Source organism: Mastacembelus armatus, chromosome 12 (genome assembly GCF_900324485.2).
Source record: "Mastacembelus armatus chromosome 12, fMasArm1.2, whole genome shotgun sequence".
Lineage (NCBI taxonomy): Eukaryota > Metazoa > Chordata > Actinopteri > Synbranchiformes > Mastacembelidae > Mastacembelus > Mastacembelus armatus.
Genome location: NC_046644.1, coordinates 2,209,451 through 2,330,223, shown reverse-complemented (window position 1 = coordinate 2,330,223; position 120,773 = coordinate 2,209,451). Strand labels below are relative to the sequence as shown.

The 120,773-nt window shown below is 41.4% G+C and overlaps 6 protein-coding genes across 10 annotated transcripts; 4 read left to right on the top strand and 2 right to left on the bottom strand.

Annotated features, from left to right (window-relative positions):
* Positions 1-6,504: 6,504 nt before the first annotated feature.
* uap1l1 (UDP-N-acetylglucosamine pyrophosphorylase 1 like 1) lies at positions 6,505-14,231 on the bottom strand. Its single transcript, XM_026297594.2, has 9 exons — positions 13,638-14,231; positions 12,788-12,992; positions 10,313-10,488; positions 10,025-10,197; positions 8,196-8,389; positions 7,767-7,907; positions 7,480-7,665; positions 7,080-7,146; positions 6,505-6,944 (listed from the first exon to the last, which is right to left on the bottom strand). Exons 1-9 carry the CDS (start codon positions 13,915-13,917, stop codon positions 6,858-6,860), a joined length of 1,509 nt encoding a protein of 502 aa, XP_026153379.1. The 5' UTR covers positions 13,918-14,231; the 3' UTR covers positions 6,505-6,857.
* Positions 14,232-14,977: 746 nt separating this feature from the next.
* slc25a25b (solute carrier family 25 member 25b) lies at positions 14,978-36,938 on the bottom strand. 2 transcript variants are annotated; one of them, XM_026297593.2, is made up of 11 exons: positions 30,839-32,143; positions 30,427-30,713; positions 26,150-26,276; positions 25,695-25,782; positions 24,680-24,791; positions 23,852-24,010; positions 23,552-23,704; positions 23,363-23,470; positions 22,717-22,884; positions 22,479-22,629; positions 14,978-19,071 (listed from the first exon to the last, which is right to left on the bottom strand). In XM_026297593.2, exons 2-11 carry the CDS (start codon positions 30,670-30,672, stop codon positions 18,887-18,889), a joined length of 1,497 nt encoding a protein of 498 aa, XP_026153378.1. In that variant the 5' UTR covers positions 30,673-30,713; positions 30,839-32,143; the 3' UTR covers positions 14,978-18,886. The 2 variants fall into 2 exon arrangements, with proteins under 2 accessions (XP_026153378.1, XP_026153377.1); XM_026297592.1 differs by lacking the exons at positions 30,427-30,713; positions 30,839-32,143 and adding an exon at positions 36,106-36,938.
* A 3,246-nt stretch (positions 36,939-40,184) lies between these two features.
* Positions 40,185-43,480, top strand: naif1 (nuclear apoptosis inducing factor 1). The gene is made up of 3 exons (XM_026297598.2): positions 40,185-40,733; positions 41,696-41,746; positions 42,917-43,480. Exons 1-3 carry the CDS (start codon positions 40,289-40,291, stop codon positions 43,462-43,464), a joined length of 1,044 nt encoding a protein of 347 aa, XP_026153383.1. The 5' UTR covers positions 40,185-40,288; the 3' UTR covers positions 43,465-43,480.
* A 364-nt stretch (positions 43,481-43,844) lies between these two features.
* On the top strand, positions 43,845-68,098 carry eeig1b (estrogen-induced osteoclastogenesis regulator 1b). 3 transcript variants are annotated; one of them, XM_026297596.1, is made up of 13 exons: positions 46,129-46,202; positions 46,486-46,788; positions 47,022-47,296; positions 59,725-59,845; positions 59,968-59,997; positions 61,684-61,800; positions 61,873-61,919; positions 62,104-62,264; positions 62,662-62,763; positions 63,733-63,943; positions 64,502-64,623; positions 64,714-64,783; positions 64,873-68,098. In XM_026297596.1, the coding sequence occupies exons 3-13, from the start codon at positions 47,124-47,126 to the stop codon at positions 64,916-64,918; spliced, it is 1,200 nt and encodes a 399-aa protein (XP_026153381.1). In that variant the 5' UTR covers positions 46,129-46,202; positions 46,486-46,788; positions 47,022-47,123; the 3' UTR covers positions 64,919-68,098. The 3 variants fall into 3 exon arrangements, with proteins under 3 accessions (XP_026153382.1, XP_026153381.1, XP_026153380.1); XM_026297595.2 differs by having other exon boundaries at positions 46,171-46,788; XM_026297597.1 differs by lacking the exons at positions 46,129-46,202; positions 46,486-46,788; positions 47,022-47,296 and adding an exon at positions 43,845-43,921.
* Positions 68,099-69,054: 956 nt separating this feature from the next.
* On the top strand, positions 69,055-71,768 carry dpm2 (dolichyl-phosphate mannosyltransferase subunit 2, regulatory). Its single transcript, XM_026297570.1, has 4 exons — positions 69,055-69,194; positions 69,487-69,576; positions 70,525-70,627; positions 70,738-71,768. The coding sequence occupies exons 1-4, from the start codon at positions 69,192-69,194 to the stop codon at positions 70,791-70,793; spliced, it is 252 nt and encodes an 83-aa protein (XP_026153355.1). The 5' UTR covers positions 69,055-69,191; the 3' UTR covers positions 70,794-71,768.
* Positions 71,769-76,292: 4,524 nt separating this feature from the next.
* Positions 76,293-108,570, top strand: pip5kl1 (phosphatidylinositol-4-phosphate 5-kinase-like 1). Of its 2 annotated transcripts, XM_026297706.1 has the most exons (10): positions 76,293-76,392; positions 79,666-79,881; positions 94,741-94,791; positions 94,870-95,024; positions 101,189-101,313; positions 105,258-105,292; positions 105,386-105,441; positions 105,532-105,644; positions 105,940-106,102; positions 107,784-108,570. In XM_026297706.1, the coding sequence occupies exons 1-10, from the start codon at positions 76,378-76,380 to the stop codon at positions 108,226-108,228; spliced, it is 1,374 nt and encodes a 457-aa protein (XP_026153491.1). In that variant the 5' UTR covers positions 76,293-76,377; the 3' UTR covers positions 108,229-108,570. The 2 variants fall into 2 exon arrangements, with proteins under 2 accessions (XP_026153491.1, XP_026153492.1); XM_026297707.1 differs by lacking the exons at positions 76,293-76,392; positions 79,666-79,881 and having other exon boundaries at positions 94,772-94,791; positions 94,895-95,024.
* Positions 108,571-120,773: the final 12,203 nt, after the last annotated feature.

Genomic DNA, 120,773 nt, shown 5'->3' with positions numbered 1-120,773 from the left:
GAAAGGGTCAACACAGGCTCCACTAGGTCCAAATACCAGCACTTCAGTTTTAGTCTCGTTAAGACTCAGAAAATTTACTGCCATGCATCCTCCAGGCATTCCAAAAGTGGTGTTAGAGTGTTTGTATCCCTCTGTTTTAAAGGAACATAGATTTGAATATCGTCTGCAAAACAGTGAAAAGACATTCTATGCTTCCTAATAATGGATCCCAATGGCAGAAGGTAAAGTAAAAATAATAATGGTCCAAGAATAGACCCTTGTGGGACCCCGCATGTGATGACTGCTGATGAGGATACAGTGTTACCAAGACCAACAGAAAAACTTCTGTCCGTCAGGTAAGATCTGAACCAATCCAGGGAAGAACCAGAAATCCCCACACCGTGTTGCAGACGATATATGAGAATGGAATTATCCACAGTATCAAATGCAGCTGTGAGATCTAAAAGCAGAAGAATAGCAAAATTTCCCGAGTCAGTAGTTATTAAGAGGCATAACCTGCTGTAATAATTGAAAACTTTTAAGAGGGCGGATTCAGTGCTGTGGAGAGCTTTAAAACCAGACTGGAACACCTCAAGAATGCCATGTGCATCTAAGTAAGACTGGAGCTGTACGGAGCTGTATTTTCTCCAATACTTTTGAAAGAAATGGTAACTTAGATATTGGTCTGAAGTTAGACAGAATTGAGGGATCCAGGTTAGGCTTTTTAATTAATGGTTGCACCACAGCATGCTTAAGGGTCTCAGGCACAACACCCGTGGTCAGACTGACATTTAAAATTTCCTGAACCACTGGTCAAATGGTATGAAAGATCTCTTTAGAAAAAAATTGAGTAGGGATAACATCAGTAGGACAGGATGATCATTTCATAAAAGGAAAAAAAGGAAAGTGAAACAAGCTTGCCCCCTTTCAAATGCATGTTCAACAAGTGCTGGCTTCATCCTTAAATAGGGGCCACCTGATTCACACCTGTTTTTTCATAAAATTGATGACCTCACACTGATTGAATGCCACGCTGCTATTTTTTTGAACACACCCCTTTCAACTAATTGCCCAATTGCACAGCCTTAAGAGCGTGCATATCATGAATGCTGGGTCTTGTTTGTTTTCTGAGAATCTACTGCACCTACTGGTAACTTGTTTGCCATGTAGCAATAAAAAATATACTGAAAACCTGGATTATTCTGGTTAGTCACATTGTACTGCTATTATTTTGAACAATACTGTATCTCCATATTAACAACTGGAAGCCCACAGGATAAAATGTGTGTCCCTGCTCATGTCTAGGTCCTGACATAAACTGAACCAAGTTAAAAGAATAAGATTTAAAAAGTCTAACTAGAGGTTGGTTAGGACAACAGTCTGAAAAATCACTGATAAAGTTCTTATTATATTTAGGGTGTATTTAGGGTGCACCCCTGCCTTTCACCCAAAGAGAGCTGGGATAGGTTCCAGCAGATCCCTGTGACCCTAAGTAGGACTAAGCGGGTATAGATAATGTATAGATGGATGGATGTCACACCTCCAGGCATAGGATGTGATGACATCAGCAGTCATCCAAATTTTGAGTCCATATTTGGCCGTGGATCCACTGTGACATCTTTGCTGGGGTTGAATAGAAGGGGAAGGTGATGTGTCCACATTTCCCACAGGGATCTGATGGGGGCAAGCTTGTCCTCTCTATGACAAGCTGGTCTCTGCAGCTTGTTGTCAAAGCACAGAGCTCTGCATATTTTATGAAATCTTGAAAACGACATTGGTGGTTCTGAAAATCGTACAAGCAATGCGATCATTCCACAAGCAGAGTGTGGACCCCCCTCTAGACCTGTAGCCTCCGGCCAAAATCAGTAACCGAATGTAGGCATAGTGATCTGTGGAGTCCACCCTGGTCCAGTTGCTTTCTCACTGTGCAGCGCCTTCATGGGTGCACATTGTCAGCATGACAGTGAGGTCCATCTCTGTTAACAGATTGAATGAAGAATCCACATTCTGGATCCTCACGATAGCGTAACGCATCAGCCATAAAGTCACGCCTCTCTCAGGCTGAAAAAAGGGAGTGGTGTCCTTGTTGGTGGGAAACCACACTTTGCCATTTCTCCCAGTCCACCCATATTCAGGATCCTCTGAATCCTCCTCGCTTTCAGTGGAAAAAGCTGGAGAGGACGAAAAGGGTGCCACAACAAAATCAGGACTCTCTTGAATCAGTGGTGTCAGAGAGAAGACGACATATTCTGCAGCTTGCTGGAGGGGTCAGGCTGCATAATCATTTACAAAACTTTGGTACGAGTGAAGCCACTACTTATGGTGCTTGCTGCTTTTCTCACCATGAAATGACCAGCAGGATGGAATGCCAGTGTTTAAATTCACGTACGTTGTTTTTGTTTAGTCTGTACTTCTCCCCATCAAAAGGCAGCAGGTGCAAAAATACACTTTCTTTGTTTTTGTTTGCTCAATGTAGAGTCTTTGTTCTCTGAGATTCGGATTTTTCTCAGACACCTCAGGATCAACACACAAAGATCTCTCTCTCACACTCACACAAAACAAGTTGATTAACAGATTTATGCAATGACATTTGGGGTCGGGGATAGTTGGCAAACAAGCAGATCGGTGGCCCTCGAGGACATTTAAAGGTAAACACGTAGTAGAATTGAATGAATTCAGTTAAAACACACACACGCACACACACGCGCGCGCACGCACACACACACACACGCACACACACACACACACACACACACACACACACGGGGGTATTTTGATTATATTTTTTGTTAGATGAAATGTGAATACAACCACAGGGGGCACAATCCAGTCTCTTCGTGTGACAGTCCCAAGTCCGGGTAAATGCAGAGGGTTGTATCAGGAAGGGCATCCAATGTAAAATTTCAGCCAAATCAAACATGCGAATCACAAATATGACTTCCATACCAGATCGGTCGCTGCCCAGGTTAACAACGACTGCCACTAGTGCTGTTGACTTACAGGGTGCCAGTGGAAATTGGACTACTGTTGGTCGAAGAAGGAGAGGAGGAAGGTGTGTTCGAAGGCAAGAGAGAACAGGAAGGGCAGGAGTGTAGGCCTTAGAGTAAGGACTTTGAATGTAGGCATTTTGTAAGGGAAAACTAGAGAGTTGGCTGATATGATGGAGAGAAGAAAGGTGGATATCTTGTATGTTCAGGAGACCAGGTGGAAAGGTAGCAAGGCCTATAGATTAGGAGCAGGGTTCAAGCTGTTTTATCATGGCGTGGATGGAAAGAGGAATGGAGTAGGACTTATCCTGAAGGAGGATTTTGCTAGGAATGTTCTGGAGGTGAAGAGAGTGGTGATTGGGGCAGACTTCAACAGACATGTTGGTGAGGGAAACAGAGGTGACGAGGAAGTGATGGGTAAGTTTGGTATGCAGGACAGGAATGCAGAAGGACAGATGGTGGTAGACTTCGCAAAAAGGATGGAAATGGCTGTAGTGAACACATTTTTCCAGAAAAGGGAGGAACATAGAGTGACATATAAGAGTGGAGGCAGGAGCACACAAGTTGATTATATCTTGTGCAGGTGTTTCAACCTGAAAGAGATCAGTGACTGCAAAGTAGTGGTTGGGGAGAGTGTGGTCAGACAGCATAGGATGGTGGTGTGTAGGATGACTCTGGTGGTTATAACTCATATTAGTCTTTATTAGACTTGGTAAATTTATCTCTAGTATCAGGCTACGTACCACAGGCCTTTAAGACTGCAGTAATCAAACCCCTACTCAAAAAGCCTAGTCTTGATCCAGGAGTCTTGGCTAATTATAGACCAATATCCAACCTGCCATTTATTTCTAAAATCCTAGAAAAAGCTGTTGCTAAGCAGCTATCAGACCACTTACACAGGAATGAACTATTTGAAGATTTTCAATCAGGATTTAGAGCACATCATAGTACAGAAACAGCACTGTTGAAAGTTACCAACGATCTTCTCTTAGCCTCAGATAATGGACTTGTTTCGATACTTGTCCTCCTAGACCTTAGTGCAGCATTCGACACCACTGACCACAACATCTTATTACAGAGACTGGAGCATGTGATTGGTATCAGAGGAACAGCGTTAAAGTGGTTCCAATCCTATTTATCGGACAGATTCCAGTTTGTTCATGTCCATGATGAACCTTCCACACGAACAAAAGTTAGTTATGGAGTTCCACAAGGCTCTGTGCTAGGACCGATTCTGTTCACCCTGTACATGCCCCCTCTAGGCTATGTCATTAGGAAGCACTCTATTAATTACCACTGCTATGCAGATGACACTCAGTTGTATTTATCTATTAAACCTGTTAACACAAACCAGTTAACCAGACTTCAAGCCTGTCTAACTGACATAAAGGGCTGGATGACCAGTAGCTTTTTACTTTTAAACTCAGAGAAAACAGAAGTCATTATTATCCACTCACCCCAACCGGTCGAGGCAGATGGCCGCCCAAACTGAGCCCGGTTCTGCTGGAGGTTTTTTTCTTCCGTTAAAGGGAGTTTTTTCCTCTCCACTGTCGCCAAGTGCTTGCTCATAAGGGAATTGTTGGGTTTTTAGTTTTAGTTTTTGTAAAGTGCCTTGAGATGATTTGTATTGTGATTTGGCGCTATACAAATAAAATTGAATTGAATTGAATTGAATTATATTTGGGCCAAAAAATCTCAGAAATAACTTTTCTAAAATTATAGCTACTCTAGATGGCATAGCCCTGGCCTCCATCACTACTGTGAAAAACCTTGGAGTTATTTTTGACCAGGACATGTCCTTTAACTCACACATAAAACAAATCTCTAGAACTGCATTCTTTCACCTGCACAACATTGCCAAAATTAGGAGCTTCCTGTCTCAAAATGATGCAGAAAAACTAGTCCATGCATTTGTTACCTCAAGGCTAGATTACTGTAACTCATTACTATCTGGATGTCCCAGTATCTCCATAAAAAGCCTCCAGTTAATCCAGAATGCCGCAGCCAGAGTCCTGACAGGAACTAGCAAGAGAGATCATATTTCTCCTATATTGGCTTCTCTTCATTGGCTCCCTGTAAAATATAGAATAGAATTTAAAATCCTTCTTCTCACATACAAATCCCTTCATAATCAAGCTCCTTCATACCTTAAAGACCTCATAGTACCATATTATCCCAATAGACCACTTCGCTCTCAGAGTGCAAGTCTACTTGTGGTTCCCAGAGTTTCCAAAAGCAGACTGGGAGGCAGAGCCTTTAGTTATCAAGCTCCTCTCCTGTGGAACCAGCTCCCAGCCTGGGTTCAGGAGGCAGACGCTCTCTGTACTTTTAAGGCTAGACTTAAAACCTTCCTCTTTGTCAAAGTGTATAGTTACGGCTGGCCTCAGGCAACCCTGAACCATCCCTTAGTTATGCTGCTATAGGCCTAGACTGCCCAAGGACCATCGGTGCACTGAGCTCCCCTCCCCCTCCCCCTCCCCTCTCTTCCTCTCCTCCCACCTCATGTATATTCCACCATTGAATGTTACTAACCTTGTGCTCTCTCTCTCCCCTAGTTTGTGCTCTCTCCCTCTCTCTCTGTTCTCTCTGTACCTTCTGCAGGTGTCCCTGGTCCTGGAGCTGTATATCGCTGATGTGCAGTTACTGGTCCCACCAACCTGCAGTGTCTATCTGTTGTTTATTGTTGCTGTTCTTTTCTCTCTGCTCTATCCACTCACCCCAACCGGTCGAGGCAGATGGCCGCCCAAACTGAGCCCGGTTCTGCTGGAGGTTTTTTCTTCCGTTAAAGGGAGTTTTTTCCTCTCCACTGCCGCCAAGTGCTTGCTCATAAGGGAATTGTTGGGTTTTTAGTTTTAGTTTTTGTAAAGTGCCTTGAGATGATTTGTATTGTGATTTGGCGCTATACAAATAAAATTGAACTGAATTGAATTGGTGGTGAGGAAGATGAAGAGGACAAGGGCAGAGCAGAGGACCAAGTGGTGGAAGTTGAAAAAGGAAGAGTGTTCTGTGTGTGTGGCTTTCAGGGAGGAGCTGAAACAGGCTCTGGGAGGTCAGGAGGTCTTCCAGATGACTGGACAGCTACTGCTAAAGTGATCAGGGAGACAGGTAGGAGGGTACTTGGTGTGTCATCTGGAAAGAGGAAAGCAGATAAGGAGACTTGGTGGTGGAATGAGGAAGTTCAGGAGTGTGTTAAGAGGAAAAGGTTAGCTAAGAAGAAGTGGGACACAGAGGACAAGAGAACAGACAGGAGTACAGGGAGATGCAGCGTAAGGTGAAGATAGAGATGGCAAAGGGCAAACAAAGGGCATATGAGGATTTGTATGATAGGTTGGACACTAAGGAGGGAGAGGTGGATTTGTACAGGTTGGCGAGGCAGAGAGACAGTGCAGAGTTGTGGAAACTACAGAGGAATAAAGCTGATGAGTCACACAATGAAGTTATGGGAAAGAGTAGTGGAGGCAAGGCTGAGGTCAGAAGTGAGCATTTGTGAGCAGCAGTGTGGTTTCATGCCAAGAAAGAGAACCACACCAACATGATTCGCTGTGGCGACCCCTGAAGGGAGCAGCCGAAAGGAAAAGAAAAGTTAGATGGAATGTAAAACAGTGTTTAAACACTTCCCATAAGTTGTTCCTAGTCCCTTATTTATCTTACGTTTCCATATGATTTGGAGCTGTTCTCTAACAAAGTGACAATTACATAATTGCCTGAAAAAGCAGAGAATTATTTAATTTGATATGATTATAATATTTCCAGTTCAAAACTTACTTAAACAATGGTACAACTGCTGAACTGAAACAACCCAAAGACACTGATCTAAGATTGTCATCTCCATGCTTACTCCATTGTACTGAGATGCTGCCAATCACACAATACTTTATAATCAGAGAAATGTTATTTAGCCTGCAGCTCTTTGGCCACTTTTTCATCCAGAATGAAGGGAGTTGGCAATGTCCTTCCTTTCAGCAGCTGCTCCAGGCCCTAGTGGAGGAAGTGAAAAGGTAGTTTTTGGTAATTTAGAAAGGTACAGGCCTCAAAACTATAAAACTCTGCTCTCTAGGTTTCATTAATTTCACCACCATTCTCATAAGGTTTTAAACATTTTGCTGTTCTCACCTCTCCGAAGTAGGAAACCAGTGGGGAAATCTCACACTGCAGGTGAGGATTGTTTCCTGCTGATACACTATATGAAAACACACATACCTTTAGATTACAGTTCATGCTATTATTTTAATGGTGTACATTTTTCTTTGAAGACAGTGTCACATCTCACACTGGTTTTTGCCAAACATACACCAATGAGGAATGACAACACTAAGATTGCTACTATGACCCACGATCTAATGGCCAAGTGCAGTGTTATATGATGGCTGTGAATGTAAACTTGGCAGGATGACACATAACCAGTGTAAGATTTAAAAGGAATGGTTTAACATTTGAGGAACTACATATTGCTATTGCAACATTTTTACATTATATGCTAGTGCAGGGTATATTTAGGAACATTTCTTCTGACCTGGCTGTAGGATAGTGGGCATTCCCCTGTTCATCCAGCAGCATGGCTCCAGCAGCCATGGCCCACCGGCAATGCTGGGCCAGCAAAGAGTTCCTGGCCGTGGTTGGACTATCTGTGGCCGCTCCATCTGCATTTTTCAGGGGGGAAAACTCATCCTCTCTTACTACCTCAAACACAACAAAGTTCCTTCCAAAGACAGAGAATAAAATTAACTATTCGCAAGGTAATCACCTATGTCAATGCACAGATGTCCATAGCTGAAGACACAATATGATAACCAAAGTTACCTTGAGAATGGAAAAACATCAAAAACAAATTTCTCCATCTTAATGCCATTAGGTTTGGTGGGTTTGACCTCATTGCCACAGGTGTCCACAAAAGGCACCTTCTTGATTGCAACATGCTGTTTTAGTTGGCCTTCAAATTTCCTGTTTAAAAAAAAAAAAAAAAAAAAAAATCACATCAGATGCTGACTGATCAGATTGATTATATGTAGGGTTTATCATGTGAGGGCCATGAAGTACCACCACCATGTCATGAAAATCTGGTTATTAGATTTAGTAGTTTTGGGGATAATATATCAGAAGGGACTGATATGGTTGTGCTAGTTGCTAGTTCTCCTGCCTCTGGTCTACAGCTATCTTCACTCAAGTCCCTCAAACAAATTTTTTTACTTTGCTGTGACACATTCAGTATGTGACAGTAAAGGCTCTTACCCTGTGACATCCTGCAGGAAACCCCTGGTAAAGAAGTGATTACAGATGTTTCCAGCACTGTAGACCAACTCTCCTTCAGGTCCTTGGAGCTCAGCTGTCTCCGGCTGGATCTCGCTGTATTCCACCACCTGGAAGACACCTTGCACCCTGCAAACCACACCCACTGGCTCTGTTGGGGACACCTTCTCTACCACCTAGCAGGTGACAAAGGTGACATTTGACCATTGGAAAATTTGGACATTGTGCTTCTGAGATTTCTTTTCTTCCATTCTTCCCCTTTGAGATTTATTGTAAAAATGGTGCATGTGGCCACACATACACACATCGGCCACTTTATTAGGTACACCTTGCTAGTACCAGGTTGGACCCCCTTTCACCTTGAGAACTACCTTAATTCTTCATGGCATAGATTCAGTAAGGTGTTGGAAACATTCCTCAGAGATTTTGGTCCATATTGACATAATAGCATCATGCACTTGCTGCAGATTTGTTGGCTGCACAACTGTGATGCGAATCTCCCTTTCCACCACATCCCAAAGGTGATCTATTGGATTGAGATCTGGTAACTGTAGTGGCCTCTGGAGTACAGTGAAATCACTGTCATGTTCAAGAAACCAGTCTGAGATGATTTGAGATTTGTGACACGGTGCATTATCCTGCTGGAAGTAGTCATCAGTAGCCCCAACACCATTACACTGCCACCACCAGCCTGAACCATTGATACAAGGCAGGATGGATCCATGCTTTCATGTTTATGTCAAACTGACCCTACCATCTGAATATCAAAGCTGAAATCAAGACTCATCAGACCAGGCAACAGTTTTCCAATCTTCTATTGTCCAGTTTTGGTGAGGCTGTGTGAATTGTAGCCTCACTTTCCTGTTCTTAGCTGACAGGAGTGGCACCTGGTTTGGTCTTCTGCTGTTCTCAACAAATCCCATCTTCTTCAAGGTGCCACGTGTTTTGTATTCAGGTATTCTGCATACCTTGGTTGTAACCAGTGTTGCCTTTCTATCATCTCAAACCGTCTGCCCATTCTCCTCTGACCTCTGACATCAACAAAGCATTTTTGTCCACACAACTGGACTTTTTCACTGTGTGTGAAAATTCCAGTAGATCAGCATTTTCTGAAATACTCAGACCAGCCTGTCTGGCACCAACAACCATGCCACGTTCAAAGTCTCTAAAATCTCCTTTCCTCCCCATTCTGATGCTTGGTTTGAACTTCAGCAAGTTGTCTTGACCATGCATGGAGTTGCTGCCACATGGTTGGCTCTTTAGCTACTTATGTTAAGCAATTGAACAGGTGAACCTAATAAAGTGGCTGGTGAGTGTAGAGGACAACAGGATTTTAGCTCTTTGTCACTTAACGTTGGCCTAAAACCTGGTATGCATGCTACTCACAACTTTCAATTCTACCTTCGTTTCATCCGTGCACAAGACATTTTCCCAGTAGTGTTGTGGAGTGTCAAGGTGGTCTTTGGCAAACTTCATGTGTGCTGCAATGTATTGTATGGGAAAGTTTGTTGTATGCTTGACTCATGAACTCCAATGAATCCTTTGTGTCTTTACCTGTTACTCTAGAGCGCTTTTTTACCTCACTAAGGATTCTGCATTGATCTTGGTTGGGTGCCCACTTCTATGGAACATAGCCACAGCACCAGATCCACTCCATTTACAGACAGTATGTCTAACTGTGGTTTGATGAATATCTACAGTCTTTGAGATTACTCTGTAAACCTTTCCAGCTAAGCTCAGATCACATTTCATGACAAATTTATGGAGAACACCAGTGCCATTACTTTTTTTGCAGCTTTATATTACTCTACCTTGGCTCCGCAGTCAGCTCCTCTGCTCACACAGAAACCAATGAACACAGGGTCGGCCATCTTGACCAGAACGTTGTCCACACAGTACACATGCAGGTACTCCACCCCCCTCTTCTTCATATCGTCCAGCACCTTGTTGTCCATCAACGCCTCGTATAGACCACCATTACCATCTGAGAAAAAGTGGAGATCTGATACACCAATCTTTCCCATAAAAACAAATCATGAATAAAGTCATTTCACAGATATTTGTGTCCAGGTCTTCTGAGTAAGCATATATGTACTCACCTGGAGCCATGGCTATCTTCCCTTTACCCTGCAGGATGATCTTTCCATCAAAGTTCACAGCTGGGATCATCCTTTGCTCAAACATAATGATGTTAGATGGCTCCAGCCCAAAGTAGCTGTTCTTCTTGAAGAATGTCTCAGTAGGTCCCAGAGTGAATTCACTGGTCATTATGTACCTGATAAGATTTCATGTTAAAGTTGTATTTACTCTCAAAAGTCCCAGTGACAATATGTATGTTAAAACTTCTCCACGGCCAAAAAGATAACGTGTTTATCACATAACATTCTAAAGACCTTTATTTAAGGTCTTTCAGACAGATTATTTTACAACAAAATCATTGACATAGACCAGAAATAGGAGTTGCATTTTGGAAAAACGAAGGAATACGATGAAAGCACAATAAGTAAATGTGCTTCATCAGCTTCCCATCTACCATCTGTTAACGTTTTAGATAACCAATTAATTTACAGTTAAATTCATTTAATAAGGGAACAATGGACTATGATCTCCCAGGTGAATAGAAATACTCACTAATGACTATTCATATTGTTCTGTGTGTGCTGGCTGCTAATTTTAGAACAACTTTAGAAGGTGTAAATATTTAATTATCCATTTACAGCTCGCTTCTGTGACCAGAAGAAAGTAATTTCCAGCTGATTTGTGCACAACCTGGATTTGTGTCTGGTGTTGTCATCTTGCTGCAGGAAAAATTTGTCTTAGTCAGTCCACTTCCTGAAGGTATAGCATGATGCCGCAAGATATAATGAAAGCCATGCTAGTTGAGTACCCCCTGAAGTTTGTGGAGATCTGTGGAAAAGCCCCCCCCCCCCCCCCCCCCCCCCCCCAAACCTCCACAGATCCTCCCTCATGTTTCACTGTTGTGATATTGAGGAATCATGCTTTCAACTTTCACCTCCCACTTTATGACATATGACACTCCTCTCCAAAGGTATTGTAACAGTGAGGCCAATTCCTTTATTTTTCCTGTGGACTGAAAACATTTGGGTTTGACATCAAAAGAAGAATATGAGACAAGAGGCAACATTTCAGCTTTTATTTCCAGGTATTTACATCTGGATCTGATACACAACTTAGAAAGTTGCATTATTTGTAATGTAACAACACATTTTTAAGTGAGCAAAAGTATTGGAACAGCTCACCACAGCGTCTTTCAGTTGTTGTTTTGGGAGGTTAATCCTTTCAGTCTCCTCTTTAGGAGGTAAAATGCTGCTCTATAGGGTTTAAGTCTGGAGACTGACTTGGCCAGTCTAAAACCTTCCACTTCTTGCCGTGATGAATCCGTTGTTGTTTTTGCAGTGTGTTTTGGGTCATTATCTTGCTGCATGATGAAGGAACTCCCAATCAGTTTGGTTGCATCTTTCTTTAAATTGTCAGACAAAATGTTTCTGTAGAAGTCTGAGTTCATTTTGCTGCTGCCATCATGTCTTATATCAAATCTTCCATGAAGATTAGTGAGCCCATCCCAGAAGAAGTTATGCAAGCCCAAGACATTACATTGACTCCACTGTCTTTCACAGATGAGCTTGCATGTTTGGGATCATAAGCAGATCCTTTCTTTCTCCAAATTTTAGGCTTTAAATCACTCAGGTTTAATCTTTGTCTCGTCAGTCCATAAAACTTTGTCTTAGAATTTCTGAGGCTTGTCTCTGTAATTTTTGGCAACTTCCTGCCTGGCCTTCCTCTTCTTTTTGCTAATGACTTTTGTTCATGAAGTCTTCTGTGAACAGTAAATTGTGATACCTTCACTCCTGCCCTCTGGGGGTTGTAGCTGATGTCACTAACAGTAGTTTTAGGGTCTTTCTTTACAGCTCTCAATGTTTCTGTTGTCAAGTGCTGCTGTTTCCTTGGTCTACCTGTTTGAAGTCTGCTACTTAGTGCATCAGTGATTTCCTTCTTCTTAGGGACATTCCAAATGGCTGTACTGTCTATGGCCAATGTTTGTGCAATGGCTCTGATCGATTTTCCATCTTCTCTCAGCTTTGTTTTTCACCCATAGACAGCTCTGTGGTTTTCATGTTGGTTACACCTCCGACTATAAATGCAGTCGGCACAGATAAAACCCAAATTTGAAACTGAGTGCAGACATTCAGCACTATTTATTGTTTGAATAATCACTGAAATAGGACACACCCGGGCAACAAAACACACCTGTCAGTCACATGTTCCAATACTTTTGCTCACATGAAAAATAGTTGGGTTCAAACAAAAGGTGCAATTTTCTAAGTTGTGTATCGGATCCAGATGTAAATACCTGGATATAAAAGCTGAAATGTTGATCTCTTGTCTCATATTCATCTTTTGATGTCAAACACGAATGTTTACAGCAAAAATAAAGGAATTGGCCTCACTGTTCCAATACCTTTGGAGGAGAGTGTAAATATGTTTTGTGTGAGAACTTTGTACTCAATATGCCATATGTCAGCGTACGTCTACACATGTTCAGTGTATCTTACCATGGAACAGTGCATTTGGAGCCATGCTTCACATCTGCCAGCTCCTGGATTTTGTGAATGCGCTCTGCCTGGATCTGATACAAGGTTTTGCCACTTGGTAAGCCAATGTTATACATGCCTTTGGGATACTGAACACCAAGACGGGTCCCTTGACCGCCGGCCAAGAGCAGGACTCCAACTCGATTCTCTGATATTTGTAACAGGCCTGTCAAAAAAAAAACAAAAACAAAAAAAAAAAGTGGTAATAGAAGCAGTGGTATATTGCATGTTAGTGAACTGGACTGATTTGTAATTAAGGATTAAACGTTACAACTGCCCTCCATAGCAAAGTAAGCTACTTTGCATACTCAGTGTCTCATACTATGAGCAGAAAGCTGTTCAGACGTTCATCTTGCACCCTCACTCTTGCTGAGCTGCTTATTCTTTTGACAGAGCATTCTCAAACCCATGCTAAAACATATACTTTGGAGCATTCATTTAATATTCTGAAGTTTATTCAATTCAGTTTTATTTGTATATAGTCAAATCACAATAAAAAAATCAAAGTCAGGAGAGAGGAGAGAAGAGAGGTGAGGAGGGACAAGAGGAAAGGAGAAGAGGAAATGAGAGAGCAGAGGAGCTTGGTGCATGATGGGAAGTCCCCATATATAACAGATAAAGGTTTATCTTACTTCGTAAAAAACAGTATTTTGGTAGCTTGTCTATTAGTGAAGTAACTAACACTGGCAAAAGCCGCACCTAGGAAGTCTTTAAATACATTTGGAAACTGTGACATAACTCCTCCTAGTTAATTCACATCCCCCACTTTTCGGGTTACCGTAATCCCTTGAAAACCCGCGCAACCATTCACCTTCATTTTCCCACTCTGCGAGAGAGTTTCTGTCACTTTTCCTCACGCTGCCGATGAAGTTTGGAGGTACCGGCTCGATGTGCTGGTCCAGGCTCGCACAGGGGGAGGCTGCAGCCTGGGCGGCCCGCTCACAGTGACCCTTCAGTCCCTTTAGATCCAGCTGAGCCAGCTCCTGGAGAAAACGGTTCCTGTCATCCTCGCAAAGCTCCGGCCAAAACTGCAAGACGTGAGGCTGTCCTGCACTCTCTAAGCTCTGCTTCACTCGCTCAAAGGAAAGCATGTCGCGTCTCGATAACAAAGCAAACCCTGGGGCAGCAGATCAAAACATGCAGACATCTAACTTGTCGTCCCAGCAGCGGGGGGTTTGTAGGAAATGACTGTCATGCGCCACTCGTGACCAAACAAGGATCTAGTCCGAGTAGGATCTGCCGCAGAAACCGAGTGAAAGGAGTCTTTATGCTGCTTCAGGGTTTCAGAAGCGTCCAAACCAGTCTAACGTCAGGATTTCCTCTGACACCAGGGGCCACAACAGCTTGACTCAGCGTCTTTGGTTCCTCAGCTGACTGCCCCGGCTAGCACCACACAGAGAATATGAACAACATATCCCAGCCTTTAGGGCCCCTTTTATTGGATTTCTAAACACGCCCTGTGATAGGCTCACCTGTACGCTCTAATAAAATCCTGGTGCTCTGCCATGAAGTTCAGCTTTCTTGGACACTGCTACAGAGGTGCTAATTGGGTTTGACAGTGGGACATTCTGTCCCTCTCATATAAGTGAAATGACAAAGTGATAACTGGTTTTAGACACCTTTTCTGATTATGAAAGCTGAAAACCTGATATCTCTCATTTACACTCTGCAGGACTCAGGTGCTTCCCTCTCTGAGCTTGTTGGGACAGTTCACTTTTTAGCTTGACAGTGATTTGAATCAAACACCCAAGACAACACTGGACTGGTTTCAGGATGAGTCTTTGTCTATAAGGGCCCAGACTTTCATGCCACAGAACATCTATGGAGAGACCTGCAGATGTCACTACACAGACTCCTCCTGTTCAGTCTGATAGAGCTTGAGAGGATCTGCCCAGGTCAATGGAGTAAACTGCAAAACTCCAGGTGTTTAAAGCTTGTAAAGACTGACCCAGGAAGATTCAAGGCCCTACTGAAAAAGGGTCATCTACACAGTACACACACAACTTTTTGCTCTGTTGCCTTTCTGAGTTAATGTCAAAGTGGTCTTAATTTAATCTGAATAACTGCATCTGAAATATCTTTTATGAAAAAATTCTTATGTTGAATAGTTATTTCCTCCACCGAATATATATACAGGACTGAAATTAAATTAAACTCAACAAGCTTAATGCTGAACTACTTTATTTTACAGCTGATCTCTTCCAAGCATACATATTATTTTTAGCCAAACATTCTTTCAGTGGATGCATTTACAGACAGCTACTGTACAATTCACTTATTCTTTTCTATCACACAGCCAGCATAATAAAATAAAATAGAAATATATATTTATGTAGTGTATATAATGAATACATTTTGTAAACCACAATTTACCAATATACATTGTAGTCTTTAGTTTGTATGGTCCTTTACATTTCAAGTTCCACTGCCTGTTGGCCAGTACAACAAACAGTAAGGGTTACTATTAAGACATTAGAATGGTTTGTTTCACTGTACAAAATATGGAAAACATTTACATGCAGCCACAAAGCCACACTGTCACAAATGTATGCATATTTGCTATCAGAGTGTAGGGTCAGATAGGAAGAAAGAGGGATGGTCTTAAGACATTTGCTTCTAAACATGTGAATAAGGATCAGTACTGAAAGGAGCAACTATAAAGCCATCATCTTTTTAACCAGCTGCAAAGACTGTGATTTCAAAAGCAGACATGATGCTGACAAAAGCTGCCTTGCATTCACAAACACTCCAATATAGGATACTCCACTTCCACCAGCATTTGACACAGATTATACAACACATCGGTTTGTATGCCAGGGAGCTGATCCTTTAATATATATATATGTCCTTCCCTTCACTCCAGTACTTTCCAACATTTACTTAATACGATATATTCAAATAGTATCTTTACCAGGTCTACATGTTGGAATTCTCGACAGTGGGCTTCACTTTTGCCTGAGCAGTATTTGCAACTGCAACATTTTATTTATGACTGTAACAAGCTGCTGCTGAAGTAAAATTAGAGGCATCTGTCTGGACTGTTCAATATTAAGTAAATAAATACCTTAACAAATAAGTAAGTAGAAAATAAATCCAATTAATTGTGTAAAATAAATCATTTGTTAAATAATTTAAAACTGGCCCTTTATTACCAAACATCAAAGGAAAGTGTGTTATTCACATTCTACACCTGGAAACTCAAATAGAAGTGTTTTTACCTTCTATTTTTATGTGTTTAATGCACATAACTACAATGATTGCTGATGACCTAAAACTCAATTACACTACTTTGTTTTGTATGGTCTTAAGGTGTCTTCACATTTAGATGAAAAACAGCTTTTGTCCAGGTCTTGCCATTGTTGTGTATGTAGTGTCCATGGCACAAGGTTGTGCCAAAAGTTCAAACTGTGGAACTTTTGAGCCCAGCTGCACAGACTTATGTGTTACATTGTTACAATGTTGACAATTTAAACTACCATGCATTTTATAGTGAAAAGACTTGAGGTTTAATAATTTCTTCGATTATTTCACAAATTGTTGGCTCATGTATATCTTTTAAACAATGTATTAATATGATTATTTAATTTTCTCTTTGAGGGATTACATTTGAAAACCACATCAGGATAACTCAAAAACAAACCATGACACACTTTCGCCAAGAGAACAGATGGCTCTAAACTCAAAAGTCACCTTACATGGAATTATTCAGTATGTTTAATAGATCACAAATTTAGAATCTACTCTTTTTTCAAAACAAAACAAAAACAGCAAATAAAAATAATAATAAATAGACCAAAACCAGAAATTAAAACAAAGTACATTAAAGTGCACTGATTTTCCCACACACTCCACTTCTTATAGTGTTCAGGTGCATTTATATAAGAGAGGCTTGGACATAAGGCACTCATGGGAGTCTGTGACCATTTGACCCAGGCATCGGTGGGTTGAGAGCACTGCCTCTGCTTCAGCGTTCTGTTTATTTACATGATACAAGAATGGGATATGTTTTCAGCTAACAAGTCAGTGAAATATTTACTGAAAGTTCAAGTTTCAACAGCATTCATTGAAATATAACAGAACTTTTCACATTGTACAATTATACAATTTCATTTTTTCCTGTTGGCTGATAATAGTCTCGAGAAAAGGAAAGGTCTTTGAAAGATGAACATGTTGGAAATATGAGAACTGATGCACTAAAGTAGGGAGAAGTGGAGTTGCATCCCAGTAAGACTGTTGTACCTTTTTAGGAAGGACATTATCAAAACATAATTGTTTTTGGATTCTTAATTTTGTTGTTTACAATTGTATAACTGGCAGTGACTGAAAGGCCTGTCTCGGCTCATAGGGTTTTGTGATCTGATAGTTTCTGACAACCCAGAGTGAGTGCTCTTCTATAGTCCTGTCACAGATTAGCACTATTAAACAAAGAGCAGGATTCCCTGGGCCTGATGACTGAGATTTCAGTTTTCAAAACCAGTTACTCTGAAATGAAAACTTACCTGCTCGAGCTACAACTACAGTAAAACTGGTTAGAGACATTCCCTTCTTAAAGAGCCATTCAAGACATTTGTCAGCATCCTTGTCATCTAAAAGCAGGCAAGCAGCTCTTCAGATAATTTATCCTGTACTGATGTGTAAGTGATGACTGGTCATCATTATAGGCAGCCCCAGGGTCAAAGTACCTTCAGTCAACATGTCTTTCATTGCCATCAGTCAAAAAAAAAAAAAAGCTTAATGATGCACCAGTCTACCTTCAAAGCGGCCACAGGCCCTGCTTTAAAGCAAGACAACATAACCTTTGAAAGAAAAAAACATAACCATACAGTTGAACTAAAATAAGACAAATCAGTAGTTTTACACAAATATGAAAGAATAAGTAAACAAACTATACTTCACCAGGAGAAATGTTTCCTGCATGTGTTCACAATTTTGGTGAAGACGAGAATTTTCGGAAAGAAAAGGAAATTTAAATGGCAACTGATCAGAGAAATTCAACAGTCATTACTGCTTAACGCAATACAATTAGAACAGTGCTATTGCCTTACATATTTCCATTGAGGACTATCAAAGTGCACATTGTCTGACCCGTTACAGCTTAGACTGTATTAGAAAATGCATTTCAAATTAATGTGATTTTGTAATGAAACAACCAAATTAATATCGTTTTATGTGCTCCTCAAAACTAACCCATTAGCTGCAATGACAGCACAAACGTATTGGATGAAATAAACAAGATAATGACTATGGTGCTATCCCTAGGTCCTTACCAGAGTGAGGATAATAAAAAGGTAGGACTAGAACACAGGGCTGACTGAGATTACAGTATTCTTCCCCTTGGAAGAATGAATGTTTTTAGACAAAGTTTATGTTTTTAAATTGTGTCTTTAAGCAAGGTAATGGAAATAAGGATAAATGATGGCACTAAAAGTACATTTCAATCCATAGTGTAAATGTAAATGTGATTTTAGGTATGGAAAAGCTCTTGAACTGAGAACGTTTCTGCTGCTGAATAAGTTTTTACTAATTTAACTGTATGTTCTTTTGACCACAGATCACCTTGATTTGCCAACCATCCAAATCAACATAAAGCAGTGTATTACATGCACAAAGGGACTTTACATACCTGCACAGGTTATATTCCCCACTGTGCAGTCAGTGCACTTTTGATGTTTAGTACTGTCCCAGGCTTCCCGTAGGGAGACATGGGCAATGCTTTGCCTTAGCAAAGCCCTTCAAGATAAATATTCTTCTTTCACACAGATCAGCAGGACTGCCCCTGCCACAACACCATCACTACCCAGAACAAGCAGGTACATTTTACTGGCACATCAGTAAACATGTTCTCTTCAATGTAAACTTGTTGAAGTTCTCATTCATTTTCATTTGTCTTCATCATGTCTTATGCTTATTCTTTAAATCCTTCAATCTGATCATTTAATTTATATGTGTAGAATTTCAGCTGCATGTTTTTTAGGTCCCAGTACAATCAATATTCAAGATAAAGAAAAGCGAAAAAAAAAAAACCTTTGGCCTCTGGATTTTTCTGTCCGCCTCCTTCCCTCACTTTGATTGTACACCCAGGGTAATCTTGAGGTACTCATATACAACGTAGCTGATGCTGACTGATGGAATAACCTTCATGAAGTTGGGTGCCAGGCCTCGGTAGAGTCCCATGGCCCCCTCTGTCCTAATGATGTGTCTGAACAAGCTTGTCATGTTCATCTGAGGGCCTCCTTCCAGGGTGGCTGAGAAAGACAGGAAGGACAAGCTCGTCAAAAACTACCTGAACACACAGCTCCTTGCTTGTTGCCTTCTCTCCCTTTAGAGAGATCTAATCTGGTTTTTAAGTCACAGTAAAACCACTTCACAGTAAAACTATAGAGGTCCTTTCTCACACCAACTTCATTGTGTTCTTACAACCACTGCTGTCTCTGTTGTGATGGTTCAACTTTCTTTATGTTGATGGTGCAGCCTGGTTGGGTAGGCAGGGCCTTCTGTGGGATGGGAAATGGGAGGCAGGTGGTAGTGGGTGGTAATGTCAGGTACATGTATGTGTGGATGCGTGGCACAGCTGGGACTAATGAGTTGATTATCCCTGCCGATTTAGCAGGTGGTAGTCATCAGAGCAAAGGAAATTGATAACAGCACTATCACAAAAGCTGTGAGAGAGAACAACCTGGTACCACAGAATGAACAGAGGCATCAGAGCCCTGGAGCCTTAGCTGAAGACAAAAAGTATGGCATTCAGTTTTCTTGTTAGAATTTCGCTTAGAAATAAATGAAGTACAAATGGTACTGGCCACAAAGGAAGCAGAACAATTTAGGGACATGATCAAATCGTATAAATGTGCCCTCCCTGAATCACCACCTTACTGTGGTGGAGGGGGTTGTTAAGTGCCCGAATAATCCTAGGAGCTATGTTGTCAGGGGCTATATGCCCCTGGCAGGGTCTCCCAGGGCAAACAGGTCCTAGGTGATGGACCAGACCAAGAGCGGTTCAAACACCCCTTATGAAGAGAACAGCAAGGCCCATGGAGCCAGGCCTGGGGTTGGGGCCTGTTGGCGAGCGCCTGGTGGCTGGGGCTCCAGCCGGGCAAAGCCCGAAAGAGTGATGTGGGGCCGCCCTTCTGTGGGCCCACCACCCACAGGAGGATCCATAAGGGGCCGGTGCTATGTGGATCGGGGAGTGGTCGAAGGCAGGGACCTCGACGACCCGATCCCTGGATGCTGAAACTAGCTCTAGGCACATGGAATGTCACCTCACTGGGGTGGACGGAGCCTGAGCTTGTTCGGGAGGTTGAGTAGTACCGACTAGAGATAGTCGGGCTCGCCTCCACGCACAGCCTGGGCTCTGGAACCCAACTCCTTGAGAGGGGCTGGACTCTCTTCTACTCAGGAGTTGCTTGAGGCAAGTGGCGGCAAGCTGGTGTGGACTTGCTCATAGCTCCCCAGCTCAGCCGCCACGCGTTGGAGTTTTCCTCCCTGAATGAAAGGGTTGTTTCCCTGTGCCTTCGGGTCGGGAACAACTGTTGTTTTGGCCAATGGGCTGAACAGCAGTGCAGAGTACCCGGCCTTTTTGGGGGGTGCTGAAAGGTGCTCCTGCTGGGGACTCCATCATTCTGTTGGGGGACTTCAATGCTCACGTGGGCAGCGACAGTGAAACCCGGAGGGGCGTGATGGGGAGGAACGGCCTCCCCAATCTGAACCCGAGTGGTGTTCTGTTGTTGGACTTCTGTGCTAGTCACAGTTTGTCCATAATGGACACCATGTTCAAGCACCAGAGGTCGATGATCAACTTTATAGTCATGTCATCTGACCTTCGGACGTATGTCTTGGACACTCAGGTGAAGAGAGGGGCAGAGCTGTCAACTGATCACCACCTGGTGGTGAGTTGGATCCGCTGGCGGAGGAGGATTCGGGGCAGACTTGGCAGGCCCAAACGTACTGTGAGGGTCTTTTGGGAATGTTTGGCCGAATCCTCTGTCAGAGAGGTCTTTAACTCCCACCTCCGAGAGAGCTTCAACCAGATCCCGAGGGAGGCTGGGGACATTGAGTCCGATTGGACTATTTTTTCCACCTCCATTGTCGACGCAGCGGCTAGGATCTGTGGCCGTAAGGTCTCAGGTGCCTGTCGTGGCGGACACTGGAGGTAAGGGATGCCATCAAGCTGAAGAAGGAATCCTACCAAGCCTGGTTGGTTTGTGGGACTCCTGAGGCAGCTGACGGGTACTGCAGAACCAAGCATGCTGCAGCCCAGGCGGTAACAGAGGCAAAAACACGGGTATGGGAGGAGTTCGGTGAGGCCATGGAGAAGGACTTCGGCCCCAAAGAGATTCTGGCAAACCGTCCAGCGCCTCAGGAGAGAGAAGCAGTGCTCTGCTAACACTGTTTACAGTGGAGGTGGGGAGCTGCTGAAGTGGACTGGGGATACTGTCGGACAGTGGAAGGAATACTTCGAGGATCTCGAGTAGTTCGGCAGCTCCTCGGTGGCAAAGCACTGGGGGTGGATGAGATCAGCCCCGAGTACCTCAAGTCTCTGGATGTTGTTGGGCTGTCATGGCTGACACGCCTGTACAACATCACGTGGCAATCGAGGACAGTACCCCTGGATTGGCAGACCTGGGTGGTGGTCCCTCTTTTTAAGAAGGGGGACCGGTGGGTGTGTTCCAACTACAGAGATATCACACTCCTCAGCCTCCCTGGGAAGGTCTATGCCAGGGTGCTGGAGAGGAGGAACAATGCGGTTTTTCATCCTGGTCGTGGAACACTGGACCAGCTCTTTACTCTCTCGAGGGTGCTCGAGGGTTCATGGGAGTTTTCCCAACAAGTTCACATGTGCTTTGTGGACTTGGAGAAGGCATTCGGCCGGGTCCCTCGCAACATCCTGTGGGAGGTACTCCAGGAGTATGGGGTCCGGGGCCCTTTGCTAAGGGCTATCTGGTCTCTGTACAAACAGAGCAGGAGCTTGGTTCGCATTGCCGGCAGTAAGTCAGACCTGTTCCCAGTGTATGTTGGACTCCGGCAGAGCTGCCCTTTGTCACCGGTTCTGTTCATTATTTTTATGGACAGAATTTCTAGGCGCAGCCAGGAGCCAGAGGGAGTCCAGTTTGGGGACCACAGGATCTCATCTCTGCTTTTTGCAGATGATGTTGTCCTGACCTCCAGCGTGCATTGGGGCAGTTGGCAACCGAGTGTGAAGCGGCTGGGATGAGAATCAGCACGTCCAAGTCCGAGGCCAACCGGAAAATGGTGGCTTTCCATCTCCAGGCCCCGGAAGAGATCCTGCCTCAGGTGGAGGAGTTTAAATGGATGGATGGATTAAATCATATAAATGTACACCTCCTGGAAAACCAACCCTTCCAACCAGTTTCTTCAGGTTGGGGGAAAAAAAAAAAAAAAAAAAAAATTAGTTTGGCACATATGTACAGGTACAAAGATTTGCTGACCTTGACATGAAACACCTACTAACAAGCTGTCTGCAAAAAGAGATTTAGGATGAGAAAAACAAAATGTTGCATGAGGCCTAATCATTGTAATAAGTGGCTAATTAATGGATAATCAATCCACTGAGGTGTTACTGAGACTCAAATAATTCCTTCATGTCCTTCTAGCCAACTGCTGAGCAGTGCAGCAGAGCTCTGCAGTGACTGACCTTGTGCCTGCATTCGAGTCCTGATCAGGGCAAGTGGGTAGCTGGCCAGTTGGCCACATGTGCTTGAAGTAGTGCCACAAGCCAAGAGCACAAAGACTCCTGGATCTGCACTGTCTGTGGCGAAGCGTTGCAGCCACGAATTCTTCAGAGTCTGACAGAGGAGAGAAGAGGAAAGGAGTGAGACTGAGCTGAAAAAAAAAATTAGATGGAGAAGTTATCCATCAACACACTTACACACCTCATAGACAGCCAGGTCAATACCAGCGTAGGGGATGATGCCCAGCATGTTTGGGATGTAACCTTTGTAAAAAGCAGCCACACCCTCCTTCTGGAAGATATGTCTGGCACAATCCAAGATCCCTGAGTACTGACCCGTCTTTCCCAGGGCCAATCGTGTCTTCAGGACCTGAGAGGACAAGAAATGTGGTCAGGTCTTCTGATAGATATCAGTAACCTCCACTTCTAGTCCATGATTGGCAGAAAAGCTTTCATCCTTGAACAAGCACAGTTTAGCATACATAAGCTGTGCATTATCTTTTATATTAAAACAAGTAGCTTGTTATGAACCTCATTTACATAAATGACTTGCTCACACTGTGCACAATTGAAGGTCTGTGAGTCTGCGTGTGAAGGTCTGTTTTCCCCCAGATAAGAGGTCACAGTACAGTTTCACATGATGTTCAAGGCTAAAAGTTAAAATGGGCAGTCAGTCACAGAACAAAACAATCCACCTGGACATTTCTGCACAAAAGCATAGTGAGTGATGAGTTGCTACACAGCATTTATAAAATTCATTTATCCTTTATAACCATTGAGAGTAGTTTCTTAAGCAAGGTTCTGCTTGAAAACTGGTTTCTTCTGGTCAGTGTTCATAGGTCTCTCACCTCCATGGGGTAGATGCTGCTCTGGGCAATTGCTCCAGCCAGAGAGCCAGCCACCAGTCTCTCTGTGATACCCAGCGTCTCTTGGTTACTTCCGATTACTCGCTTAATCTGACACACAGGACATTTTTTTGTTAAGCAACAACACCAAATACAACAACATCTTTGAGCCAAAGATGTATACTTGCATACCTGTTCATAGGCCATGAACTTAATAGCAGACTCAGGGGCAATTTTGATGACATTGATGCCGTTACCTCGCCACAGTGACCTCACCCCACCCTCTCGAATCATCTGAACAAAGCCCCCAGCAATACGCATGCTGTTGCTCTTAGAGGCATGAACCTGGGCAGGACAAATAGTGAGCATGTATTCATATAGTGCTTATTAAATCACTTCTCTTTGTTCTGTTTTCTCTGTAATGAAAAATGCGCCTCGGAGAGTTATCTACCGAAATGCTTCCTCTTTCATGAGTTATGGGTTGTCTTTTACCTGCATGAGTACTTTAAGTCTGTCCAATGGTGCAGTGCAGGTTCGAGACACGGCTCCAGCTCCTCCTCCAGCAACTAAGTGTCGCCACCACATTCCTGTTTTCTTCTCTTCTGCTGTGAACTCATCAGGCACCATCAGACTCTCCCCCACATCCAAGATCTGTGGAGGAAAAGGATTTCAGCCTGGTGTTGCTGCATTTCTGAGTACAGGAAACCAGTTAAAAAGTACAGACATCTACATGAATTCTTAGTGAGAAATATGAAAGAAAAGTGCTGCATGTGTCTACACACACTGAATATCATGAACACATTATTGTAAAACTGGCTTTTCTTTTTTCATCAAAAATTGCTTCTTTATCTAAAATCTTTATTTTCTGGTTTAGATACTAGCTTTTTGGTTAGCACTGTTGCCTCACAGCAAGAAGGTCGTGGGTTCGCATCCCGGCCTTTCTGTGTGGAGTTTGCATGTTCTCCCTGTGCTTGCGTGGGTTTACTCCGGGTACTCCGGTGTCCTCCCACAGTCCAAAAACATGCATGTCAGGTTGATTGGTGACTCTAAAATTGCCCGTAGGAGTGTGTGTGAGGTTGTCTGTCTTTGTGTGTCTATATGTGGCCCTGTGATGGACTGGTGTCCTGTCCAGGGTGTACCCCTGCCTTCCACCCGAGAGAGAGCTGGGATAGGCTCCAGCAGATCCCCGTGACCCTGGCTTTCAGGAAAAAGCGGGTATAGAAGATGGATGGATGGATGGATACTAGCTTTTTCATTTCACATTTCACTTTCCTTAGTTGTATTTCACTTCATAGTTGATATTTTAAAAATAATGTTTACCGTGGAGTGTTTCCAGTAGAGGATAATCTCAGGAATGTTGTCTGCTGGATGCAGGAGGTGGTAATCCCGCCACTCATTCCAGTCAATCGTCATTGTGCCATTTTTATCCATACTAAGGATGGAAACAACACAGCAAATGCAGACTGGTTTGACCGTTTTACACAGCAAAAAGAACAGACTGTCTGCTCACATGCACAGTTATTTCTCAACACAAGTGACATTTGGTCCCATGGCTTCCTTGTTCGTTGTATTATAACACAATGCTTTCCTTGAGCACATTGTGCTACAACAGTCACCATATTATCACATCATCATTTGTTTGGCCAATGTGATATTTTCCTTTGGAAGCAAAGAGAAAATGGTAGTAACTTTTAATTGGATGGTGGTTAGTGCGGCACTGGCTGAGCAAGCAGACTATAGAAGCTACTACTTACTACAAAATAGGGGCCCAGATATGACCCCTCCTTATTCTGAGACCAGCCAGAAGGGGGAAGAGACAGACAGACAGGTAGGAGGTTAGAGAAACTAAACAAGGATCACACTGAGACATAAGAACATGAGCCAGACATTAAGACAGAGCAGACATTAAGATGTTAGTTTGAAGTAAAAATACTTCTACTTGTAGCTTATTTTTATTTTTGTTGGCATCTTTTGCTCTGCACAGAGAAGACAAAACTAAGCTCATCAAAAACCTTACATTTCTTAAAAGCTTCTTAAACACTTTTTGAGACTGTTCAGTGGCATACATTTATGTAAAGAGGTGCTAAATAAGACTTTAGGTTTATAGGAGATATTACAAGAACTGGTCCAACTGTTACCCAACTGTTGCCTGTTGTTTGTTTGCAGGTATATTTTTGCTCCTACAATAACTCTACTCAATCACATCCATACAAACGTGACATGTTATCAAATGATAAATGGAAGGAGCCATCACAGGTACACAAATTCACATAGACTGACACATTTGTGAATCCAATAAGTGTATCAGAGACTGTGGATCGTAGTGTTACCTCACCTTTTGAGAATCTTCTCAGCCTGTTCCTCAGTGATGTTCACTCCCAGGTCACGCAGAGACTGCATAATTTCTTGAGAATCGATCCGGCCTGCACCACATAAATGGATTATTTGATAGAATTATTCAGTGGACTAGTCGCAGAGTGCACAAGACAGAATGTGGAGCCAGTGGCATAATGCCCCCTGTGTCTTCTGGAGGACTATCTGACAAAATAACCCTGATGTTTCCCTAGCAAGTACTAATTGATAGTCGGTCTATGGGAGCACAAAATTTAAAAGAGTTGGGAATTTACCAAACTTTATTGATTTATGGGAACTATAAGATTATAAGACTATAAGAAGACAAGGTTGTTTTTTTACCTCTCTAAAGTTATAGACATAAAGTTGGTCAGCTCTGTTGTCAATACCCCACAGCAGACTTGAAAGTAAGCCATTAGTTGTAAAAAGATTCATTACCATCGTTCTTCTTGTCCAAACTCTTGAAGACCAGCCTGAGCTTTTTCTCATGGTCGCGCAAATAATGAACAAATTCTTCAAAGTCTAACTGTCCATCCAGATCTTTATCTCCTGCTTTCACTATTTTCTGTAAGGAAAGAAGAGATGGGAGAAACATTTGAGGGATGTGTCCAGTGTTTAAAAAACGTATGAGAAGAATACAGGGGCAGCTGTAGAAACATGTAGCAGCTCATAAAAATGTGAACAACATGTCTTAGCTAATTCACCACTCAAACACAACCATATTTCTTTACTGGGAGTGTATTGTGACAAGCAACAACACCTTTCACCGTCTCCTACCATCTGTGCACTGTTGACTCAGACTGCAGCATACTTGCCACTTTACACCCATCACATCTATCAAGTTGTTAGTCATCTTTGGGAATCCAGGGCTCTTTCTGCCAGTTCAGCTTGCTAAGCCAACTGGAAGGACATCTACAAGGAATAAACGTGTTTACCTACAGAAAATAAGCAAGCCAAGGACAGGAACACCTGGTTGTGCAGGGGAAAGAGAAGACCTACATATTTGTTTTGCCCAGGATGAATCTGAGCATTACTTTGCAAATTATTTGCTTTGCTAATGAAGGGATAAAACCAACAAAGTGTAGAAAAGAAAATCAACCATGTATACCACTGGACTAATGGCACATGACTTTTAACAAACTCTTCCACTAAAAAAACAACAAAATCCCTGCATGTTTTAAGATCTTACTTTTATCCTGTATTTTGATCTCTAAGGTCCAAAAAATATATATATATATATATAAAATATATATACAAATATATACATATATACACAAATGAATATGAAACATTCTGTGGTTCCGGTTTCTTCAATGTATAAATCTGTTACTTTTCTCTGATTTATATTGGAATGAATATGTTTGGGTTTTGAGCACAGACTGTACATAAAGATGAATGATGCATTACCAATTCCTGCCACTATATGAAAGTGATGCCAAAATATCACTGTTGAATGAAGCTGTCTGTAGGATAGGGAGTTGTGATGAGTTAGCTTGAGGTGGCTGCATCAGGTGCATGTGCTGGTGTCTCTGAGAGAGTGGGTGTATGATTGTCGCTGGGACTAATCAGTCAGTTAGTGTGCTCAACTATTTAGGTAGAAGGTAGCAGAAGAGAGCTCTCTTCCCCCTGAGACCAGCAGCATGAAGATAGGAAGAAGAGAACACTGGCAGACAAGACTGAGACGCTGGGTGGAAGAAGCAAAGAAAGCTTACTACCAGCAAAAAAAAAAAAGACTAAAGATTGCCAACACAATGAATAAAATAAAATAAAATGAACTGTGACATGTCGTCAGTGTGTGTGTCAGACTGGGCAGGTGATCTCACGGGGACAAAAACATTCTACAATCACAAATGACAGCTGCCATTATGCACAAATGAACCAGCTGCTAGAAGATGGGACCCACCCTAAATGGTTAACTCAAGGCAGGACAGTTCTAATCCTGAAGGGGAGCAGTCCCACCCAACTACCACCCAATAACCTGCCTCTGCACAACATTGAAGCTCCTGTCAGGCATCATAAGGCATCATAGAAGATAAGAGCAGGCACATCAATACATGAGCAGGGCCCAGAAAGGATTGCTAGGAACACCAGAGGAGCTAAGCACCAGCTACTGATTGATAAAGCAGTTACCTGAAACTGCAAGACCAGACAAACTAACCTGTGCACCACCACAAGAAAGCCTATGACTCAATGCTGCACACATGGATCCTGGAATGCTTGAAACTGTACATCAACAGAACTCTAAGAGCCTTCATTAAGAACTCAGTAAGAATGTGGAAAACAAACCTAGAGGCCAACTTCAGGACAATCACACAAGTCACTATCAAGTGTGGTATCTATCAAAGAAATGCACTGTCCCTGTTGCTGTTTTGTAGGCCTGAACCCCCCTCAGCAAAATCACATCAAGCTTTGTGCGAGGAGTGAACAAGACATTGACTCACTGGGAAATGGGAATCATGTAGAGGCCCCAAGGAGAGCAGCAACAAGTCCTGAGAGGTCAGCTGAATGGAAAGAACAAGGTCTGGGCTATCAACACATACACCCTGCCAGTCACATACCCCACTGGTATAATAACCTGACCAAAGGAGGAGGTAGAGGCCACTGGCATCAAGCTAAGGAAGCTTTTCAGAGTGCATAGAGGGTTTCACCCCAAATCCAGCATCCTGACATTGTACATTAAGAGGAAGGAAGGAGGCCAAGGACTAGTGAGCCTCAGAGCTACTATCCAGGATGAAACAGGTAAGATCTATGAGTACTATGAAGATAGTCCCAAATGAGGATCTGCTTAGTGAATATCTCAGGCAACAGAAACCCAAGGAGATGCAAAAAGAAGAGCAAGAACCACCATGGAAGGACAAACCCCTGCATGTTACCTACCACCAGCAGATAGAAGAAGTGGCTGATATCGAAAAATCCTACCAGTGGCTGGACAAAGCTGGATTGAAAGACTGGACATACTAGTACTAGTACATACTAGATCTATCAATCCCAAGTGATAGCAACATCAGAGAGAAGGAACATGAGAAACTCCAGAAATAGAAGGGCTCTGAAAGAAGAACTAGAAAAGATGTGGAAGGTGAAGGCAACAGTAGTCCATGTGGTAATTGTAACACTTAGAGCTGGGAGAGTGGCTCTAGCAAATTCCAAGAACATAAATATATATATATATATATATAATTTATTGGGAGCATTTCAGTCCAAATTTGAGAAAGCATGTCTAGTAAACACTATACTAATAAAGACAGAAACTCGACACTACACAATCATAAGTCAAATTCTTACTCTACTGTCTAACTGTCGGGACTAGTCGTAAATACATTACAGATATCTTTAATTACAGTCGGGACCAGTCGTAAATACATTACAGATATCTTTAATTACAGTCGGGACCAGTCGTAAATACATTACAGATATCTGTAATTACAGTCGGGACCTGTCGTAAATACATTACAGATATCTTTAATTACAGTCGGGACCAGTCGTAAATACAGATATCGTTAATTACAGTCGGGACCAATCGTAAATACAGATATCTGTAATTACAGTCGGGACTAGTCGCAAATACATTACAGATATCTTTAATTACAGTCGAGACCAGTCGTAAATACATTACAGATATCTTTAATTACAGTCGGGACCAGTCGTAAATACATTACAGATATCTGTAATTACAGTCGGGACCTGTCGTAAATACATTACAGATATCTGTAATTACAGTCGGGACCAGTCGTAAATACAGATAACCTTAATTACAGTCGGGACCAGTCGTAAATACATTACAGATATCTGTAATTACAGTCGGGACCAGTCGTAAATACATTACAGATATCTGTAATTACAGTCGGGACTAGTCGTAAATACATTACAGATATCTGCAATTACAGTCGGGACTAGTCGTAAATACATTACAGATATCTTTAATTACAGTCGGGACTAGTCGTAAATACATTACAGATATCTTTAATTACAGTCGGGAACAGTTGTAAATACATTACAGATATCTGTAATTACAGTCGGGACCAGTCGAAAATACATTACAGATATCTTTAATTACAGTTGGGACCAGTTGTAAATACATTACAGATATCTGTAATTACAGTCGGGACTAGTTGTAAATACATTACAGATATCTTTAATTACAGTCGGGACCAGTTGTAAAGTTATTTTACCACAAAGCCTACCATATGAGATATAAGTTATTTTAAATGTGAATCCTGTCAACATTTTGATGTTAAAATGGCTTGCCCTAGGTGTGCTCCTGGAAAAGTCAGTGAACCAATACTGAGTAAACAGTTAAGTGAGTCAATAGCCATGCTAGAGCTGTATGAGGCTGTACTTGTGGTATTACAACCTAAATGCTAATGTCAACATTAGCACCTACCTTGAAAAACTAGATGCTAATGTCAACAGGCTATCATATTCACAGTGGTAACAATGTAATAAAGTAACAAGTACTCGAGTTTCATCTGGTTGAACTGTTAGAAGGTTACTTAATGCGTTGACTGCAGTAGATCTCTCTACCTACATGTGAGATGTGCTTGAACACTCTGGGAAGCTAATAAAAGAATCTTGAACTAACTTATTTTTTAGGTCAGAATACTCTTTGTAAAGTCATGAATCATCTTTCCCCACAGGTTATACAGACCTGGATATGAGGTATTGGTATACTGCATTCTTATAAGTGAGACGAGAATACAGCCACCTGCTTACCCTACCTGTTGAAGATCTGTAGGTGGTGCCACCATAATTAATACAGTAGTCTTCTTTGGAGTAACATTATTCCTACTGATTTCTTTACTGTCCATGGAATATGAAGTCTGTTCTTGGAGGTCAGCTTGCAGTTTTCTGCAGTTCCCAGTAGCCTCAGTTTCTTTCTCCCCTGGCATCCGGGCTTCAGCAGGCTTACACTGTGTGCTGCCAAAAAGAGTCTGGCACAGGAAACTCAGCATGTCCTGCAGCATCCTCAAACTGGGGCTTACTGTGTCAGGGTGGCTCCCATATACTCAAAAAAATCCCCCAAAAAACACACAACTTAACTGTCTGTCAACTCAAGGAAAGGAGTTGAATGAGCAGAACAAGTGCAGAAAGGTCAAATGATGACAATGCAGAGAGATCTTTTCCACTTACTTCGCCCTCGCTGCTCCAGCTCTCATCTTCTTATTGCTTCTTTTTTAGATCTTTTTCTCAGTTGAAAGATGTCCAGGCTCAGAACCACAGGCATCCAACACAACAGTGATAAATAGAAATGCTCCTAGCTAACTCTTGCCATATAACTTCTGAGGCATGATTAGTTCTCCATTTATCAAAGCTAAAATATCACGTTGTAAATCTCTCATGTTACGAGTGATGAAATGATGGCGGCGGCAGCAGCAGCAGCAGACAGACAGACTTTGCCAGTTAGCTGGCTTCAGTATCGACAGCCAGAGAAATGCAGCAAAGAGAACCTTCAGAAACCTGCACCCTCACTGCAGCTGAGGCCGACCAATCACTGCAGCCCATACTGGCATGTCTGACTGTCGAGCCAAGAACAAGCCCCTCTGTCAGTGGAGGACAGGTTAGCAGTGTGGACATTAATTTATGCCTTCAATTGTAGGTCGCACAAGAGGAGGGGGAGGGGCGCAGGGTTTCCCCTGTAACCCATGTCCCCTGCAACAATAAAATCTTCTGAGTGATGGCTCCCTCCTCCCTCATTATCAGCAGGCAGCCCCATCTTACCAAGCAACAGCATTTTAATTCTCGACATGTACTGTCCTGACGCTAGGAAAACTACAGTATGACACAGCAAAGAAGTTCCATCTTTGTATAACACCCTCTTTACTTCAAACTGCTGTGTGCAGGACTGTTTTACTGACTGTGCTGCAAACACTAATACCAGCTGCACTGATTATACAAGAGCTCCACTAATTACAGTATTTCCAACCTACAACCTGCAAGAAGTCCCTACTCCCAAATACTGCAATGGTTTTCACTGCAAGCCTGACGATTTGGACATTCTAGTCCATCCCTCAAGACTGTTGTGACTTCCCTACACTGTCTGTGGCTCTCAGCTCCAAGCCCACTGGTTCACAAATATCTAGCTCAGTTTGTACATATGTAACCAGAGACTTATCAGCTCTGAAACAGGGGTTTCTACAGTGAAGAGCTAGAACACAGAAAGAGCAAAAACCAGGGTTAAGCAGCCAAAGGACTTAAATTTTCTTCAGATATGGGTGAGTCACACTAGACCCTTTAGTACCTTAAAAGAAATTCGGTAAAAAAAATATTCTGCATATTTACACAGAGGCTTATCAATTCTAACCATGTTGACAGTATATTAATATATTACATCAAGTTAAATACATTAAAATGAAGTTAACTTTATAAAAAATACAATTAAACAATTTAATACATAATAACAGGTAGTCTTGTAGTTAATTAGTAAGTCAGTAGTGAGAGTAGTCAGTGGTCAGCTGTCATCTGTCATTGTCTAAGGCCTGATGGCAGATGATGAAGGATCTCCTGTATCTGTTTTCATGTGTGTCTGCATGTGAAGGCTGTTTCAGGCCATAATATGTCAACTTGAGATTGTACAACCTGTGATATGGCTATTGCACATGCGCACATCTCAGTGACAATGCTGAAACAATATATCAGGGCTCCAGACTAATTTCTGCACTAATGAGTCTAACATTGTTATTCAGTTGCATCAGCATAACATTTTTTCACAGCACCTTCTGCATCACAATTATGCATTTAATGGGTTACATTTTTCGTCATTTCCCACTGTTATGCAAGTATGTAAAGAAGAGTAATGGAGCAGATAAATGCTTGTCCTAATTTATTTTAAAACAAAATATCTAATAACAATCTCTACCACTGCCGTGGTTTGGTGCTACCTGGTGCTGAAATGCCGCATGAAGGGGAGGTATGGTGTCCACACATTTATCACAATATAAGATGTTCTTCTTTGACATGCTGTTTTTTTAGTATCTCAGTGCAGAACATCGATGCACCGACACCACAGCAGTTTTGTGAGCAATGGCTGGCTGCATTCTTTGCAGAATATATAGAGAGAATTGGCATAAATTTGGCATTCCTCAGCCATGGGAACTGTGCGAACCATGCTTTAAGACAGCATCTCTAACCGTCTCTAACCCTATTAACCCAGGTTAAACAGGATGTTGTTGAGTAGCAGCCAGGTCCACTCCTACTAATTTTTGCTTTTCCCTGACCTTGACTGGAGGGGACTGCCACAATCATACACATACAGACCTACAAAATGTTAGATGTACCAGGGCAACCAAGAAAACTATTTAGTCACAACAGACTTTTGGTCACACTTGCAACTAAATTAGTCACACTCTAGAGCTCTGTTATATTGTGCAGCCCTATTGACTAATGGCAGTGAGTCAGCAACAGATTACCAGTGAATAGAACAAAGGAGGTTCGAGGGGTCATTTTCATAGAGAAATGCCTCATATCTTTTTGAACTAACCTCTTACTGTGCCTGCCTGAAATGAGGAAAATCTGGGATGTGCGATAGCATTTTTCAATTTCGCAATGATGATATGACTTGCAATAAATGGTGTATTTTAGCTATACAGTTCCTATGTCTTTCTGCTTTAAGAGGTACACAGTTACTGTTCAGAATACTGCAATATGGCATCACCAACAGACTGTAGCTGCTTAGATCAGTAAATGACTACACACTACTACATTACTTACTCTGGTAATCAGGGCTCTTAAATTAAATGTGTGGGCCCGTGACTCCTCCCACAAAAACTCATAGGACAAAGCAGACGAAAGACACATTATTCACTCACACAGTGTTCCCAAAGACCACGAACATGTACGAACTGGTAAACAGTCCTCTCAGCATGTCTGGCATCAGTTGCTGGTGCGTTTGCTCCAGTGCTAACTGCTTGCTGGCTGACTGCTTGGTGACTGACTGCTGCCACCTATCCTGTACAGGCAATGAGGGGGAAGCTACTCAGGCTGGGGTCATATGATCAGATCAGCTGTTCTTGCTGAGTCTCTTCAACAAAATTTTTGATGTTTTTTCTTATTCATTTTTTTCTTGAATGAGCTGCCTACCTCCACTGCTGGCATAATGCAGGGTCAATAGTGCTCCCTATCCTGGATTTCCATCATTTATAGAGAAGCACATGGTGCCACCATAATCCTGCCTGCAAGCGACAATCTAGATACACACCCAAGACATCCTATTTACGGTATTCTCAGTATATTCCATGTTAGCAGTCACACATTTAAATCTAGATGCTCACTAATTAACTATACCTGTACTGATGTTATCCAATAATGAAGCTTCTACTTCCAAACCCAATGAACAAGATTTTAGTGCAAATACAAGGAGATCAAGCTCCTAAATCACTAGCTGCTTGGCAAAGCACAGGCATTGGTACTTTGGGGACCCCTCAGTTCCTTAAATTGCTTTCATGTCTCCCCTCACTGTGTTTTCCTTGTGTCTTAGTCCTGCCCACATAAGAATAAAAGAAAAAAAAGCAAGAAGAGAGGAATCGAGGAAACATGAAAACATACTTTTGAAGTGTCCAATTAGTACATTTGACTATATTTTGACTAAAGGTAATACACATTTTTTTTAATCAAAAGACTAATATGAAAATGAAGTCTAAATCAGGTACTGAAATTAACACTGTGTTTAGGGACGTGCTCAAGGACACGGTGCTGAGAGAAGGGCAAATGCCACCACAAATGTTTGAAGAAAACATCCATCCATTCATCATCTACTGGTTTGAAGAGATCAGCCTGTGCATTAATGTGTAAAAACTCAAAAACAGTACAATTGAACAAAATATCTGAATTAAGGGTGGGAGTTAAAGTCAGTCAGAGCCCTGCCTCAAGAAATCCAAACATCTGCATCTCCTTCATCATCATTTTTCCCCCACAAATTCATTTAAAGGGTCATTTAACCCACATTACCAATATGCAGTTTGCATATAAAATATGGTGTCTTAAAGCAGTGTTACATTTTCATATTGTCTATTTTCATGATAGTCTTTCAACTGAACTGTAACTGAACCAATAGTAAAACACCTGGGTCAGACAAAAACAATATGGTATGAGAATATAATCCATTGTAAAGCAAAACAACAGTGATGCAGGAGCCTCTGGCCTTAACATGAGGTTGTCTGTTTGGTACTGTATTTGGACATAGTTGGAACTTGCTAGATTCCTGAGGGAATTCTGAGGGATATTCATGAACATGGACTTCAGACTACAGACGAACAGAGCCAGTCACAAGACCTGCTCTCAGCTACGGCTTAGAGCAGTACCTCTGATTTTCTTCGTATCTTGAACAGGTCTGGCCATTTTGCTCTAACATCAGCCACTGTTAAATACACTGTGTAAAATGCCCCGTTTTTTCACATGCTAAAACTGGCACCAACTCCATGTTTTCACTTGATGTGCAGGCTTTTACATCAACTGAAGATTATTTACTAGTTAAAGGAACCGTACAAGTATAAACAAGCAGATGTACCTTGTGTATACTCACTGCAGTTATTGTACAGTATAGTGAGAAAAGTCAAATTGCAAATATGCTCCGGGCTCGAAAAATCTGGTAGGCTGAATGGCTATCTGATAGTCCAATGTGCAGGGTGGAGGTAAATTTTGGTAGGCCTACAGTGACTGGTTTTCTGTATGATTTCTTCAAAGCAGCAACTGCCAAATGATGCCTATAAAATCAAAAATGCACCATCCCATGCATTTCATCTGAAATCCTGTTGCAAAATAAAGTCTGAATGTACTGAAAGTATGAATTGGTCCTGAATACATGGCAGTAATGGCTACTTTATTTTCTGTAATTCCTAAATTGGTGATGTTGAGAGATGTGTTCTTTACAAAGTCAAATAGCAGAGTGAGTGCCTATGTGTTTACAAGGAGTCTCACAGCAAACAGAATACAAATCAGGATTCAACTGGTTTACATTATAGACCACATCATATGGAAAGGGAACTGCACAACACCTGTTGGTTTGCTTGTCTTTCAGGTACTGTGCCTGCTTCATTTGTTTAAACATACTGGGGACGGCCTAAAGAAGGCTGGAAAAAAACAGCAGTGTGTTGAAGATTTTTAAATCAAATTAAAAGCCAGCTAAATTTGGTTATCGTTTGGTTTATTTTTTAGATGTGACATTCTGCGTGAAGTACAGTGCAGTACAGTAACCTCAGTGGTGTTCAACACTTGTTTTGGCACATTACCTGTGGTCTTTAGTCAAATTCTCTTTCTACCTAACAGCTGTCACTTCACCCTTGTTTTAGTTTACACAATAATGCTCTTTGTTATCTTCAAATGCTGAATGCATTTCAAGTTTCAGATCATTTGTCAGCGCCAACAAGGAGAATGCAATAATTAAAACGCTGATGCGCACTTACCATGAGCTCATGTTCGGTGCGATGTACCCCGAGTTTCTTTAGACCAATAGTCAGGTCGTTGACACAAATGCCTCCATCACCGTTCACATCCAGGACCTGGAACAGCACTTTCAGTCTGTGCTCCTGCTCTGGTCCTCCACATATGTCGCATGGATGCGCCGCGTGGCCGTGGTCCGAGGTCCAGTCAGCGGCCAAGGGCTGTACAGTGACTGGTTTGATTGGAGAAACAGATGAAGGGCCCTCTGCTCGCCCGACTCCCCCGCCGGGGTCGACCCCTGGGTGGGTTTCGGCCGATCGGCACTGGCAAAATACATCGCCAAGCAAGGAGGGCATCAGCGAGCCTTGCCGCTGCATCATGAGTATCCGTCAGTATCCAGCGTTAAACCTCGACCAGAGAGCGCCTAGAGCCACATCTACCGTGATTACCACGTCACGTGTCCACCGGCTACCGAAGCACAGACGGCCGCCAGCCAGTTACCGTACAAATCCACTTTTCACCAAGAACACACCGGAGACGAGAGGGAGCCTATCGCCGGGAAGTGCTCGTGATCAATTAACCCAGCTAGCCAGTGATTTCAACGTAACTAACGTAACTTACTAACGTAACTAACATTCTAGACACCGGCAGAATGAGACGCGTCGATAGTCAGCGCCCAATTAAAATACCATCACAGAGTACATACTGGTCTCGTATTTCGCACACCACGAAAACTGTGTTCCTTTTCGATTGATCCCAAGGTGTAAGATGGTTATTCCGGTATTTAGATGTTGTAAAATTGCCGGTCGTTGAAAAAACAACGGCATTTGGTTTCAGGAACTAGGGTGCGCCGGTCGTCTCGTTGTTCAACGCGATATCTCACCGTGATCGCATCAGTAATTATGAGAGTGACCTGTCTGCAGAAAAGATGTAACTAGTTAGGGTTAGGTATGTACGGCATATGTTAGGCTTTGTGGTAAAATAACTTTAATGTATTTAGGACTAGTCCCGACTGTAATTAAAGATATCTGTGATGTATTTAGGACTGTAATTAAAGATATCTGTAATGTATTTACGAATGGCCCCGACTGCAATTAAAGATATCTGTGATGTAATTACGACTGTAATTAAAGATATCTGTGATGTAATTACGACTGTAATTAAAGATATCTGTAATGTATTTACGACTGTAATTAAAGATATCTGTAATGTATTTACGACTGTAATTAAAGATATCTGTGATGTATTTACGGCTGTAATTAAAGACATCTGTAATGTATTTACGACTGTAATTAAAGATATCTGTGACGTATTTACGACTGTAATTAAAGATATCTGTAATGTATTTACGACTGACCCCGACTGTAATTAAAGATATCTGTAATGTATTTACGACTAGTCCCGACTGTAATTAAAGATATCTGTAATGTATTTACGACTAGTCCCGACTGTAATTAAAGATATCTGTAATGTATTTACGACTGTAATTAAAGATATCTGTAATGTATTTACGACTGTAATTAAAGATATCTGTGATGTATTTTACGACTGTAATTGAAGATATCTGTAATGTATTTACGACTGTAATTAAAGATATCTTTGATGTATTTACGACTGTAATTAAAGATATCTGTAATGTATTTACGACTGTAATTAAAAATATCTGTGATGTATTTACGACTGTAATTAAAGATATCTGTAATGTATTTACTAGTCCCGACTGTAATTAAAGATATCTGTAATGTATTTACGACTAGTCCCGACTGTAATTAAAGATATCTGTAATGTATTTACGACTAGTCCCGACTGTAATTAAAGATATCTGTAATGTATTTACGACTAGTCCCGACTGTAATTAAAGATATCTCTAATGTATTTACGACTGTAATTAAAGATATCTGTGATGTATTTTACGACTGTAATTAAAGATATCTGTAATGTATTTATGACTGTAATTAAAGCTATCTGTAATGTATTTACGACTGTAATTAAAGATATCTGTAATGTATTTACGACTTGCCCCGACTGTAATTAAAGATATCTGTAATGTATTTACGACTAGTCCCAACTGTAATTAAAGATATATGTAATGTATTTACGACTAGTCCCGACTGTAATTAAAGATATCTGTAATGTATTTACAACTAGTCACGACTGTAGGCCTAATTAAAGATATCTGTAATGACAGTTTGGCGAATAAAAATTATTCATTTACTTGAATAGGGAAACTACTTTAGGATATCTACAAATGAATTTTGACACAATGTGTATTCCAATTATATTTTGATTAGTCAAAAGTCCAATTACAGATATCTTTACTGGATTTTTAACTAGTCATAATTTCAATTAAAAATATCTGTAATTTAACACATGTAAAAGATATATTAAATATCTTGTTGGATATCCAAAACTAATATATTACTAGTCACAATTCAATTATAGATATCTGAAATTTGAGTTCTGACTTGTCAATAATGCAATGTAGATATCTTAAATGTGACTTTTGACGAGTCAAAATGTAATTCCAGATATCTAAAAATGCTATCTAATAAGAAGGTTAGAGTAACAATCTAGAATTGCATTTCAGATATCTAAAATATTGTTTTAGCCAGGTCTTGGTTTAGATGAATGATACCTTAACAGTGGCAGGGTTTATACAGACATTAGAAATCACATGTTAACTTACACAGCAGTTCATTAAACATGTACAAACAAGAGCGTGACAACCTATAGGGACAGAGAGGGCTTTAAACTAAAATGAAGGAAAGAATTGTAAGTATTGTAATTCAACCAATAGAATATATAGATTTCACTGTTGGATAGGTAAATGCACTACATGGCAAAAATGTGGACATTATATGTTATATAATTATTGTGACTAATGTGATCATAAAACCATGGACTTTAATCCCTGATAAAACATCAGACTGTGGAGACTAACAGCATGCAGGAGTCAAGATGCATGAAGATGTTAGATAGGCAAATTCTCTTGTGATTTTTTTTATTGTCACTGGCTAATACATTCTGCTATTATGGTCAGTGTAATGATTTTGATGTGTAGTGGTGAAAGCAGCTCTTTCTTTCATCTAACATGAACTGTGAAAGACAGGATCAGAAAAAACAAGAAAACATTGATATAAAATTGCATGTGCTGAGCAGAAAGGCAAAGCAAAACTCTCATATGACAGCAGAGGAGCTGCTAGAAGCACTTGATGAGAAGAACACCTTGTCAAAGATTGCCCAGATAGAGGAAAACATTTTGGATGTAAATGTTGTGCAGTTAGTCAGGAAACTGATAGTGGAAAGAGGCTGACAACAAGTTATCCAAAGCAGAAATCTAAATCTGAAATGGCCATCAGCAAAAATCTGCAGTCTTAAACATACTGTGTGCAACCCTGACTAAAAATATCTCAGACGAGATCTGCAAAGAAAAGTGGCTGAAATTCTTAAATAGAGACTACAAATTAAAAAAACATGGAGAGACCTCTCCTAAAACTCAAGATAGAGAAAGCAAATGCCATTAACAGAAGGTATGTAACAAACATTTAGAACAGTTTATTTGCATAGTTGTCAACTTTCACCTGTGAACCATCCATAACTGATATAAATTATAACAAAGAAGAAAATATTAAAACACCCCTGCTCTATATTTTAGCTGTGAATTTGAACAAGTAGAAATTCAATGGGGTGGAAATTTGGTGGTTAAAAGTGTTTATGCTTTTGTCTTGTTTTTATTTGTGTATTCACTTTTAGGTAGATAATATACATATTTTACAGAATGACATTTTAAGGTGGCACGTGCAGAGGGAGTGTTCCTCGCAACTTTCTTTCTCTATCAAAATATAAATGAAGTATGTTTTAAATGTACAAAAAATATGCTTCTAGTCGTCCATTGCGGTTAGAAGGTTCAGCTTGATAACGAAGAGGATTTTTATTTGCTATTTGAAAACCATAGTTTGCTTGGCTCATTGAGCGATTGGCGTGTGTTTTACCCAATAACAACAGAGAATATAGCAGGGCCGCGAGTTTCTCAGCCAATGGGGTGTCAGCTGGCTGGGCTCCGTGTCCAGCTAACGTAAGCGTTATTACTCGGAAGAAGAAGCCGATTCTGGAAGCCATTACGTTGCGCATATCAATTGAGTAAATCCTACTACTTTTGCGTACAATACGCACAATTACCTCCCTAAAAGAGGATTTTTTGCAATTATGGCATCGGTCGCGAAAAAGAGAAAAATGAATTTCTCGGAGAGAGAGGTGGAAATTATTGTGGAAGAAATAGAGAAACAAAAGCACACACTGGTTAACCACTTCAATGCTGGAGTAACCCACATGGCCAAGAATAACGCATGGGTGGATATTCTGAAAAAGGTGAACGCTGTCACCACCTGTCCCAGAGAGTTGCCCGAGGTGAAAAAGAAGTGGTCTGACATGAAGACGGAGGTCCGGCGGAAAGTGGCCCAAGCGCGGGCTGCGATAGAGGGGACCTCCGCTGACTGCACTCCAGTTCCCGTCATACTCACTGCTATGCAGCAGAGGATCTGTAACCTCCTGGGGGAGGCCACCATCATCAGCTTACCTGCAGGAGACTCTGATGCGGAGATAACGTTACCTGTTACAGTGAACGCCGCCACCACCGTTACACTAACAGAGAGTAAGTTGACTGAAGTTTTCAATCTAATAAAGAAAAGTTCTGCTGGATTCATTTGCAAGGTTGTTCAGAAAATGGACAGAGAGTATCTGTCACAAGAAAGCACTGGATCATCATGAACTTTGACACAATGACTCAAAATTGGGTGCATTTCCTAACATAGGATTGCCTCCTAACCTTCATGATGGTGTGCCATTCCAATCATGCAACACCATAGCATTTTTGTGACTTAAACCCATACAGTTTCTATGTGCAAGTTGAGTTTTTTTTTTCATATTTAACAAAGTTGCATTGTTTTTAAACAAAATGATTTCACTCCTGACTTGAACTGCTGGCATCTTAGCACTAGAGGTAACAAAGTGAGACTTTAGTCCACTCAGAGAAAACCCGTTCACCCATCCTGTTTTATTTTTACTACACATTAATAAGGCATACACATAGATTTAAAGATATCCACCTGATACAATTAAAGACAACTACTTTGCTTTGTATAATAAGTTGTGTTTAATTTGTTTGTCTATTTGAAAATACAGAATTCCTGAATACAGTACTTTTCATTTCAGAAGTTTAACAGCTGAAAACAAAATATTTCTCCTGAAGACTGAGTGAACTTGATGGTACAGTTTGTGTATGAGCTCTCAGCCACTCACACACACAGTGGATTTGTCACTTAGCTCAAAATATGAGTCCTCCTTTGCCTCCATTGCATCCTCCTTTTTTCCATGACCCAGAAACTGGAACATGCTTGTTACTGTTTGCCTGATTTCCAGATCCAGTGGCACCATGCACCACCTTTTTCAAGAAAACTATAACTGGACCAAACCAAAGTGTTTGTGCAGTTTTTTAGCTTTCTGTTTGCATTATATTAACTTTTTAGATGTTGTTATTTCTATTAGTTTGAATGCTGCTATAGTATGCTACAGTGCTGTGTTTTAGCATCTTATTCTGTTTGTGTTTTCATTTAGCTCTTCCAGCTGGCTCAGGTAGTGTCTGTGATGAAGCAAAGCCACTGACTGGTAAGTTTCTTATTCGTGCAATGTCTTTCATACCTGCAACAAGCTATATAGGTGGGACATTCAGAGCCATCAGTATAGATCTTAGACAGAAGGTCTTGGTCCCCATTGTACTATATGTGAAATTGATCATTACATTAAAGAAAATGTGACAGCAGAAAAATGTATTTGTCCAAAAACTGATTTTCAGATCATCTAGTGATATTTCTGGAATATTTAGCCCAGGTAAAAAGCTGTCCACTGCAGAACATCCAGCCGTACTGCATTATGCAAGCTTTTGCTCGGGGACATGTTCTGACCAGTTTCTGTTCATTTTCTGTGCTTATTTGGAATCCTAAGATCCACTATCTGCCATTTTGGTCCATAAACATGGGTTTACATGTAGTATTTGTATGCTTCAGCATCTGTACATCCCGTGCTGTTTATATAATGTATTACATTAAAAACAGACAAATCTTTACTAGAATTTCACACTGAAACTGGAGCAATAACCCAAATGAAGCAACATGTTTTTCAGACAAGTAGTTGAACATTTCTAGACATTATCTTGTATGTAGCTATGTAAGAACTCAATTTTCTGAGCAAGATGGACCAGGCATTACCCAGCGGTGTGTGTGTGTGCACACATGCGCATGCACCATTTTCACCACCAGGACAGCAGCTGAAAAAAAAGTCCTATACAGGCTAAATGCACCAGGTTAAGTGTGACATGGGTCTCGTCTGTGTCTTGGAGTCAGTGTGGATTAACTTCAGATAAAGCAGATGCCTGTCTGCTCAGTGAGCTGTGAAACTTACTGTGTCAATTGGCCTGAGAACCATAAACATCTTACTGGATGACTGATTATCTGATCACATAACAGAAAGACTAGAACAAGACAACTCCACCACTAGCCACAAAACAGTGTAAACCTTGTTTAGTTTTTTTTTTTGTCTCTGTAACTGCTCGTTGTGTCACCATGTTCAAGCAGCTGTATCATTAGGCCTAACTAATCAACAAATATGTTTGTTGCCAAGTATTTTAATAATCAATTTTTAGCAATTTAATGGGTAAGTTGATTCAGCTCTTGTGTTTTCTGGATCCACCCATTGACACTTTTATGCTTTTAGCAAAACTTGAACAAGCATGTGTGAATCCTTCACTCACACAGTAACTCATAACTGTCCTGTCTCCAGCTGAAACAACTTACCACACCCTAGAGGATGGAGGTGTGGTGGAGTACTGCACCACCACTGTAAGTGATTCCACACCCACTGTAGTGGCAGCTGTCGAGGCTCCGGTGGAGATGTTGGCCTCGTCTTCAGCTTCCCCGCTTCCTCCGCAGGGTCAGGCCAAACCTCAGGAGCTGAAGAGCCGCATCGCTCTTAACTCTGCCCGCTTGTTGCAAGAGCAGAGAGTCACCAATGTCCACATCCGACAGATTGCCCAGCACCTGGAGGGCCAGAATGAGCTCTTGCAAATGATGCGGCGCTCCCAGGAGGCTCAGGCATTTGCCCAGGAGAGACAGGCCCAAGCTTTGGAAGGTACGCAGGCTGCCCTGCTTGCATTAGTGCAGATGCTTAGACCTGCACTGAAAGACCTCCGGAAATTCCTGCAGAGTGGAACCGAGGCCACGAACCCCTGCAGCACAGCAGCAGGAGCAGTGGCTGATAGAGTAGGAACAGAGGAGCAAAGCAGGCCTAAAACATCACCACCTCCACTACAAGTTGAGGAGACACAATAGACACTGTGTGTGTGTGTGTGTGTGTGTGTGTGTGTGTGTGTGTGTAACTGCCTCTTGTCTGCAATGGACATAAAGGAGTCCATGCACAGGCTTCAGAGAACAATAAAAAAGCGTTGCCTTACAGAGAGAATTAAATACCGAATTTTACTTATGTTTTATGCAGCAGGGGAAGGTTGCAGTGAAAGTGTTGATTTTGACTTTTTACAGTCTGTCACTAATTGGCAGTGAGTTTATCTTTTTTAACATGGATATGATATTTAAATTATGTTCTTAAGGCAAAGATGCTGAAGGTCATCACCCTGATGTGGTCTAAAAAACAGTCTTGTTTTTAAGACTGGAGTCAGCTGGAGTCTTCAGTTAGTGTGCACTGTGACTAAAGACCTCAATAAATTTGGAAGAAAAATCAACAGCCAGTGTTTTCCCTACAGACTGCATCACTACTAACCAACCAGAAGAGGTCAGTGTGTGTAAACAAGTTTCTTCACTGGAGTGTGAGCAAGGTGCATTTAAGAATGAAAATTGTGATCAAATCTGTGTTCTTTGGGAAATACAGTATATGTTTTTAATTTAGAACTTTTTTTACTTTAACTGTCATACACTTTTTTTCTTGCCAACACTAATAATACAGCTAACAACTACAGACATCCCTGTTACTTAACAGAATTAAAAATCTTAGTTTGAGGTATATTACTGTAAAACTAGAGTGGACAACCTTGTTGATGTAAAAACAAAGCAGTGACAAACAGTGACTCTTTCAAACATTATTGATTAATTAAATTCAATTCTATTTTATTTTTATAGCACCAAATCATAATATAATCATCTCAAGGCACTTTACAAAAAACCCAACAAATCCCCTATGAGCAGCACTTGGTGACAGTGGAGAGGAAAAACTCCCTTTAACGGAAGAACAAACCTCCAGCAGAACCAGGCTCAGTTTGGGCGGCCATCTGCCTCGACCGGTTGGGGTGAGTGGATAGAGCAGAGAGAAAAGAACAGCAACAATAAACAACAAATAGACACTGCAGGTTGGTGGGACCAGTAACTGCACATCAGCGATATACAGCTCCAGGACCAGGGACACCTGCAGAAGGTACAGAGAGAGGGAGAGAGCACAAAGTTAGTGACATGACAGTGTTAGTGTACATTTTGCCTGTATTTTTCACAGGAGTGAAAACCACATCTAAATAGAAAATGAATATTGGACTTGTGTTCACCAGACCACCAAACTATGACTCCAAATAAATGCTGATGTTGCTTTTTATCTGCTGGCTGAGTACTGACTAATTCATTTAACAACTTTATATAAGTGGTAGTGTCAGTTATGTCATTTTTAGCTTGTGATGAAGTTCTGCTTTCAGGTAGCCAGAAACTATCAATTATAGCAGCTCTGATAAGCAGCATTCAGCTAATGGCTCTGACATAGAATACTTATTTTTGATGCTTTGGTACCAGCAGATTAGAAAATTAGATTGCAATGAACAATCTGGCTTCAGATGTTCCACTATGTTTAGCAGCTGGTCTAACAACCGGAAAGATTATTTAAATTGGTTTACAGTTGGGCAGAGCTACAGAGTTGATGATGGTCATAATTATTTGTAGGTTTGTATTTGCCAGGGAGCTCTCTGACATTACATCATTGTCAATATATTCATTAGCAGCTTTATGCAGAGACTAGACTCCTGAACAGTGGCAGCAGCAGCGTCTGTATCTGCAAGTGGTACTGTTGTGCTCCAAGCAATGAATGGTACTGGAAGAAGTGTTCTCCAATAGCTTCTGTAGAGACAACATTATGCATAGAAAATATAATCTCACTGTCAAGCAGGTGGATAATCTGAATGCACATAGTTGGTAGCAGTTACCTTGAGGGACTAGAAACAGGGAAGGGTCTTCTGTCAGCAGGCATAACATCTCGAATCTCTCCAACATGCAGCCACTGACTTTCCCAATATGTGAATGTGTTCCACTAACATTATGATCCACATTATCTTCTTGCATCTCAGGAAATAAAGTGTGGTGGCTGCAAAGCTTGGTACTGTTGATGACAAACTAAGTTCTGAACATGGTCTGACAACTGGTAGCATGGAATTACTGTACCAGATAACAAGCTCATGAGCAACTGCACTAATAAAAAAAAAAAAATTATTGAGAAATGGGTGAAAGTAATTGGCATGTCTCTGTCACATGTGATTATTATTATTAACAGACAGTTACAGAATGAACCTGGTCATACTAGACTATGAGGCAGTTTAAGGGTTCTTCCACTGAATAACTTAGTAGACATTGTAGCATTTACCCTACTAATATTATAATACTGAAAATAGTCCTTCACTAAACTGCCAAACATAGTAACTAATGTGTAGTCACAGTGTTATGATTTAGGTTGTGGGTCAAAGCAGATGTTTGGGCATTCAGTAATTAAACTCCATTTCTTTCCATGACATGTCATATTCTGTGTAAGATTGTTGCTGTTGATTTCTGTGCTTTTCTTTGTGGCGCTGACATTTTCTCTGATGTGCTTGTTGTGGTCATCTTATTTTTTTGCTCGTTTGTGTTTTACGGTGGCTGGGAAACTATAAAGTGACTCGGTATCACCAGCCACTGCTATGGAGTGTGTGCTTTTGTTCTACGACCTTTGTTCACACCTTGTTGCTTGGGGACACACATGACTAGATCTGTCAGCTGGCACATCTGGGAAGTGGTGGTACCCACCGATTTTAGGAAAAGTAACAGTAACGGTGAGCTTGGTCATTATTTATATTACTTGAAAAAACAGCATTTGTTTTTTATAATAAGGAATTCACTTTTGTACATTTAAAAATGACATAGGTTTGCTTTAAACTCATTTGACATACTACTACTACTAGTAATAATAATAATGATGATGATGATGATGATGATTATATTAATAACAACAAAAATGGTAGTAGTAGTAGTAGTGTTTAATTTTAGTTTTTCGCTCGGGAGTGCTCCTCTTCCTCGCACACCTGTGCTCAGACTTTGTGGACGGTCCCTGACTAGCTCCGTGAGATCTGAGACGTTCAGGGAGCCGATCTGAGTCTTGTTCAGCTCCACTAAAGAGGAAAAAGTCAAGGAAGAGTTAGTGCATTGGCCCCGAGAACCTGCCAAGTACCAGGACTCCAGCTGTTTGCAGCGGTCCACAGCTGTACTCTTGTACCCAGTATGAGGAGCAGCCGACCACGGAACGGCACGGTTTGGTGGACGTGTATGTGGTACGGAGTGCTAGTAGTTGGTCGCTGAGCGGCTTGGGTGTTTGCGTGGCAGCTGTCTGCACAGAGCGAGTCTGCATATCTTAGAGAAAAGGCAAGTAACCATCCGAGTTTTTAAAAGAAGAGTGTAAACGTATTTTCAAATATTCAGTTGATTACACAGTCACTGCAGCGACTAATATTTCTGAGATACTGCCATACATTTGTAATGTGGAGTAGAATAATACACGGACCTCATCGTTTCTGCTGTCATTACAGGAAAGATCATGCAATTGCAAATGAAACCGAGCTAGTATTGTTGAATAACAGCCTTTTTTTCAATTCCAGGGCTGAACATCACCTCAGAAATGACTAACCTTAACAAAAAGAAGGCTTAAAGCCAAATACAGTAGATTTTTTCTGTTTCCACGGATTGGTGTTCATCATACCATGAGCACACTCCAGCAGCTGGGCACAATGTCTTTTTTATTGAAAAAGAAGAAGTTCAAGTTTCAAGTGCATTTCAAGTTGGAGGAGCTTACAGCAGTGCCTTTTGTGAATGGAGTGCTGTTTTGTAAGATCCGGCTGATTGATGGTGGGGACTTTGCCATCTTGTCATCCAGGTATTTATAACAACATGTCACTTCCTTGTTGGAACCCAGTAAAACACCTATACACCTATATTGTGTACAATCCACACTTAATGTATTTACAAGCAAAAAGTCAATGACCTTCTTTTCCATTTCAGTAGTTGAGTAAATGCAGTTTTCTACAAATAGAGACGAGGTGTAGTCCTGCCATGCAGGAGTGGACAACACACCCTTGTTTGGTGTTAGACACCGGAGAAAGTGCATTTGATACTGTCAGGTGGAAAACCTATGGAACAGCAGTGGATTATGTGTTATTTTACCCTCCTCATACTTTGTGTAGTTTCTCACTTTCACCCTGCTGTCCATTCATGCTGGGCACCAGCATTAACACAGCCCTCACATACTCCGGGAGTATGCTGAGGGTAAGTGGTTTGCTCAAGGACTCCTAGGCAAAGCTGGTGAGGGAGTTGGGAGCAAAATGTACCCACTGCTGCTAAGATTCCAAGTGGCATCCTTTGAGTCTCAGAAACTCAAAGTCCCAAACATTGTCTCATAATGTCTGTTCAAAAGTACAGAAACATACAGGAACTTTTAACTGCATTAGGAAGTTGGTACATTACTTAGACTGAGTGGGGACAATATGTAGCAATACTGAATGTATCTCTGTTCCACAAAGGAAGAAATGTTGAACTAACCCTTTAATTATTAACAGTTACCCAACCTTTATCTTCTGCCATTGGTGTATGCACCTTACTGGCATGACTTCAATAAAACATAACCTAATAGCATCTGTGGCTGAATATGAGTAAGCTCTGGGGAGGTGCCATAGCAGGCCTCAAGGTTCAAAGGATCAGACAAGCCTTTAGGATTTTGCATGTTTTAACCCATTTAGGGCATTCCACATCACACTCTGTCTCACACTTTCTGTACATTTGTCATTTTAACTTTTTTCTCTACACTTAGGTCAATCTTAGCTTCATTTTCATGAGAGTTTACGAATAGTTCAATATTTAAGGAGATATGCTAATTTTCTTTCTTTCTGAAACTGAAGATCAATAGCCATGTCATAACTGTGTGGAGCAGTTACCAGGATGTGGTTAGCCAAGCATTGCATAAAGATTGGGGGCGACATCTAGAGTGTCCAAAGCTTAAATACACCTGTCAGAGCAGCTCAGAAGCTTCTAAATTAACATTCAAAGGAAAACAGTAGAAATGGAAATTTGTGGCCTTAGGGCAAGTTCTGTATTCTATTTCTTCACAGTTTATTCACCTATCCAATGCATTCTTGGGAGCAGATTTGATATATTAAGTTTCAAGTCAGTGCATGTTGATGTTCATGCAGTAGTGAATGTTTGCTTTGTAATGAACCGTGCAATGCAGTGTAATGGAATGGTAACAATGTACCCAGCTGAAGGTGAGACAAACAAAATAAGAAACAGATAAGGCAACAACGCAAGTAATTAGCTGCAGGGACATTTTTTTGAACAATACCAATGGAAATATAAAGTGTAGATAACTGTGGTGATTTTGCCTGGTGTTTGGTTTGGCATTTGAACTGAGAACTTAAGAGCTGCTCAGGAGCTAGCTGTACTCACAGTGTAGCTCTAGAAAAGGGAAGTCTGGCCATTCTGATCTGCTGCTCATTCTCCTGTTTGCTCTGACTGGAATGAATCTTCTTTTTAGTTCACTATTTAATGCCAGGCGTATTTACACCTTCTGAAAGCCAACGCTTTAAATTCTATAAAGATGCCCCATAAATGTCTTGCTATGGTTAACCTATACATGCTCCAGATGTGTTTCAGGGTTAATAAAGGATGTGGCTTATAAGCCTCTATATTTAGATTACCCTTCCAGTTTTCAAAACTGTAAATCTCATTAGATTCTCATAGAACTACCTCATTGCACTATTATCACAACTTTGTTAAAACCTTCTTTCTTAAAGCATGAAAGTAGCACTCCACATAAATTGCAGTAGGCATGACATGCCATATTAAAAATGTCTCATCTTGCTCCTGCATAGAGGACAGCAGCAATATCATCTTTGATTCATAGTAATCTAAAAAACAGCATTCATGCTACTCAGTCTATTTTTCTCTTTTCTTTTCTTCCAAACACTCAAATTTAACCAAAACAGGCCAAATAAAATGATTGGAATCGTTCCCAAGTCCCAAGATTGATAGTTGTGGGTTTAAATAAATAATAGCCATTGGATGGTAAGTCTTTAAATTTGTTACAAATATTTATCTCCCTCTCAAAATGAATCATAATGACTAGCTTTAATTCTAGCAGCATTGAGCCTGGTTCACACTGACACATTCACACCTAAGGGATATTTAGGGTCACCAATCAACCTAATGCATTTGGACTGTGGAAGGAAGCCAGAGTACCCAGAGAGAACCCATGCAGACACTGGGAGAACATACAAACTCCACACAGAAAGGTATGCTTCAAGCCAGATCAGAACCCAGAACCTTTTTGCCATGAAGCAGCAGTGCCAACTACCGCACTACTGGGTAGAACATAGTGAATGTTATACCATTAATCCTTAATCGCAGGAAAGCAGTGTCTTTGTAAGCCTCGTAGCATGCCTCCTAATGAATGAATTCATAGACGTCTCTATTCAGAGGGATGGGATCCTAGGGTTACTAGTATACCTGGAACACATCCGTTATCAGATTGTGACAGACATCACACCTGTCTGACATTTTCACTCTCCCTGTACGCCTCTGCAGATTTCCAATAACCAATCCTGGTAGTGCAATACATTGCAGCATGTCACCTATGTTATCTCAGTAAACAAAGTGCAGAATTAGCCTTTTCAGAACTTCTCAAAGCACATTTAGACAAGATTAGTATATCTCCATGTGGGTATCTAGGAAGAAATACTTCTTAATACCATTGATTCATAAATTTGAATTTCATGTTATTCAGTTAATCTCAGTAATAAACTACTGGCACTAGTGGGAGTATCTAAGTACATTAAGTGCATGTAAGTACATTTTGAGGTGCTCACATTTCTACTCTATTCTACTTTATTCTTCTATTTCACTCCATTTTAGAAGGAAATATTGTACTTTGTAGCAAAGATTCACAACAAAAACATGTAGTACAAAGGTATCTACCAGGAATGTGCAGTTGCATGCTAAAAGATGGTGTGTTTGTATGTTGAGTGAGATGTGTTGCTACATTACCTGCATTCAAATGAATGGTTGATCTGAATGCAACCGTACCCCACTCCATATATATGTCAGTTATAATTACAGTTTACTTGAGAGCTTAAATACTGTTGTAAGAAAAATGTCATTACTGAAAGCATGATGCATTTTTATAGATGCATGAATGAATGAATGCATGAATGAAAAACTTTATCATTCTCATTGTGTTTTTTATAAGCCACCATTTGTTCAAAATTTACCTTCCATCGAACCTCAGGCATTCACCTGCTAACTCAAGTATTTTCTGCATGCGTGCATGCACAGACATAGAGACACATACATACTGTACATACACTAGCTGTCAAGTAACAGGAGATTTTAAGTGTGGATGTCTTCGCGTGTATCCGTATGTTCTTGCTTGTGTGAGTCTATGTGCATTAGGCTCACACAAGCCACCCACACACATTTGACACACAGTGACACATTTTGAGTGCATTAGGCTCACACACAAAATTAAGACAGTGACCAGTGGACGACAGAGCTTTCCAAATGGGAGTTTTTGTATATAGTACACCTCAGCACAAGTGAGTATTTACTACAGTGTACCACAGAAGATCTAAAACCATATCAGATATTCTTTCTTTAGATTGACATGGTTTCATATTTAAAGAAACACATTTGTCAGTGAGATTCAGGAGTTTCTTGTTGATGGCTAACAACTGTTACAGGTTCAAAGTGCAATATTTAGAGCAGTCCATTAGCAGAAATGGAATATAGCATTCCGAAATATACTGTGAGTGTGTAAACACCAAGAAATACCAACCGTTGCATTTACATAATCCTAGAATGAGCCTTTTAAATCTTCATAGGGAGCAGGTCTCCATGTTTCTGCAGTAGTCCAGAATAGACAAACCAAACACTGGCTGTATTTTGAAAACTCAACAGTTGATGCCACTCAATCTTTCACATTTTACACGCTGCACCTTGAATGTCAGAAGTCTTTAGAAAGATTATTTAGTCATATTCTATTGAATAATTGTGGTTATCTAAATGCAGAGGGTTGTGTCAGGAAGGGCATCCGATGTAAAATTTAAGCCAAATCAAACATGCGAATCACAAATATGACTTCCATACCAGATCGGTCGCGGCCCAGGTTAACAATGACCGCCACTGGTGCTGTTGACCTACAGGGTGCCAGTGGAAATTGGACTACTGTTGGTCGAAGAAGGAGAGGAGGAAGGCGTGTTCATAGGCAAAGAGAGAAGAGGAAGGGCAGGAGTGTAGGACTTAGAGTAGGGACTTTGAATGTAGGGACTTTGTCAGGGAAAACTAGAGAGTTGGCTGATATGATGGAGAGAAGAAAGGTGGATATGTTGTGTGTTCAGGAGACCAAGTGGAAAGGTAGCAAGGCCTATAGATTAGGAGCAGGGTTCAAGCTGTTTTATTATGGTGTGGATGGAAAGAGGAATGTTGAATGTTGTCAGTGGTTACGCCCCACAGGTAGGATGTGAGTTAGAAGAGAAGGAGAAATTCTGGAGGGAGATGGATGAGGTGATTCAGGGTATCCCTAGTGGTGAGAGAGTGGTGATTGGGGTAGACTTCAACCTGTTGGTGAGGGAAACAGAGGTGACGAGGAAGTGATGGGTAAGTTTGGTATGCAGGACAGGAATGCAGAAGGACAGATGGTGGTAGACCTCGCAAAAAGGATGGAAATGGCTGTAGTGAACACATTTTTCCAGAAAAGGGAGGAGCATAGGGTGACATATAAGAGTGATTACATCTTGTGCAGATGTTCAATTCAATTCAATTCAATTCAATTCAATTTTATTTGTATAGCGCCAAATCACAATACAAATCATCTCAAGGCACTTTACAAAAACTAAAACTAAAAACCCAACAATTCCCTTATGAGCAAGCACTTGGCGACAGTGGAGAGGAAAAAACTCCCTTTAACGGAAGAAAAAAACCTCCAGCAGAACCGGGCTCAGTTTGGGCGGCCATCTGCCTCGACCGGTTGGGGTGAGTGGATAGAGCAGAGAGAAAAGAACAGCAACAATAAACAACAAATAGACACTGCAAGTTGGTGGGGCCAGTAACTGCACATCAGCGATAAACAGCTCCAGGACCAGGGACACCTGCAGAAGGTACAGAGAGAGAGAGAGAGGGAGGGAGAGAGCACAAACTAGGGGAGAGAGAGAGCACAAGATTAGTAACATTCAATGGTGGAATATACATGAGGTGGGAGAGGGGGGGGGGGCTCAGTGCACCGATGGTCCTCGGGCAGTCTAGGCCTATAGTAGCATAACTAACTAAGGGATGGTTCAGGGTTGCCTGAAGCCAGCCCTAACTATATGCTTTGTCAAAGAGGAAGGTTTTAAGTCTAGCCTTAAAAGTACAGAGAGTGTCTGCCTCCTGAACCCAGGCTGAGAGCTGGTTCCACAGGAGAGGAGCTTGATAGCTAAAGGCTCTGCCTCCCATTCTGCTTTTGAGAACTCTGGGAACCACAAGTAGGCCTGCACTCTGAGAGCGAAGTGGTCTATTGGGATAATATGGTACTATGAGGTCTTTAAGGTATGAAGGAGCTTGATTATGAAGGGATTTGTATGTGAGAAGAAGGATTTTAAATTCTATTCTATATTTTACAGGGAGCCAATGAAGAGAAGCCAATATAGGAGAAATATGATCTCTCTTGCTAGTTCCTGTCAGGACTCTGGCTGCAGCATTCTGGATTAATTGGAGGCTTTTTATTAAGATATTAGGACATCCAGATAGTAATGAGTTACAGTAATCTAGCCTTGAGGAAACAAACGCATGGACTAGTTTTTCTGCATCATTTTGAGACAGGATGTTCCTAATTTTGGAAATGTTGCGCAGGTGAAAGAATGCAGTTCTAGAAATTTGTTTTATGTGTGAGTTAAAGGACATGTCCTGGTCAAAAATAACTCCAAGGTTTTTTACAGTAGTGCTGGAGGCCAGGGCTATGCCATCTAGAGTAGCTATAATTTTAGAAAAGTTATTTCTGAGATTTTTAGGCCCAAATATAATGACTTCTGTTTTCTCAGAGTTTAAAAGTAAAAAGTTACTGGTCATCCAAGCCTTTATGTCAGTTAGACAGGCTTGAAGTCTGGTTAACTGGTTTGTGTTAACAGGTTTAATAGATAGATATAACTGAGTGTCATCCGCATAGCAGTGGTAATGTTTCAACCTGAAAGAGATCAGTGACTGCAAAGTAGTGGTTGGGGAGAGTGTAGCCAACAGCATAGGATGGTGGTGTGTAGGATGACTCTGGTGGTGAGAAAGATGAAGAGGACAAGGGCAGAGCAGAGGACCAAGTGGTGGAAGTTGAAAAGGGAAGAGTGTTGTGTGCCTTTCAGGGAGGAGCTGAAACAGGCTCTGGGAGGTCAGGAGGTTCTTCCAGATGACTGGACAGCTACAGCTAAAGTGATCAGGGAGACAGGTAGGAGGGTACTTGGTGTGTCATCTGGAAAGAGGAAAGCAGATAAGGAGACTTGGTGGTGGAATGAGGAAGTTCAGGAGTGTGTTAAGAGGAAAAGGTTAGCTAAGAAGAAGTGGGACACTGAGAGGACAGAAGAGAACAGGCAGGAGTACAGGGAGATGCAGCGTAAGGTGAAGGTAGAGATGGCAAAGGCCAAACAAAGGGCGTATTAGGATCTGTATGATTGGTTGGACACTAAGGAGGGAGAAGTGGATTTGTACAGGTTGGCGAGGCAGAGAGACAGAGATGGGAAGGATGTGCAGCAGGTTAGGGTGATCAAGGACAGGGATGGAAATGTGTTGACAGATGCCACAAGTGTGTTGGAAAAATGGAAGGAATACTTTGAAGAGTTGATGAATGAGGAAAATGTTAGAGAGCACAGAGTAGAAGAGGTGACTATTGTGGACCAGGAAGTAGCAAAGATCAGTAAGGATGAAGTGAGGAAGGCTTTGAATAGGATGAAGAGTGGAAAGGCTGTTGATCCTGACGACATACCTGTGGAGGTATGGAAGTGTTTAGGAGAGGTGGCAGTAGAGTTTTCGACTGGGCTACTTAACAAGATCTTGGAGAGTGAGAGGATACCTGAGGAATGGAGGAGAAGTGTACTGGTGCCCATCTTTAAGAACAAGGGAGACGCGCAGAGTTGTGGAAACTAGAGAGGAATAAAGCTGATGAGTCACACAATGAAGTTATGGGAAAGAGTAGTGGAGGCTAGGCTGAGGTCAGAAGTGAGCATTTGTGAGCAGCAGTATGGTTTCATACCAAGAAAGAGTACCACAGATGCAATATTTGCTTTGAGAATGCTGATGGAGAAGTACAGAGAAGGCCAGAAGGAGCTGCATTGTGTCCTTGTAGATTTGGAAAAAGCGTATGACAGGGTGCTGAGAGAGGAGCTGTGGTTTTGTATGAGGAAGTCTGGAGTGGAAGAGAAGTATGTTCGAGTGGTGCAGGACATGTATGAGAGCTGTAAGACAGTGGTGAGGTGTGCTGTCGGGGTGACAGAGGAGTTCAAGGTGGAGGTCAGACTGCACCAAGGATCGGCTTTGAACCCTTTCATTTGCTGTGGTGATGGACAGGCTGACAGATGAGGTTAGACAGGAATCTCCATGGACCATGATGTTTGCAGATGACATTGTCATCTGTAGTGAGAACAGGGAGCAGGTGGAGGAAAATCTAGAGAGGTGGAGGTTTGCTCTGGAAAGGAGAGGAATGAAGATTAGCCGCAGTAAAACAGAGTACATGTGTGTAAATGAGAGGGACTCAAGTAGAACTGTGAGGTTACAGGGAGTAGGGTCAACAGTCCAGAGCAACGGAGAGTGTGGAAAAGAAGTGAAGAGACGTGCAAGCAGGTTGGAACGGGTGGAGGAAAGTGTCAGGTGTGATGTGTGACAAAAGACTGTCAGCAAGAATGAAAGGAAAGGTGGACAAGACAGTGGTGAGACCAGCAATGTTGTCTGGTTTAGAGACTGGCACTGAGAAAAAGACAGGAGGCAGAGCTGGAGGTAGCAGAGCTGAAGATGTTGAGGTTCTCTCTGGGAGTGACGAGGATGGATAGGATCAGGAATGAGTACAATAGAGGGACAGCTCATGTTGGGTGTTTTGGAGAAAAAGCCAGGAAAGCCAGATTGAGATGGTTTGGACATGTTCAGAGGAGGGACAGTGAATACATTGGTAAAAGGATGCTGAGGTTAGAGCTGCCAGGAAGGAGGCCTAGAGGAAGACCAAAGAGGAGGTTCTTGGATGTAGTGAAGGAGGACATGAGGATAGTTGATGTGGGTGAGGAGGATACAGAGGATAGAGTTGAATGGAGGCAGATGATTCGCTGTGGCGACCCCTGAAGGGAGCAGCCGAAAGGAAAAGAAGATCTAAGTAAACCAGACATCTGTCAGAAATTAGAAATGTGGAGGTTTTATCAAGTAAGTTTGAGATAGGCCCATAGGTTCAAATCAAAACATTGAAATAAAGTCAAAGGATTTTTTGGTTCTGCAGTTGTTTTCTCACTTTTTAATCTCTATTAATGTAGGTGCCATAAGATGAGTATCTCAGATGTTACAGCAAGGTATCCACTCATTGCAGTGTAACGTCTGATCCTCAGCTAATTTTGCCCACATCTTGAAGTGTCCTGGGTCAAGACACTGGACCTCCAGCTGCTCCCAGTGGTTGTGCTAGCAATTGCAAAGCATTAGATAAGGTTTCAAACATATTAGACTTAATATAGACATAATTTGACATGTTTTTTAAGTACAGTCAGTTTTGGATTTTCAGAGTTGACTTTTCTGGATCCTCATTTTTCACAATGGTCAGAGGCCTATGAGCACTGCATATTTTTAGTAACATTTCTTTTACTTCTCCATATTTCTCCAAAGACAGGGCTTAGGCATCAGTATAAAAAATGGGATTTACTATACTTCTCAGGAGACAAATGAGAGACAGCTGTAAGCAGTACAGCTTTCCTCCAGGTGCTGTTCCCCTGAAGAAACAAAGCAGTCAAAGCCAACCATGTAGACATGGTTGGTCTTAACAGTTGTACTTCAAAAGCTGTCCAAACATGTTTGCTAGATGTTCCTTCCTGTAAGAGCTGTAAACATCCAATCTGTGGCTGTAACCTTCCTTACATTAATACATGAAATTTATAGAAATGTTAGCTTTCCAGAATATTTTCCACATTCTAGTTCAAGTTTTTCACAGAAGTGTTAGGATTTGGGGAACTAGAAATAATTACCTGCAGAGCTGGGAAATGTGCAGCCATGCTGTGATTAATTTGTCTCACGAAATACCGAAGCTTCACAGCAAATGATTTCTTGTGTTCATCCATTTTAGGCTTTTGTTCAACTATGGCCTGTGAGATAAAACTCACAGGCAGCATACATGAAGTTTGTGTGACCAAAAAGCTGTGTTAAGGCAAAAAGCGCTGCTTGTATCTACTTGCTCTACAGTGGTGTGTTTGAGATCGCAGTTAGTTTGGGCTGTAATGAGAAAAGTGGCAGAACCTGTTTGGGAGCTGCCAGCCTCCAGGCCTGTTGTTTTCAGAGTGGTAAACCTCAGGTCACTCTTTAAAAAAGGGGAATTTTTGGCTGATAAATTTCATGTTGAAGTGAATGTTGGAAGAGAATGCCTGGTATAACTACAACATAACATTAATTATATAAAAGGAGAAGTAAAAGTAAAATCCATGTAACATTCCTGAGAATCCTTGTCACTGTCACGGCAACAATGCTGCTTAAAATTACAGAGAACAAGAATGAGATATGACAATGGACTGGAAGAGGAAAAGCAGAGACATGCTAAAATATCCTAATTCAGTAATGACATGCTCTTACTTGCAACAGTTTATATTCTTTACAGAATAGACTCATATGCTTTTTGTATTTCTGCTTATTAATTAATGTTATAGAGACAAACAGAATTAGAATCCATGTTTTCAGTAGCTTTAACACTGGTTAAAAGTACAAGAAGCTCATAGTGCCAGTGTCTTCTTGAGCTCAGTTTTGGTGAACAGGATTGTTACAGCTATGTTCTCTGAGCAAGATTTCCTGTCATGGGGTCACTATAGTAATATAATTGTTTTCTGATTATGTCAGTGGACATGCACTAGATTAAGGTATACTCACAGTTCACATTTTTTACATTTGTAGAAACTTTGTGTGCATTCCTGTTACCATTCAGACAAGATATAATTCACCAGTTAGAGCAGTTGTATAGCTTATAGAGGTTTATGGCTATTGGTTTGGTTATTATAAAACCTATGTATTACTAAGCTTTGAGGGTAGCAGCATCACTAAAAAACACAGCTGTCAGTCAGGTTACCTGGAAAAGAAAACAAAGGTGAACAGTCAAATCATTACCCAAACACGTGTGTCATAAACATCCATTATCTCATGTTTTAACGCTGACTTGTCATGTAAGCAACTTTTTGGACAGGGTTTCCATGGTTTTACCTCCAAATCTAGCTATACTAATCTGGCAAAACTTTAACAATAGATAACAACAGATGAAATAACTTGTCAAAATTAGATTACATTATGTAAAAGGGGTCTTTTATTGTAATGATCTAAAAAAAATTGATTCAAACTGCAGATCCCTTTGTTTGATGGCACTTTGAAGCCTCTTTTACAGTAGCTCATTGTTCTCGGTTTTCTAGCCTGAAAACTCCACCCTGATCAACTGTACATTTATTTCCAGAAGCCAGCTGTGTTGAAATAAACCTCACCGTATATTACCTGTCCATCACCAAACAGCATACAGACTGAATCAGCAACTAGCTGTGTAACATTACTAGAGGCAGGTATCTATGTTGTTCCCTTTGAATGTCCTACATTTTGCCATTCCTTTCTAAAGAACAAGCATGTTACTGTTGTCAGTAAAGTCAGCACCTGCGTGAAAAACAGAGAGTTGGGCAATTCTTCTGTAATCTAGAGGTTGAGTCATGGCAACTGTTTCAGTTTTTTGGTTGAAACTTTTCACCACTCATCCAAGTAACTTCATCAAATCCTCAAAGGACCACATCAAATGTCTTCCAGGGAGGACACACTCTTGGTGAATCAGAGGGGTCAAATGAGTCTACCATTAGATCGTAATGACCGTCACCTGAGCTCACTTCTTTTGTTCACCTATTCAGGCCAGGTGTGAGTGTGGGTCTAACGACTCTCACCTGATTTACATAGCTCACCTAATGAGCCTATGGGACTAGGGGTGGAGTGAAACCAACCTGTGAGATAAATTGGAGGTTACAGTCCAGCTTTTTCTCAGACTGATGAAGCCACTTGGATGATTGGTGAAATGTTTCGACTTAAAAAACTGAAAGTCCAGTTGCCAGGACTCAACTCAGACATTCTTCTGTAATGTTTCCTCTGACATGAGTAGGTAAAGGACAGATAATATCAGAGTTAACCAGCCAAGTTGGAACATGCTCAGAACACAGCCTGTGTCTGTTTTGTGTAGAGAACTTAGTAAACCCAATTTTATTAGTTTTCTCATAACACTGCTGTGATATCTGCTGGAATAGCCTACTCTGCCTATTTATTCATTAGCTTATTGAGAAAAAAGACCATGGAGACATTGTTTCACTCCAGGGCCTCCTAAATTCCACAAATTAATAATATTGCAATCTTTTGGGGCTTTCGTTTTCCATCTAAAGTAGTCTCTGCTCTCCTTCACATTCATGGAACAGTTTCTGGTTCAGTGTCTCCCACAAGGAAACTTGTACAGTTGTAGTAGTTGTGCTGTTTGAGGAAGGAGTGGTATCAGGCCTCTCCCTGCCTAGATAACCCATAGGCTACCTCCACTTTCACATCCTTCCACTGCAGATATGCTGTAAATCACTGTCATGTGATACTGGATGCTAGTTACTCCCACAATCGCCATTCATTCTCACTCTCAGACTGTGATGCTGTGACTTGCAGTGATGCCCTGACATATATGGAGGATTATAGGCTTTTATTGTGCCATTGTTGCTGTTCTTTTCTCTCTCCTCTATCCACTCACCCAACCAGTCAAGGCAGATGGCTGCCCAAACTGAGCCTGGTTCTGCTGGAGGTTTTTTCTTATGTTAAAGGGAGTTTTTCCTCTCCACTGTCACCAAGTGCTTGATCATAAGGGATTTGTTGGGGTTATTGTGAAGTGCCTTGAGATGATTTGTATTGTAATTTGGTGCTATACAAATAAAATTGAATTGAATTGAATAGAGAGGTTACACACTACAAAGTGTGTTTTACAATACACTGAATGCTAAAAAATATTTGTTCTCCAGATTCTCTAGGCTGATGTGTGTGTGTGTGTGTGTGTGTGTGTGTGTGTGTGTGTGTGTGTAGGGAGGAGGTGCAGCAAAACTGTGTTCGATGGAAGATGAAGTTCTCTTTTGTGTGTAAAATGAGTGCTAATCCAGTCACTGGAGTATTGGACCCCTGCATCTGCAGAGTCTCTGTACGCAAGGTACATTAAAAAAGCCAGAATCCATTTCTCCATTTTTATTCATTTATTTAATGTAAAGGCAATCCAGTACTAATAGACTATTACAGTTGGCAGATTAACAGTTTTTTGCCATCTACTTTTAGGAGCTCAAAGGAGGAAAGGCCTTCTCAAAGGTAAGTATATTTTCTGATTATGAGATTAGTATAAGTATATTTTCTGATTATGAGATTAGAAACTATTTTGGTACATAAGGTACATCAAAACTAATGTTTAACCCAGTGTAGCTAAATTTGACCTGTGAGTTCATAAAGTTAATGTTTAAGAGCCTTGAACAGTGTCAGTGATGGTAGAAGTTAAATACTGTACCAACCATGTCAAGATCACAGGGCTTTGTTATGGGAGCACAGTCAGATGGTAATTATGGTGTGTTAGCTCTAGTGTGCAGCTGAACTTGAAGCACCTGTCTTGTAGTTTAAAGTATGGACTGTACATGGACTGTATGACAAATTGTTGGAATATTATCAAGTCACACTCTGATTACACAGATCATTTTATTTTTACAGGTTAAACATTAGGGTTTGTCCATGTTGGCTGATATCTGTTTGTACTATCTTCTATAATTAAAAAATAACTAATAGATGGAAATGGAAATAGTGGAAATTGGTATTATGTTAATTTTACACATTTTACAGCCATAATGTTGGGTAACCAGACTGAAACCAGACTAAAGCTTTGTTATAGCGGCCCCTAAAGGCTGCAACATACATTATACTCAACAATATGAAAAAGGTGGCCTGTAAAGTTTTCCTAATGTTTGTTTTCCTCCTTTGGAAATATACCCTCGGCTAAAACTAATGCAGTCTAATATAACAAGCCTGCAAATGTTGAAAATGTTTCAGAGAGGTGCTGATCCAACTGTAAGGTAATTTTGGAGGATGTTTGTGTTGCTGTTGAACTGAATTGTAATATACTTTGTCTGATAGTGTGTCCACCCCATTTAAATCAGTGAAGGTAGGCTAAATAATAAAAACACCTCTATCTAATGCACCACGAGTACAATGGTGTTGCAGAGAATTGCAGAGCAATTCTGTGAGCATATAAATAAAACCACCAAAACATGGTCACATTCAATCAATTCCAGTTAGTTCAGTTGCTTGTACCAATAAACAGTGAACCAAGATGATATGTTTTACTTACATTTTACCCATATTTCATGGAAACATGCTTGTAAATGTTTGTCATTCTTTATGCCAGTGCCACAGGAGTTGGGTGGTCCAGATGGAACCTGTATTTGTTTCCGTGTAAGGTCTACTATTTATATAGAGCAGACAAACAACTAATTCATGGCCAGTCTGTACATAATCAAGCTAATCACTGTAAATTCCATCTTACATAAGAACCTGTCATGCTCCTGCTAAAGCCTGTACCAATGGCAAAGTGAATAGGCACGGCCTACCTATCAAAATGCCTAACCTCACTGCCCAGCAGCAGCTTTGCAGTGGTACGTTGAGTGACATTTTCAGCCTCACTTAGACACAATAGTACCAGTAACTGTGGCCTCTTAAGTGGGAAGGTGTGCTGACTGGGCAACAAAATCATGAATAAAGAGGTTATCAAAGGTTTTTGACTTGTAGTTGCTGTCACTCTGTTTCCCTTTATTCACTTTCTTGGTCCTGTGGGGCTGATTGAGTGTGATATATGGAATTCAGAGGAAGAAGGATCTTTCCTGCTGATTCAGATCTATGAAGGAAACAAACTAAAAAGAACTGAACCAGACTTGATGCAGACCTGTTTTTTAATGAGTATTTAACTGTCTTTCACTTTCTGTTCTTTTCTCACCTGTGTCTGTCTGTCTGCAGCTGGGTTTTGCTGATCTCAACATTGCAGAGTTTGCTGGATCAGGCTCCACAGTTCGTTGCTGCATCCTGGAGGGTTATGACACCAAAAACACTCGACAGGACAATTCTATCCTCAAGGCAGGGCAAACACACAAACTGAACTGAACTGATCATCACTAAGGTATAGTAATACATCTGTGTTTTTTATAGGTAACTATTGGGATGACTCTTTTGTCTGGAGATCCTTGCTTTAAAACGTAAGTTCCTCTTTGTGTTTTCAAGGTCTGGCAGACAATTGAGACACCTGCACCTCCCCATTGTTCTATAGCCACAGGCTTTGAACACACAGCAAATATCAGTATATGATCAGAGTACAATGTCAGTGTTCCAGGACTGTGGTGACTTTTGGAATAGTCACTGGGTTTTGTGCCTGTGTTTCAGCCCTCCCAGCACGGCCAAATCTGTCTCCACTGGGGACAAGGACCCCAGCCTGCAGCTGGACTGTAAGGGAGAGAGCACTGATGCCACAGTGCAGCCACTAGAGGGCATTATGGAAGAACATTGCGCCTTTAAACCACGTCAGTCATCACAGCGTAGCTCAGGTACCTGCTGTTCCATTATTGTTCTGTGTATCTTCTAAGCCAGTAGAAGTGAGAAGTAATTCCACTTTATTATTGCTTGGGTCAACTCAAATGAGAGCCACAAGCATTTCACTCAGTGTAGCCTTGTGGATTACAACAGTGGAGCACTGTGGCACAGAATTACATATACTTACATACAGGATACATGTATTGTTGGACAATTAAACAGACAATAATAGGTTATAACAGGAGAATAATTAATTTATTTAATATTATGTCTATTAGAACGTTGCTGAGAGTGGTGAAATTATACATATGGTGCAAGCAACATGTCACAAACTTTTTGTGTAAACTGTGTCAGAGCTCCTGTCAATCAGTTTTTGTCTTTTCCTGCATTTACTGTGTGGTGTGACTGCAGGGCTGCCCGAGGAGGGAGGGAGTTTGTCCAGCCCAAATGAGGTCTTTCACACTGGTCATGCCCGCAGCTCCAGCTATGCCAGCCAGCACAGCAAGATATCAGGTTGGACAGCTTTCCTTCCTCACATTGCCCTCAGGCTCAGACATGGTTACTTCCTCATGCTGGGACCAGAGAGCTACTTTGATAGGACTATTTCTTCAGCCTGGGAATGTTGTGATTAGAGCATAAGACCATTGTGGGGGAGCTGGCCTAGTCCAGGTTGGGTTTTGCGGTGCTTGTGTGGTCTCCGATGGTTTTCAGTGTGCATGTCATGGGTCTGGTTCTTGACGTGGGTGTGCCTCAACCCTCTGAGCTATCTTGAGCCCCAGGGTGTCCCTTGGGGTCTTCCACACACGTGTGCCTGGATTCCCCCTGGAGCTTGGCCTGGGTTCCCGGCTGCTCGGTGGAGCTGCGGTTGTTCTGTATCTTTGGTGCTTCGACTGCCAGTTCTTTACGATGGGTGTAGCTGTGGTTTTTCACCTGAGCCTGCTGTTGCACTAGGTGCTAGATTCTTGCGTGAACAACACATATTGTCATAAACACACTCAGGGTGACTAACTTTAGCTTTTCTTATTTTTAACTGCATGAGGGACTCACTCCCACTGAGACACTGCTGTTCCTGCGTATAGCTCTGGTGCTTTGGTTTTGCTTGTTATCCTTTGCCTGTAGATGCATTGTACATTGGGTGTGCACGTGCACACACACACACATACATACAGCAACATATAGAAATTAATGTGACATATGACAGTTGTGTCTTTAGGTTTCTGTATAACATATCTGTAATTGTTTTTGTATTGTATTGTCTATATTGTTCTGTATTGTCCCTCCCCCTTTCCCCATCCCTATCCTGTCCCTCTCTGAGTATATCAGACTCTACAAGGCATTCAGATCTACCATTCCGAGCTGTGAAACAGGACAGGTTAAAAAAAAAAAAACAGTAAATATTTCACCTGGACATGGAAGAAGTTTTGTTTTTGCAAATAGTATCAGCAATTTCCTCTTTCCCCTTCCCTTCCTTCTGTCCTTCAGGCTATAGCACAGGTAACTCTCGTTGCTCTAGCCTGACAGACCTCAGTCACCACAGGAACACCTCCTCCAGCAGCAGCGCCTCCTGCGGGATCACCCACTCCACTCAGCCTCCTCCCTCCACCCCCACTGAGTCTCACAGACAAGCATCTACCAAACCAGAGAGGCCTCCTCCGCCTTCTGCAGCAGCCCTCATGTCCAACAGGTCCTCCAGGTAGACACACACACACTCCTGCATGCTTTCCAATTCACTCATCCTGATATCATTGTGAGGCAGGTCTGGACTCCATGGCACGGAGGAAACTCTAGGGTTGACTCTCCAGCATATTTAAACTTACGTGTTTGGAATTTTCTAGGAATTCGTCCCACTCCATGAATAGGTGTGTGTTTGTGTGAGATATTCTACAGAGGGGCCCCAGGTTGGATATGATCTAATGCAAAAACAACAATGGGACAACTTCAGTGTATGTTAAAAATTGGATTGAAAGAGACATACATAAATGAGTTAAAATTCCCATGATTCTTATATGAACTTAATCAAACTGAGATTGGTGAGAACAGTTTGTCAGTTGTGGTTGTGTTTGCCATAAATACCACAGTTGGTCTTTTCATGGGAGTGATTGACACTAAGGAAACCAGACTTTCACCAGACCTCAATATGGTATTTGGCTGTATGAAGCAGTGTCTTTATATGCCTTTATTTCTTGAAGAGTGTTGCTGTATTTCAGATATGAATCTCCACTTAAATGTTCCTTGTGTTGCCCAACAACAGGAGGAAGAAGGACACAGTGGAGCGTCAGCCCAGCTGTGTGGATGACACCCGCATTGATGCGGATGACATTGTGGAGAAAATTGTTCAGAGCCAGAACTTTTCTGACATCAGCAACAATGAAGGTTAGACAGATTTCAGTTTTTGGGGATTTAGTTTTAGCAGAACATTCTCACTCGAGTATTTACTTTTCTGGATTTCTTGTTTTCTTTTAGACAGCAACTTGAGGCTGTTTGTTAGCAAAGATGGGACTACTGCCCTCAGTGGAACGCAGCTCACCAGCAGGTACTATACATATCTCATTTACTGTGCATTTTTACTAGCCAGTTTCTTTTAACCAAATAGTTGTGTGTTTCTGTGTTTTTTTCCCCCAGAGGAACACCTGGTATTTTTGAGCCAGTGGTTATTGAGACTCACTGAGAGACTGTTCATCTCCACACAATACTGTGACATCTGATTGTCTGTGACTGTGTGCAAGTATGTGCATACTTTTCTTGAATGCACAGTGATTGATAAGAGACCACTATAATATAGATATTAAGACTTTCTAGTGCATTTAGTCAGGGTAAAGATATGTAAGATGCAATTACTGTACTTTCTCGAATGGTAGATGGGGCTATGTTTGAAGAAAAAGACAGGCCTTTTTCTAACTTGACTGAAAATATTGTTCCTCTTCTTTGAAAACTAAAATTTGCAGTTCCTGTTGTTTGCTGTTAATGTAGATTCAACATGTCCTCTGTCTGTTTTACATTAAAACACAGTCAACATTAAAACAACAGTCCAGGCAAAATAGTTCCTCTCCTTTGCTTGGAAGTGTTGTTTCATTACAGCAGCACAACATCAGACAGAATTCATGTATAGTATAAATCTTTTTGATAACCTTTTAGGCGTAAACTTTTTATATTTGTGGTCAGGAATTCAATTTATTCTCTAATCACGCATAATTTATGTGCACAAATTTGCAGTTCCTTAATTACTGTAGGGTTAGCTGCTTCCTAGTTGTTTCATGAGAGCATATAGTGTTCACATTATCAGACTAGCTGCTGTGTTTTGATATTGAGATGCCCACAAATACTGAAATCATTCCGTCATATTAATATTTTGTGGCATTACATTAATTTCATTGGTCCTTATCCCTTGAGAATTTACAGTAAAGCACTAATCATTTCCGTTACATTGGGTGTGTGTCAAACCTGTCTCCAAAACAGTAGGATGATGGAGTCAGTAGCTTTCTACAGTGGTCCCTAGAAAATATGCAAAATAGTTCATAAAAAACATTTCAAGGAGATTTGTTGCTGATAGAGCTTAGATCCATAACCGCTCACTGACTCCAGTTTACTACACAAGGATACACCATGCACTGGTCTGAATCACACTCACTAAAACTTTGAGCAATGTTAAATTACTTGAACAGTAACCTGAAAACCCAGCATACTGTAGGACTTGTAGTGCAACACTGAAGTAATGGTGCATTCAGGAGGAAATTATCAGCTCTTTAAGTTTACCACCAGGAAGTGATACCTGATCAGCCAGCAGACGTATGTACCAGTGGTAAAGTCAGACCATAAACCACAGTGTATACATAATGACCAACCAGAAACCTTTCTGTGCTTTGTCTGTTTACTTATACCTCACAACAGCCTTTTCACTAGTCCAGTTGATGGAGTGCATCATCTTTGACAGTTGTTCAAATCAGCTTGGGATTTTAACACAAACTAGATTTTAAAGCTTTATGTTTTGTTTTGCACATGTAATCTCTAAGGAGGATTCTTTAAAACCACTAACAGGAAATAGAAATGGCACGCTTGTCTAAAATGACACGTTCTGTTTTTAAATTTAGTTTTCATTCCAGTGCTCTTGTTACAGGACAAATGTACTTTGGTGAATCAGCTGCGCTTATGGCTCTTTCAAAGCCTGCATTCATATGCCTTGCATAACCATCCATTCTCAGCACTTACTCACTCTGACCTGCTCCTGTAAACTAACCACGAATTTGAGTTTGATGTCTGAACCACTTGCTATTCACTAGGAATTTTTCAAACTTTGGGCACATTTACTTAAATTCTTCTTGGCACAACTCTACATGTATATTAAATTTTCACATAAATAACTCCAAATGCTGGTATTTATGAATTGGTGAGGCATTGAAAACATCTGATAGACCACTTAGTGACAATCAGTTGTCTACTGCTGAATGAAATGTTTATTAAAGGCTGTCAACCAAATACATCTGCCCACTATTACAGAGTGCGGCTCAGCATAATGGACAAAACTAGATAACAATGTCCCTTTTGCTTGCCCTGCCTACGTTCTGGCTTTAAATGGCATCATTTTGCAAAAAAAAAAAAAATCTTAACTCATTGCACTTTGTAGTTTTAGGCTGTTTTTGTTTTGTGAGCAAATAGTATACTGTAGGACTGTAACTCATAGTGGATTAATAAAAATAATCCATATCATAGCTGAATGGCTTGTGGAAACTGTGTCCCTTTGGTTTACAGAGCTAACAGTGATGCTGTGGGCTGGGTGTTGGCTGTAGTGAGGTCAGTCCCACAGCTGCAGCACCACAAAGCTCCTGTTGTGCCAGGACTGACAAAATACAATAGATGATCACCACCATGGCACTCATGTGCTTGTGTGTCTCCAGTATGGGTCTGTTAAAGTGTTTGTTGATACTATACTATATATATGAATGTACCACTATATGCGTGCAGGCCATGCATGTTTGACTGAGAGATGTATAAATGAAAGACGTATATCCATGGCAGACGTACAGCCATGGCAGACTTTTCCCTTGCCATGCACACTAAGGCACAAAGGCTAGGGATGTGTGCACAGTACAGTTCCAAAAAAAAGTGTCAATCCCACCAATCCCCAACAGTCATTTCCATACCTTTAAACAAACGTGCAATTCTCATTGTCTTTTCCAATAGCAGTATCTTCATGGTTATAAATGTAGTTCTCTACAGTATCTGTGTGCATGGGGTCAATCCCTGTGGAAATGGAACGCAGGGTTCCACTAAAAGAACTTTGGTTACAGATGTGAGCCTTCAATCAATTTTCCTTTAATGTTCAGACTAGCAGGCTGGTCTACACATTTGTATGTGAAAGCTATTATTGTGCAGTGAGATGAGACTGAAAGCCTAAAGGGTGTGCTTATTAGAGAATTCACACAGTAAAGGAAACTGTAGTGTTGATTATTAGCTATTGTATTTTTGGTGTAAAAGTACTTTGTAGTTGTGTAACCTGTGACATTGATATATTATAACAATGCTTTGCATGTGTGGAAAGGGATTTTTCTTTGGTAATAATCAAACAAAAAATAAAAATATTCATAATTCTGTAGCTTATTAAAGTCAAATTTGATTAGAGGCATTTTTTATCTGATTAGTTGAATTATTATAACTGTGTGCATATGTAGCATATTTTATTTTTTTCTGTGAATGGTAAAAACAAGGTAAAAGGTAAAAACCTTTTTGCTGAGAAATACATGTAAAAATTCACCTCTGGAGATTGAGATGATCTGTTGTAGTAATGCCTGTTTGTAAACAATACCAGATTTGCAGACTAATAAAAATAAAACCCTGGAATCATCAGTCTAAATTTGATATTTTATTATTTTTGTGGATTTGTTTGTTTTTTTTTTCCTCATAATCACATGGCTGGTGCCAATACAGCATAAATGAATCTTCCCAAACACAATCATATAAATAATATGATACGATCATATTATGTATCTTATCAGTATCTTATATATAGCATATAAATGATAAGATACTGAGTTTATTAAGCAAATTAAGCAAAACAAAAATACATTGCAGGATGATTTGTCTATTGCTGTGTACTAAATGTAGTGGGAGTAGAATTACTCGATTTTAAAAACAAAAAAACTTAGAGCAGATGCACTGTACAACACGTTAACACATTAATGATATCATAAAGGACAAGATACATTTTCTTGTTAATACGTTGAATGCAGTTGCAAAGAGATGGTGTTGATGTGCATTTTTGCTGGGTGCCAGCTCTTGCTGACAGTCTGGCGAAGGAGGTAATTGAAGAGAAAGGAAATGGAAATGTAGCAGAAAAAGAGGGAAGAGGATCATAAAGGAAGGGGGTTTTACCAAACACAAAAATAGTAATAAGCCACAAAGAAAAGAATATAAGAGAGGAGATAATTATAACAAGACTTACAGTGGGGCATACAGGTTTGAATGATGTATATATTGATGAAAAAGACTACTGACAGGTGTGTGGGCATGTGGTGCAAAGGAGAAGGGGGAACACATTATAATACATTGTGCAGCGTTTGCTGAGAGAGGCTGAAGCAGACAGTTAGAGCAGCAGGGCGGGACCGGAGCCTGGCAGGAAGTCTGGAATCAGAAGGAGAAAGAGAAGGCCCTCCTATAGGATACAGGACTGATAATAGGATTTAAAGAGGGTAGACGGCATGGTCAAACACACTCCTGCACGGTAGGTGGCGGTATGGCCCTGAAAGCTGCTTGTGATCCGCCATTACATCGATAGAAGAAGAAGACGAAGAAGAAGAAGAAGAAGAAGAAGACGAAGAAGAAGAAGAGGAGGAGGAGGAGGAGGTCAACCATGGGTCAAGCAGCAGGGGGCAGCAGAGAGTCTGTGATGTTCTGATGAGCCGTGTTTAATAGCGGGAGGAAGAAGAACAGGAAACGGATGGTTAGAAATGGTAAGAGACATGAGCTTCTTTACCTTAAACAGGTGAATTAAAGATGCAGAAACACACAGCCATATATATTCTAGAGTCAGATTTGCAGCCTGAGAGTTTCAGACAGCGTCACTTAACGTTACGTCGGGTGGCACACAGTTACTGTAGCTAATCGTCATGTTTATGAGGAGCACACCAGCTAAATGTTGTGTAACACATTTGATACACCTGCGCTGCATATGCTTAGAGACTGGAAACGTCTGTGATATAGTAGTATTGTATGTATAAATCACTGGAGTTTCTTTGTTTCCAGGCTACAGGGGTGGATCAAGCAGTTGGCATGAGTCTTGTTGTCTTCAGCCTTCTGTTGTTTACATACTACTCAGTGTGGGTCATCGTCCTGGTACGTTCTGATTGTGTCACTATTAGAGAGAAGAAGAACTCTGCTGGGCTTTAAACCTAAACCTGGTCTAATAATAAGATAAACTTTATTGAAATTCAGGTCATTTCGGTCATTTAAGGTAAAGACTTGGTCTGATCGAAGAGTCTTTTGAGTCGAAATTTTATACAGAAAATTGGTCAACTTGCAAAATTCTGTTCACCTTATCATCGTCATCATCATGCCTTTTCAATGTTACTCAAGTTTTTTGATGGTTTATAATTTTGATTCTCATGGCCTGCTGACAGTTTGTCCCATTAGTCAGGGACAGCTTTAATTTCTTTAACATCTAACATTAAACCCAGTCCCCCTTGTTTCCTCTCATAGTACATCACATAGTACATGCTTCACTTGACACGTTGGAAGCTGTAGCCCTGCTGGCTGACACTAAATTTGTTGTCTGATTTCAGAACATCGGGAACATCTTCTTAGTCTTTGATGACATTTTTGTTAATGAGACTTTCCCACAAAGAACAGAACAGCAGCCTTGCAGGATCACTTTGAGATATGCTAATGCTAAGTTATGCTATGCAGTAATTCAGCCTTTTAAACCAGGGTTTTGCTTGCTCTTAAATATATGATGTACTGTAGTCCTCATGAACATATAGTATACATCAGACTGAAGTTTGTGCAGTTTAGTTGGGGAATCTAAATTGGAACCTTTTTTCTTACAGTCAGAGGTTTAGGAGAAGAATACGAAACATATTCATGCATGAACATTTCAGGCATTTTTCTGTTATGATGAAAAAGCATCCAAATGAACAAATGTTTGCTGCTTCAATGATTTATTTTCTAAAATGTACAATTTGAAAAGCCAGCCCCTGTATGCCTGTTTGCTATCCCATACCATCATATTATTACTGTTACACATTTTTACTTAAATATATTATGTAATCTGTCTTATTTTCTCAGCCTTTTGTCGACAGTGATCACGTATTACACAAATATTTTCTTCCTCGGGAGTACTCAGTCATTCTGCCTGGCATTGCAGCAGTAATATTGCTCCTCTGTATAGGTGAATAGACTGTCTGCACACACAGCACACACTAAATTATCTGAAATAATAAACAAGGTGTGAGAATGTGTGTTGTTTCCATACTGAAACTGTAACTGTCTTCTCTGCAGGGGCGTTCACTGCAGTGGTGATTTGGAAAAATCGTAAGCCAAAGAAAGTGGACTAATCTCAGGGTGATGGAATGACTGTAGTGGAACAGTAGCTTCAATGCTAAATCCTCTCTAGTGGTTCCACAAAAAAATCTCCCATGTAAAGTGATGCTTATTCTTGCAAAGTTAGACTTTTTGGTTTCTTGAGTTATTTTACATTTTGCTTCTGTTTTCCATTCAGTTCATCATGCTCTATATTTCAAGACGGTGTGTTTGGCCCAAATTTTTTTTTTGGGTTCCTGAGCTTCAGTATTAAACATAGAGAGGAAATGTGCTACAACGACACAAAGACTGAACCAATTTTGTCATGAAAATAACTTAAAATGTCATTCAAGATTGACAGAGTGTAGCTTTAACTTTGTAAGTAAATCACTGTCATTGTATTCCCTGTCTTTGGAGGCAGGAGAGTGCAGGTATAAATTTAGCAACAAAACAACTCCCTCGGCACTCTCTCCTGTAAGAATGATTTTGTTTTACCTAGTAGCGATTTTCATTAGTAAGACATTCTGTGATGTCCGTGAGTAGCCTCAGGAAAAGGTGACTGGTTAACTCTGAAAGACACACTATGAACAGTCTTGAAGAACTAGCTAGCCTACCAGCAAGGCTACAAGAAACCCATCTATCAGTGGGAGACATTGCACCAGTACTAAATTCTAAAATAATATGTGATGGTGTGACTATGTAGATGTCGTTTTCTCTACTATAATACAATCCCCCTGTTTTGAAGTATCATTTCTGGAAAGTTTTGTATTTGGGCCCATACAGGATTTGACAGTAATACTGTGGGATAGAAGGATGTGGAATATAGTGTATGTCAAGAGTCAGTTTCTGCTTAATTGGAAGCAGCTGCATGGGAGTCGGTCTGGGTGCTGTGTGAAACTGTGTAATAAATGATTCTGTATGCAAACCAGCATTATGTTTGTATCATGGCTTGAAATGGGGCCAATGGTTCTTTTATATTTTTGAATAAATTGTTGACACATATTGAGGTACTTGAGGTGTTGGTTAAAAATGTTTTTCTTGTAATGTGTGTTACTTTATTATGGCTATAATAATACCAAACGTTTAGTAGTAATGTGTTATATTACTGTTACAATATATGTAATATATTTCTTTAAATATATATCTTTGTTTAAATATATGTAATATATTTCTTTAAGATTATTATGATGACAAATCTCAAATCATGGGCTCATGATGACAGGAGCCACCTTCTGTCTCACGCTTGACCACTTTCTAAGCTGTTAGGCCAAAAGCAGGCCTTTCACAGGTTATTGCAGCCCTGCTCAGTTAAACATTTTAATAAACATAATTTCCAAAAAAGCTGCAGTGTGTTTTGGGCACAGTGTTCTTGCGCCTGAGAAAGTGGCAGCAGGTCACCAGTAGTTCCCATGTTTTTCAACACTTTTTTTTTTTCTTAGTGTGTTCTCTTAGGTTTTTCTATTTTAACGTTAATAACTTGGCTCAATAAACCTATCGCTATGGTTTGTGGGCATTTCTACCTGCTTACAAGACCCAGGATGAAACCTGCACTGCGACTGTCACACCTGGCCAGGTGAGAAGACAGCTGGAAAGAGTCCGCCAAAGCAAGGCAGCAGGCCCCGACCGTGTCAACCCATGGGTCCTGAAGACCTGTGCTGCACAGCTGTCTGGGATCCTGCCCCTCATCTTCAACCTGAGTCTGAAGCTGGAAAGGATACCGGTGCTATGGAAAACATCGTGCATAGTGCCAGTGCCCAAGAGGCCAATCCCATCTGGCTTCAACGACTTCAGACCGGTTGCTCTGACGTCACACGTGATGAAGGTCCTGGAGAGACTCGTCTTGGCCCAACTCAGACCCCTGGTGGCCTCTGCCCTGGACCCTCTTCAGTTTGCGTATCAGCCTCATGTTGGTATGGATGATGCTGTCATCTACTTGCTGTAGTGTGCTCACTCTCACCTGGATGCTGTCAAGGTTCAATTCAATTCAATTTTATTTGTACAGCGCCAAATCACAATACAAATCATCTCAAGGCACTTTACAAAAACTAAAACTAAAAACCCAACAATTCCCTTATGAGCAAGCACTTGGCGACAGTGGAGAGGAAAAACTCCCTTTAACGGAAGAAAAAACCTCCAGCAGAACCGGGCTCAGTTTGGGCGGCCATCTGCCTCGACCGGTTGGGGTGAGTGGATAGAGGAGAGAGAAAAGAACAGCAACAATAAACAACAAATAGACACTGCAGGTTGGTGGGACTGCACATCAGCGATATACAGCCCCAGGACCAGGGACACCTGCAGAAGGTACAGAGAGAGAGAGAGAGAGCACAAGGTTAGTAACATTCAATGGTGGAATATACATGAGGTGGGAGGAGAGGAAGAGAGGGGAGGAGAAGGGGAAGGGAAAGGGGGGGGGTTAGGGTAGGGGAGCTCAGTGTACCGATGGTCCTCGGGCAGTCTAGGCCTATAGCGGCATAACTAACTAAGGGATGGTTCAGGGGTTGCCTGAAGCCAGCCCTAACTATATGCTTTGTCAAAGAGGAAGGTTTTAAGTCTAGCCTTAAAAGTATAGAGAGTGTCTGCCTCCTGAACCCAGGCTGGGAGCTGGTTCCATAGGAGAGGAGCTTGATAACTAAAGGCTCTGCCTCCCATTCTGCTTTTGGAAACTCTGGGAACCACAAGTAGACCTGCACTCTGAGAGCGAGGTGGTCTATTGGGATAATATGGTACTATGAGGTCTTTAAGGTATGAAGGAGCTTGATTATGAAGGGATTTGTATGTGAGAAGAAGGATTTTAAATTCTATTCTATATTTTACAGGGAGCCAATGAAGAGAAGCCAATATAGGAGAAATATGATCTCTCTTGCTAGTTCCTGTCAGGACTCTGGCTGCAGCATTCTGGATTAATTGGAGGCGTTTTATGGAGATATTGGGACATCCAGATAGTAATGAGTTACAGTAATCTAACCTTGAGGTAACAAATGCATGGACTAGTTTTTCTGCATCATTTTGAGACAGGATGTTCCTAATTTTGGAAATGTTGCGCAGGTGAAAGAATGCAGTTCTACAGATTTGTTTTATGTGTGAGTTAAAGGACATGTCCTGGTCAAAAATAACTCCAAGGTTTTTTACAGTAGTGCTAGAGGCCAGGGTTATGCCATCTAGAGTAGCTATTATTTGAGAAAAGTTATTTCTGAGATTTTTAGGCCCAAATATAATGACTTCTGTTTTCTCCGAGTTTAAAAGTAAAAAGTTACTGGTCATCCAGGCCTTTATGTCAGTTAGACAGGCTTGAAGTCTGGTTAACTGGTTTGTGTTAACAGGTTTAATAGATAGATATAACTGAGTGTCATCTGCATAGCAGTGGTAATTAATAGAGTGCTTCCTAATGACATATCCTAAAGGAAGCATGTACAGGGTGAACAGAATCGGTCCTAGCACGGAGCCTTGTGGAACTCCATAACTAACTTTTGTTCGTGTGGAAGGTTCATCATGGACATGAACAAAGTGGAATCTGTTCGATAAATAGGATTGGAACCACTTTAATGCTGTTCCTCTGATACCAATCACATGCTCCAGTCTCTGTAATAAGATGTTGTGGTCAGTGGTGTCGAATGCTGCACTAAGGTCTAGGAGGACAAGTATTGAAACAAGTCCATTATCTGAGGCTAAGAGAAGATCGTTGGTAACTTTTAACAGTGCTGTTTCTGTACTATGATGTGGTCTAAATCCTGATTGAAAATCTTCAAATAGTTCATTCCTGTGTAAGTGGTCTGATAGCTGCTTAGAAACAGCTTTTTCTAGGATTTTAGAAATAAATGGCAGGTTGGATATTGGTCTATAATTAGCCAAGACTCCTGGATCAAGACTAGGCTTTTTGAGTAAAGGTTTGATTACTGCAGTCTTAAAGGCCTGTGGTACGTAGCCTGATACTAGAGATAAATTTACCAAGTCCAATAAAGATGAGTTCATTAATGGCAGGGTGTCTTTAAGCAGTCTAGTCGGGATGGGGTCTAAGAGACACGTTGATGATTTCGATGGTCACTAAATGGTCACTGTGAGGATCATGTTCTTTGATTTCTCCAGTGCTTTTAACACCATTCAGCCCATCCTGATCTGTGAGAAGCTGCTCAGGATGGGTGTCAGCTCCTCCACTATCTCCTGGATTGCTGATTACTTGTCTGACAGGCCCCAGTCTGTGCGGCTGCAGAGCTCCCTGTCTGATACTGTGATCAGTAATGTGGGGGCACCACAGGGAACTGTCCTGTCTCCTTTTCTGTTCACCCTATACACCTCAGACTTCAGAACTTCAGGAGGAAGCGGATACCAGTGGAGCCCATCATCATCATGGAAGATGGAAGTTGTGGATCACTACAAATAACTGGGGGTTCACTTGAACAGCAAGCTGGACTGGAGGGACAACAGTGATGCCGTGTATAAGAGGGGCATGAGTAGACTCTACTTCCTGAGGAAGCTTAGGTCCTGTAATGTATGCAGCAGGATGCTGGAGTTCTTATACCAGTCTGTGGTTGGAAGTGCCCTCTACCTTGCTGTGGCCAGTTGATGGAGCAGCACCACCAAGAGGGACATCAGTCGGGTCAACAAACTGATCCGGAAAGCAGGACACATTATTGGCAGGGACATGGAGACGTTTGAGTCAGTGAGGGACAGGAGGACACTGGACAAACTGCTCTCCATCATGGACAATTCTTCACACCCACTTCACCAGATCATAGAGGATCAGAGGAGCACCCTCTCCAACAGACTCATCCAGCTCCTCTGTCACAGTGAACAGTACAGGACTTCATTCATACCGTTCTCCATCCCTCTGTTTAATAAATCCCCCCTTTGCAGCAGATGACTCCACCATCCTCCACCACAGTCTCTTCTGTGGTTAGGACTATTTACGTTTATATATAGTGTATATTTACTTCTACCTGTGTGTATATTGTACATATTCAAATGTTGTTTTTTCTGCTTGTATTTTTCTATACTATTTTCATTTTTATTATTTAATAGTTTTCAAGATTGTCTGTATGTAACTGAGCTACTGTGACCAAGGAATTTCCCTTGTGGACCAATAAAGTTTATCTAATCTAATCTAAGAACACTGTGTCAGAGTTTATGTGTAGAGCCATATTTGCAATTTGGTTTTACAGGTTGATATGTGGTGTTTATTCAGAAGCAGCAGTATTTGCTACCACTATAGGGAGGCCAACGGGAAGTACCAGGGTTATCTGAAGCCTTGTGCAGCTGGATTAGAGCCATCAGTCATAGCCATCAGATGACACCGTGATTCAGCAGGGTCTGATTCACATGTGGCTGCGCTGGCACTGCCATCATCTTAAGAAACGCCCGTAAAGACACAAATGGGAACCTTTTTTATTTTACCATTAAATGAAAGCTTCCCTAAGTGTTTCACTTTGAGGCTGAAGGCTGTTTGTGTGATGCAGCAAAGTGCAGTACGACAGCGTGTGGGTGTGACCGCAAGCCAGCCCGGCTCCGCTTCGATGTCATCACACGGTCAGCGAGCTGGCATGTGACACACACACTCACACACTCACACACACATTCACACACAGAAAGAGAAAAGGACCGGACCCGGACCTCCGCCCTGCGTCCATGAGCCGCACCGAGGCAAGTAAAACGCTTTATTCTGATCAGTCATTATAGACAGCAATGCTTGTGATGAGTGTTACTGAATAGGGTTTTTCCATACTATATATGCTTCCTTTACACCCATCACTGCTACAGATGAGAGTTCAGTACAGCTCAGGTGCTACAGTCTGCATTAGTAGAATAGTCCTTTGTGGAGATAGATGTCCCACATAAAGAGGTAGGAACGTTTTGGCCCATGTAAAATGAAGTTAGCTGGACACTGAGCACCAGTGTTTTCACAGTCAGGCTGGAACAGGAGAAGCTGCTGTTCAGTTCTCTGTATATCACAATGTATTTGTCTTTCACTTTTCACTCTGTAACTAAGTCATGGAGAGAATTTCAACTGCGCACTACAGCAGTACACACAGCTCCAAACCAGACGACAGCAGAGCAGAGAAGAAAAACTGCAGCATAAATTCAGTCTACTTTTCAGTTGTGGTCTGCCTTGACTGCTGTTTGTCCTGGGCTCCCTGGGAGCTGTGGTCCTGAGTCCTCTTGTTGCCCATGCACTTACTGTTGCTAGATGCACTCAGCTCTTTCTTGCATTTAACTTCTAATTTCTAATCTCTGACACCATCACATTTTAAAACTTTGATATTCATGTAAAATGAATCTAAAACATACATAAAACAATCTAAAAATACTCCATCCATAATACTGTATTATGTATTTGCATTTATCAGTCAGTTGCATTTATCAGTCAAAATAAAGACACTTTGTTTTGCTGTGGCTGCCTAATGGCTTCTGTTTGTTTTACATGCAGTCAATCTAAACCACTTTCCTTAAAGTGCTGTAGATATTTGGGATCACCAATAATATTGTATAAGCTTTTGAGGACTTGTTCACTGTTAGGTGTGCCATTGACTGTTTGAGATCAAGGAGAGGTAAAACACTGGGAATATTCTCTCAGTTAACTTTTGCAAAGGGCTTAGTTCATGAACAGGCACTGATGAGCCACATCAGTATTTTCACTGTCTTTGTCATCAAATCCAGTTCACAGGTATTTTTGTGGGTCTGGGCAATTTAAAAATGAATGAACTGCATTCAACAAAGTTGTGTTATGTCGGCCTACCCAACCATTAGCTTCCTCCCACAGTCCAAACACGAGCAGGTTAGGTTCATTGGTGATTGTAAATTGTGACTGGCTTTCTGTCTGTGTGTGTCAGCCCTCTGATTGAATGGCAGTATGTCCAAGGTGTACCCTTCCTCTCATGTCATATGCAAAGACACACACTGAATGAACATAATCACATATTCAGCATTAAAAATGGCCTTACAGTCTGCTAACTGATTATCTGGGTATGTGGAGGGAGTTCAATTTCTGTCAGTGGTGTTGCAGTGAGAATGTAGAGCTCCAGCTGTATGCAGACCAGATTTGGTGCCTGTTGAGAGACAGGCCCCGGACATGCCAGGTCAGAGTGTTTGAAGCTTGTGACAATAAATGACTTCTGTGTCTGCCTGAACTACAGCATGTATGGCAGAACAACTCCTCGGTTGATTTTTGTAGTTGTAGTAGACTATAGTGTCTCCCTGGCGTGTTTTTATTGTCTTTCTTCTGCCCCTTTTATTAACAATGGATCAAATGAATGCATGTACAGGTCACTAGGAATGATGAACCCACAGAGAATTATCAGCTGACTCCTGCGGTTCCCCACACCTCTATGCAGCTTTTCAACTCATTGTTTTGGTTTAACAGCCTTACTGCTTTGGTTAACTCTCATTGCTTGTATCACCCTTGTTTTTCAGCTGCAGCATGGAGCTAATTTCAACAAAAAGCTCCACTAAAAGGATTCCCCATCCAGTAGCAAATGACACACAGACACAGCTGGTAAAAGTTGTGGTGCATTGTTACAAATGTGCAATGTAACATTAAGTGCTTTAACTTTGACTTTGCCTCTACATGTTTGAACATCTGTAGTAATAGCAATATACATGTGTTTATGCAAATGCTGTAAATGTAAAATTTCACAAGAAACCTCCGGCAGAACCAGGCTCAGTTTGGGCGGCCATCTGCCTCGACTGGTTGGGGTGAGTGGATAGAGCAGAGAGAAAAGAACAGCAACAATAAACAACAAATAGACACTGCAGGTTGGTGGGGCCAGTAACTGCACATCAGCGATATACAGCTCCAGGACAGGGACACCTGCAGAAGGTACAGAGAGAGAGGACAGGGAGAGAGGGAGAACAAGGTTAGTGACATTATATTTAACACAAAATAGATTAAACATCTCAACTGCAGATGCCACATCTGGAGACCCCAGATCTTTTATATTTTGTAGACAGTGTTTAGGCACTCATTACTCATTACATGAAACCCAGTAACCCAGTAACAAAAGAAATGTTTATGTTTTCACTTTAACCCTAGAAGAGAGATCATTACAGTCTCTTTAGCATGGTTTTATGAAGCTAACACAAATGTATTCATAGGTATATGGCATATAGAAATGACCTACTGTCTTAAAGATGTGATGTGTTCAAACCCAAGCAACCTGGACACTCAAGCGAAACATCAAACAGGGTCACACAAGGATGTGATCAGACAGGAAGCTTTTGTTTCATGGTCAAATGCAAAGAGAGGGTGTTGCTAGAAACAGAGAGAAGAGCTCAAAAGGTACAAGCAGCTTTGTATCATGCTTGTTGCTATGGAAGTATTCAATTGCATAGCTAACTTACAAAGCAGTTCATGTTGTGATGTAAGTACAATAACAGATGAAGATTTGTAACAGTTGTAAGTCAGATATGAACTATGGCTGTTGTGAAATAACACCAGATTTTATAAATCAAATACATTTTTAGTTTAAGATCAGGTAAATTAATTTGTCATATTAAACTAGAACTAGCATTTTTTTCAAATCAGGTACCAGAGTGGTTGCAGTCTGCATCTGCAAACTTTGCAAAATCTCTTTGCGTTGGTCTCCATAGTAAGTCTTCAAAGACTCAGCTCATAGTGAGCTGTCTGGCCTCTCTGACCTCTGCTTATTCTTTGATTTCTTTTCAGTCATCCATCCATTATCTCCGTCCAGCCCTTTCTATACCCACTTATTGCTATTTAGGGTCACTGGGCAATTTAGAGTCACCAATTAACCTGATATACATGTTTTTGGACTGTGGGAGGAAACCAGAGTACCTGGAGAAAACACACGCAAGCACAGGGAGAAGATGCAAACTCCACACAGAAAGGCCCTGATGGGTCTTGAAACCAGGAATCTTCTTGCTTTCCTTTTCAGTCATATGTTTTGTGTGTCTGTGCAGATGGAGATGTCAGCGCCTGCAGGTGGCCTGGGGATGTCTGGTCACCATCAGCGCTCTGGCACAGTGAAGAGAAGGAGGTGGGGAGGTTTGAGGCAACAATGGAAGCTCCTTGGCTTGTTTCAGATTGATCACCAGCATGAGTTCTATAACCTGACCTGTATGATGAAGGAGGGATTGGCATCAGCTATCCAAAGCACCATTGACAAATCACCCACAGTGAGTACAGATGGGGAGGGGAGGAGAGGACTCAATTCAGTTCAATTCAATTCAATTCGATACAATTCAATTCAATTCAATTTTATTTGTATAGGGCTAAATCACAATATAATCATCTCAAGGCACTTTACAAAAAACAAAAATCCTAACAAATCCCTTATGAGCAACCACTTGGTGACAGTGGAGAGGAAAAAGTCCCTTTAACGGAAGAAGAAACCTCAGCAGAACCAGGCTCAGTTTGGGCGGCCATCTGCCTTGACCGGTTGGGGTGAGTGGATAGAGGAGAGAGAAAAGAACAGCAACAATAAACAACAAATAGACACTGCAGGTTGGTGGGGCCAGTAACTGCACATCAGCGATATACAGCTCCAGGACCAGGGACACCTGCAGAAGGTACAAAGAGAGAGGACAGAGAGAGAGGGAGAGAGAGGGAGAGAGCACAAACTAGGGGAGAGAGAGAGCACAAGGTTAGTGACATTCAATGGTGGAATATACATGTGAGGGGGGAGGAGAGAAAGAGGAGAGAGGCACTCAGTGCATTGTGGGAAGTCCTCAGGCAGTCTAGGGCTTAACTATAAGCTTTGTCAAAAAGGAAGGTTTTAAGTCTAGCCTTAAAAGTACAGAGAGTGTGCCTCCTGAACCCAGGCTGGGAGCTGGTTCCACAGGAGAGGAGCTTGATAGCTAAAGGCTCTGCCTCCCATTCTACTTTTGGAAACTCTGGGAACCACAAGTAGACCTGCACTCTGAGAGTGAAGTGCTCTATTGGGATAATATGGTACTATGAGGTCTTTAAGGTATGAAGGAGCTTGATCATGAACGTATTTCTATGTGAGAAGAAGGATTTTAAATTCTATTCTGTATTTTACAGGGAGCCAATGAAGAGAACATAATATATGATCCACCTTGGTAGTTCCTGTGCTGCAGCATTCTGGATTGGAGTTACTGGTACATCCAGATAGTAATGAGATACAGTAATCTAGCCTTGAAGTAACAAATGCATGCATTAGTTTTTCTGCATCATTTTGAGACAGGATGTTCGTAATTGTATGTCCTGATGTACTGTGGTAGTGAGCCATGAAGAGACTTACACAAGCAGTGCTGTTTTAAAGTCTGTTCTGAGAGACAGAAAGACAGTGCAGAGACCTGAGAACAGGAGTAATGTGGTTGTACTTCCTGGTTCTAGTCAGGACCTGACTAGAACAGCGTTCAGCAGCGTTCTGAATGTACTGCAGCTGCCTTACAGCTCGTTTTGAGAGCTCTGTGAGCAGGCCGTTACAGTAATCTAACCTGCTGGATGATAAATGCATGGATGAGTCTTTCCAAGTCTGTTGTTTTTGAGATGGTAAAATGCTGATGATTTTATTGATTTAATGTGGCTGTTATAATGCAAGTCTCTGTTTATTTAGAGAAAGTTATTTTGCATCCACACACTGATCTGTTCAATGCAATGACACAGTGAAATGACTGGTCCATATTCACCTACTGTGAGTGATTTGAGTGTCATCTGCATAATTATGGTAGGACACATTGTTGCTGCGTATTAACTCGCCTAAAGGAAACATGTAAGGATTGAACAAAAGGGGTCCCAAGATGGACCCTTGGGGGACTCCACATGTCAAAGGCCATTTAGTTTGAGGCACAGTTACCAATTTTATTGACATACTTCCTGTCTTCAAGATAGGACGTAAGCTATTTAAGGGCAGTACCAGAGATGCCTATCCAGTCCTTTAACCTTTGTCACAGGATCACAGGGTCCACTGTGTCAAAAGCAGTACTCAGATCCAGCATTACTAAAACAGAGACAAACCCAGCGTTGGTGTTCAGACAAATGTGATTTGTCACCTTGATGGGTGCAGTCTCAGTGCTGTGATGGGGCCTAAAACCTGACTGAAAATCATCAAAGCAGTTTAGCAGGAGAAAGTCAGTATGTTGTTGATAAACAACTTTTTCAATTCAATTCAATTCAATTTTATTTGTATAGCGCCAAATCACAATACAAATCATCTCAAGGCACTTTACAAAAACTAAAACTAGAAACCCAACAAATAGGGGAGCTCAGTGCACCGATGGTCCTCGGGCAGTCTAGGCCTATAGCAGCATAACTAAGGGATGGTTCAGGGGTTGCCTGAAGCCAGCCCTAACTATACGCTTTGTCAAAGAGGAAGGTTTTAAGTCTAGCCTTAAAAGTACAGCGAGTGTCTGCCTCCTGAACCCAGACTGGGAGCTGGTTCCACAGGAGAGGAGCTTGATAACTAAAGGCTCTGCCTCCCAGTCTGCTTTTGGAAACTCTGGGAACCACAAGTAGACCTGCACTCTGAGAGCGAAGTGGTCTATTGGGATAATATAGTACTATGAGGTCTTTAAGGTATGAAGGAGCTTGATCATGAAGGGATTTGTATGTGAGAAGAAGGATTTTAAATTCTATTCTATATTTTACAGGGAGCCAATGAAGAGAAGCCAATATAGGAGAAATATGATCTCTCTTGCTAGTTCCTGTCAGGCCTCTGGCGGCGGCATTCTGGATTAACTGGAGGCTTTTTATGGAGATACTGGGACATCCAGATAGTTATGAGTTACAGTAATCTAGCCTTGAGGTAACAAATGCATGGACTAGTTTTTCTGCATCATTTTGAGACAGGATGTTCATAATTTTGGCAATATTGCGCAGGTGAAAGAATGCAGTTCCAGAGATTTGTTTTACATGTGAGTTAAAGGACATGTCCTGGTCAAAAATAACTCCAAGGTTTTTCACAGTAGTGCTGGAGGCCAGGGCTATGCCATCTAGAGTAGCTATAATTTTAGAAAAGTTATTTCTGAGGTTTTTAGGCCCAAATACAATAACTTCTGTTTTCTCTGAATTTAAAAGGTCATCCAGGCCTTTATGTCAGTTAGACAGGCTTGAAGTCTGGTTAACTGGTTTGTGTTAACAGGTTTAATAGATAGATATAACTGAGTGTCATCTGTGGTAATTAATAGAGTGCTTCCTAATGACATAGCCTAAAGGAAGCATGTACAGGGTGAACAGAATTGGTCCTAGCACAGAGCCTTGTGGAACTCCATAACTAACTTTTGTTCGTGTGGAAGGTTCATCATGGACATGAACAAAGTGGAATCTGTCTGATAAATACGATTGTAACCATTTTAACGCTGTTCCTCTGATACCAGTCACATGCTCATAATCTGTAATAAGATGTTGTGGTCAATAGTGTCGAATGCTGCACTAAGGTCTAGGAGGACAAGTATAGAAACAAGTCCATTATCTGAGGCTAAGAGAAGATTGTTGGTAACTTTCAACAGTGCTGTTTCTGTACTATGATGTGCTCTAAATCCTGATTGAAAATCTTCAAATAGTTAATTCCTGTGTAAGTGGTCTGATAGCTGCTTAGCAACAGCTTTTTCAAGGATTTTAGAAATAAATGGTAGGTTGGATATTGGTCTATAATTAGCCAAGACTCCTGGATCAAGACTAGGCTTTTTGAGTAAAGGTTTGATTACTGCAGTCTTAAAGGCCTGTGGTACGTAGCCTGATACTAGAGATAAATTTACTAAGTCTAATAAAGATGAGTTCCTTAATGGCAGGGTGCCTTTAAGCAGTCTAGTTGGGATGGGGTCTAAGAGACACGTTGATGATTTAGATGAAGCAAGTACTGACGTGAATTCAGAGAGATCTATGGGAGAGAAGCAGTCTAAACATAACTGAGGTCTTACAGATGATTCAAGAGCTACTGTAGTAGAAGATTCATTTATTGCAGGTATAGGAAGCATCTGCTGAATTTTATCTCTAATAGTTGTGATTTTATTTATAAAGAAACTCATAAATTCATCACTGCTGAGAGCTAAGGGAACACTGGGCTCAACAGAGCTGTGACTTTTTGTCAGCAATTTATTGCATGTTTAATAGCCTGAGCCTTGTCATGAAAAAATAATGCAAACACATTGCATTTAGATGTTGAAATCTAGGTTTTGTTAATCTATTCACTGTGGCAAACAGGGCACATGAGTTGTTACTGCTGTTACTGCTGAGGATCACTGATTTGGAAGCGCGGCTCCGCACCTTCGAACAAAAGCCAGCTAGCCCAGCCCGTTAGCTGGTGTGGAGCCACTGAGCTCAGGGTCTGTTAGCGGTCCAAGGGCAGCTCCGGAGCAGCCCGGAGAATTAGCCTGGGTGACGGTCCGACGGAAACATACTCCTAAGCAGAAGCCCACAGCTCATCACCTGCCTGTTCATGTCTCTTGCTCAGCGACACACCCACTGAGAAACCGACTCTGATAATTGGCGATTCCATAGTCAGGAACGTGAAAATAGAGACACCAGTGACTATAGTCAAATGTATTCCTGGGGCCAGAGCGGGCGACATCGAGTCAAATCTGAACCTGCTGGCTAAGGCTAATCGTAAATATGGAAAAATTATTATTCACGTCGGCAGCAATGAGACCCGATTACGCCAATCGGAGGACACTAAAATTAATGTTGAGTCGGTGTGTAATTTTGCTAAATTAATGTCGGACTCCGTAGTTTTCTCTGGACCCCTTCCCAATCTGACCAGCGATGACATGTTTTGCCACATGTCGTCGTTCCGTCGTTGGCTGTCTAGGTGGTGTCCAGCAAACGATGTGGGCTTCATAGACAATTGGGCCACTTTCTGGGGAAAACCTGGTCTGGTAGCGAGAGACAGCATCCATCCCACTTTGAATGGTGCAGCTCTCATCTCTAGAAATTTGGCCGAGTTTATTAGCCAACCTAAAGCCTGACAATCCAGAGTGTGCCTGCCCCTCGAACATATAAATCAAATAAATCAGAAGTTAACAGAGGAGGAGTTATTCATAAAAACTTAATATAAATTAAGACCTCTCCTCTTATTGAACAGAAAAACAGAACTGTCAAATGTGGATTAATAAATATCAGGTCTCTTTCATCTAAATCTTTGTTAGTAAATGATTTGATAACTGATCACCAAATTGACCTACTTTATCTTACTGAAACCTGGCTACAGCAGGATGAATATGTCAGTCTGAATGAATCAACCCCCCTCAGTCATAAAAATGATCATGTTCCTTGAAGCACAGGTCGAGGTGGAGGAGTAGCTGCAATCTTCCACTCAAACTTATTATTAAACTTTCATCCTCAGAACAGTTATAACTCATTTGAGAGCCTCACTCTTAGTCTCTCGCATCCAAACTGGAAAACACAAAAACCAGTTCTACTTGTCATTGTGTACCGTCCACCTGTCCCTTACTCAGAGATTTTAACTGAATTCCCTGACTTTCTGTCTGATTTAGTGCTTAGATCAGATAAAGTTATTATAGTGGGAGATTTTAACATTCATGTAGACGTTGAAGATAACAGCCTCAGCATTGCATTTAATTCTATATTAGATTCAATTGGTTTCATTCAAAATGTTTCACTGTTTCAATCACACCCTTGATCTTGTTCAAGGGTGTATACATGGGGGGAATAGTTTTTCCCCCAAATCCTGTTTTGTCAGATCATTCTTTGATAACTTTTGAATTTAAAATGATGGATCATGCAGCGTTTGGAAGAAAATTCCACTACAGCAGATGTTTAGCCGACAACGCTGTTAATAAATTTAAGAAAATGATTCCATCTTTATTTACGTCTATGCCAAGTATAAACATAGTGGAGGGCAGCTGCTTCAATCCCACTCCCTTCCAAATTGATCATGTTGTTGACAGCGCTGTAACCTCACTGCGTGAAACGCTTGATTCTGTAGCCCCTCTGAAAAAGAAGCTAGTGAATCAGAGAAGACTAGCCCCATGGTATAATTTACATATTCGTACCTTAAAGCAGGCATCACGAAGGCTGGAAAGGAAGTGGCGTTCCACAAACTTAGAGGAAATTTTTCTAGCCTGGAAAAACAGTCTACTAATATATAAAAAAGCTCTCCGTAAAGCCAGAACTGCATACTATTCATCACTAATAGAGGAAAATAAGAACAATCCCAGGTTTCTTTTCAGCACTGTAGCCAGGCTGACAAAAAGTCACAGCTCTGTTGACCCCAGTGTTCCCTTAGCTCTCAGCAGTGATGAATTTATGAGTTTCTTTACAAATAAAATCACAACTATTAGAGATAAAATTCAGCAGATGCTTCCTATACCTGTAATAAATGAATCTTCTACTACAGTAGCTCTTGAATCATCTGTAGGACCTCAGTTATGTTTAGACTGCTTCTCTCCCATAGATCTCTCTGAATTTACATCAGTAGTTGGTTCATCGAAATCATCAACGTGTCTCTTAGACCCCATCCCGACTAGACTGCTTAAAGGCACCCTGCCATTAATGAACTCATCTTTATTAGACTTAGTAAATGTATCTCTAGTATCAGGCTACGTACCACAGGCCTTTAAGACTGCAGTAATCAAACCTTTACTCAAAAAGCCTAGTCTTGATCCAGGAGTCTTGGCTAATTATAGACCAATATCCAACCTGCCATTTATTTCTAAAATCCTAGAAAAAGCTGTTGCTAAGCAGCTATCAGACCACTTACACAGGAATTAACTATTTGAAGATTTTCAATCAGGATTTAGACCACATCATAGTACAGAAACAGCACTGTTGAAAGTTACCAATGATCTTCTCTTAGCCTCAGATAATGGACTTGTTTCTATACTTGTCCTCCTAGACCTTAGTGCAGCATTCGACACCATTGACCACAACATCTTATTACAGAGACTGGAGCATGTGATTGGTATCAGAGGAACAGCGTTAAAGTGGTTCCAATCCAATTTATCGGACAGATTCCAGTTTGTTCATGTCCATGATGAACCTTCCACACGAACAAAAGTTAGTTATGGAGTTCCACAAGGCTCTGTGCTAGGACCAATTCTGTTCACCCTGTACATGCTTCCTTTAGGCTATGTCATTAGGAAGCACTCTATTAATTACCACTGCTATGCAGATGACGCTCAGTTATATCTATCTATTAAACCTGTTAACACAAACCAGTTAACCAGACTTCAAGCCTGTCTAACTGACATCAAGGCCTGGATGACCAGTAACTTTTTACTTTTAAACTCAGAGAAAACAGAAGTCATTATATTTGGGCCTAAAAATCTCAGAAATAACTTTTCTAAAATTATAGCTACTCTAGATGGCATAGCCCTGGCCTCCAGCACTACTGTAAAAAACCTTGGAGTTATTTTTGACCAGGATATGTCCTTTAACTCACACATAAATCAAATCTCTAGAACTGCATTCTTTCACCTGCGCAACATTTCCAAAATTAGGAACATCCTGTCTCAAAATGATGCAGAAAAACTAGTCCATGCATTTGTTACCTCAAGGCTAGATTACTGTAACTCATTACTATCTGGGTGTCCCAATATCTCCATAAAACGCCTCCAATTAATCCAGAATGCCGCAGTCAGAGTCCTGACAGGAACTAGCAAGAGAGATCATATTTCTCCTATATTGGCTTCTCTTCATTGGCTCCCTGTAAAATATAGAATAGAATTTAAAATCCTTCTTCTCATATACAAATCCCTTCATAATGAAGCTCCTTCATACCTTAAAGACCTCATAGTACCATATTATCCCAATAGACCACTTCGCTCTCAGAGTGCAGGTCTACTTGTGGTTCCCAGAGTTTCCAAAAGCAGAATGGAAGGCAGAGCCTTTAGTTATCAAGCTCCTCTCCTGTGGAACCAGCTCCCAGCCTGGGTTCAGGAGGCAGACACGCTCTGTACTTTTAAGGCTAGACTTAAAACCTTCCTCTTTGACAAAGCATATAGTTAGGGCTGGCTTCAGGCAACCCTGAACCATCCCTTAGTTATGCTGCTATAGGCCTAGACTGCCCGAGGACCATCGGTGCACTGAGCTCCCCTACCCTAACGCGCCCCCCCCTCTTCCTCTCCTCCCACCTCATGTATATTCCACCACTGAATGTCACTAACCTTGTGCTCTCTCTCTCCCCTAGTTTGTGCTCTCTCTCTGCTCTCTGTTCTCTCTGTACCTTCTGCAGGTGTCCCTGGTCCTGGAGCTGTATATTGCTGATTGGCCCCACCAACCTGCAGTGTCTATTTGTTGTTTATTGTTGCTGTTCTTTTCTCTCTGCTCTATCCACTCACCCCAACCGGTCGAGGCAGATGGCCGCCCAAACTGAGCCCGGTTCTGCTCTAGGTTTGTTCTTCCGTTAAATGGAGTTTTTCCTCTCCACTGTCGCCAAGTGCTTGCTCATAAGGGAATTGTTGGGTTTTTAGTTTTAGTTTTTGTAAAGTGCCTTGAGATGATTTGTCTTGTGATTTGGCGCTATACAAATAAAATTGAATTGAATTGAATTGAATTGCTGTTGGGCAGCATGGTGGCTGAGTGGTTAGCACTGTTGCCTCACAGCAAGAAGGTCGTGGGTTCTCATCCCGGCCTTTCTGTGTGGAGTTTGCATGTTCTCCTTGTGCTTACTCTGGGTACTCCGGTTTCCTCCCACAGTCCAAAAACATGTATGTCAGGTTGATTGGTGACTCTAAAATGTGGCCCTGTGATGCACTGGTGACCTGTCCAGGGTGTACCCCTGCCTTCCACCTGAGAGAGAGCTGGGATAGGCTCCAGCAGATCCCTGTGACCCTGAGCCAGGAAAAGTGGGTATAGAAAATGGATGGATGAATTGCTGTTGTTAATGATTTCAGAAAAATAAATTTCTATTTTTCTACAGGTTTTTTTCTACACACGTTTGTTTATAATTATCATAATGAACTTGAAGCTTTGATTTACGCCATATTCGTTCAGAGCAGCATTTTGGTCAGCATAGCATTTATTACTGATATTAGGTTTTGCCTTCTTACCACTGGGTCTGAACAGAAGCGTGTCGTGAAGTACTTTTTCAGATTCCAGAGCATAAATCTTTTTTTGTAACAAACTGATTTCATGAAGATATATCCGGCAGTTTTGGCAAAATGTGTTTTCTTTCCCAGACATGTTGAAAAATAAATGTTCCAGAACCTTGTGGAACTCCATAACTAACTTTTGTGTTCATCATGAACATCAACAAATCAGTCATGTGCACATTAAATATTCAGCAACAGAAGAGTTTATCCATATCACCAACCCCATCATCACTTTTATATATGACTGGGTATAATATATCAGATAAAGTCATTATATATATCAAAGGACATATTGAAATGAATTTGAGGTGAATGGTGACACAGACCCTCATTGCTTAATGTACTCAAAACAAGCTGCCCCTCTCTGACAAGCAACACTGCTTTCAGGCTATTGATTATTGAGTCATTGCACAGGCTTTTATTGTGCTCACGCCTAATGGTTATAAAGCCACAGAGAAGGCAGCATTTTTGTGAAACACGTCACTAAAATAAATAAAATAAGCATATAAATAATGAAAAACTAATAACATTATGAAAATCTTAATTTGACAACCATGGAGTATCTTCATGGAAAAAATAGGAACCTGGTATAACTAATAGGCACGTGACAGTAATTAAAACGGGACGAAGCTATGTTGCTGAGCTTGTGTGGCATGACGGCGACAAATGCAGAATGTCTGAACCCTCATTGCAACCCTGTGTGTTGACTGGGACAACAATATGCGCTCTTCCCAACTCTGGAATGCCTTTTTCATCAATACTGACAGACAAGGTCATTTTAAAGGATGAATGCTAAACTGATACAGCAACATTGCCAATATTATTGGCTGGTTTTAGCTCATCGCAGATATAACCTTGTTGGTATACTGCACACAGCTGTTTTGCAACAGACTGGGTACGTTTTTGTAGGTTTTATATTTGTTGATTTTGAAAAAGTGAAACTCCTGCAGCAAACAGACACAGCAAATAAAAATGTATGTTTCACTTTTAATTTTATTAACGTAAAAAACAGCAACAAAATGAATGTAATTGTGGCACGTTTAGTGAGTCCGTACTAAATAGAATAGAGCCGTTTGAAATGTTTTTGTAACGTCCCATGTCTGTAGACAGTGAGCTTCATTTTCAGATGGACCAATGGCGTTACAGTGATAGTGTTACAGCGAACTTTGAACAGTCAGGATTTATAATCAAGGTTTTTATGCTTCAAATCTATTATCTTCCATTTTAGTCACTGTGTATTGGGCTCTGAGCACTGCCAAAACTGTGTCTGAATGTATCCTGTGTAAATACAGACAGAATGGAAGCAGCTGCTCTTCTAATATGCTGCTTTCACCAAACATCACTGTGGAGAAACTCAGTACAAACTGTAAAATCATTTCAGGCTAATTAGAAATAAATTTGATAAAGAATACATAAAAAAACTATAACATAGATGAAAATGGCACTAACAAACTAAAATGCATTAAAAAGCAGCATTGATAGCTGCAGTAGATGCTTTCCTCCTTTATGTGAAAATATATGAATACCAGCTAAATGGGTGAACCCCCTCTTTAACAAGTTAAGAGCAGTGTTCAGCCTGTTGCTGCTGATTGTCATGGGGCAGTTCAACACACTGCTGACTAAGCAGGCACGCCTGTCCTGTCTGTTGTGTAATATGTGCACAGTTCCAAAAATACAACACATACATTACTTTTACATAGAACACGGAGTAGCTTCAGACATATTCTTTATACCTTCTTATTTTTTACACACGTCACTGTATAAAATAAAGAACATGTAGCTGATAGTAGTTTTTGCACATTGCATTAAGGAAGTCCTAAAGTGATAATAATTCCAGTTTTCTTTTTGTTAACAGAATCTAATTTCTATACCATTCACCTGTGTAGCTTAGCCCCTGTTGTGTGTTTTCTTGAAGAAACTTTGGGTTATATGTCTTGAAGGGCTATATCTCATATACATTGTTCTTTGTAGATTGTACACCAACTCAAATTAAAGCTGAGACTTGGCACTTTAATGTAGTATCAATTATTTTGTGTAAAACACATGTACTTTGCTCAGAGAGAATTTTGTCCTCTAATCTGACACTGTCATATGTGAGACAGTGTCACATGTGCTCATTGTTGTGGCAAAAAGTACTAGGAGGCAAATCTCAGGTTATAGGATGGCAAATTTAATAGGAAAAAGCAGCAGAGTCACGGCAGAGCGTGCAGGTTTTCCAAGTCAAACAGGTCCATTTCACTGCCTCAGTGACCTCAGGTTTCATCCTGTTTAAAAAGGCATCCTTCAGGTGGACTTCATAGGTACTCATTGGGTTGCCTCCTAGCCCATCTTCAGGTGGAACATGACTGCTGTGGATGTCATAAGCTTCATTAAGTCTGGGAAAAAAAAGCTCCCACAGATTCCTCCAACTTCCAATGCATCACGCTGATCATACCCATATCTTGTTTGAGTGGGAATTTTGCTTGCGCCCCCTGTACCAATTGAATGATTCAATTCAATTCAATTCAATTTTATTTGTATAGCGCCAAATCACAATACAAATCATCTCAAGGCACTTTCCAAAAACTAAAACTAAAAACCCAACAATTCCCTTATGAGCAAGCACTTGGCGACAGTGGAGAGAAAAAAACTCCCTTTAACGGAAGAAAAAAACCTCCAGCAGAACCGGGCTCAGTTTGGGCGGCCATCTGCCTCGACCGGTTGGGGTGAGTGGATAGAGCAGAGAGAAAAGAACAGCAACAATAAACAACAAATAGACACTGCAAGTTGGTGGGGCCAGTAACTGCACATCAGCGATAAACAGCTCCAGGACCAGGGACACCTGCAGAAGGTACAGAGAGAGAGAGAGAGAGAGGGAGGGAGAGAGCACAAACTAGGGGAGAGAGAGAGCACAAGGTTAGTAACATTCAATGGTGGAATATACATGAGGTGGGAGAGGGGGGGGGGGTTAGGGTAGGGGAGCTCAGTGCACCGATGGTCCTCGGGCAGTCTAGGCCTATAGCAGCATAACTAAGGGATGGTTCAGGGGTTGCCTGAAGCCAGCCCTAACTATATGCTTTGTCAAAGAGGAAGGTTTTAAGTCTAGCCTTAAAAGTACAGAGAGTGTCTGCCTCCTGAACCCAGGCTGAGAGCTGGTTCCACAGGAGAGGAGCTTGATAGCTAAAGGCTCTGCCTCCCATTCTGCTTTTGAGAACTCTGGGAACCACAAGTAGGCCTGCACTCTGAGAGCGAAGTGGTCTATTGGGATAATATGGTACTATGAGGTCTTTAAGGTATGAAGGAGTTTGATTATGAAGGGATTTGTATGTGAGAAGAAGGATTTTAAATTCTATTCTATATTTTACAGGGAGCCAATGAAGAGAAGCCAATATAGGAGAAATATGATCTCTCTTGCTAGTTCCTGTCAGGACTCTGGCTGCGGCATTCTGGATTAATTGGAGGCTTTTTATTAAGATATTAGGACATCCAGATAGTAATGAGTTACAGTAATCTAGCCTTGAGGAAACAAATGCATGGACTAGTTTTTCTGCATCATTTTGAGACAGGATGTTCCTAATTTTGGAAATGTTGCGCAGGTGAAAGAATGCAGTTCTAGAAATTTGTTTTATGTGTGAGTTAAAGGACATGTCCTGGTCAAAAATAACTCCAAGGTTTTTTACAGTAGTGCTGGAGGCCAGGGCTATGCCATCTAGAGTAGCTATAATTTTAGAAAAGTTATTTCTGAGATTTTTAGGCCCAAATATAATGACTTCTGTTTTCTCCGAGTTTAAAAGTAAAAAGTTACTGGTCATCCAGGCCTTTATGTCAGTTAGACAGGCTTGAAGTCTGGTTAACTGGTTTGTGTTAACAGGTTTAATAGATAGATATAACTGAGTGTCATCCGCATAGCAGTGGTAATTAATAGAGTGCTTCCTAATGATATATCCTAAAGGAAGCATGTACAGGGTGAACAGAATCGGTCCTAGCACAGAACCTTGTGGAACTCCATAACTAACTTTTCAGGTGGAGCTTTTTCTTTGCTAAGTTCATCTTTGTTTCGGGAGAAGGGAGACTCGACGTCTGGCAGAGGAATAGGTTTGACGACTGCCTTCCTGCGACATACACGGAGCAGCTACGAAGCGTTTAATTTGAAGACCATTGGCTTCTCTGTATAGTGCATTGTCCACGTGTCCCCAGTCTAGTTGTTTCAAGTGAAGAATGAGGTTTGTGTTGGTGAAAAGGTGTCTGATTTTATAATACTCACATCCCAGTTGTCGTTTCAACAGACGTTCGAGTTCCTGAAATGTTGGTTTGTAGTCCTGCACTAGGTTCAGAAAGTCCTCTCCCCATTTGTTGGCATTCTTTTCGGGGTGGGTAGTTTTGTCCATGGCTTCCCTCATGTCTGTGTCTGTCCAGGGACGGAATACATGTTGGGGACCATTGGCCCCTGCAACTTCTATCATGGGAAGTGTTAAAACATGCATACTATCTTTTGTTTCCTCTTCTTCACCAGAGTAGTGGCTCTGCCCTTTGGATCTGGTCTGCATAGTGTTTCCCTTTACACTTTCAGAGTCAGTCTCTGGTGAAGGTGTTTCAGACATGTTGTTTCCTGGTGCCTCATACTCCAGTGGGGGAACATTGGCTGGAGTCTCCCTTCATGTGTGTTGTCTCTGTAGTGAAGTTTGGTTGTGATATGGAGGGGGTGGGAGAACAGAGTCCAGGTCTGGATCCACCTTATGTAACTCAGACAGAACAGGATACAGAGACTTAGTGTCAGAACAATCTTTTGGTCTATATACTATATGTTCTGGTTCTGTTTATTTCTGTCTCCATCTTCATACTGCCTTCTCATCATCTTACTCTCCCTCACATGTCATTCTTCTTTCCACATGCAATATGCTTTCCAGTCAGCTAGGAACACCTTGTACTTCTTTCTTTCTCTTTTGGACAAAGAACTGTGTTGCTCTGCACTCTCTCTTTCCTTCTTTTCAAGTTTATCTTTTAATTGCATTAATTAAACAGGAAAACCCAGCTCCCACCATACAGTTAGTTGTTTACAACTTCTGTTGTCCTTTTTTTTCATTTCTTCACATAACAGTGACAATTCAGTTGGTAGACCGGACTCTGGTCAGGTGTCACAGGCATTAGCTTCTCTCTTAGTACCCAGTACTAAACCCATTTCTTTAGTAGCGGCCGTTCTCTCATATTATCTTTCCTCGTGCGACCCAGACTCTTTCACTGTGCTGCATACAACAGTAATTAATAACACTAAGGTCTCTACTACAACTTCTTCAATCACGTAGTGAGTTAGTGTTCTATTTAACCGTAACATTACAGGTCTGCCTGTGTCTCTGCTGCTTCGCCGTTGGTCTGTACTTGGTTGGATCGGAGGCCGGGCTCCTTAGGATGAAAGCTTCTCAAACTGCGGGGAGAATCGTTATTTAGTGCACACTGTTACTCTCCGTGCTTCAGAGCCCAGACCGCGCCTCTATCCCACTTCTGACACCAAATCTGTTGTGGCAAAAAGTAACTAGGAGGCAAATCTCAGGTTATAGGATGGTAAGTTTAATAGGCAAAAGCAGCAGAGTCACAGCAGAGCATACAATCTTCAGATCCGGTCAATACCGACTGACCCCAAACACATAAAATGACAAACTTTTATATCTGCTCAACAGTATTAATTTACACATCAGTCACTCACATGTAAACCACGCCAGCATGGCAACATACATAATATGATTAGCGTGTCAATGTGACTACCTGTCTTTTTGTCTGATTCCTAATGAAATACAAAGCAGTGTAAAAAATCTTTGTTGAATTCACACAGGTCACACAGGGAGGTAGCAGACATACTGTGTTGCATTCACACAGGGAGTTGACAAACGTGATGTCTGTCAAAGCGTAAATTTCCCTCACACTCATCATACAGTATGCTTTGTATATTATATAATGTACATAGCTAAATAATGCATACAGTATATATATAATATTAGTATAAACAAAGGCAAAATTATTCTCAGTCACTTCTTCCTTCTGCTGTAGAGTGAAGTGTCAGATGATGACTTCAAATTAAAAGTCACTCAGATTCATAAGGTAAGTGCATATGTTTGTTACTTATTGTTTGAATGCTGCCATCTGCATATTTAGCTGCATGTGCATATGTGTGTGCAGGATTTTACAATGGAGACGTTTGCAGGCCCAGTGTTTGCCAGCCTGCGTGGCTCTTTAGGAATGACAGAGCAGGAGTATCAACAGTCACTATGTTCTGAAAGCTGCTACCTCCAGTTCATCAGCAACTCCAAGAGCAAGGCCGACTTCTTCCTCACGTGAGTTACTACACACCGACGTTTTTCTCACTCATGCATCTAACTGTTCTATTGTTTTCATGTTTCAAGAAATTAGCATTTCCCCAAAATGCAACCATTGTGGCTCTATAGTAGGGCTGTGCAATTAATCGCCATCGCAAAACAATAGCGATTTGAGCATTTGTGATTTCTAAATCGCACAAGGCCGCGATTTTATTTATTCATTTATTCATATTTTAATTCAGAATACTGCAATGCTCTTGTGCGCATGTTTAAGATGTGAACCAATCAGAGATCACTCAGCGAACCGCACACATTACGACGATGCTGAGCGGGAGAATACAATAGGCGAACGGGAGGAAAGAACATGAAATATGGATGCAGGTCAGAAAAAAAATGATTTGGTGCCAAATTCAACATCAGTAGTTTGTTAGTATTCTGGATTCAGGAGAGAGGATGTGTCACAGAACCAGATAATTTGCAAGACTTGTGAAAATGATTATTGCAACGAAACGAGGAAATACTACAAACCTGTTCCAGCAGTTAAAACAGCACCATAAAAAACTATGATCAATGCATGTCGACAAAGTCCATCGAAACTAACGAAAGCACATATCAAAGGCAGCCTGAACCGACTGATCAAGTATTCATCGTTCAAGCATTTGCAAGCGTCATGCCTTATGAGAGATCATAAGGCACAAAACGGCACAAATAAATTATAGACACCTATCATATATGCAAAGACATGGTACCCGCGCACATCGTCAGTAGAGACGCCTTCCGAAGACTAATACAAAACACTCGACAAAAGGTACCAGCTGCCATCTCCCACTTATTTCACACGAGTTGCTATTCCCGAAATGTAAGGTGGGTGTTGAATATAAGCTTAAGCAGATGAAATAATTCAATTCAATTCAATTCAATTTTATTTGTATAGCAAGGCACTTTACAACAACACTATGTTGTAAAAAATATTACTAACAGCACTATGTTCACTGAAAAACTATTTTGAAGTTTATTTATTGTTATGATTGGAATTTAGGTTAGTTAACCTTAATTTATTTTATGTTGTCTGTTTTAAAAACAGTTTATTAGTTTTGTTTTTTCAAGCTGTTAATACTGTTATTTCATTGTAAAATGTTTTGTTATGCATTTCTTGTGCATTGAATACATTCAGAATGTAGCATGTCTTGTTCTGACCTATGGCATCGAAATTGAACATCTAATAATTTTCCCCCCAAATCCTGTTTTGTCAGATCATTCTTTAATAACTTTCGAATTTAAAATGATGGATCATGCAGCGTCTGGAAGAAAATTCCACTACAGCAGATGTTTATCCGACAACGCTGTTAATAAATTTAAGAAAATGATTCCATCTTTATTTGCATCTATGCCAAGTATAAACATAATGGAGGGCAGCTGCCTTAATCCTACTCCCTACCAAATTGATCATGTTGTTGACAGCGCTGTAACCTCACTGCGTGAAACGCTTGATTCTGTAGCCCCTCTGAAAAAGAAGTTAGTGATTCAGAGAAGACTAGCCCCATGGTATAATTTACATGTTCGTACCTTAAAGCAGGCATCACGAAGGCTGGAAAGGAAGTGGCGTTCCACAAACTTAGAGGAAATTTTTCTAGCCTGGAAAAACAGTCTACTAACATATAAAAAAGCTCTCCGTAAAGCCAGAACTGCATACTATTCATCACTAATAGAGGAAAATAAGAACAATCCCAGGTTTCTTTTCAGCACTGTAGCCAGGCTGACAAAAAGTCACAGCTCCGTTGAGCCCAGTGTTCCCTTAGCTCTCAGCAGTGATGAATTTATGAGTTTCTTTACAAATAAAATCACAACTATTAGAGATAAAATTCAGCAGATGCTTCCTATACCTGCAATAAATGAATCTTTTACTACAGTAGCTCTTGAATCATCTGTAGGACCTCAGTTATGTTTAGACTGCTTCTCTCCTATAGATCTCTCTGAATTTACATCAGTAGTTGCTTCATCGAAATCATCAACGTGTCTCTTGGACCCCATCCCGACTAGACTGCTTAAAGGCACCCTGCCATTAATGAACTCATCTTTATTGGACTTGGTAAATTTATCTCTAGTATCAGGCTACGTACCACAGGCCTTTAAGACTGCAGTAATCAAACCTTTACTCAAAAAGCCTAGTCTTGATCCAGGTGTCTTGGCTAATTATAGACCAATATCCAACCTGCCATTTATTTCTAAAATCCTAGAAAAAGCTGTTGCTAAGCAGCTATCAGACCACTTACACAGGAATGAACTATTTGAAGATTTCCAATCAGGATTTAGAGCACATCATAGTACAGAAACAGCACTGTTGAAAGTTACCAACGATCTTCTCTTAGCCTCAGATAATGGACTTGTTTCGATACTTGTCCTCCTAGACCTTAGTGCAGCATTCGACACCATTGACCACAACATCTTATTACAGAGACTGGAGCATGTGATTGGTATCAGAGGAACAGCGTTAAAGTGGTTCCAATCCTATTTATCGGACAGATTCCAGTTTGTTCATGTCCATGATGAACCTTCCACACGAACAAAAGTTAGTTATGGAGTTCCACAAGGTTCTGTGCTAGGACCGATTCTGTTCACCCTGTACATGCTTCCTTTAGGATATATCATTAGGAAGCACTCTATTAATTACCACTGCTATGCGGATGACACTCAGTTATATCTATCTATTAAACCTGTTAACACAAACCAGTTAACCAGACTTCAAGCCTGTCTAACTGACATAAAGGCTTGGATGACCAATAACTTTTTACTTTTAAACTCGGAGAAAACAGAAGTCATTATATTTGGGCCTAAAAATCTCAGAAATAACTTTTCTAAAATTATAGCTACTCTAGATGGCATAGCCCTGGCCTCCAGCACTACTGTAAAAAACCTTGGAGTTATTTTTGACCAGGACATGTCCTTTAACTCACACATAAAACAAATTTCTAGAACTGCATTCTTTCACCTGCGCAACGTTTCCAAAATTAGGAACATCCTGTCTCAAAATGATGCAGAAAAACTAGTCCATGCGTTTGTTTCCTCAAGGCTAGATTACTGTAACTCATTACTATCTGGATGTCCTAATATCTTAATAAAAAGCCTCCAATTAATCCAGAATGCCGCAGCCAGAGTCCTGACAGGAACTAGCAAGAGAGATCATATTTCTCCTATATTGGCTTCTCTTCATTGGCTCCCTGTAAAATATAGAATAGAATTTAAAATCCTTCTTCTCACATACAAATCCCTTCATAATCAAGCTCCTTCATACCTTAAAGACCTCATAGTACCATATTATCCCAATAGACCACTTCGCTCTCAGAGTGCTGGCCTACTTGTGGTTCCCAGAGTTCTCAAAAGCAGAATGGGAGGCAGAGCCTTTAGCTATCAAGCTCCTCTCCTGTGGAACCAGCTCTCAGCCTGGGTTCAGGAGGCAGACACTCTCTGTACTTTTAAGGCTAGACTTAAAACCTTCCTCTTTGACAAAGCATATAGTTAGGGCTGGCTTCAGGCAACCCTGAACCATCCCTTAGTTAGTTATGCTGCTATAGGCCTAGACTGCCCGAGGACCATCAGTGCACTGAGCTCCCCTACCCCCCCCCCCCCCCCCTTCTCTCCCACCTCATGTATATTCCACCATTGAATGTTACTAACCTTGTGCTCTCTCTCTCCCCTAGTTTGTGCTCTCTCCCTCCCTCTCTCTCTCTCTCTCTCTGTACCTTCTGCAGGTGTCCCTGGTCCTGGAGCTGTTTATCGCTGATGTGCAGTTACTGGCCCCACCAACTTGCAGTGTCTATTTGTTGTTTATTTTTGCTGTTCTTTTCTCTCTGCTCTATCCACTCACCCCAACCGGTCGAGGCAGATGGCCGCCCAAACTGAGCCCGGTTCTGCTGGAGGTTTTTTTCTTCCGTTAAAGGGAGTTTTTTTCCTCTCCACTGTCGCCAAGTGCTTGCTCATAAGGGAATTGTTGGGTTTTTAGTTTTAGTTTTTGTAAAGTGCCTTGAGATGATTTGTATTGTGATTTGGCGCTATACAAATAAAATTGAATTGAATTGAATTGAATTGAATTGAATGTTTGAAAAAGCAAAAGCAATTGTGGGAAAAGCTGTTAAGTTTATGGAAAATGTTTCTCTCTAACTCGCACGGCCACAATTTTGACTCTTCATACACCATTTTCTCAAAAGTAGTAGAGATTTTTGTTTTCTTTCAGGCAATGCTGTTCTCATTTTCTCATTACGGTTTTTCCACAAGGTGGCCAAACAGACAGAGAGTGACTGCTCAATCTCTCATTCACTCCCATTATAAAGAGCTCTACCATTTCTGGAGAGAAACACAAATGAAGGCTGTTTCTAACTCGCCACCAATCCTTCATTTTTTGGAATATCTTCACAAAGTGGATCAGTCTCTTTGTTGAAGCCTCTTGGCACTGTGAGTGAAAGAATTATATTGATAGCACTTATATTTTTTCTGTAGTCCTCCATTTTGTGTGGTGAAGTTTTCTCAGTTTCTCCAATCTGCGTGTGTAAAGTGCTGTGTCACTCCCCTTCCCACTCTGGGTTTAGGTCACCATAGCAACAGCTCATAAAGCAATAGCAGCATAGCAGCTGCCTGTGGTATGTAATTAAGAATGACTGGCTGCCTAATGTCCACTGCTGTTTCACATGGTGACCATTCTCAGTACCCCCCCACCTCCCACTCTGGGCTTAGGTCACCATAGCAACAGCTCACAAAGCAATAGCAGAACAACAGCTGTCTGTGGTTGGTAATTAAGAATGACTGGCTGCCTAATGCTGTTACACGTAGGGACCATTCTCAGTTATTTAGAGCAATTTACTCTGTGGCTGTTTTACATGTCAGCCATGGTGTCATCTCCCAGCAGGCCATGTTTGGACTTTCACAATAAAACTCTTGTCATTTATAGGAAGCTATTACATTTTCTGTAAAGTATAAGGAATATTCAAAAATAAAGTCCAGATTCTAGAAAAAGGTCCCATGAGTCTCCTGCAGCACCTTGTCCTTTCAAAATAAAAGCCCAGAAATAGCATTTTCTCAATAGAAAAACAGCAACTCAATATTAAAATGGACGTTACCTATTGGCATACAGCTTCAGGTACCAAGTGAGGCCATTTTCCATGTCAGCCATGGTTTCTGACATGGTCAGACTTTCACAATAAAAGTCTACAGTTATTTATAGTAAGATATTACATTTTTGTAAATTGTAAGGAATATTCAAAATGAAGTCCAGATTCTTTTTTGAGTTCTCATGAGTCTCTTGCAGCTCTTTGTCCTTTCAGAATAAAAGCCTTTTTATAGCACTTTCTCAAAATTAAAGCACCCTCACTACAGTTCGTATTTCTCAATTATCGCAACCGCATCGGGCGATTCAAAACATGCTTCGGCGACGCGGTTTGCCTCGAGCTTTTCGCGACAATCAGCAATCCCAACGCAATTTCTTCAGAAATTGCATCGTCTAGTTACCCATGTTGCGCATGCTTGTAGTTTTTTGATAGGTGCTGTATTTGATTCTATGCTTTAGTTTCAGTTTCTTACAACGTGGAGTTGTACACTAATGACTTCGATAATGTAGTATGTAGAACTATAGAGTCAATAGTCAGCTTTAGAAGGAAGTTGGGTGGATGGATGCATTTGAAACCATTAGACTTTCCCATAGGAGGAGGGTGTTTGATTGCAGGTTCAAATGTTGTATTTACCTTCAATCTGATGACTGTTTTTTGTGCCCTGTGATGGACTGGTGACCTGTCCAGGGTGTACCCTTCCTTTCCTCCAAAGAGAGCTGGGATAGGCTCCAGCAGATCCCCATGACCCTAAATAGGTCTAAGCGGGTATAGATAATGAATTGTTTTTTGTGGAAAGCTGAGCCATTCACTGAAGCATGAGTATGTAACACCCTGGGTTGATAGCAGGTTGAAAACTCCACAACGGAGTTAGTGATGCCACATTATAAAGTGCAACAGGACAGTTTAAGAAAGCAATTTTCTAAAACTGAATGACAAATTTTAGGACTGTATCCAGGGTGTTCGGTTAGGTAGTGGTAAATCTCAGACAACATATACAGTAACAAGCTTTCTTTATCAAAGGTTCAGAGTTTGGGTTGTTGTGTTGATTGGACAGTGATGTACTTTCTGTTCTTGAACTTCCAGAAATGATAAACGCTTCTTTTTGAAGACCCAGAATAAAAGGGAAATCAAATTCCTTCTAACCAACCTAAAGATCTACATGGAACATCTAAGGAAGTACCCGCATTCCCTGCTAGTCAAGTTCCTAGGTACGTATGCACGCACGCACGCACACACACAAACAAACAAGTCAGATTAAGGCTAACAGAAAATAGACAAGAATTTTTCTTTTGACTTTTCTTCTGTAGAACATTGTAATAATACTGATTTATGCATCTTTTATTTTATTACAGACCTAAATATTCTGATACCAAGTGTATGTTAGTGCCATATTTTCAAGTGATTCTAATATGGCAGAAAAATATTGCAGCACACCTCTGTATGGCCTGATCCCATTTATGGAATCACCTCTATGGACCACATCTGTATTGTAATGCTGCAGGAATTTTATATGTGAACTCACCCCTTAAAGGACCTTACACTGGTTTACCACAGTTACTTACAAAAACTGTCACATTTTGGTGGCGTGCTGAAGAAGGAGAGGCGTAAGACACAAATATAGGAGAAGTTCTTTATTTTGCCTGGACTCACTAGGCAAAGGCAGCACAGTCAACAATACAGTCCGCCACTCAGGGTAAACGGTTAAGTCTCCGCCACACTGCATTAGAAGAAAAAAACCTCTTTACAAACATACACAAACAGAACATTAACTACAATTAATACTCCCACAGAGAACAAAGGTGCATCAGAGGTATTTATACTAAAGGACACCTGGCTAATAAGACACAGGTGTCAACAATTAGAGACAAGCTGCTGGAGACCAAGACCGGGGAAAACAGGAACTTTGTCCAAAATACAGGTCCCCGGCAGGAAGTCCCAAATGGGAGTCATGACAAAAACGTACACATTAGCATGCAATACATTTTCAAATTATTTGCACAGCATCTGGGCTATGCTAGTAACTCCATCTTACAGATACTTGGGCTTTTCATTCACAGCATCACTTGCAGCTGCAAGCAAAGCCTGAACTGAAATGTCTATGTTGGTGTGTTTAAAAACACTCACATTCTCACACTCTTAAGAGAAAACTTACAATAAAGCAAGAAGATCTCTTCCTGAAATATTTGATAATTTAACCTCTGTGGGCCTCAAATTTTTTTAGTGACAATATGTGAGCGCTTTGGGAGAGAAATGTGTCAGTGGTGGTACTCTTCACAGAATATAAAATGTGATATAATATATATTTTATGTGAATCTTAAACTAAGTTGTAAAATAAATTCAGTACACTATTAAATTCTGAAATGTAGTGAAGTGAAAGTATGAAGTAGCACACAATGGGAATACTCTTCAGCTGCAATTCCAGTCAAAATTTTACTAATGTACAGAACTTGAATTGCTGTACTTAGTTACTTTTTGACATTCAATTCAGTTTTATTTGTATATCACTGAATCACAATACAGTCATCTCAAAGCACTTTACATAGAAACCCAACAAATCCCTTATGAGCAGCACTTGGCAACAGTGGAGAGGAAAAAGTCCCTTTAACAGAAGAAAAAACCTTCAGCAGAACCAGGCTCAGTTTGGGCGGCCACCTGCCTCGACCGGTTGGGGTGAGTGGATAGAGGAGAGAGGAAAGAACAGCAACAATAAACAACAAATAGACACTGCAGGTTGGTGGGGCCAGTAAATGCACATCAGCAATATACAGCTCCAGGACCAGGGACACCTGCAGAAGGTACAGAGAGAGAGGGCACAAAGTTAGTGACACTGGTGGAATATACATGTGTTTAAAGTACCACTGACCAACCTCATTCTGAACAGTCACTTACCACTGACTTAACTTTGACTTAAATCTGCACTTTCTATTAACCCTGTATAAATTGTGTGTAATGCTGAAAGAGACACTCATATGATCCCCTGACTCTCCTGTTCCCTACACTTTCCGCCTTTCTTTAAGCTTTTTGAGGTGGTTTCTAGGACATACTGTTTTTATCTGATTAAAACATTATACTCTACCTGCTTAGGGCCAAATGTCAGTCAAGGTGTGTAGCTGGTGAATACATGATAGTAGAACATTTAGCATCTCAGGAGTTGTGTAATGACACTGGTGACAGGCGGACCCAAAAATGCACAGCCAAAAACGAGCTTGAGGTTTATGTAAAAAGCTTTAATGATAAGGCGCCACTGTCCATGAGGGAACAGGCAGTTCGTAATCAAAATACAGGCAGAGAAGTCAAAATCAGAATATAATCCAAACAGGCAAAGGTAGCCGAAACACTAGGCAGAAGGGAAAACCAAAAACACATGATTAAGATCATGCATGGAATTCTTGACTTGATAATAATAAGTCTGGCAAGCTGACTTGAACGCATGGTTACAGTGTCAGGATTCAGGGTTTTATTAGTTATTTCAGGACCAGTAATTGCACCCACTCTGGTACTCAAGGTTAAAATCAAAAGGCTTTATTTAACCAAACAAGGCAAAAACAGGAAACAGAAACACTTGGCTTGGCAGGGACAGATCAAGGCAGGAAAACGCAACATGAAACATGAATATAGGACAAAGACATGGACACAAGGGAACAAGGCATGAGGGTCTGGGTCACACACATACTTGGGGACACATCAGACCACAGGGAAACATGGACACGAGAACAGGGAATCAAGGTATGAAGCAGTCTAGGGAATCAAGGCATGAAGTAGTCTGGGTCACACACACTTGGGGAGATGCACCAGACTACACAGAAAACAAGAACAGGAAAGGGAAACAAAACATGAGGGTCTGGGTCACACACACATTAAGGGAGACTCACCAGACCACAAGAAAACGAACAAGGCAGACAAGAACACCACAGAAACAAGACATGAACAAAGGGGATTAACATGAACAGGGTAACAAGTAGTGATGGGCAAATGATACCGAGGCTTTGGAGCTTGTGTCACTCTTCCTGAAGCGGAGTGATTCGAAACGCTGTGCCAGAGCTTATATCAAAACACCAGTGTCACATGACTGATGACGTTCGAAGCATCACTGTTTCGCTTTGCACTTCACTGCTTCAAAATGTTTCAAAGCTTTTCACTGGCTCATAGTCTTTCAGTGTGTGTCATTGGCTTATGGCGTTTCAATGCATTCTGAGGCAATGACAGCTTGACAGGTTTGACAGATTTGAGTGGTTTGGTGCCATACCAGCTATATAAGATGCAACATTTTGCTTCAGGATTTGGAGAGTGAGAGTATTTTGGCAAGTTTCATGGCGAGTCCCACCAATAAGCGACGTTCTAAAGTTTGGGATCATTTTGATCTCAAGAGGTCTGAACTTTTATTGCTGTCATGGGATTGAAACAGTGCCAGTGCTTCAGTCGTGCTCTTCAGAGGTTGCTATGGTTTCAGTTGTCCACCAGATGTCACCGTCACTGAAGTCTCGAAGCTTTGAATCTTTTTTGGCACAATTGTCAGGAAAGCCTCAGTGCTTCATGAGGCTTCACTTGCCCACCACTAGTAACAAGATAAAACCTGAACACAAGAGGAACTAGACAAAAATGCAAGACATGGTGAAAACACACACAAAAGAAAGCCAGAACAACTTAACTTAAACTTGGGAAAACAAAATGCAGTCCATGATCAAACTCCAAGAACAGATAGCAAGCAGACTTGAGGCAGGCAAAAATCAAGCACTCAAGGCATGGGACATGGTATCTCAACAAACAACCTGGCAACTAAACAATGACATACAGAGCAGACAAACTGGCGAGTGCATGGCTAGACTTGCACATATATACTCTTCTAGCTGGCCTTAATTATACAGAGCAAACTAGACACACTTGGAAAGTAAAGCCACCACAGTAGACCAAAATAAAACAGGAAGTAGATCAAAAACAGGCAAATGTTTATTAGTTCCTGACAAGTTGGTGGAGACCAAAACAAAAAAGTGAACTTTGGATTTAAATGAATGCCCAGAAACACTACTATGAATATGTGTGTGCATACACTAAATATAACTGTCAGATGCTGGTCACATGCTCATATACCACGTTGACACATTGACCAAATGACAGATAATATATTGCACTGATCTCTCAATGTTTTTTAAGGTGTTCACAGGATCAACATCTCACGCAGCCAGAAGGTACAGATCATATTTATTACTGTTTTCTGTAGCACTATCATTTCAGGATGTTGCCTATAAACTACATTTTCTTTTGGTACTTGTGTTTTGCAGAAATATTTCATTGTAATGCAAAGTGTGTTTTATCCAGATGATCGAATCAGTGCCAGGTAAGCCTAGTTTGCTTGCCCCCCAAAACCCAAAGCATTATTTGTACATTGCACATATTTGTATTTGTATGTGGTATTTTGTGTTGCCAGGTATGACATTAAGGGCTGTGAGGTGAGTCGCTGGACAGAGCCTGCACCAGAGGGAAGCCAGATTATTGTGGTTCTCAAAGACCTCAATTTTGAAGGTCAATATATCATTCTGGGTAAGGTAATACAGTGTGATGTTACAGCATGAGTGTTATGAGTCAAATGCCACCATTTAATAGCAGAACTTCAGACCAGTCAGTGTATTATTTCTACAAATGTGCAAAAATGCATTGCATTGTCTTAAACCATATATAAATATCTCATTTAAATGGGTCTCATTGAAATAAATACTCAATGCCACAAATGTGTGTAAATCTCAGTAATAATATTAATGTATTAAACATCTATGCTGTGTATTTCTGTGTAGTGATGTTATAATAACAATATTACATGGTGTGTGCACGTGTGCAGACCAGGAGCGTCCCTGGCTCCTGCGGCAGGTGGAGATTGATACACTCTTCCTCCAGAGGCTCAGTGTGTTGGACTACAGTCTCCTCCTGGCCCATCAGCCCTTGCATCATGATGAGCGTCACCAGTGTCTCTCCTTTGCTACTCTCATCATGAGGACCAAAAGGTTAGTGTCTTTAGGTAGTTTTTTTATGAAGTTTGCCTTTTTATTTGATAGTTGACAGTCTAATGTTAATAATCCTCAGTAGTGGCAAAAAAATGAAACTACTAATATGCTGATCAGTACTAAACTAAACAATAACAATAACAAATATAGCCGCAAGCGACGATGAATGGCCCTCGCCTCGAGTGAACCATATCCACAAGCAATCCGCGGCCGGCGCCGACTCCAAACCGCGTTGCCGACCGCTTCACCTGGAGCCCTTCAAACGACAGCAGGATTTGGAGCCGGGAAGCTGGGGTGGAGGATTTTTTAAGGTTAATGTGCGTTTAAGAAACAGACAGCGAAACACTTTACATTTCCATGGTAACCAGAGCAGCAGTTGTAAACACACATTTCCAGATGTACTGAGACACAAAAACACAGACACACATATTAAGAGATTAACAAATATATTCAGCCACACACACCATTGCACACACCCGTGGACACATGCAGACCATGTCCTAAATGTTCATTTGACAGGACTAGCTGAGGTGGGGGATTTTGTAAATCACTCCAGAGGCCACAGTTCAGAATGAAAAGACACTTTTTTTACACCATCACAGTGAAAAGAGTCTTGTCTCTCATAAAACCACAAGATTTATTCAATACCAAGGTCAAACTGTGGTTCCAGTCACCTCACTGGGAGCCCTTTAAATGAGAGCAGAATTCGGACCCAGAAAGCTGGGCTGGTTAGGTCATTGCCAAGGCAACAGCGTTATACAAGGGGAGTTATTGCGCCTACTGTGATTTTGTTCCATCACCTGGATTCAGGCACCCGGGGTCTAAATTTGGGTCTCTGTTAAGCAACATTATGCACTAAACCAAACTGGTTAAACACACAACTTTGAAGCAGAAGCAAACTGGCTCATGATGTATGAGAAAATAGAAAATAGGCAACAAAATGGTTCTGACAAATATCTCTGATCATTGTCTAATTCATCCTGATGCTATTGTAGTCTGTCTATGTCATCTCACAGAAAATAATAACACTGATTCAGGACTGAAATATTAAACTGATGCAGAAATTTTCAAAATGTATTAGTAGACATTTATATTCCTCAGAGGAGCATTTGTCATAAAAGAGAACAGAACTAGAAATAGAAAAGATTTGTGCCATTACCATACCACATTTCTAGTACAAAAATACAGCTTTCTTGGTTTAAAATGAACTGTTGAGATTTCCTGGATGGAGAAATTTGTGCTTCCCACAGGATGAGTTGCACCAGCTTTGGTGATCCCTAACATTTCCATCTGCTCCCATTATCTGGCCAAAAGTCGAAATACACGATTTATGACAAAATACCTGCAAAAGGAATTCCTTGCTGAAAACATTTTCAGCCTTGGTTGCTCTGTGTATGTCTGTAGATTCTTGGTCTTAGTCTGCTTTCCTTGATTCTTCTGAAGGTTTGCCTGACTCATGTCATAATTCATAAAATGAAAAACTGTTTGTGCTATGGGCCTGCCATCGTATTCGTGGATTAATTGAACTATTTTAATTCCAGACTGATCTGTTTTTATGCCAAATTGTTTTGTCATCTGCCTGTCCCAAATCGCAACATTCATAACTCTCATTAATTGTGAGCAGGTTACATAAGTGCTGTGATTCATATGTACTATCTTCCTTGCAACTCTCTCATTTTAGATCTGTGAATCCACGCTCGAGCCCTGTTTATGCAGGCGTAGCTGCTGTCCCTGGGGCAGTCCCAGAAGATGATTGCACCTTACTTTTATCTGAAGCAGATGGTAGCAGTTTAAAACAGCCACAAACAGGAGATGCATCAAAGGATAACACTCTTCAGTTGTTCCCAAAGTTTGCTGGGTCAGACAGTGATACAGCTGAACCTCCAGACTTCAGGGCTCAAAACCGCCGTTTACTACCCAACTTAAAGAATCCTCTGCATGTCATTGATGGGCCTGAGCAGCGCTACTTCATTGGCATCATTGACATTTTCACAGTTTACGGTTTTAAGAAGAGGTTGGAGCATTTGTGGAAGAGGCTGAGACATCCAGGTCGGTCCTTCTCAACCGTGAGTCCACAGGCATATTGCCTCAGGCTTTGTCAGTGGGTACAGGATCATACCAAGTAGATCCTGAAAGAATGATGGAGACTTACCACCACCTCTCTTGGAACATTTCCAAATAACCAAATGGTCAAGCTGACCTCATGAAACAGGCTGATCTACATCTGATTCTTCTGTGGTGTTCTTTTTTTTTCATTCCTAAACATGCTATAGACTTCTTGAGTCCAGAAAAAATATTTTATGCAGGTACATAAATCATTTTTGTAGAGAAATTATCATATAAAACTGTTATTTACTGACATCATGCGTGTTTTCCTAGCTTCAGTAGACTGCTAAATAGACAGCATTAAAAAATAGCTAAATAAACAAAAACTGCAGATGTGTTTAAACCCACTTTGTGTCCAGCTCTCCTCCAACCAGTCTCCCTGAAGACCAGTAATCCCTAATACGATATGAAAAAGAAATTAAAACTTTGCCTCTTTTAAAGCTGTTGTGCTCTGTTCTTTAAGTGACTATGAAACATAATTCAATGCTATTTAGAATGTTTTGTACTTAAAAATAATGCAACAAATGAGTATATGTGGTATTTAAGATTTGCAGCCCCCAAAACAGTTGAACAAAAAGATGTAATAATAAACCTATGGACACACAACAACTGTGACATTGGGTGAGAGGTGGGGTATACTCTGGACTGACACCAGCCTATCACAGGGCTAACACATAGACAGGCACACACTCATACACTCATATTCCCACCTATGGTCAATTTAGAGTGACCATTTATCCTAACCCCAGAGTGCTTTTGTTTGGACTTTGGAGAGGAATCCAGAGCACCTGGAGAAAACCCACGCAGTCATGGGGAAAACATGCAGACTCTATTCAGAAAGGCCACAAATTTCAATAGGATCCAAATTTAGAACCTGTTTTTAGGTAACAGTGCTAATCATTAGTTTCTCTGCCATGACTTGCCCTCCCTGCTTAGCGACCACACAGGTATTTCATCCAAGCCAGCTGCCTTGTTGTGCTTGAGGCTTCTGATCACGATCTCCACCTCTTCTATGGTGATCTCATCAGTCCTCACTTGGAGGTCCTCCTGAGCATCTACCATACCAAAGTTTATCTGGTCAAGTCTGAGTGGTTAAGAGTTTCTCAGAAATGTTAAATTCACCTCTTGTTCTGCTCGTCTTGGGGGATTCGAACCTTCCTGTTTTTGTTCTTGATTGGAGCGCTGGAGTTGCTCCTTCTCCCAGTCAACTCATTGACCATGCGATATATGAGCTTGGAGTCATTTCTGTGAAACTTTCCTTCACAAGCTGATCCAGATTGGTGTATCTTTGGCTTTGGCCATCTCGTCTATTGTCTTGACATTGTCCCTTTGAGGCTTTGCGGCTTTCCTTTCATCAATAAGTTCCGATGATCAGTCTTGGATTCTCTGTTCCTTCCATCTTCTTTGGCACCTCCCAGTGATGTTCTGGGCGTATTTTATGGTGGTGTCACTGACGCAGTCCCATAGATCTTCCACATTTGCTGTCTCTCCAAGGAGAGGAAAGTGGTTGCACAGTTTGGACTCTTTGAGCTTCTCAATCACAAATGGTCTATCTGGTATGGGCTGTCTATCTGATCCAGCATCTCACTTCGCTGACACCCAGAATGTCCAGCCAATAGTCATCGAAGACCCATAGTGATTAGGCCAGAAAATCACTTCTGACTTCAGGCATTGGACACCAGAGACGGTTTTCTTCAGTACCATCACATGGCTCAAAAACAAATTCTCACCTTGTTGACCAAAAGCTCTGATTCTTCTTGCTGTTTCCATAGCAGCTGGGGATTTTACGGTGATGAGTTGTCAGACCAACACCCCACCCTCCTCCTTTTGCATCTGGGCTTGGGACTGGCATTGTCAGAGTGAAAGGTTTGATAATAGACTATAATTGAATGCAACCAAGTGTCAGAGTTACATGGCATGCACATAGTTGTGCTTTATTTGGCTGCACTCCGCTTGTCATGCAAAACTGTTATCTGTGTAAATTATGATGAGGTCATATGGTCTGAAATATGAATGTAAACATGATAATGAGTGTAGAGGAATGCCTTGAATCCTTAATAAGTTTTTGGGTCCTCAATAGTCTGGATACACATAATCCACAGACAGAAACACTGACAGAAAAAATACAGTTGAATGGCCAAACATGTTGAACTAGTTGAAGACATTGATATGATGTTCTGCATAACAAACCTATTGCGTTTTTTGTTACGTTTTTTATACTTAACATACATCTTGCCAATAATATGTATATAGTTGAACTTTTACTTGAAAATAATTAAATTCAGGACTTTAAAACATCTAAATATTTCTTCAACCGTTACCAAAATGTTGTAGCAGTTACTGTGTGTTACAAGTATAGAGGAAAGAGGGCCCAAATGCAGATCACAATTTGACTTTTATTTACAGTGCTTATTTTGAAAGCAGTAAAGTGTTTGGCGACGAGGATGGGATGGACATGCCACTGACCAGCGCCTGTTCTAGACCGCAGGACCCACCTGTGGTAAATTTAAAAATTAAGGGAAAGTTCCGCTCCGACAAACGGAGGACTGGATTCCCGCCTGAGGTCAGAACGGGTGGCGGACAGTGGATGCTCCATTCATTTAATAAGTGAGTACAGTGTTATGAATCATTTCTTGTGTATGTCTGTTAAGTGTTGATTTATGTTTTTGGTATGTTTTTGGTCTGCGTCAAAGAAAACCCTAGGTGTGTGTGTTTGGTAATCATGTGATCTTTGGAATCCCTCGTGGTAATGAGACCAGTGAGTCTGAGGGGCAGACGCCAGATGATGAAAAAATAATCCTAAAAAATAAAAAACAAAAAAGAAGGAAAAAAAAGAAACAACGAGAAAACTCCACTGGCTGAGGATTACAAACGTAAGTCTTCCTTCGGGAAGCCATATGGTTTATTAAGGAAACAACCCGTACGTGGAAAACATGAAAAAATTAAGCCAATACTGAAGAAGTAAGCTCTGATTGTTAATGAGAAGTATGATAATGTTGTTAATGAGAACTAAGCTGTTAAATGAGAAGTACGCTATTGTTGTTAATGAGAACTAAGCTGTTAAATGAGAAGTACGCTATTGTTGTTAATGAGAACTAAGCTGTTAAATGAGAAGCAAGCTATTGTTGTTAATGAGAACTAAGCTGTTAAATGAGAAGCAAGCTATTGTCTATGAGGAGTAAGATGTTATTGTCTATATGAAGTGAACTATTATTGTCTATAAGAACCTTAGAAGCCATAGAAATTGTCCCATATCATGAACTGGGCATATGAATGAGGCGATAATGTCATAAGCTTTGTGGTGACTCCTTCAGTGTCTTTTATGCACAATGTGTATACAATACGGGTACGTTGCTCGAAACGAATGTGTCATACAAACTACCTGGCTGAAGTTACCCAAAGTTAGTGTTTGTGTGATAAGATCTGACCATACGATGAGATGGGAAGATCAGTGTGAATGAGAAATTATTGTGTGTGTGTTATAAGCCCAATGAAAGTGTAAGCACCAGCCCCAGTGCTAAATGATGGTAGATAAATGGGTTAAAATGTGTGGTTATAGAATGTTGTTGAGAAGGAGAAGAGGAAGTGAAGGAAGGAAAGCAAAGAAGGAAGAAATAAATTGGCACTCTTTTCAAGAGTTTAGAAAGGGAGGCAGAAATAGAAGAAAAAAATCTGCTGCAGAATTAAGGGTAAAAGTTAGAAAAGTGATGTTGAGGAGAATAAGAAGGTAAAATAGAAATGTAGGGTGAGAAAGTAGAAGTTACGTGTTGCAGGTTCGTCAAACTCCAATGGGGAAACATCAACAATCACAACAATTCACCGCTACGATGGACACCTTGTATGAAGCTGTGCGGACTGCAGTTCCTCTGAGAGTCTGCTGGTTTAAGATTCATGATACTGGACTGGAGTCAGCAGCTGATTATTGCACCCGCATGGAAACTGTATTTGCTGCACACTCAGGATAATGCGGCATACAGTCACCTGTAACTGCATTAATAAATGTCTCAACCTGGCCCAAGGAGCTGCGTCAAGATGTCATGTGTCGGCTGGGAAACAAAGACTTTGTCAAATGTATGGACACGTCTTACACGCAGAAAGGAACCGAGAGGAGTCAGACATGGACCAGGTAAAAAATAAAATTCTCCAAACTGCTCACCAGCAGGAAACTACACCACCTCGCAGAAGGAGCCTGTGATCTCGACAGAACAATACAAGGAGATGTTAGACGAATCAAGAATTTGCAGAATCAGCTTCAAAGAGGACAGTTTCACACTTTAAAGGACATGGACACATATCCTATAACTGAATCAAAAAAGACTGACGAAATACAATTGAATGATTGGACCTCAGGAAACCCATACAATGACAGTGATCAAGATATAGAAAGACCCTGACTAATTATGTAACATTTGTTTCCTTTGATTGCTAATGCCTTGTCCTGAATGTGTTGACACTTTGTGTCAAAAAGGGGGAATGTGGGGATTTTACAAGATGTCAAGGGGTGACTTGAGAATGTTTTCTTGACCCTTTGATGGTATGTGTGTCACAATTTGGTTACGGAGGAGACTTCATCCACAAACGAAAACCACAGGACTAAGGGGAAAAGGCTTTTATTCACACAGACAATTTCCATACAAAGATCAGTAGATGTCCCTTAAGCGTTAGTTTAGACATGGGTGAACAACATCCGACAATATGCAGATCAGAAACCTTGCTTCACAAACATTTCTGCGAACGGGATCTCCGTTGCTCACCACACATGTCTCATAAGCCCGACTCCAGTCGGGACAAAAAAGGCACTGAGCCCCCTGCTCAGTGGAAACAAGCTACCAGTCTGTGTAGAAATAACGGGAAAACACAAGGGCACAACAAAAGTACTTCCCTGGTCTCCTTTCGTGTCTGTGAGGTGAATGGCGGCGAAAAGAAAGTCTTAGTCGATCCACCGACGACTAAGAAGCACAACGTACATCCTCCGATGTGTGCTGAGAAGTGATGAGCCGTGGGTAACGGGGAGGTTGGTAAACAGACAACCTGGCGAATGCCAATGGCACCACCAGGTGTATAAGAAGCCCTGCCGGGAAAACGAGGCGCAGGTGAAAACAATCACTAATTGGGGGAACAGAAAATAACCAAACCATTTCCCGTCATGATCCGCCAAAGCAAAAGCAAACAGGAAGTCCAGACTGCGGATCATGACAATGTGGTTCTGTCTGTTTTATTGGGTTAGTGTTTTATGGTTATAGAGGGTTGTAAATAACTACCAACAATTTGGTTAGTTCTGGTAGAGGCCTGGGGATAGAGGACACCTGAACAAACATTGTAGGGTGGCTTCAGATTAGTCCACAGTACTGTATATAAACCTGGTGTTGTAACACAGAGTCAGAGGATTTCTGCAAGGACGTCCTCTCCGGGCCCGTGATTAAACCTGAGATGATTCATCACACTTGTGGTTGTTTCTGAGAATTAGCAACTCTCAAACTTAAAGAAATTTCCACTACAAAAGCAAGAGACGAGGCTTATCTCGTGGTTGGAATTCTACATCAGCAATGATCCAGTTGAGCAGTTATGACCACAGGCTTGATTTGGGACACATGAAAGACTGGGTGGATCTTCTCTGTGGTGGGTAAGGTGAGCTGAACTGCTACCGGATTGATTATCGAATTATTGAATGGGCCAATGAAGCAGGGGGACAGCTTCTCAGTCAGTAGGGGAATGTTTTTCGTAGATAGTCACACCGTTTGGCCCATCTGGTATGCTGGGGCCGGTGACGATCTGCCAAGCGTCTGTTCTGGGCAGCGGTACGACTGAGAGCCGCTCTGGTCTGGACCCAGATCTGTCGGCAACACGGAGGAGGAGGTACCGCCACCTCCTACTCTTGGTCTGGGAAGAGAGGCAGCAGATACCCCAGAGAGGCCTCAAAAAGTGTTAGCCCCCTGGCGGAGCTTATCTGGGAATTATGGGTGTATTCAGCCCAGGGAAGCTGGGTACTCCACGAGGTCGGATTGGAGGCGGTGAGGCACCTTAGCATAGCTTCCAGGTCCTGGTTCGCATGTTCACACTGACAGTTGGACTGCGGATGGAAGGCGAAGGAAAAGCTTACTGCTGTCCCCAGACCCTTGCAGAATGCCCGCCAGAACCAAGATGTAAATTGGGCCCCTTGGTCAGACACCATGTCCTGAGGAATTCCGTGAAGGCGGAAGACGTGGGCAGCTTGGAAAGAGCTGCAAAATGAACAGCCTTTGAAAAGCAGTTGACAATGGTGAGTATTACCGTCTTTCTGTTGGATGGGGAAAGTCCTGTGATGAAATCCAGTGCAATGTACGACCAGGGCCTGGAAGGTACGGGCAGAGGCTGGAATAGTCTGGCAGCTGGCCGATGTGAAGACTTGGCCTGGGCGCAGATGTGACATCTCCCACGTCACCGCTGTCACAACACGGTGAGAAGGGAGGCTATAGTCCACACTATAAAGGGGTGAGCAGCCCCCTCCAACCAATGTCGCTATTCCTCCAAAGCTAACTTGATGGCCAGTAACCCACAATTACCGATGTCATAATTGTCCTTGGCTGAAGAGAGATGTCGGGAGAAAAAGAGTTTGTGGTCCTCATCAGAATGTTGTGACAGAACTGTCCCCACTCCGATGTCTGAGGTGTCCACCTCCACCACAAACTGCCGTTGAGGGTCAGTTTGGATTAGGATGGGGGCCGATGTGAATTGTTGTTTTAATTTTTGGCTTGTGGGTCCCAATTAAAGGGGAGTTTTACTGACGTGAGCCGAGTAAGGGGTTGGGCAAGATTACTATAGTTGCGAATAAATTGCCTGTAAAAATTTGTGAAGACCACAAACTGTTGGAGAGCTCGCCGATTTGTAGGTTGCGGCCATTCAAGTACTGCTTGCACTATATATTAGAAGGCAGTGTGATGACGGCTGGGAGTTGTAGGCGGCTGGAACGTGCCTGGTTAGAGATTCGGCTCACCAGTATTCCCAGGTTTACTGGTGAGTTGTGTCTTTTGGCGATCTGGGACTGACGGGGCAGGCGGAGATTGCATGACCAGGGTTGCCACAATACAGACAGCACCGCCAACGTTCAATTCAATTCAATTCAATTTTATTTGTATAGCGCCAAATCACAATACAAATCATCTCAAGGCACTTTACAAAAACTAAAACTAAAAACCCAACAATTCCCTTATGAGCAAGCACTTGGCGACAGTGGAGAGGAAAAAACTCCCTTTAACGGAAGAAAAAAACCTCCAGCAGAACCGGGCTCAGTTTGGGCGGCCATCTGCCTCGACCGGTTGGGGTGAGTGGATAGAGCAGAGAGAAAAGAACAGCAACAATAAACAACAAATAGACACTGCAAGTTGGTGGGGCCAGTAACTGCACATCAGCGATAAACAGCTCCAGGACCAGGGACACCTGCAGAAGGTACAGAGAGAGAGAGAGAGAGAGGGAGGGAGAGAGCACAAACTAGGGGAGAGAGAGAGCACAAGGTTAGTAACATTCAATGGTGGAATATACATGAGGTGGGAGAGAGGGGGGGGGGGGGGGGTAGGGGAGGGGAGCTCAGTGCACCAATGGTCCTCGGGCAGTCTAGGCCTATAGCAGCATAACTAACTAAGGGATGGTTCAGGGTTGCCTGAAGCCAGCCCTAACTATATGCTTTGTCAAAGAGGAAGGTTTTAAGTCTAGCCTTAAAAGTACAGAGAGTGTCTGCCTCCTGAACCCAGGCTGAGAGCTGGTTCCATAGGAGAGGAGCTTGATAGCTAAAGGCTCTGCCTCCCATTCTGCTTTTGAGAACTCTGGGAACCACAAATAGGCCTGCACTCTGAGAGCGAAGTGGTCTATTGGGATAATATGGTACTATGAGGTCTTTAAGGTATGAAGGAGCTTGATTATGAAGGGATTTGTATGTGAGAAGAAGGATTTTAAATTCTATTCTATATTTTACAGGGAGCCAATGAAGAGAAGCCAATATAGGAGAAATATGATCTCTCTTGCTAGTTCCTGTCAGGACTCTGGCTGCGGCATTCTGGATTAATTGGAGGCTTTTTATTAAGATATTAGGACATCCAGATAGTAATGAGTTACAGTAATCTAGCCTTGAGGAAACAAACGCATGGACTAGTTTTTCTGCATCATTTTGAGACAGGATGTTCCTAACTTTGGAAACGTTGCGCAGGTGAAAGAATGCAGTTCTAGAAATTTGTTTTATGTGTGAGTTAAAGGACATGTCCTGGTCAAAAATAACTCCAAGGTTTTTTACAGTAGTGCTGGAGGCCAGGGCTATGCCATCTAGAGTAGCTATAATTTTAGAAAAGTTATTTCTGAGATTTTTAGGCCCAAATATAATGACTTCTGTTTTCTCCGAGTTTAAAAGTAAAAAGTTACTGGTCATCCAAGCCTTTATGTCAGTTAGACAGGCTTGAAGTCTGGTTAACTGGTTTGTGTTAACAGGTTCAATAGATAGATATAACTGAGTGTCATCCGCATAGCAGTGGTAATTAATAGAGTGATTCCTAATGATATATCCTAAAGGAAGCATGTACAGGGTGAACAGAATCGGTCCTAGCACAGAACCTTGTGGAACTCCATAACTAACTTTTGTTCGTGTGGAAGGTTCATCATGGACATGAACAAACTGGAATCTGTCCGATAAATGCAGGATTGGAACCACTTTAACGCTGTTCCTCTGATACCAATCACATGCTCCAGTCTCTGTAATAAGATGTTGTGGTCAATGGTGTCAAATGCTGCACTAAGGTCTAGGAGGACAAGTATCGAAACAAGTCCATTATCTGAGGCTAAGAGAAGATCGTTGGTAACTTTCAACAGTGCTGTTTCTGTAGGTTGGATATTGGTCTATAATTAGCCAAGACACCTGGATCAAGACTAGGCTTTTTGAGTAAAGGTTTGATTACTGCAGTCTTAAAGGCCTGTGGTACGTAGCCTGATACTAGAGATAAATTTACCAAGTCCAATAAAGATGAGTTCATTAATGGCAGGGTGCCTTTAAGCAGTCTAGTCGGGATGGGGTCCAAGAGACACGTTGATGATTTCGATGAAGCAACTACTGATGTAAATTCAGAGAGATCTATAGGAGAGAAGCAGTCTAAACATAACTGAGGTCCTACAGATGATTCAAGAGCTACTGTAGTAAAAGATTCATTTATTGCAGGTATAGGAAGCATCTGCTGAATTTTATCTCTAATAGTTGTGATTTTATTTGTAAAGAAACTCATAAATTCATCACTGCTGAGAGCTAAGGGAACACTGGGCTCAACGGAGCTGTGACTTTTTGTCAGCCTGGCTACAGTGCTGAAAAGAAACCTGGGATTGTTCTTATTTTCCTCTATTAGTGATGAATAGTATGCAGTTCTGGCTTTACGGAGAGCTTTTTTATATGTTAGTAGACTGTTTTTCCAGGCTAGAAAAATTTCCTCTAAGTTTGTGGAACGCCACTTCCTTTCCAGCCTTCGTGATGCCTGCTTTAAGGTACGAACATGTAAATTATACCATGGGGCTAGTCTTCTCTGAATCACTAACTTCTTTTTCAGAGGGGCTACAGAATCAAGCGTTTCACGCAGTGAGGTTACAGCGCTGTCAACAACATGATCAATTTGGTAGGGAGTAGGATTAAGGCAGCTGCCCTCCATTATGTTTATACTTGGCATAGATGCAAATAAAGATGGAATCATTTTCTTAAATTTATTAACAGCGTTGTCGGATAAACATCTGCTGTAGTGGAATTTTCTTCCAGACGCTGCATGATCCATCATTTTAAATTCGAAAGTTATTAAAGAATGATCTGACAAAACAGGATTTGGGGGGAAAATTATTAGATGTTCAATTTCGATGCCATAGGTCAGAACAAGATCAAGGGTGTGATTAAAACAGTGGGTGGGTTTATTAACGTTTTGAATGAAACCAATTGAATCTAATATAGAATTAAATGCAATGCTGAGGCTGTTATTTTCAACATCTACATGAATGTTAAAATCTCCCACTATAATGACTTTATCTGATCTAAGCACTAAATCAGACAGGAAGTCAGGGAATTCAGTTAAAAACTCTGAGTAAGGAACAGGTGGACGGTACAAAATGACAAGTAGAACTGGTTTTTGTGTTTTCCAGTTTGTATGTGAGAGACTAAGAGTGAGGCTCTCAAATGAGTTATAACTGTTCTGAGGATGAAAGTTTAATAATAAGTTTGACTGGAAGATTGCAGCTACTCCTCCACCTTGACCTGTGCTTCGAGGAACATGATAATTTTTATGACTGAGGGGGGTTGATTCATTCAGACTGACATATTCATCCTGCTGTAACCAGGTTTCAGTAAGATAAAGTAGGTCAATTTGGTGATCAGTTATCAAATCATTTACTAACAGAGATTTAGAAGAAAGGGACCTAATATTTAATAATCCACATTTGACAGTTCTGTTTTTCTGTTCAATAAGAGGAGTGGTCTTAATTTTTATTAAGTTTTTATGAATAACTCCTCTTCTGTTAACTTCTGATTTGTTTGATTTATATGTTCGAGGGGCAGACACAGTCTCTATGTGGTTTGAAGGGGGCGGCGGCTCTAAGGAAACTGCAGAGAAGCGTTTTAGACTGAGTCTCTGCATCCCGGTCCCCACCCTGGATTGTCAGGCTTTAGGTCGGCTAAGAAACTCGGCCAAATTCCTAGAGATGAGAGCTGCACCATTCAAAGTGGGATGGATGCCATCTCTCGCTGTCAGACCGGGTTTTCCCCAGAAAGTGGCCCAATTGTCTATGAAGCCCACATCGTTTGCTGGACACCACCTAGACAGCCAGCGACGGAACGACGACATGCGGCTAAACATGTCATCGCTGGTCAGATTGGGGAGGGGTCCAGAGAAAACTACGGAGTCCGACATTAATTTAGCAAAGTTACACACCGACTCAACATTAATTTTAGTGAGCTCCGATTGGCGTAATCGGGTGTCATTGCTGCCGACGTGAATAACAATTTTCCCATATTTCCGATTAGCCTTAGCCAGCAGCTTCAGATTTGACTCGATGTCGCCCGCTCTGGCCCCAGGAATACATTTGACTATGGTCGCTGGTGTCTCTATTTTCACGTTCCTGACTATGGAATCGCCAATTATCAGAGTCGGTTTCTCAGCGGGTGTGTCGCTGAGCGGGGAAAATCTATTAGAAACGTGAACAGGCAGGTGATGAGCCGTGGGCTTCTGCTTAGGAGTATGTTTCCTTCGGACCGTCACCCAGGCTAATTCTCCGGGCTGCTCCGGAGCTGCCCTTGGACCGCTAACAGACCCTGAGCTCGGTGGCTCCACACCAGCTAACAGGGCTAGGCTAGCTGGCTTTTGTTCGAAGGTGCGGAGCCGCGCTTCCAAATCAGTGATCCTCGCCTCCAAGGCTAACAGAACCTTACACTTAATACAGGTATCATTATCGCTAAAGGAGGCAGAGGAATAACTAAACATGTGGCACACCGAGCAAGAAAGAGAGAGAGAGGGAGAGGCCATGTTAGCAAGCTAACTAGCTAGCTAAGCTAACCGGTAGGCCAACGAGCGCTAAGTCAGGAAATAGCAACAAACACCGGTCAAAACAGAAAGGTACCCGACCAGCACCGGAATGCAGCAGCCAGTGAACCGTTCAAAGTCTAGCCGGTTCCCAGGTGTGCCAAACCACAGCTAGTCTGCCGCCAGTCTGCAGACGAACCACACAACACACACAACACGACACGCCTGCAAGACAAAAGTGATTTGCTTACCCGGATGTTCAGCTACTCACCTCAGAACTCTTAGATCACCAGTCTACCACCAGTCTACCACCAGTCTCCTGCCGGCGTCAGTGTTAGTCTGGCGCGTCCCAACTGCATGGATTCTTCAGGATTGTTGAGCATCGAGGACGTCGAGGATGGTATTTTTGATAGCCTCAAGACGATTGGAGGCAGCTTCCTCAGCCCATTCCCTTCGCCGCTCTCGAAGGCAACTGTCTAGATGAATAAACAGAGAAACAAGTGTGTGCAGGGAAGGTTCTTCCTCCCTGCAGTAGGTCCTTTAAATTGGAGTTTAGCCCATTAATAAAACGTCCCCTTTGCTCCTAGTCGCCCCAAGCTGCCTTGGCAGAGAGTATTTGGAATTCTACTGCATAGTCCAATACACTCTTGGTTCCCTGGCGGAGTGACCGGAGGTGGTTAACTGCAGTTCCAGTATGATTAGGAAAATCAAAAATTTGGCCAAATAAAGCAACAAACGCATCAAACTTAAATTCCTCTAATGGGTGTGTCGAAAAAATGGCTTGAGCTCAGGCCAATGCTTTGTCTATTAAAGGTCCAAACAAAAATATCAGTTCATTCTCATCAGCGAAAACTGAAGCTTTTATGGGTAAGGTGAATCCTGGAACTCCCTCTCTATATCCTGCTGCCCCTGCAAAACATTAAGCTATGAGGCACAGACACGGAAGGAGAGGGAGCTAGACACACAAGGACACACCCTTGTGACAGGAGGGTGATACTGCTGCCTCATGACACTGTTTTCTTTATTAACCTGTGCATTGTGTGATGATGTATATATTTTAT

Bases quoted from the DNA above. Each gene is read 5' to 3' on its own strand.
- uap1l1 (XM_026297594.2), bottom strand. From the start codon at position 13,917: ATGCTTTCCTTTGAGCGAGTGAAGCAGAGCTTAGAGAGTGCAGGACAG. The intron at 7,908-8,195 runs GTAAGAGCCTTT...TTTTTTAAACAG, and splicing joins TTCCTGCAGGATGTCACAGG to GAAATTTGAAGGCCAACTAA. The intron at 6,945-7,079 runs GTGAGAACAGCA...TTCCTCCACTAG, and splicing joins TGGTTTCCTACTTCGGAGAG to GGCCTGGAGCAGCTGCTGAA.
- slc25a25b (XM_026297592.1), bottom strand. From the start codon at position 36,462: ATGATGCAGCGGCAAGGCTCGCTGATGCCCTCCTTGCTTGGCGATGTA. The intron at 23,471-23,551 runs GTATGCAAGTAT...CCTGTGTGTCAG, and splicing joins AGTTCATGGCCTATGAACAG to ATTAAGCGAGTAATCGGAAG. The intron at 22,885-23,362 runs GTGAGAGACCTA...TTGTCCTCTCAG, and splicing joins GCAGCATCTACCCCATGGAG to GTCCTGAAGACACGATTGGC.
- naif1 (XM_026297598.2), top strand. From the start codon at position 40,289: ATGGCATCGGTCGCGAAAAAGAGAAAAATGAATTTCTCGGAGAGAGAG. The intron at 40,734-41,695 runs GTAAGTTGACTG...GTTTTCATTTAG, and splicing joins CACCGTTACACTAACAGAGA to CTCTTCCAGCTGGCTCAGGT. The intron at 41,747-42,916 runs GTAAGTTTCTTA...TCCTGTCTCCAG, and splicing joins TGAAGCAAAGCCACTGACTG to CTGAAACAACTTACCACACC.
- eeig1b (XM_026297596.1), top strand. From the start codon at position 47,124: ATGAGCACACTCCAGCAGCTGGGCACAATGTCTTTTTTATTGAAAAAG. The intron at 61,920-62,103 runs GTAAGTTCCTCT...CCTGTGTTTCAG, and splicing joins GGAGATCCTTGCTTTAAAAC to CCCTCCCAGCACGGCCAAAT. The intron at 64,784-64,872 runs GTACTATACATA...TTTTTCCCCCAG, and splicing joins GGAACGCAGCTCACCAGCAG to AGGAACACCTGGTATTTTTG.
- dpm2 (XM_026297570.1), top strand. The intron at 69,577-70,524 runs GTACGTTCTGAT...TTATTTTCTCAG, and splicing joins CAGTGTGGGTCATCGTCCTG to CCTTTTGTCGACAGTGATCA. The intron at 70,628-70,737 runs GTGAATAGACTG...TCTTCTCTGCAG, and splicing joins AATATTGCTCCTCTGTATAG to GGGCGTTCACTGCAGTGGTG.
- pip5kl1 (XM_026297706.1), top strand. The intron at 105,442-105,531 runs GTAAGCCTAGTT...TTGTGTTGCCAG, and splicing joins GATGATCGAATCAGTGCCAG to GTATGACATTAAGGGCTGTG. The intron at 106,103-107,783 runs GTTAGTGTCTTT...CTCTCATTTTAG, and splicing joins CTCATCATGAGGACCAAAAG to ATCTGTGAATCCACGCTCGA.